The sequence below is a fragment of the Onychomys torridus genome, chromosome 5 (genome assembly GCF_903995425.1).
Source record: "Onychomys torridus chromosome 5, mOncTor1.1, whole genome shotgun sequence".
Lineage (NCBI taxonomy): Eukaryota > Metazoa > Chordata > Mammalia > Rodentia > Cricetidae > Onychomys > Onychomys torridus.
This window is the reverse complement of record NC_050447.1, coordinates 11876818-12014875: the sequence shown is the minus strand read 5'-3', so window position 1 is coordinate 12014875 and position 138058 is coordinate 11876818. Positions and strand designations below refer to the sequence as shown.

General features: G+C 50.1%; 8 protein-coding genes across 16 annotated transcripts; 5 read left to right on the top strand and 3 right to left on the bottom strand.

The window, feature by feature from the left end:
* The first annotated feature begins 4681 nt into the window (after positions 1 to 4681).
* On the top strand, positions 4682 to 10877 carry Gcdh (glutaryl-CoA dehydrogenase). Its single transcript, XM_036187245.1, has 12 exons — positions 4682 to 4765; positions 4823 to 4956; positions 5041 to 5067; positions 5325 to 5468; positions 5614 to 5676; positions 5869 to 6039; positions 6961 to 7090; positions 7170 to 7386; positions 7864 to 7967; positions 8168 to 8293; positions 8490 to 8650; positions 10361 to 10877. Exons 2-12 carry the CDS (start codon positions 4857 to 4859, stop codon positions 10432 to 10434), a joined length of 1317 nt encoding a protein of 438 aa, XP_036043138.1. The 5' UTR covers positions 4682 to 4765; positions 4823 to 4856; the 3' UTR covers positions 10435 to 10877.
* On the bottom strand, positions 9769 to 24610 carry Syce2 (synaptonemal complex central element protein 2). Of its 2 annotated transcripts, XM_036187246.1 has the most exons (5): positions 24565 to 24610; positions 24144 to 24235; positions 14251 to 14404; positions 11370 to 11558; positions 9769 to 10279 (listed from the first exon to the last, which is right to left on the bottom strand). In XM_036187246.1, the coding sequence occupies exons 1-5, from the start codon at positions 24577 to 24579 to the stop codon at positions 10235 to 10237; spliced, it is 495 nt and encodes a 164-aa protein (XP_036043139.1). In that variant the 5' UTR covers positions 24580 to 24610; the 3' UTR covers positions 9769 to 10234. The 2 variants fall into 2 exon arrangements, with proteins under 2 accessions (XP_036043139.1, XP_036043140.1); XM_036187247.1 differs by lacking the exon at positions 24565 to 24610 and having other exon boundaries at positions 24144 to 24418.
* A 3354-nt stretch (positions 24611 to 27964) lies between these two features.
* On the bottom strand, positions 27965 to 41718 carry Farsa (phenylalanyl-tRNA synthetase subunit alpha). 2 transcript variants are annotated; one of them, XM_036187243.1, is made up of 13 exons: positions 41529 to 41718; positions 35225 to 35362; positions 35041 to 35139; positions 34828 to 34946; positions 32511 to 32603; positions 32303 to 32431; positions 32114 to 32229; positions 29811 to 29895; positions 29601 to 29721; positions 29351 to 29519; positions 29183 to 29260; positions 28917 to 29031; positions 27965 to 28365 (listed from the first exon to the last, which is right to left on the bottom strand). In XM_036187243.1, the coding sequence occupies exons 1-13, from the start codon at positions 41673 to 41675 to the stop codon at positions 28227 to 28229; spliced, it is 1548 nt and encodes a 515-aa protein (XP_036043136.1). In that variant the 5' UTR covers positions 41676 to 41718; the 3' UTR covers positions 27965 to 28226. The 2 variants fall into 2 exon arrangements, with proteins under 2 accessions (XP_036043136.1, XP_036043137.1); XM_036187244.1 differs by having other exon boundaries at positions 29622 to 29721; positions 41529 to 41717.
* Positions 41719 to 51108: 9390 nt separating this feature from the next.
* Calr (calreticulin) lies at positions 51109 to 56138 on the top strand. Its single transcript, XM_036188967.1, has 9 exons — positions 51109 to 51323; positions 51676 to 51777; positions 51976 to 52179; positions 53159 to 53253; positions 53344 to 53553; positions 53636 to 53749; positions 53913 to 54056; positions 55209 to 55301; positions 55399 to 56138. The coding sequence occupies exons 1-9, from the start codon at positions 51233 to 51235 to the stop codon at positions 55594 to 55596; spliced, it is 1251 nt and encodes a 416-aa protein (XP_036044860.1). The 5' UTR covers positions 51109 to 51232; the 3' UTR covers positions 55597 to 56138.
* Positions 56139 to 57637: 1499 nt separating this feature from the next.
* On the top strand, positions 57638 to 63253 carry Rad23a (RAD23 homolog A, nucleotide excision repair protein). Of its 4 annotated transcripts, none has more exons than XM_036188278.1 (9): positions 57638 to 57825; positions 59292 to 59453; positions 59599 to 59780; positions 59904 to 59959; positions 60098 to 60225; positions 60446 to 60524; positions 60615 to 60748; positions 62253 to 62352; positions 62498 to 62615. In XM_036188278.1, the coding sequence occupies exons 1-9, from the start codon at positions 57709 to 57711 to the stop codon at positions 62551 to 62553; spliced, it is 1014 nt and encodes a 337-aa protein (XP_036044171.1). In that variant the 5' UTR covers positions 57638 to 57708; the 3' UTR covers positions 62554 to 62615. The 4 variants fall into 4 exon arrangements, with proteins under 4 accessions (XP_036044171.1, XP_036044170.1, XP_036044169.1 ...); XM_036188277.1 differs by lacking the exon at positions 62498 to 62615 and adding an exon at positions 62875 to 63253 and having other exon boundaries at positions 57639 to 57825; positions 60618 to 60748; positions 62253 to 62417; XM_036188276.1 differs by having other exon boundaries at positions 57640 to 57825; positions 60618 to 60748; positions 62253 to 62417; positions 62498 to 63253.
* A 429-nt stretch (positions 63254 to 63682) lies between these two features.
* On the bottom strand, positions 63683 to 66070 carry Gadd45gip1 (GADD45G interacting protein 1). The gene is made up of 2 exons (XM_036188280.1): positions 65672 to 66070; positions 63683 to 64053 (listed from the first exon to the last, which is right to left on the bottom strand). The coding sequence occupies exons 1-2, from the start codon at positions 66019 to 66021 to the stop codon at positions 63732 to 63734; spliced, it is 672 nt and encodes a 223-aa protein (XP_036044173.1). The 5' UTR covers positions 66022 to 66070; the 3' UTR covers positions 63683 to 63731.
* Positions 66071 to 77170: 11100 nt separating this feature from the next.
* Positions 77171 to 81830, top strand: Dand5 (DAN domain BMP antagonist family member 5). Its single transcript, XM_036186893.1, has 2 exons — positions 77171 to 77479; positions 81379 to 81830. Exons 1-2 carry the CDS (start codon positions 77171 to 77173, stop codon positions 81622 to 81624), a joined length of 555 nt encoding a protein of 184 aa, XP_036042786.1. The 3' UTR covers positions 81625 to 81830.
* Positions 81831 to 96899: 15069 nt separating this feature from the next.
* LOC118583554 (nuclear factor 1 X-type-like) lies at positions 96900 to 125838 on the top strand. Of its 4 annotated transcripts, XM_036186963.1 has the most exons (4): positions 116702 to 116753; positions 117382 to 117466; positions 123187 to 123232; positions 124259 to 125838. In XM_036186963.1, exons 3-4 carry the CDS (start codon positions 123230 to 123232, stop codon positions 125069 to 125071), a joined length of 816 nt encoding a protein of 271 aa, XP_036042856.1. In that variant the 5' UTR covers positions 116702 to 116753; positions 117382 to 117466; positions 123187 to 123229; the 3' UTR covers positions 125072 to 125838. The 4 variants fall into 4 exon arrangements, with proteins under 4 accessions (XP_036042857.1, XP_036042856.1, XP_036042855.1 ...); XM_036186962.1 differs by lacking the exons at positions 116702 to 116753; positions 117382 to 117466 and adding an exon at positions 122297 to 122930 and having other exon boundaries at positions 124259 to 125192; XM_036186964.1 differs by lacking the exons at positions 116702 to 116753; positions 117382 to 117466; positions 123187 to 123232 and adding an exon at positions 96900 to 97123 and having other exon boundaries at positions 124259 to 125204.
* The last annotated feature ends 12220 nt before the right edge of the window (positions 125839 to 138058 follow it).

Genomic DNA, 138058 nt, shown 5'->3' with positions numbered 1-138058 from the left:
CTAGAACCCAGGGCCCGTGAGTGTGTGACCAGCACCCTGGGTGGCCCTGCTCCAGTGCAAGGGTCTGAACTCGGTTCTTCCTTTACTGCTCTCAGATCCTGGAGTATTTTAAATGAGCATAAAGTATCTCCTGGTTTTAATGGGAAAAGTAAGCTTCCAGAAATGCTGCTTGCTGTTGAAACGCTGGTTGGTTATTGTAACTGACTCTAAAGACGTGGGCACTTATTTTAAGAAGTAAGGCCGGCTGGACTCACACACTGCTCTCAAGGAAATGGGTTTGTGTGATGCAGATTTCATGATCACAGGTTTTCTTGAAACTGTGCTTATTTAATGTGTTGTCTCATAAACTGTGTGTGTGTGTGTAAATGTTACACAAGAGATTAGCTAATAATAATAATCTGCTTTTATAAAAGTGGCGGTAATTTGTGTTGCCTTTTTCTTTGACTGAAGGAAACCTTCCGTTCATGCCATTTGTTTATTGCTTTGAGTTCCAGTACAAGAACACTTAGAAACATATTCAGGAAAAGTGTTACATATCTCTCTTGAGAATCTCACATACATGCATCTTCAGCAACATATTAAAAACACTAAAATGTCGGCTGATTAGCCCTAAGCTCCGCCGGGAACATCACTGTAGACTCTGGTTTTGGCTTTAACTAAGGGCTCTGTCACTGTCTTCCTAGTGCAGGATGTTGAAAGTTGCTTTTGTTTCTAGGCCGCCATGTACTGCCTCATGCTCTTTTATAAAGTGCTACAGGAAGATCTCAGCCCTATACAACCCGTTGGCAAATTTCTTTGTGTCAAACTTATAGCTTTTGTATTGTTCTGGTAAGTATTGCTTGCTCTTACATATTCTCATTTTATAAATGTCAATAAAACTTGGTTGGTTAAGGGACTCTTTTAAACAATGTGAATACGACGCCAGGCTCAGGGGTGCCTGTCTATGATCCCAGCACTTGGAAGACTGAGGCAGGACTACCATTCAAGGCCAACCTGAACTAGGAAGATGCCTTTGGGGCTGGAGAGAGGCTCAGCAGTTAAGAGAGTGTGCTGTAAATCCAGAGGACTGCAGTTTGGTCCCCAGCACCCATGTCTGGTGGCTCACAACCTCATGTAACACTAGCTTCAATGGGTCTGAAGATATACCCTATATCTAAATGAATGAATGAATAATAAAATAAAATCCTAGTAGTGAATACATATGTAAACACACTTAAGTATCAGCCTTTAATTACAAGCTGTTAGAACTTAGAATCTAATTGTTTGTACATGTTTTCAAAGCAAAAAAGATATCTGAACCAAATGATGAAGTTCTGAGAATATATAATGAAATTCATCTTATGAAGCTAGGAGAATAAATTTGTAAGGCAGAGTGAGTATATTTAATATAAGCGGATCTTGTTTGGGAATATGCCCTGAAGGTAGAACAGTGGGAAGTCCTGGAGTACATTGAGGCCTTAACTGTTTTTAGACAGCCTGTTATACAGAGCGAGATCCAAGATAGGCACCAAAACTATACAGAGAAACCCTGTCTCAAAAAAAACCAAAAAAAAAAAAAAAAAAAAGTTTTCCTGAAGACCCTGAGCATACTGAACACACAGGTCTGCTTTCCTCATCCTCACAAGATGCAATTTCTGTAGGTTCAAAGCCATCCTCCCCAATGGGCCAATATCAGGACTTTGGACACACGATTACTTCACAGAAAGCAGCTACTGCATCCAAGCTATGTGAAGACATTTTCCCTGATGTCCCAGAAGAGCAGAAACCTCCTGATACAGGCCAACATCAAGATCTAGAAGACACAGTTGCTTCATAGGATACACTTTCTGAGGCTAAGCCATGTGAAGATGTAATGATTGATATCCCAGAAGAGCAGAAGGAGCCCCCAAACCCATCAATGGAATCTTAAAGGTTCCACAATCCTCTTGTGTGTAGGCTCAAGATCTGGACAGTTCAAAATGTTGGAAAAATTCAAAGATAGGCAAAAATCAGATATAACTACTATACATAATACACACTCACGTATAATACTAATATGTACATGTTACTATATATGTATTTGTGTATGTTTTATATATCACAAATAACATTTACATTTCCTAGGCTTTGGCTTTCTGTTAAGGTATCATATATTCAAACAGTAGGTAACAACTTCAGCTGAACACTTGCATTTCTCAGGAGGATGGACATTTGAAAAAAAAATCAGTGCTTCTTATCACTGCATGAATGTAATGCGCTGGACTGAAAATGTTAAATATAAAATTAAGATTAATTTAATCATAATCATGTGCCATTTAAGTTTACATAATTATACTTCAATTACCTGTAATTCAATAAATGCAGTACCATTTTCTGAAACTTTTTTTTTTTTGAGACAGGGTTTCTCTGTGTAGCTTTGCACCTTTCCTGGATCTCTCTCGGTAGACCAGGCTGGCCTCGAACTCACAAAGATCTGCCTGCCTCTGCCTCCTGAGTGCTGTGATCAAAGGCGTGCACCACCACTGCCCGGCTCATTTTCTGAAACTCTTATGTAGCTTACTCTTTTCCTCTTTACTTTCTTTCTTTTCTTTTTTCTTTTTTCTTGAGACAGGGTTTCTCTGTGTCTCCCTGGCTGTCCTGGAACTCCCTCTGTAGACCAGGCTGCCCTTGACTCAGAGACCAGCTTGCCTGTGCCATTTGAGTGCTGGGAATAAAAGCATGCACCACCACCAACCTGGCTGTGCTTACTCTTTAAACATAAATTCTTTTTCTTTTTTTTTCTTTTTTTCTTCTTTTTTTTTGGTTTTTCAATAGAGGGTTTGTCTGTGTAATTTTGGTGCCTGTCCTCGATCTCACTCTGTAGACCAGGCTGGTCTTAAACTCACAGAGATCTGCCTGGCTCTACCTCCGAGTACTGGGATTAAAGGTGTGTGCCACCACCTCCCAGCCAAGCCTATTCTTAAATTGACTGTTCTACCAAGGTAGCTGGTCCTATGACTAACTGCCATTTCTGCTTTTGTAAACAAACTTGCTTACTCTGCTAACAAAGATGACTAGGGCAACTGTAAGATATATATGTTAAAATTAGAGCCTGACGTGCATGTAGACAGAATATATGTGATCTTGTGGTTTTTGCCTTTATAAGCCTTGGGCTGATGTGGCTAGGGGCTGCATCTTGGGAGTACTCTTGGGCACCAGTAACTAAATAAAAAGCTTCTGTTTATTAAAGTTTATTTAGGGTCATGGTGACCCTCTGAGCAACCTTAGAACCGTAACAGAGGCCCTGTGCCAAAGGGGCCTGCTTAAGATTGTTCAGCAATAAGGCGCTTGTCAGGAAACCTAAACACCAGAGGATCCCAGGGCAAACAGTAGGAGAAAAACAACTCTTGGAAGTTGCCCTTCACCTCCTCCACATGGGGAACTGTGGAATGCACTTGTGTAAGTGTTTGCTCTCTCTCTCTCTCTCTCTCTCTCTCTCTCTCTCTCTCTCTCACACACACACACACACACACACACACACTGGGCAATTGTGTGTTTTCTCTCTCTTTCACTGGGCAACTCTCTCTCACTGGGCTCTTCTGTGTTCTCCCCCATACACACACCATAAATAGATAAGTGTAATTAAAACTTGCATTCAAGTGAGGGCATACACACACACTGGGGGAAATAAACAACAACATGATACACTTGTAAAGATAACTACCACAGGAGCTCACCCACACACAGCTCTAAAAGGGGCCATAGCCAATTATGTCACAATTACGACCCCATAAAACATGTTACAGGAAAGACCACAGGACAAACTTGCAGCCCCCAGACACTAAAGACTGAGGAGGATCAGAAGAATTCATTACTTGTGGGCCCTGAGGAGAAAAACACCCTGAGTTTGAGCAATTGCACGTGGGTTTCTACAACATTTATAGTCGCATTATTGCTAAACCATCTTCATTGGTGGCTTGAACTACTAAGAGCCAATAAGGGACCGATGTAAGTTTTTAAAGGGAAATCCCTCTCTATGATTAGTCAAGCACTTTTCTGAAGCAAATACTGGATCAATAGTTAACCATTCTCCTTTCGAAGGACAATGGTAAGCGGCGGTTTGACAGGATAACCAGCTACCATTTCTCAGGAGAGGTTTACAGTTACATTTCCCCTTCTTTCTATTCTTGTCTTACTCTGTTCAAAACAGAGCATATTCCAATAGAAATAATAATATCCAAGACACCAGTTTCAACATATTCTAGATTATTCTACACAAACATCTAGCAAACAGGAGAACCGCACACATACAAGCAGCATTCACAGAAATGCAGTAACTCTGGCACACGAGATCACGCCCACTCAGAGTACACACAAACTAACAAGTTGGATAGACTGGCGGACGGCATTGGCTGAGATCACCCACTAGCCGCCCACCTTTCTCTCCTCGCGCAAACCATTAGCAGATTTCTCAAGGTCTGGCCCCCAGACTTCCTTATTGAACTTTGGGACCCCGCCTCAGGCCCTTGGCAACTGGCTAACCTGGGGTGGGCGGAGCAGAAATACAGTTGGCCAATTGGGCTTGTGCACTCGTTTTCCGCCCCTTCCTGATTTGGATTCTTAAAGGGCTTACATGCCTACCAGCGAAGAGCCCGCTTCCAAAGCCGGTCTGCTACCTTGGCCCTTTTAAAAGGCAGAGCCACGAACGGGGGTGGTGTTCTGGGCGGAACCAAGGAGGAACCAATGAGCAATCCCTATCAGGCCGAGGTCAAGTGTGCAGCTCCCTAGCACAGTCTGCGGGCACCAGGTAAGAAGGGGGCTAGGTGGGAGAAAGCTGGGCTCCGCTGACGCCTGGCCTTTCCAGGTGGCGTTCGCTGCGACGCTCGCCGGCTATATATATGGCTTTGAGAGGCGTCTCCGCGCGGCTACTGAGCCGCAGGCCCGGCCTGCACTTCCCATGTGTCCCGCGTACGTGGAGCTCGGCGGCGGCACACACCGGTCAGTGCGGGGGCGGGCGGGATGGGGTGGGCAGGGAGAACAAGGACACTTTTTAAGTGTGTCTTTTTCATCCTGTGTTTGCAGAGAAGACACAGAGTCGATCGGCCAAATGTAAGAACCACCTTCCCACCTAACCCCGGTCCAGCTGTTGCCTTGGTGGTCTTTGTCCGTGATTGCAAGGACTGTTGGGAAGGGAGGCTGGGTTGTGCCCAGGGTCAGAAGCGCAAAGGGATTTGTTTCTATTGGGCTAGAGAGGGGTTGTGTTTGTCGGACTGTTCTGAAGCCAGCATTCACCCGGAGCGCGATGGGGAGGAAGCGATGGAAGAGGAGGCAGGGTCTGGCTGATTCGAATCCCATGCCCCACCCAGCCTCCCGACCTGGGTTTGACTGGAGGGACCCCCTGGTGCTGGAGGAGCAGCTGACTGCCGACGAGAAACTCATCAGGGACACCTTCCGCAACTACTGCCAGGAGAGGCTTATGCCTCGAATTCTGCTGGCCAATAGAAATGAAGGTGCCCTGGTGTTGGGTGGGCACCCTGGGCTCCTCAACCACACAGGACTTGCACCTGCTGCAGTGCACACACCCCGGCTCTGTCCCTAGGGTCAGGGACTCCATCAAGCAGAGACAGGGCCTGACTCTGGCACCCATCTCTGCAGTTTTTCACCGGGACATCGTGTATGAGATGGGGGAGCTGGGCGTGCTGGGACCTACCATCAAAGGTAAGGACATTTCTGTGTATACTCTGCAGTCCTTACTCCCAACATCCTGAAAAGCCACCCTTTTCTCTCTATAAAATGGGCAGTGGAAAGTCCCAGCAAGGGAAGCCCCAGGCCCACTTCCCGAAGGGCCCCATTACAGCCCCTGCTCAGTCTCTGGTTGTCTTTGATGTACCTGATTCTCTTCTACTCCAGGGTATGGCTGTGCTGGCGTGTCATCAGTGGCCTATGGTCTCCTGACCCGAGAGCTGGAGAGGGTGGATAGCGGCTACAGGTCAATGATGAGTGTTCAGTCCTCCCTCGTCATGCACCCCATCTATACCTATGGGAGCGAGGAGCAGCGGCAGAAGTATCTGCCCCGGCTGGGTAAGCAGCCACTGCCTGGTAGAGGGAAGTCAAACTCTGGTCTAGAATGCAGACCCAGTGTCCCCATAGCCTGCCTTATTTCCTACAGACACTTGCCAGGCCCTAGGGCTCCGTTGCCAGCCTTGATCCCATGCCATCTGTCAGCCTTCTCTCCCCCACCCCCCTTGACTTAACCCCTGGCCACCATCGTCTCCTCTTGGATTTGTTTTTGGGCTCCTCATCCCAGTCCAAAGTTTAAAGTCTTAACTGCTAACCAGGTCCATGAGGCCCATAAGCAGGCCTCTGAGACCTTTCCTCTACTCTGGCCACTCACATTTTATTTGTAGATTGGGTCTCACTATACAGCCATTTGGCTTGCAGCTTTGTAGACCAGGCTGGCTTCAAACTCAAAGGTCTAACTTCTTTGGCCCCGAGGGAGAGAGGAGAGCTAGGATGACAGGCGTGCATGACCATGCTCGTCCCTCTGGCCACTCTTCCTGACTGCTCATCTACTAGGGATTCTCCAAGTAACCCTTGGTGACTGCTCTTCCTCCTACCCTCCTTCAGGCTGGGCATGGTGGCACAGGCCTCTGATTCCAGCACTCCAGAGGCAGGGGCAGGGAGATCTCTTATTAGTTCTGGGCCAGCCTGGTCTACATAGTGAGACCTTCTCAAAAACAAAAGAAACAAGAAAAACCCCCAAACTTCATGCCGTCCTTCAGCTAAACCTCTTAGTGCCCTCCAAGACACTTTTGCCAACCCCTTCCTTCCTGGCCTCCCTCACATTATGCCACTGTGATTGTGGCCTGGACCATTTCCTCAGCTCACAGAGCGCAATGATGGCAGGGTTATCTGCCTTGGTTACAGGCCTGGCTCAGTGGTGAAGATCATTTATCAGGTGAACGAAACTGGTAGCCTTATGATCCTGCCTTGTGCTTGCAGCCAAGGGTGAACTTCTGGGCTGCTTTGGGCTTACAGAGCCCAACCATGGGAGTGACCCAGGTGGCATGGAGACCAGAGCTCACCACAATCCATCAAACCAGAGCTACACTCTCAATGGGACCAAGACCTGGTGAGGGCCCAGGTGGTGGTGGGTGATAAGGTGTGTGAGGGGTAGCAGCCAGATCCCTCCATAACTTTCCGGCCCCCAGGATCACCAACTCGCCCGTGGCTGACCTGTTCGTAGTGTGGGCTCGGTGTGAGGATAACTGTATACGGGGCTTTCTGCTGGAGAAGGGAATGCGGGGCCTCTCAGCCCCTAGGATTGAGGGAAAGTTCTCCTTGCGTGCCTCATCTACTGGTATGATCATCATGGACAATGTGGAGGTGCCCGAGGAGAATGTGCTCCCTAATGTGTCCAGCCTGGCGGTATGTGGTAGACACCTTGGGAACTGGTGGGGGTCACTTGCTGGCTCATCTTTCTCACCTTTTCAAGGGGAGAACTAACATACATGGTCCTTGTGCTTGTGGAGCACTGTGGAGTCTGTGATGCTCCCTGTTCATGGATGTGCTAATTGTTCCTTTTGGGTTACCCCCTTGCTCATTGGCTCTGCCCAAGCATATGGCCCTGGACCACTTCCTACTCTGCTTGTATACGCAGCTTCCTGTCTCCTGCCAGCTTCTTGTGTCTGAGCACTGAGGTCAGGCCCATGCTGTGCAGGACTGCATACACAGAGTGGAGAGGCACTGAACAAGGCTTGCTGCACCTAGGTTTTGGTGTGCGCGCCCTATGTGATTTAAATGCAGATCCCCTTGTCTAGGGCATTTGGGAGATAAGATTTTCCTGCTTCACAGTTGGTTCTTCCCAGGCTTTCAGCTGACTGAGACCTCTTGTCAATCCTATAGGGTCCTTTTGGCTGCCTTAACACTGCCCGATATGGCATCACATGGGGTGTGTTGGGAGCTGCTGAGTTCTGTTTGCACACAGCCCGGCAGTACGCCCTGGACAGGTGTGTGGGGCTGCTGTAACACATGAGGGTGTGGAGGGTCTTGGAGTTAACCTTGTACTCCAACAGTGTCTTCCCCAGCACCCACCAAGTTTAAGTTCTATGAGATGGTTCGGGACATCCTGAGCAGTTAAATGTTGAGTGTCCCATGAAATGGGAAGCCTCTTGAACTATAGGCCCTCACTTGACCTTGCCTGTTCTAGGATCCAGTTTGGCGTCCCCTTGGCCAGGAACCAGCTGGTTCAGAAGAAGCTGGCGGACATGCTCACCGAGATCACACTGGGCCTCCACGCATGTTTGCAGCTTGGCCGTTTAAAGGATCAGGACAAGTAGGGATTATATATACACTGTGATTGAGTCCTGGGCCCTTTCTGAGGTCCTTCCCAGATGGTGGCCCCAGGGACACAAGCTTCTTTCCCTCTTTGTCTTGATGGGCGGATCAGGGACAGCCTTACCAGTTGGACATGTGCTCCATCTGCTGAGTGTGGTCAGTGCATGAGACCCGGTGTTTATAACCACTCCCAGGGCTACCCCAGAAATGGTCTCCCTGCTGAAGAGAAACAACTGTGGGAAAGCCCTGGACATTGCCCGCCAGGCCCGAGACATCCTAGGAGGAAATGGGATTTCTGATGAGTACCATGTGATCCGGCATGCTATGAATCTGGAGGCAGTGAACACTTACGAAGGTCAGTGCTGGACCGTGGGCTTGGGGAGGAGGGTGTCACAGTGGTCTGGGAAGGGAGAGATAGCAGTAAGGAGCCGGGATAGTACAGATAAATAAGTCTTCCAGCTGTGACCAGGTGACTGTCAAGCCCTACCCCTCCTTCACCTGGTGTTAGTCGTTCAGAGGTTGTGAACCGAACAGAGGTTATAAATAAATATATAAGGGAGTACACTGTCTGACTTCAGAGGTCCTGATGAGCTGACTATGTGAGATACTCCTGGCCCTTGTTCTTATTGTGGGATGGGACATGGAGGGAGACACAGTTCCAAGACCAAAGTGCCAAGAGAAAGGCATGGTTCTTGGTGGGTATGAAGAAGAGAACAGGGCACAGTAATTATATCACTACTTCATGTTCAGAGGGAAAAAAAGCTGTTAGTAGACTGTAAGAGTCACAGGGCATGTACCCATGGCTTACGACAAACTTGGAAAAAGACATGAAAAGAGCTGGAGAGATGGCTCAGCAGTTAAGAGCACTGGCTGCTCTTCCAGAGGTCCTGAGTTCAATTCCCAGCACCCACATGGTGGCTCCCAACCATCTGTAATGAGATCTGTGCCCTCTTCTGGCCTGCAGGCATACATGTAGGCAGAACACTGTATACATAATAAATAAATCTTTAAAAAAAAAAACATGAAAAATGATACTGAAAGGAAAAAAGGAGGGCTGTAGGAATGGTTCAGCAGGCACAACAGTTGCCATAACAGCATGAGAACCTGGGTTTAAGTCCAGAGCCTTTATAAAACCAGCACAGTAGCATGTGTCTGAAACCCATGTAAAACTGAGGCATGAATCCCTGGTGGAAGTTCTCAGACCAGCCAGCCTGGGTACACACTAGTGAACAACAAAAATCCCATCTCAAACAAGGCCCAAACCTGAGGCTGTCTGCTGGCCTCCAAATGTGTCATGGCATGTGCACCTACACTTGCATATTTTCTACCGATATTTAAAAGGAGGGAGTACAATCCAGTGTGATCCATGCATGAGGACACTAGCTTCACAGGCAGAGAGGCTTCTAGACAAAAAAGCAGAATGTATGGGATATCTTCCTTGCCTGTATCAATGACTCAGGATTTGAACCAAGGGAAAGTCACACAGTCTTCAATGTTTATCTCAAGGCTACAGGATGAAACATTCCAGAAACGGGGAGGGAGAGGTGGGTGAGACCCTACAATGTGAGCATGATTTGAGACGGGTCGGCTGTGGGCTTTTGGAAGTAAATGGAATAATAATTTAACTGTAAAAGGGGGTGGGACAAAGGACCATCCATGTTTTTGCATAGATGATCAGTCTTCCCAATTCTGGAAGAAAGCAGGCCAGCGTAGAAATCAAACATTTAATTAACTGTAGGTGTGGGTTGGGTGAATTTGCTAAAGCTGGGCCTATGGCAGGGGCTAACCTTGTCATACTTTGGTAGTTAGCACAAAGATCATCGGTGGCTTTTGTGTTGAGTTATAGGACTGTTTAAAAAAAAAAAAATCTCAGCATGGCTCAGTGGGCTCTATGCCTTCTCTTGGTGACTGTCATTAAGATGAGGCTTCTTAGCAGCAGTCAACATTCACCATCTTTGTAATTCTGTTCTTCTGAAGTGGGAACCTAGGGCAGCACAAGGCATGACTTTAAAGGTAAGTTATGAACTGAAGATTTCAAACCAGTTCTAACATTCATCTCACACAGGCACCCATGACATTCATGCTCTGATCCTCGGGAGAGCAATTACTGGGATTCAGGCATTCACAGTTGGCAAGTGAAGCCACTTCAGCAGAGGGCCCTTCAACCAAGAAATTGCTTGGCGAGATCCTGGCAGCACTGTGCATTGCTCTGAGTCTGCTCAAGAAGTGGTGGACGGACCCAGCTTTTATGGTGGAAAGTGAGACACTGATGTGAGACTATGGAAATTTCTTTCTGGAAGATGTTCAGATATGCTCTATAGAAAGAAGATGCAATTCTCTGTAGGCCCTCAGCCCTTTTAAAATGAGATTGGACTCCCATCTACCTTGTTTTAAGCTTCTTCTAACTGAGGAGAGAGAGATACAATGGGGAGAGACACAGAGCCAGTGAGTGAAGTGAGAAGGTGCTCTGGAGTTTATAGTGTGCCTCCTTCCTGCCTCCATCCATCCCAGGGGCAGCACCTTCTGTGTTCTACACTGAGCAAATAAGAAGAAAATAAAGAGCCTGTGCCTCACTCCTTGGAGTTGGTCTGGGTTTACTGGTAACTATGGAGAGGTAGTTTGGGGAGTTTCTCATAGGAGGGATGAACATGCCTGGAGTTGTGCCTTTCTAGAATAGTCAGACTTGGAGCTAGACAGTCTCTGACTGGCAGGGGGCACTCTGCCCCTTCCTTCATGATGCAGCTAACTACACAATGATAACCCGGACACCAGTTTGGTTTCTCAGTCCAAACCATGTGACTTGGGACCCCTAGCAAAGCAGCAGAGCATCACTCAAGAGCTCTTGCAAGGACTGTAACCCCGTGGGCTAGGACTGTCAGTGTAGGGCTTAGTAGCCGTCCTGATTCCTAAAGTTGGGGTGGCTTTCAGTGGCAGAGCACTTGTCTGGCATGTGGCCCTGGATTTCATTCCCAGCAATGCAGGGGGAAAGGAGAAGTCTAGTTCCTGTTCATATTTGCTCTCAGCTGAGTCATTCCAGGTCTCTTTCCTCACAGGATACACCCCCAAACTCTTACCTCAGACTGGACACATAGGTCCTTGTATACAGTTTCCACAGTATGGCAGACTTGTTTTAGCTCCATTTCCAGAAGGCTGATCTTTGCCATCTTCTGAGTGAATTCTTGGAGCCTTTCCTGAATGATCTTGCTGTGATGGCTGTACACCTGGTACATCCTCTCCTCCAATTTTTCTGTCAGATCCGTGACCTTTCAGAGAGTAACAAGGAATTGTACTGAGTGTAGATAAAATTTTGTTTATGTGGGGTTTTTTGTTTTGTTTTGTTTTGTTGAGACATGACCTGCCAAGTACCCAGGCTGGTCTTGAACTCATCAACCTTCCTGTCTTAGCCTGCTTAGTGTTGGGATTATATGCACACAGCCACACACCACTATTCTCAGTTCTTTTGTTTCAGATGGTCAGTCTCATGTAGTCAGGACTGGCCTTGAACTTGGAATTGAGGCTGGTTTTAAACTCCTGACCCTAGTGCTTCTACCTTCCAAGTGCTGGGAATTGTAAGTATGTGCCATGCTGCCAGGCTTCTTTTGTTTTCTTTAAACAAGATACAAATGTATGTTTAGTTGGTTCTTCATCTTAAATATAGGAATGATTAAAAATCAACATGAAAAGTAAAATCTGTAGGAAATCAGGTGTAGTGGTACACACCTGTTATCCCAGCCCTTGGGTGTAGAAGCAGGGCATCTAGAGTTACATAGCAAGATCCTGCCTCAAAACCCCCAAATAAATAAAATGAACAGAAAGACATGCATTGGTTCTATGCAAACACTACCTCATTTGAATGAGAGACCTGAATACCACCTGTGAAGACTAGCATCCATGGGGTTCTGGAACCAATCCTCTTCATGTGGTACTAAGGAAAGACTATACGTAACTAGAAATAGAAAAGGTCTAACTGAGGGCCCAGGACCAGTGCAGTTCATGGCTCTGCTGGCTGCGTATTCTCAAGCAGCACCAGGTGCAGCCGTTGATACTGCATTCTAGCAAGCATACCATCAAGGTTTGTGAGGCATGAGCTCCCCATGTGCTGTAGGACCAACTATCTCATCCCAGATCAGTTACTTTCTAAGGACACATGAGTAAGATAAGGCAAACTACAACCAGGCCTGTTGGAGCAGGCCTGAGTAGCTCAAGTTTTCCTGGTCCTGCCTGGCCCATGGTCAAGACAAATCTCTCTCACTAGCGTCCCCCAAGTAAACACACAGAGACTTATATTACTTTATAAACTGTATGGCCGGGCTGGAGAGATGGCTCAGAGATTAAGAGCACTGGCTGCTCTTCCAGAAGTCCTGAGTTCAATTCCCAGCAACCACATGGTGGCTCACAACCATCTGTAATGAGATCTGGCACCCTCTTCTGTATACATAAATTAAAAACAAAAAAACAAACAGGAAAACTGTATGGCCGTGGCAGGCTTCTTGCTATCTGTTCTTATATCTTAAATTAACTCATTTCTATTAATCTATACCTTGCCACGTAGCTCGTGGCTTACCAGTAGCTTACATACATCTTGTTACTCATTGCGGCAGCTGGCAGCATCTCCCTCACTCCACCTTCCTGTTCCCCCAATTCTCCTCTCTGCTAGTCCCACCTATACTTCCTGCCTGGCTACTGGCCAAACAGCGTTTTATTTATCAATCATAGCAAAACATTCACAGCATAGAGAATATCCCACAGCAGGCCTGTAATCCTAGCCACTTAGAAAGCCAAGACAGAAGCATTACATGTTCAAGGATTGGACTACAGAGTAAGTTTAAGACCAACAGGGCAAGTAAGACCCTGCTTCAAAATAAAAAGTAAGGCTCAGTATTAGAAGACTTAAGACTCTTGAGATGGATAGATTTAGGTTCCTGAGCCTGGCTCCCTTATATTATTAACCACTTTTTATTTATTATCTATCTATCTATCTATCTATCTATCTATTTATTTGTTTTTTTTGAGACAGGGTTTCTCTGTGTAGTTTTGGTGCCTTTCCTGGGACTCACTTGGTAGCCCAGGCTGGCTTCGAACTCACAGAGATCCACCTGGCTCTGCCTCCCGAGTGCTGGGATTACAGGCATGCGCCACCACCACCCAGCCTTACTTTTTTATGTTTAAAGATATGGGTGTTTTGCCTGCTTGTCTGTATGTGTAACATGCATGCCTAGTAACTGTGGAGGTCAGAAGAGGGCATCTGATCTCCTGGAGCTGGAGTTGTAGGCAATTGTTAAGTTACCTGACACAGATGCTAGGAGTCAAACTCAGTCCTCTAGAAGAGCAGTAAGTGTTCTTAACTGCAGAGCCATCTCAAGCCCCACTTTTTAAATTTTTTGAGACAGACTCACTATGTAGCATGGCTGTCTTGAAACTCACTATGTATGCCAGGCAGTAGATGGTGCATACCTTTAATTCCAGCACTTGGGAGGCAGAGGCAGGTGTATCTCTGTGAGTTCGAGGCCAGCCTGGTCTACAAAGTGAGTTCCAGGACAGCCAGGGCTACACAAAGAAATCCTGTATCAAAAAAACTTTAAAAAAAATTAACTACCTATACCAGGTTGGCCTTAAATGAAGAGATTTGCTTGCCTCTGCCTCCTAAGTGCTGGGATTAAAGGTGGAGCTACCATATCTGGTTTACCACTTAAAAAATTGTGTTCATATGTGTAAATGGGTATCAAACCAATAGCTGTTTTCAGGTTAGGCAAACGCTCTACCACTAAGCAACACGCTCATCCAAAATCATTCATTTCTGAACCTTAGTTTTCTCTAACCTATAGAGAATGGCCCGATCTACTAATTGTTCTAGAGTAAAATGAGAACCATGTGCAAAGCGCCTCACAGGGTCTCTGGAACTTTACAGATGTGTCAGATTATAGGTTCTTCCTTCCCTCTGAGGGATTCTGTCACCTTCATCTTGAGGCTGTCCCTGAAGTTGGTCATAAGTGCATGGTCCTTCTGCCTGCTCTCATTGATATTTTCAATCAACTCCTGGGCTTTCTTCTTCAGGATTTCAATGCTGGAGTCCAGAGAGGAGAAGGGTCCTGGCAGCTGGTAGTTGGCACTAAAGTGGAGATACAAGGGTTAAACTCTGACTTCTGAAAGTACTGAAATTAGCATATGTTCTCCAAAAAGTGGCTGACCTGAGCTGGAGCTCAGTGGTAGAATATGTGCTTACCACAATCAAGCATACACACACACTCACATGAGGCCAGGGAGAATGTGATCTAATTAAGCTGTATGGTATGAGTGAGAAAGGTGTGGACTGCTGCCTTTGTGGGTGACTCGCAACAATTTTTCCATTTCATTCATACCTTGAGATATGAGGCAGCCCCCCAGCCCTTGTATAACCTAGGTGAACCAGGGTATAAGCCTAACATGCTTGCAGTTCAGAACACAATCTGTGCAGCACAAAGCCACTATTCATATCTATGTGTACCCACTGGCTTATCTGAAGTGAGCACTATGGTAGTTTGAATAAGAACCAACCCCCTGGGGGTGCTTATATGTTGAATACTTGGTCCCCAGTTGGTGGAACTGTTTGGGAAGGTTTAGGAAGTATGGCCTTGGAGAAGTGTGCCATTGGGGTTTGAGGTTTCAAAAGACTGGCACCATTCCCAGTATACCCTCTCTGCTTTCTGTTTGTGGATCAAGATGTGAACTCACAGTTGCTGGTCCAGCAACATGCCTGCCTGCCACCATCTATAACCTCAATGGATCTACACTACTGTGTGCTTGTCATGTATGACCAGAAGCCTCAGAGAACTGTGGCTTGGTTGCCTCTGCACTCTAGCATGCAGTTGTCCACAGCCCATTTTGTTGTTGGTTTTGAGACACTATCTCATTCTTTAGCCCAGGCTGGTTTCAAAATCAAGGCAACATTCCTGTCTCAACCTTTCAAGTGCTGAGATTATAGACCTGAGTTTTATAGACATAATTTGTGTTGTAGAATATTATTTTAAGGTGTGTTACTTTTAAGGTGTTGCATTGTTTAACTCTGTGAAGCTGTGATACTTTGCCTACCTAAAACACCTGATGGGCATAAAAGAACTGAATGGCCAATGACAAGGAAGGAGAAGGATAGGCAGGGCTGGCAGGCAGAAAGAAGAAATAGAAGGAGAAATCTTGGAGGAGAAAAGAAGTAGCCAGAGAAGGAGGAAGACTTAAGGGGCCAGCCACCCAGCTACACAACAAGCCACTGGATAAGAGTAAGATTTACAGAAATAAGAGAACAGGAAAAGACCAGAGGCAAAAGATAGATGGGGCTAATTTAAAGTTAAGGAAAGCTGACAAAAAAAAAAAAAACAAAAAAACAAAAAAAACAAGCCAAGCTAAGGCTGGGCATTTTGAGTCATTTATTTGGGAGCTGGGTGGCGGGCCCCCCAAAAGAGTAAAAACATTCTGACATACCAACGTGGGGCTAGAGTAAAGAGAAACCAACAACAAATTTCCTAGAGTCTGCTCTCCAATTCCACCATGTGAGTCCTAGTGGTCAAACTCAGGTCATCAGGCTCAGAGGCAAGCACCTTTCCACCATGAGCCATATCACTCACCAACTCTGCTGTCTTCTAACTCCTGATGTTCCCATCTATACCTTCAGGCCTTTCCGCTGTCTTCCACAGTCAGGCTACCTTTCTTCAAGGGCATCTTTCTTACCTAAGTCCTGGATCCTCTAGAACAGTGGTTCTCAACCTGTGGGCTGTAAGCCCTTTGCAGGTTGAATGACCCTTTCACAGTGGTTGCTCAAGACCATCAGAAAACACAGATACTTATATTATGATTCACAACATAACACAATTACAATTATGAAGGAGCAACAAAAATAAATTTTTTTAAAGATATATTTATTTATTACACATACAGTGTTCTGTCTACAGGCCAGAAGAGGGCACCAGATCTCATTAGAGATGGTTGTGAGCCACCATGTGGGTGCTGGGAATTGAACTCAGAACCTCTGGAAGATCAGCCAGTGCTCTTAACCTCTGAGCCATCTCTCCAGCCCACAAAAATAATTTTATGGTTAGGGTTACCACAACATGAGGAACTGTATTAAAGGGTCACCGCATTAGGAACCACTGCTCCAGAAAGAACTCCTGGCTGGCCTTAGTACATACATCACTTACAGGGTTACTGTCTTAGTCTATGACTCAGCAAATTCTAGACTCCAGGAGGGCTGGGGCCTTGTAGAAGTCATCTTCTCTATCTCCATGCGCAGCCAATAAATGATTTTGTTTGTTTGTTTGTTTGCTTGCTTTTCGACACAGGGTTTCACTGTGTAGCCCTAGCTATCCTGAACTCACTTGGTAGACCAGGCTGTCCTCAACCTCAGAGATCCACCTGCCTATGCCTCCCGAGTGCTGAGATTACAGGTGTATGCCACCACTGCCCAGCCAAAATTAATGATTTTAAACTGGGTGTGGTGGAACATTTAATCCCAGTACTTGGGAGAAAAGGGCAGGTGGATCTTTCCAAATTCAAGGGCAGGCTGACCTATATAGAGAACCTGTCTCAAAACAAAAAAAATTTAATGATCCTTGAGGGCTTTTATTACCACCCATACTTTGGTGACCTCAAAATTTATTCCCAGCCCAGGACCCTCTTCTGTTCTCCCATGAAAGTGTCTTCTTCCAGACCTCCCAGCAGCATGGCTATCCCAAAGACATTCAAGCTCCATCTTTGCCCACCAATTAGCATCTCCCTTCTTTCCCCTACACAAGAAAATTCCGAGGGGGAGGGGCGCGGCGGTGGCACCGGCGGCGCATGCCTTTAATCCCAGCACTCGGGAGGCAGAGCCAGGTGGATCTCTGTGAGTTTGAGGCCAGCCTGGTCTACAGAGCGAGTTTCAGGAAAGGCGCAAAGCTACACAGAGTAACCCTGTCTCGAAAAACCAAAAAGAAAAAAAAAGAAGATCCCACCCTCCCTCCTATACATAAGGCCACCTTATCCCCACACTAGAAATTTAGCAGTCAGTTTAGAGTTGGGTTTCTCTGGCCCTCCATGTCCTATCTAGAAATCTTCTAATTTCTACCTTTCAACACCCCCCCCCCCATCTATTATCCTTTGCAGCTTTATGGTTTTCTCACTTAAGACCATTGTGACTTTCCAAACCAAAATCTGATCTCCTAATCCTGTATGAACAAGCATAAGAAAGACCTCTGGGGCTACACAGTCAAACAGAAATTCCTTGTGTAGCAGACAAGGCTTTCCAGGGCTCAGGCCCGCTGCTCTCTTTCAGCCATTCTGTTTTGTTTTCTATGTGGGGGTGGGCCCCAGAGCCCACCCCAGGCTCTGTACATGCCCTCTGCCCTAGTAATCTGACCCTTTAACAAAAAATTTCTCCAAACCCACCAGCCTTTACCCGAACCACTTTCCCTTCCTGCCTCTGCCAAAGCAAGACCTAAGCCTCCCTCCTGTTCTTGGTCATGACTCTGCTTTAGATTATACTTTTTGTGCTCATGTGCTCAGAGTGGGAACGACAGTTTTCTTCTGTGCTTTTCAGCACTGCAAAGGCTTCACTATGTGCTGACTTCTTGAGTGTTCTGCTGACAGAGCTACTCTAAGATCCCTGATCTCATGCCTTCTTACACCTGGCTTGCCTTGTCTCACCTTCTCCTGGACCAGCTCAAGTTTCAAGATTTCAAAATTAGATTCAATCTTGCCAGGTCTTTCTTTTTGTGTAATTCTCTGCAACCTGACTGAACTTCTAATGACTCTAAGATACTCTACTCCAATACTCAAGAGGTGGGGTGAGAAAAAAAAAAAATCACTTGAATTCAACTAATTCAAATTTTGTGGTGGGACAAAAGCCTGCACTGCATGTCTACTGAGAGCATCTTTTTACTTTTCCAAACCCAAACCCTTCTTTTATGGATTTCAGCTTTTCCATTTCATTTTCTTATACTCAGCAGCTGCATATTAATTAAGATACTAATGAATCATTGGTTTCCCTGGGTCTGCACTCACCAATTAGCTTTAATAAACAAAATGTGTGGTGTTCTCTCTGCAGGCTTCCTCAGTTCCTGGGCTGACTTCTGTGGCAGAACCCTGGACTGAGGCCAGGGATGGAAAAGAGCCCATTACAGTTGTGGGGTGTGCTTGGCCTGCATGGGGCTTGGGATGGGGGGCCTGTAAGCATATCGATGCACCCATCTATTATATCTGTCCTTCTAAGAGGCCCTAATCAGTTCCAAGAATTAGAAGAGTTCCCAAGCAGGGCCCAAGCTGGCAGGGGGCCCAGGAAATGGGTCTAAGCAAAGAGACCATCTGTTTGCTCCAGGTAAAGCTAGGATTGGCAGGCGTATGAGCCAAAGCTACCCACTGATGGGGTCTTCTTTCCACAGCCTCTCACAGATAGCACAAGTAAATAAGCTACCAGCCACTTATGACCATCTTAGGGGCAGTCCCAGGAGAGGGACCCACAGAATCTGGCACTCAAAAAAAAATGATGTTTGGCTGAAGTACTGCCAGAAAGAGAAGGTTTGATTGGAAGCTGATGAGCCAGTTCCCCACCTACCTCCCCTCCAGAAATGTGTTAATATTTCAATCATGTTGCTGAATATTGGCTGCTGAGTCCATTAACTGGTCCTTGTGATGGTTTTCATCCATCTGGTTTTGGCTGCTGTAGCAGTCCTTCAAGTCTGTAAAGGATTTCTTTGCCTGTGACTCTTCACCACAGAGATTCTGGTCTAGTGTGCTATTTGCAATCCGATATCAAATGAATGATTCATTCGTACCTGCCTGCTTTCTAGTTCCTGACTAATAGCACAGGTCTAGGAAGCATTGTACACTGTGGTCTGCTTTCCTATTGAGAAATGGAGAAAAAGGAAAGCTGGTTTTGTCTGGATCCTCTGGCTCCGGCCTCAAGTGAGCTCATTCTGTGCACAACTGTCATCACAACAGCCACTCCCACAGCATCCTAGCAGTCCCTTGTATCATACCACTGTGAGTTCTAGCTCAGAAATCCCAGCTGTGATTTCTCACTTTGGCGGTACATAATCATGAAAATGTCCTCAGCTCCCTCACACATCTTTAAAAAGGGGGGGGGGTGTAAAATGGAACTTAAGCTCTCGCCTCTGTTCTAGAAGTCAGCACCTGTGGGAAATCATGCCAAGCAGAAAGCAGGGATGTCCTGGTAAGCACTGAGCTACTACCGGCTCTCTGAGGAATGGGGCAAAACCCTGATTTGTAGTTTGCCAAATGCCACTGTGCAAATATCCTCACTATAGCAAATATAAAGCTTCCAACATAAACTTGCCAACTTGGGAAGGAATATATAGAAACAGTTCTTGCAAGCCAGTAGGAACCAGCTCCAGTCTATCATGGATGGGGACAATCTCTTTCCTCCTGCCTGTTCCCTACTTCTCCTGCTAAATGGCACCCCAGACAGAACCCTTCACCTGATCCACACCCACTCACACTTCCTTCAAACCATTCTCTATTTAGTAGCCAGGGCCTTTCTTGAGACAGTCTCACTTTGTAGCCTCAGCTTTCTTGGAACTCACCATGTAGACCAGGCAGGCATTGAACTCAGAGATCTGCCTGCCTCTGCCTCCCAAGTGCTGGGATTAAAGATATGCAGCACACCCAACCAGCATCTTTTTATAACAGGAACCTGAGTATGTCACTTCTCTGGCCCAGCAGTTCACACTAAATATGTTCACCTTTCTTCTAGTACCTATTAAGATACCTAAACCTGTGGATACACACCTTCTGTAAAATGGTGCAACATTTGCACAGAACCTACACATATCCTTCTGTTGCAAGCCAGGAGTGGTGGTGCACAGGAGGTAGGAGCTGCATCATCAGTTCAGGACAATTTCAACTATGTATCAAGCTCAAGGCTAACCTGGACTACATGAGGGACTTTCAAAAGAACAAACAAAGCCTAACACTGGGCCAGTGAGACAACCCCATGGGTAAAGGCCACTACTAATCAAGCCTGGAGACCTGAGTTCAATCCCAGGAAGCAAGACAAAGATGGAAGGAGAGAAATGTGCTAAGTCTGTTGGGTGGCCTGGCAATTTGGAACCTGAATATACAGGAGACTATATATACTACATTCCTACAAAAACATGTATTCGGATGTTCATAGTACTATTACAAATAATAGTCAAACTACTTGTCTTTTGATAACAGACAAAATATGACAGACTCATAATATGTAATATTATTCAGTCATAAGGAGTACTGAAGTTCTGATAAAGGCTATGGTATAAACAACATGCCAAGTGAATGCTAGACACAAAGGAGCACATGGCATATGATTCCATGCACATGAAATGTCCAGAATACACAAATGTATGGAGACAGAAAGCAGACTAGTAGTTATAGGGATGGGAAAGAGGCAGGGAGGTCTGAGGTTTCTTTTCAGAATGAAAAAAAAGTTTTGAAGTTGACTAGTGGTGGTTGTATGGCTCTATGAATATATTAAAAACTATTAAATCACACACTTCCACAGGTGAGCTGCACGGCATGTCACAGAATGAGCATCCTTAATTCTAAATTCTAAAATCAGGCCAGGCATGGTAGTGAATACCTTTAATCTCAGCAATGAGGAGGAAGAGGCAGGCTGATCTGAGGTTCAAGACCAGCCTGGTCTGCACAGTGAGTTCTAGGTTGCCAGGTTACATATTGTGACTTTGCCTTAACAAAATAAATAACCCCCAAATCTAAAGGTTCATGATGCTCAGAAAGTTTCAAATAAACAGGATGGCACATGCCTATAATCCTAGCACTTGGGAGGTTGACTCAGAAGAACCTTGAGTTCTAGGACAGTTCTAGGACAGAGCTGAGCTGTACACTAAGACCCTGCATGAAAAAACAAGGGCTGGGTGTAGAAAGTGCATAAAGTCCTAAATGAATGTACATTGTTGACCTGAACACAGAGTATCCATAACTTCAAGTCCTCAGAATCCTAGAAATGGCATAATCTTCCCCTGGTCTATGTTCAGATGTTGACAGTGTCTGTAGAAAGTATGGAGTACAGTTGTTGGTTTTTTCCCCTCCTGAATGTTTACAGCTTGAGACTTCCTCTACAGAGACCCACTACTGAAATTAGCTAAACTTGTTTCCTCATTTAACTGCATACAATAAATATGCCTCAATTGGTTAAAATATATACATATAAATGCACTGTGTTTCAGGGCTGCTGCTGGTATACCTCCATCAGTGCACATAGCCCACCCAACCCTAGCTTTTCTGTACATGTGCCTGTCCTTACTTCATTTCTTTGTCACACCAGTCAGGTTCAGAGTGCTGCAGTTTCAGCAACTGGAAATGTACACTCAGTAACAAGGTGCTCATTTACCATGCATAAGACACTGGGTTCCTTCCCCAGTATAGCAAAAGGAAAGAAAAGTAAACAAATTTAAGATCCGCAAACTAGAATGAAAGAGAAAATCTAAGCGACTCTGGTTTTGGGGTTTTTTGATAGTTTTACTATATTTAGGCTATGCTGGCCTTGAACTCAGGGAGATTCACCAGCCTCTGCCTTTAGCTGGGATTAAGACAAGTGCCACCACACCTGGCTGCTGGTGTATTATTTTTTGGTTTTGTTTGTTTGTTTTGAGACAGGGTTTCTCTATATATCCCTGGCTGTCCTGGAACTCACTTTGTAGACCAAGCTGGCCTCAAACTCAGAGATCAGCCTGTCTCTGCCTCCTGAGTGTTGGAATCAAAAGCATGTACCATTATGCCCAGCTTTTTTTTGGGAAGGCTGTTAATGTCTTAAATAAAACACACACACAAACCATCAAAGAAAGAACTGAGAAATTGGACCTCATTGAAATTAAAAACTTAAAACCAGGTATAATTTATAGCTGTTTTATTCATAACTGCTAAAACTTAGAAGCAATCAAGACATCCTTAAAAAATGAAATGGACATATACTAGAGCATATCCACACAAAGGACATTATGAAGCACTAAAAACAAATGAGTTGTAATGCCACCAAAAGACAATGAGCTATCACAACTTAATATTGCTAAGTCCCTAGCAACCAGAAGTGCTGGCTTAGTCACTGTTGCATGTCCATCATCTAGCCTCAATAAATATTTGATGAATAAAAGCGCAAGGGAAAAACATTTTTAAGTCATCCTTGACACCTGCTTTCTTTCACTTCAGAATTTAATCCATTATCAATTTTTCAGATCTATCTTCTTAACTATTTCCAGCACCTGACACATCTCACCACTTCCCTAACACCACAGACCAAGCTATACTCATCTTGCACTTGGATTATTCCCATTGCCGCCTCATTCCTGTCCTCCTTCATGTCACAGCAGCTAGGGGGAGCCTTTGACTACTTTCTTTCAAAGAGAACAAACTTCTGTAAAGGGCTAGACAGCATAAAAAAAAATAACAATAATAATTCTTTTGAGACAGTCTCATGATGTAGCCTCGACTAGCTTGGAACTCAAAGAGACCCTCAGCCTTTGCCTCCCCCAAATGTTCTTAATATAAAGTAGTCAAATGGTGTCAGTCCTCGTATTCAAACTTCCGAGAGGCATCTAAAGTCTGACTGCAAAGCCAGGGATGGCGCTCTGTTGGTAGAGTGCTTGCTTAGCATGCACAAAGCCCAGAGTTCAACCCCAAGCACCGTATAAACCAGGTGTGGCAGTACAAGCTCTAATCCTAGTAGTTGGGAGATGGAGGGCAGGAGGATCAGAAATCCAATTCAAGGTCATCCTAGCTACATGGCCAGTTTGAGGCCAGTCTGGGATATGTAAGACCCCACTGAAGGAAAGCCAAAAGGGAGAGGAGAGGAGAGGTCTAATTGTGTCTCTTACTATCTCCCTCTTAACCTTTACTGTTCAATAATCTCTGCAGCCTGTATACCAGCAGTTCCCCTGCCTGGGGCAGGGTCTTCCTTCTAACGACTTATTCTTCATCTCCAGGAACTCTGCTATGACCTTGAGGGTAAATCAGTCACCATTACTGTATCCTCATATTTTTTCCTTATACCATGTGGCATCTGGACTGCTACCTAGTGGGCTCTCCATACCCATAGGCTCTCATCCATGGATTCAAATCACAAGTCAAATTTAGAACAGGTGCTGGGGATGTGGCACTTGCTTGCATTTTGAAAAAATATTTATTTCAATTGTTATTGAGAATAGTGTGCATAACCAGTGTGTGGTGGCGCACGCCTTTAATCCCAGCATTTGGGAGGCAGAGGCAGGCGGCTCTCTTTGAATCCGAGGACAACCTGATCTATATATTGAGTTCCAGGCCAGTCCAGCCTACATAATGAGACTCTGCTTTGAGAGAGGGAGCTGGAGAGATGGCTCAGTAGTTAAGAGCATTTGCTGCTCTCGCAGAGACCTTCATTCACAGCACCCACATGGTGGTTTACAACCATCCATAACTTCAGTTCCAGATGATCTGATAGCCTCTTCCGACCTGCATAAGCACTAGGCTTGCACACAGTGTACACACACACATTCAGGTAAAACACTCACACACGTAAAATAAATCATAAAAAAATTAAAATCTACACAAGCAGGCCCACCCATGACACGGTTCAGGAAACAGGCACTCTGCTAAACCTGAAGACCAGAGTGCTATCCCAGAACCACATGGTCACCCATTTCACACACCCGTACAAACTAAACGTCTGGAAAACAAACCAACGAACACGGTACGGGAGGAGTCTGAACACGAGGATGTTATGCAGGGTCAGAGAAGGCTGAGCACTGCAGAAGTGGCTTCGGGAGAGGGATCCCGGACCTACACCCCGTGGCCATCGAAAGGAGGGCGACGTCGCCAGCCCCCGCCCGTGGGAGCCGCCGGCCCGCGCTGCTCACCCGGCCGCCGCTGCGCTGGCCTCTCCCTCGCGGCTCTCCTCCGCAGGCGCCTGGGGCCCCTGGTCCTTTAGCTCCACGGGAGGCGCGTCCACCTGCGGGCACAGCCAGCGCTGCAGGGGCGGCGTGGGCAGGGCCGCGCGGCCCGCACCGGAGGACGCCTTCGGGCGCAGCGCACCCCCGCCTAGGCCGTCAGGCCCCGCCGCTCCCCCAGTCAGCTCGTGGGGCTCCGCCCGGCAGGAGGCGGCCCCAGAGGTGAGCAACAGCCCCGGGGCAGGTCTGTGGGTAGGTCCGGGATCCCGCCCGCCCCCTGCCCCGCCCCGCCCGCCGCCCGCCGCCCGCCGCCCGCCGCCCGCCGCCCGCCGCCCTCCGCCCGCCGCCCGCCGCCCGCCGCCCGCAGGAGGGCAAACAGCGCCTCACGTACGCCCTGGCGCTCCATTTCGTCTTTTCCCGCCTCGGCGCTCCCGCCCTCTGCGCGCCCGCCCCGCCCCCTCCGCGCGCGCCCCGCCCCCTCCGCGCGCGCCCCGCCCCCGCACGTGCTGAAGCGCGCCTCGGCCCCGCCCCCAAAGCTTAGCGCAGGACCCGCGGGCGGTTGGGCGCAGCAACCGCTCCGGGGGCCGTCTAAGGTCGTAGCGCGCATGTGCGGGACTCAGTCACCAGGGGCACTCAGATTACAGGAGTTTGACCAGTTCTTAGGGAGTTTCGCCCCGCTGCTCTACAACTTTTTTTTCCAAATTCTTTTGAAACAGGCTCCCACTATGTCCTGGCCTAGGACTCTAAACCAGGCTGGCCCTGAACTCACAGATATCAGCGTGCCTCCGCCTCCAGAGTGCTAGAACTAAAGGTGGACACCCTCACGACTAGTGATAGCCTGAAATACTTATTTATTCATTTACTAACTTCGTGTTTTCCAGACAGGGCTTCTCTGTGTAACAACCCTATCTGTCCTGGATCTCACTCTGTAGACCAGGCTGGCCTCAAACCCGAGATTAAAGGCGTAGGCCATCACTGCCTGGCTCTCTACATTTCAAATAAGCTCACGTTTGTCTGGAACGCAATATGCATCTAGGCATGCCTGTAACCCCAGTGTTTGGGGGCTGAGGTAGGAGGATCTCCAGTTTCAGGCCAACTTGAACAAAATAGACAGACCCAGACTCAAGAAAAAATCCAATCTAACATACTGAGGCTAGGAACAGTTAACATGCCTGTGGTCCATACTATTTGGATAGCTGAAGCAAAATTGCTCAGGCCTAGGAGTTGGGGCCAGTCTGGGCAACACAAAAGCCCTGTCTCAAAAAAGGGCTAAACCTGAAGATATAGTTCAGTGAGAGCACCTGTCTAGCATACACACCCTGGGGTTTGATCACAACCCACACAAATGGGTAATACATTGGAATGGATGTGTGCAAAGGCTCTGAGACCAGCTCAGGATCAGCATCCCTAGAGAGGCTCTCTGGCGGGAGAGCAGGGACCTAAGAGAGGCCATGGACAGGATACCACAAGAGCAAAGGCCCTAGGGATATCTGTCACACTGTGCACATAAGGGAGGCATGCAGGAAGGTCCCAATCACATAGTGTAACTCCTGAGCCAAGCTGTCATCATTACACAATAAACTAGGACATATCTTGACGCCTACATTCTGTGAAAAATGACTATGAATCTGGATTTTCACCAGCCAGACAATGGAAGAACTGGCACTCTTATTTATTTTTGAGAGACTCTGTGTAGCCCTGTCCTGGAACTGGCCTCAGAGATCCACCTGCCTGTGTCTCCCAAGTGCTACTACACTATTTGAAAAACTGGTAGTCTCAAAACACATTCCCATTTATGACTGCTGTGATAGAAACCTAAAACAACATTGTTGTAAAAGTTGCAAGGATAAACATCTGGCAGATTGTAAAATTTATTGATAAGAGGCAATGAGCTTCAGTGTTGCCAGGCAGTGGTGGCCCACACCTTCAATCTAGAGCTTGGGAGGCAGAGGCAGGCAGTAGTGGGTAGCCATCCCAGCCTTGGCCGGGAAGCTCCAACCCCCATTGAGGCTTCGGTAATGGTCACGCCCACAAGACGGGGCAGAGGAGGAAGCGGAAGACACAGGATCGAGAGGAGAGGTCTCTCTTGGTTCTGGGACCCTGGACACTGGAGGTAGACCGAGCAGAGTTCTCCAGAGAACACCGCCGGACTGCGCCATACCTTTGCCAGACCCTACAACCTATCCCTTCATTTGTAAGTTACCCCACAAAATAAACCTCCCTTTTAACTATGTGGAGTGGCCTTAATAATTTCACCAATAGCAGGCAGATCTCTGTGAGTTCAAAGACAGCCTGGTTTACTGGGCTAGTTTCAGGACAGCCAAGGCTACACAAAGAGACCATATCTTGAAAAAAGAAATAAATAAAATTCTAAGCATGGTGACATTCATCTATAATCTCAGTACTTGGGAGGCTGAGGCTGAAGAATCTTAAATTTGAGGCTAGCCTGGGCTACAGTAATAACCAATGTAGACCAGGCTGGCTTCAAACTCACAGAGATCAGCGTGCTTCTGCCTCCTGAGTGCTAGGATTAAAGTCATGTGCCACCACTGATAGAAAATTACATGTCCACACGGTTGGGCTTTCCCGGCGGACCGCCTAGTTATTTCCGGTTCAAAATAGCCATTTCCAGGTCAGAATATCTCACGTGACTAGGACTCTGTGGCTTTACATGGTTGCATAAAGCGTGCGTGGCCATATAATCTATGCGCATGCGTGGAGTAGCCACATGCGGTCCTGTACGCATGCGTGGCTCACTCTTTTAAAAAGCTGGCGTGTTGCACAGGTCTCTTTTCTCTCTTCTCTCCCCTCTTCTCTCTCTCCTCTCCTCACTCACGTGTGTGCTTCACACAGGCCTGTCACCTCTATCCTCTATTAATAAACAGCTCTTCTGTGGATTTGTCGTGTTCGGACGTGTTCCTCACAGGGTAAGAACGCCAATAAATAACTAACAACCACCCGCCTAGCCTAAAAAATTATTTAGCAAATAAAGACACATATGCAGAAAAAACAACCATAAACATAAAAAATTCAGCCCTAGAAAAGCAAATGCAAATGCAGGTGCCCAAAGCGTTATGCGGCCTTTTCGTCAAAGTTCAGGAGTCTTCCCTTTTTTTGACACAGACGAAGTATGTGGCCCAGGCTGGCCTCGAATTCATGATGGCCCACTTCAAGTGCTCCAGTGCTGGGAGATTTCATCATAGGGGAATTAAGAGCAGCTTCTCACCCCACTCCCTTGCTCCTACAGCATGGGAATGCTGGCTTTTAGGCCATCACCTACAAATGTTCCTTTCCCCAAGAGGCGTCTCAGTTCTGCTCTTAGCAGAGGACTGGGCACCAGTCAGTGATTAGTGGATGCTGGGGCAAGGGGCTAACTCGGTTAAGTGTTCGTTGTGCGAGTGACTTCAATCAACAGGATCCACACTCACAATAAGGAAGTAGAGTAGGAGAGGATGGAGGCAGAAGGGTCCCTGGAGCTTACTCGTCAGGCAGCCTGGCCAAACTGGTGAGTTCCTGTCTCAAAGGACATGAACAGTGTTCCTAAGGATGACACCCAGGATTGTCTTCCACTTGTACTTGAACAGACAGACACACATCCATTAAAACTCAATGTTGAGTGGAGCCATGGACCTGCATGGGCTGCCTGGGACCTCCTGGGATCCCAGACCATGGAGGATCTGAAGCCATGACCACCCCCAAACCAGCACACTCAGGAACCACCACCCAGTTCCCTCCCCACAAGCACTGCATGAAGCTGGGAGTGAGGGAAGCCCACAAATCACCTAATGAAATGAGTAACAAGGAAGGGCACCACATGAGGGAAGTGCCCGCTTTATTAGACAAGAGCTGACCGCAGGGCCCAAACCCACCCTTAGAGGTGCACTACATGCACCAAAAGACCAGCACAAGAAACCTGCTTCCTGTATTCAGGACCCTGCCCCTGGCTGGGTGAGGCAGAGGGAATGAGCTGGCCTCACAGAGGCCTCATAAATATTAGAGGTCACCACTGAGGGATGCACAGGGACAGGACAGGGCTCTCTGGGGCAATCTGTATCATGCAGCCTCCTGTGTCTGTAGTGACCTGGGCTCAATGTCCAGGCGGCATACAGGGCTGTCATATACCATCTGCAGGTTCACCCTGTGGCCCACCAGCTCTCGGATGTTATTGATGCCATATTTGATCATTGTTGGCCTGAGAGAAGAAACAGAATTTAACACTAAGTCAGACTAGGCTATCTTTTGCTTCTCAGAGGCACCCATCTTTCTCAGAATGAATGCTAAAGTCTTGCCCATGGTGAACAAGATGTTGTACCATCGGCCCAGTCACTTCCAAGCCTGTCTTACCTCCCATTCTCACCTCTGTTTGCACACCCCATGCTTAGTCTAGCCTCAGAGCCTTTGCACTGGCGGGGCCTTGTGTCTGGTACACCCCGCTAGAAACCTTCACCGCTTCCTAGGCTTCCAGGAAGCCTTCCTGGTCACCTAGTCTCCTAAGTCCTCCTCTATCTGCTCTGCAGCACTTCCGGCCCACCAACACTCTGCCTTGGGAATTTCCTGAGTGGCCGTGTTAGCTGTCCTTCCTTCTCTGCTAGGATCAGGTTGCATGGTATTGGGGAAATATGCTATCCTGTTCACAGCTCAGGGCCAGGCACAAGACTGGGCCTTCCTACTAAAGAATTGTCATTAGGCATGAACAAATGAATGAATGACGGAGTTATCCCAAGTTCTGGCCTGGGCACTCACCGCTCCAGGGAGAGACCCCAAGCAATAACAGACACATTCTCAGGGAGCCCCATAGGCAGGAGCATCTCAGGGCGGAAGACCCCAGAGTTGCCGACTTCTACCCACTTCTTTAGACCTGTGGGGACAAGGGGGGGCTAGAGTGAGCATGTGGATGATACTGCCCACAGAGAATTGGAAGATGGGCTAGGAGCTTAGCACAGAGGGTTACCCAGGCCAAATGTGAGGCCCCTCAGACAGCCCTCTGTATCCAGTTTCCCATCCCTGACCTTGGTGGTAGCTGAACACTTCCATGCTGGGCTCTGTGTAGGGGTTGTAGGCTGGTTTGAAGCGCAACTGGGTGATTCCTGTAGGGGTTAGGCAAGGCAAGCTGATGACCTGAGGTACCCTCTCAGGGACCCCAAATACTGCCTGCCTGGAGTGGCTTGCCTGCTCACCCAGCTTAGAGAAGAACTCCCTCAGCACACCCATGAGGTGGCCCAGGGTCAGCCCATGGTCAGCTATCACACCCTCAATCTGGTGGAACTCAGCCAGGTGTGTGGCATCCAGTGTCTCATTCCGGAACACACGATCGATGGAGAAGTACTTAGCTGGTGTGAAGGGCTTCTGGGGAGGAGAGGAGATAAGCAGGTCAGGCCCAGCCCTGGCACAGGTCAGAAGATCTATAGGACAGTACCAACCACCCACCCTGCCCAGGCCAAGTTGGACCTTCTGGGCTAAGCTGTAGAGGATGCGGGCGCTGGCTGATGTGGTATGTGTACGAAGCAGGTTTTTCCGGGCCTCTTCTAGCTTCCAGGTATACTTGTAACTTCAAAAGAAAAAGCAAGAAGTCTGCACTGTGGTCCTTGAACCCCAGCCTCCTGCCCCTCCCCAGCCTGAACCCCGCTTCTGCCTCACCCCTGTGAGCCATAGCCGCCCTGGGAGTGGGTCCGTTTCACCCGCTGGACGTAATCCATTGGTAGCTGTATGGCCTCAGCAGGATCTAAGCAGGACAGAGTTGTGTGGTCAATCAGCCCCTGTGTCTACTAGCACTTGGAGGTGCCTGGCACTCCTCAGCTGATGGCATCCCCTCTTCACCCAGAGCCCACTTACCCACGCTTTCCTCTTCACTGTGCGAAAAGCCCAAGTTCCCCTCTAGCCCTGACCTGTGACCTCCTGCTCTGGTCTCCTCTCATTCCTACTTGACCATGCCCTGCGGGCACAGGGTCACCAACTGACATTTCTGCCTCAGAACCTTTGCACTGGCCACATCTCTAGCTCCAGATGTCACAGATTTCTCTCCCTTACTTCCTTGTCTTTGCCTAAGACTTTTTTTTAGGGGGTGGTGGTTCTGAAACAGAGTTTCTCTGTGTAACAGCCCTGGCTGTACTGGAACTTGCTCTGTAGTCTAGGCTGGCCTCGAACTCAGAGATCCGACAGCCTCCGCCTCCCCGAGTGCTGGGATTAAAGGTGTGTGCCACCACACCCAGCCTTGTTGAAACTGAAATGACACACACATCCTCCCTAGCCCTGCAGGCACACACTTGCATCTCCAGTAGTTTTTAACCCACTACACAGATTCCTCAGGAACTACCTAGTCCAGAGTGGATCTCCCTGGGGGCAGGGACTTTCGTCCTACTCAGGACTGACTCAGTTGGTTAGCAGCAATCTTGCCGTGGGGGGGTGGGGGTCTTCAGATAAGCCTTGCTCAAGAAATATGTGACTTGTTCCCAATGCTTCCTGGAACCCAGGGCCCCCCTTAGGTTTGACAAGTGCTCTAACACTAAGATGTACCCCCAGAAGCAAATAAGCAAAACAAAATTTTCTCCTTTTTGGGGGGATGAATGTAGAATCCCCCTAAACCCCAGCGTCCTGAGGACTGGTGACAGGTAAGAGCTACCATACCCAGCTCAAGCACGTGAATTCTTTGGGAATGTTAACAGCATCGTTTTGGTACTTGAGTAAGTCTTTAGCAGGTACCAGCTGTGTTGCCCTAAGCAAGTGATATTCTTTCTGTGCCTCAGTTTCCTCCACTGTAAAAGGGGCTAACAGTGCCACTTCCTATAGTTGGAAGGTTTACAACAACGGAGTAGAAGTTTTGGGTACCATGACAACAGCAACATCAGTGCTACTAAACTGGGCACCTAGGGAGCTCACCTGTTCACCTCATACGGGAGAAGACCACCACTGTGAGAAGTCACTCACTTCTGAGGGATTAAGGACAGTGAAACACAACACTGAAGGGGCTGGCCTGTGACAGTGACCCTGGGTGCCATCCCTAGCAGCAGCACCAGCACACACATAGAGGAGACAAGTGACGAGTCTTGGTGGCTCACACTTGTGTTCCCATCATGCTGGAGGCCAAGATCAGTCATGGCTGCAATGGAGCCCTGTCTCAAACAAACAATCCAAAATAGTAAGGCAAGATGGTCTTAGCACTTCAGAAGCTGAGGCAGGAGGACAGACATGAATTCAAAGCGAACCTTGGTTACAACGGAAGACTATTTCTAAGAAAAACAATAACTGGGAGAGAGAGAGGGAGAGGGAGAGAGAGAGAGAGACATTTCTAGGACTAAGGACAACATGCCTCTATTTAAAAATTTATTTTTATTTTTCAATTATGCATACGCCTATGTGTCTGTGTGTAAGGTGTATGCTCATGAGTTTGGGTGCCCAAGGAGCCCAGAAGGCATCAGATTCCTTGGAGCTGGAGTTGGAGGCTGTTGTGAACCTCCAACATGGATGCTGGGAACTAAGTGAGTCTGAGGCCAGCCTGATTTACACAGTGAGTTCCACACAGTCAGTGAAGTTCTGAATACAGTAAAAGATCTCCATGCATTGCAGCATATGCCTTTCAACCCAGCCTTAGCAAGGCAGAGGGAGGGGAACCCCTGTGAGTTCCAGGCCAGCCTCACTTACGTGAGCTCCAGGCCATCGAAGGCTACATAGTGAAACTGTCTCTCTTAAAAAAATTCTGAAATTAAACAACTCTGGGTGGTTAGCACAGGCACAACACAGACAAAGGTGCCACAGAAGGCCTCAGCCTGGCACGCTCAAAAAGCATAGACTAGGTACAATGGAGAGAAATCACTGGGGGATGGGACAGGCTGCCAGGCCTTGCTGACTACAATGAGGCCAGACCTCATTTTATGAAATCAGATACCCCTTCCCTAGAGCTTCCCCCAGACCTGGGACCTTGGCCAGGCTCCCAGGCTCCCCACCTTTCAGGAAGAATGTGTCATGTTGGTCACGTGCTGGGTGCTGCTGAGGTTGGAAAAGTGCATCAAAATTCCAGAAGGAGCTCTCAATGAAGTTGTCCGTGGGCATCTCAGTAAACCTGCAGGAGACATGGACTGGCTGCCTTGCCTGTACCGGTAGCTGCCACACCCCATCCCAGGCCCTCTGCTCACCCCATCTCCAGGAAGATCTGCCGGAACTGGGAGCGGACCTTGAGCAATGGGTGCAGGTGGCCACTGTCTGGGAGCACACCTCGGGCAGAGAAGTTATAGGGCTTGAAGGGCCTGTCCTTCCAGGAGCCGCTGTGGGAATTCAGGGTACAAAGACATGAGGAGGGCTGCCCAACCCTCCCTCACAGCCTCTACCCTCTCCTTACCCTACCTGGAGATCATCTCTGGGCTCAGCTCTGCCTCCTGCTTGGACACACTTGTGCTGAAGGCCTTGCCCTTGCTCACCCAGTAGGTTTTCAGGATCCTGTGAATAGAGGAAGAGAAGGGACATTGCCCTCCCTTGATCGTCCATTGGGTGCTAGCCCAGAACCAACCATCAAGTCCCTCCGGTTTTAGGTGGTTTGTTGTTGTTTTAAGGGACTTCCCGTATCCCAGACTGACCTGGAATTCGCTACACAGTCCTGCTTCCACCTCCTATCTGCTGGAATTACAGGGTCATGTAACTTAGGACTTAGTGCATACTAATCCTAATCAACCAAGCTACACCCCCAGAACCTACCTGTTTTTTCTAGAGAGGGTCATGGGACAGAATAAAGCCTGAGAGGAAAGGCTTTAGACACTGTATTCCAGAGTGTGTCCTTATTTGCTTTGCTTTTTTTTTTCTCTTTTCTTAAACACAGTGTCATTACAGGACTCTGGCTGGCTTGGGACTCCTATGTAGACCAGGCTGGCCTTAAACTCACAGAGATCCACTTGTCTCTGCTCCCTGTGCTGGGATTGAAAGCATGTATCACCATGTCCAGCTGCTTTCTTTGTGGTGGTAGACATCAACCCCGGTGCCTTGGGCATGTCAGGCAAATATCCTACAACTGAGCTACATTCCCAGTTTTGTTTTTATTTATGTGTATTGTATATGTCTATATGTTTGTGTGAACGTATATCATGTGTGGGTGCCTGTGGAGGCCAGAAGGTATCATATCCCTGGAGCTGTCCCTAACATGGGTCCTGGAGCTGGAGTGACAGGTGGTTGTGAGCTGCCCAACATGGGAACTAGAAACCTAACACAGGTCCTCCAGAAGGACAGAGTGCTCTTACCCACCGAGCCATCTCTCCAGCCCCTCCAGCTTTTTAAAAATCATTATACTGGGCTGGAGAGATGGCTCAGAGGTTAAGAGCACTGGCTGCTCTTCCAGAGGACCCAGGTTCAATTCCCAGCACCCACATGGCAGCTCACACCTGTCTGTAGCTCCAGTTCCAGGGCATCTGACACCCTCACACCAATGCACACAAAATAAAGTTAAATTATTTAAAAGAAATCATTATATTCACTTATCTCTATGTGTGCTTGTGTGTGTGCACATGCTGCAGCTTATGTGTGGAGGTCAGAAACAACTTCGAGAAATCAGTTCTGTCCTCCTACCATGTGGGTCCTAGGGACGGAACTCAGGTTAGCAGGTGTGGTAGTGAGAATATCACTGGCCCCCATAATCTCATAGGCAGTGGCACTGCTAGGAGGTGTGCCTTTGTTGGGAAAGTGTGTCACTGTAGGGGTGGGCTTTGACGTTTCCTATGCTCAGGATCCCACAGTGTCTCACTGACTTCCTGTTGCCTGCAAGATGTCCAGCTCTCAGCTACTCCTCCAGCACCATGTCTGCCTGCACACCACCATGCTCTCCATCATGATGATAATGGACTGAATCTCTGAAACTGTAAGTGAGCCAACCCAATTCATGTTTTCTTCACAAGAGTTACTGAGGTCATGATGTCTCTTCACAGCCATAGCAACCCTAAGACACCAGGCTTGGTGACAGCATCTTTGGCCACTGGGCTATTCTGACGACCCTCTCTCTCTCGTCTCCTTTTTTTGATTAGGTGTTTTATGTTGCCCAGGCTGGCCTTAGATGCCTAATCTTCCTTCGTTCATTCTGCTTTGTCTATTGTCTTGACACCATCATTTGAAATTTTCTTATAGGGCCACTACCCATCTACCTGTTCATGCATTTATTTACCGTTTAACACTAGGAATCTAATTCGTTCCAGGGTCCATTCAAGTAGTGATGCATACAGATGGGCATGATATTAGGAAAGCATTGAGAGTTTATTTTGGGTCAGGATCTGTTACTTCACAACCCTCTGAGAAGGTATTTTATGAGTAAGGAGGCTGAGGCAAGCCAAGAGTTGGCCAGGTTGTCACCTTTAGCTAACCAAGCGCTGAGCCTAACTTCCATGGGGTAGTCCTACAAGCCCAGGCTGGCCTGGAACTCTCCTGTCTCAGCTGCACAAGTATGCAACACCAAAATGTTGCCTGTCGTGAGTGACACATGAGCAGGAATTTAACTGGCTGGCTGCCTGGAAGGGATACAGAAAGCCATTTCTCAGCAGCAGGTGGAGCAGGAGCAAAGGCCTGAGGGCTGCCTGAGCCCACCCAGCACAGGCAATGAAACAGCAGCAACCGGATGCAGGCAGGGCAGCTACCTCCCCGTCCTCACAGGTAAGGGGCGTGCCCACTGCAGTCTGCAGTCACTCACGCTTCAGTCAACAGCTTCCTCTTCCGGAGCTCATTCCTTTCCTTCTCGGCCAGCTTCTCAGCCTGGCCTGCCTGGACCAGCTGCAGCCGCCTCTGTACTTCGTCCTCTATACTGTCCACCTGGCAGAGGACAAAGGGAATGAGGGCTGGTGTCTGTCCCACCCGCCCTTCCATCTCCCTCCAGCCTGCCTGGCCATTTGCCTACAGGACTCACCACTTGGAACACCCGGGGCCCATCGGCTGCACTCTTGTCCACTCGGATCCACTTGTTGGACATGGCCTTGCTGAAGCCCACCTTGCCACTGGGCAGCCGCTAGGGAAGTGGGATTGTGATGAGTGCTCTATACGGGAGCTACCTGCATCCCATCCCCTGCCTGGACCCAAGCCCTGGACCCTACCATGAGCTCACTCTGCACCAGGCCCTCGAGAGGGATGCTTCTAAACACACGGGCCTCATGGCTGCCCTCCCGGGCAATCTCCTCACCCTCAGCAGTCAGCTCCCAGCACTTAGTGGAACGAAGCTCAGCCTCAATGACCTGCAATGAAATGAGCAGCATGTGCGTATGTGGTGTTCAAAGCCATCACCACCCTACAGCATTGGGCCGGAGAGTCCAGGACAGCCTCAGAGCTGGGGAGATGCCTCAGCAGTCAAGAGCACATTGACTGCTCTTATACCACACAGGGTGGCTCACAGCCACCTCTAACTCTAGTGCCAAGGGACCTGACTTCTCTAGCTTCCCGGAGCATTGGCACATATGCATGTGTACACACACACACACACACACACACACACACACACACACAAATAAAATAAATCAAGGCCATTCGTGATGGAGTACACCTTTAATCGAAGCACTGGGGAGACAGAGGTAGGTGGATCTCTACGAGTTCAAAACCAGCCTGGTCCACATATCACATTCTAGGCCAGTCAGAGACCTAGATAGAGACTAGTCAAAGACAAAATGAGACTCTACTTAAAAAATAAATAAATTGGGTTGGGGATTTAGCTCAGTGGTAGAGCGCTTGCCTAGCAAGAGCAAGGCTCTGGGTTCAATCCTCAGCTCAAATAAATAAATAGATAGATAGATAGATAGATAGATTAATTAATTAATTAATTAATTGCACTCGGTGGTAACACATGCCTTTAATCCCAGCACTCGGGAGGCAGAGGCAGGTGATCTCTGAGTTTGAGGCCAGCCTAGTCTACAGAGTGAGTTTCAGGACAGCCAGGGTTACACAGAGAAACCCTGGCTTGAAAAAACAAAATAATAGTAGTAGTAATAATAATAATAATAAATTAATTTAAATTCAAAGGTCAGCTTCAAAGCTATGTTACATGTCAACTCAACTTTACTATTTTCCATAGGGTGGGGAAAGAGAGGGGAGAGATTTAGAGGACTGAGGGACAGAAGGAGAGAGGGAAAGAGGGGGAGGGAGAGGGAGAGAGAGAGACAGAGACAGAGAATATGCTAGCTCGATTTTCATTCAGGATCTTGCTTTGCCATATATCCCAGGAAGGATTCAAGCCCCTGAACCCATGCAGTCTACCTGACTCATTTCCCCAGTGTTAGGACTACAGGTACATACTAATGTCCCTAGCTGAAACAATTCTTTTCTTTTTCAGATTTATTCACTTTTTATTTTTTATTCATTTGTTTTTTCGAGACAGGGTTTCTCTACATAGATCTGGCTGTCCTGGAACTCAGAGATCTGCCTGCCTCTGCCTCCCAAGTGCTGGGATTAAAGTGCGCTGCCGCCACCACCACCACTCAGCCATTCATTTTCCTTTTTATTTTATGTGCATTGGTGTGAAGGTGTCAGATCTTCTGGAACAGGAGTTACAGACAGTTGTGAACTGTCCTGTGGGTACTGGGAATTGAACCCAGGTCTCTAGAAGAGTATCCAGTGCTCCTAACCCCTGAGTCATCTCTTCAGCCTCCAGCCATTCATTTTTTACATTTATGTGTATGTGTGTATTCCTACATGAGTTTATGTACTGCTGTGGGATAACCCCTCTGTATGCTGTGAATATGTTTTATTGCCATTCGTTAATAAAGAAGCTGGCCGGGTGGTGGTGCCGCACACCTTTAATCTTAGCACGTGGGAGGCAGAGATAGGCGGATCTCTGTGAGTTCGAGGCCAACCTGGTCTACAGAGGGAGATCCAGGACAGACTCCAAAGCTACACAGTGAAACCCTGTCTCAAATAAATGAATAAAATAAGATAAAGACACTACTTTGGCCTATAGCAAGGCAGGATAGAGCCAGGCAGGAAATCCAAGCAGAGCTACAGGGAGAAGAAGGGTGGAGATGGGGGCAGCCAGCAGCCAGCCAGCCACCAGAGGAGCAAGATGTATTAGAGCCCAGGTAAAGCCACAAGACATATGGCAAAACATCGATTAATAGACATGGGTTAATTTAAGTTGTAAGAGCTAGTTAGTAATAAGCCTGAGTAACCGGCTAAACAGTTTGTAATTAATATTAAGCCTCTGAGTGATTATTTCAAAATCAGCTGTGGGACCGGGCAGGACAGAAAGCCTCCGTTTACAATGTACACCACCTGTAAACAGGGGCCTGCAGAGGCCAGAGGGCTTCAGATCCCTTGGAGCTGGAATTAAAGGTGGTTTTTAGTTACTTGTGGGTGCTAGGACCCAAACCTAGATGCTATGGAAGAGCACCCAGTGCTCTTAACCACTGAATATCTTTCCAGCCCTGCAGACCTGTAGACAAATTCCCTTTTTGTTTCCCCCCCTTTTTTTGTTTTGGAAACCAAGTTTGTCTGTGTAGCCCTGGCTGTCCTGGAACTCACTATGTAGACCAGGCTAGCCTCGAACTCAGAGATCCACCTTCCTCTGCCTTCCTAGTGCTGGGATTGAAGGAATGGTCCCCACCCACCCACCACTACCCCAGCCCAGACAAATTCTCCTTAAGTGCTAGGAATCAAACACCTGGGCATGCTAGACTAGCACTCTGTCATTGAGACACATCTCAAGCCTTTGTTTTTCGTGTGGTGTGTATGTGTGTGTGTGTGTGTGTGTGTGTGTGTGTGTGTGTGTGTATGGTGTATAAAAATATGTGTCCACACAGGTACACAAGTGCTTGATGGCCAGGGAAGCCATTCAGGTGTCCTGCTCTGTCACTCTCTGCCTTACTCTCTTGAGGGGGTCTCTCAAAGAAACTGGAGCTCACCATTTTTCATCTATGCTGGTAGAAGCACACCAACAATCCTCCTGTCTCCCTGTGACTCAACAGCTGGGGTGGCAGGGCTCATACTCAGCTTTCACATGAATGCTGTGGACCTGAATTCAGGTCTAGTGCCAAGTGCTCTTCCTCAGAGCCATTTCCCCCACCCTTTGGTATGCTAAGAGCACTTCTCTATATGTTACAGAAGGGTACCCAACTCTAATTCCTGAACAGATACATTAACTTGTTTAGAATTTAAAAGTTTAATGGCAAGGATCAGGGGAGGAAAGGACTATGTAAGTTTATTTTACATAATCAGCTGAAAAGTAAAACCGAGAAAGTCAACAGAAGTCAGTGCGGTTACACTGCCCTGAGGAGGTGGTGCTGGGTTTGGAGGTCACGGAACCACCGCTGTTCTTTAGCCAGACATGATGCTACCCTCCTCTCAATGAGATAGCCAGGGCTTTAGAGATACAAAAAACAGTTGCAAAATTGAAGCATGCCCTTTTTTCCAGTTTCTGAGTAGTCAGTTCTTTCAAGGTTGTATCCACGAAAGTGGAGAACTGTAGCTTGTGAGGCCACGTTCTCCTAGGGAGAACTCATCCATTCAATGGTGGTGTCTGCTACCACACCACCTCTGCTGCCACTGGAGAAGCAGCAGACTCGCCTTCTCCAGGTTAATGAGCTTCTCAGCCTCCATTATTTCCTTCTGTAACTTGAACAATTCACTGCCATCTTCCTCCTTCAGCCCCTTAAGACACTCACCCTGACCTTCGACCCCTACATCAAGCATGAACAGATGTTTTTCTTTTTTTCCCTTTTCCCTTCTACTTCTTATGGTTTTCATCTATTTATTTTTGAGGCAGGTTTCACTATGCCTCCTGGACAGCCTAGCCTAGAACTCACTATGTATACCTGGTCTTGAACTCAGAGATCTACCTACCTGTGCTTAAGAATGCTGCGGTTAGCCGGGCGGTGGTGGCACATGCCTTTAATCCCAGCACTCGGGAGGCAGAGCCAGGCGGATCTCTGTGAGTTCGAGGCCAGCCTGGTCTACAGAGCGAGATCCAGGACAGGCTCCAAAGCTACAGAGAGAAACCCTGTCTCAAAAAACAAAAAAAGAGAGAGAGAAGAACGCTGCCGTTAAAGGCATGAGCCACACCACCCACTCAACATCCTAACTCTTTTAAAAGGTGTGTGTGTGTGTGTATAGTCAGGGGACAGCTTTGAATTCTTGCCTTCCACCTTGTTGAGGGAGGGTCTGGGGGGGGTGTTGTTTTTCGAGACAGGGTTCTCTGTTTACCCCTGGCTGTTTTGGAACTCACTCTGTAGCCCAAGCTAGCCTCAAATTCAGAGATCCGCTGCCACTGCCTCTGCCTCCCGAGTGCTGGGATTAGAGGTGCGCCACCGCCTGGTGAAGGAGGGTTCTTATTCCTTGCTGTGCTGCTAGGCCAAGAGCTCCCTGGCAATTCTCCTGTCTCTGCCTTGCTTCTTAACAAGGTGATGGGATTACAGGTGTGCAAGGACTGAACTCAGACTGTCAGGCTAATATGGCAAGACCCTTTACCCAATAGGCCATATTCCTGGCCCCTATACTGTGATCTCGATCTGGACTCAATACTAAGAACACTGGAACTATAGTATGTACAACTAGTGACACTGATAAGTCACTTACCTACACTAAACATCATTTGTCCTATGTCAAGACCTAAAAATGATGTCATTATCCTAGGATTACAAGGATTACAAAACAAAGCTGAGACCAAAGTACAGAACTTGTGATCAACAAATAAACAGCCCACAACCTGGCCTCAGGGATCTTGCTTCCTGAGTGGGCCACAAGCTTCTCATTTCATCACAGTCCACTTGCCAATGCTGGAAGGAGAGCTTCCTCTGTTCCCGCCTTGCCCTGACTCTCCAGCCGCCTGCCTCCCACACCAGACACCATGCCCTCCAGCCTGGCGATATGCCAGCCTCAGTTCTCAGCACCCGACCCCGGCTCTCAGTTTTCCCTGGCAATCCTTCACAAAGATAATACATAGAATACAATCTGGCTGGCTACAGCTCCTAGTCTGGTCCTCCACTATTCTTGTGAGGTGAAGACATGCAAAGCAAGCTGTGCACAGTGGTAAAAGCTATGATCTCAGCTGTCTGAGAACCTAAGGAAAGAAAATGGAAAGCTCAGGGCCAGAATGTTCTATATACATGGTGAGTTCAAGGCCAGCCTGGATGAGTGAGAGCCTGTTTCAAAATAAAAATAAAAAGTATCCAAGCACTGAGAGGCAGAGGCAGGTAGATCTTTGTGAGTTTAAGGCTAGCCTGATCTACATAGTGGGTTACAGGATAGCCAGGGCTATGTAAAGAGACCCTGTCTGAAAAACAAACAAACAAACAAAAAAAGGCCGGAGAGGTGCTTTAGGGGTTAAGAGCAATAGCTCTTGCAGAGGAACCAGGTTCAATTCCCAGCACCTACCTACATGAAGGCTCACAACCATTTGTAGCTGTGCCACGGGAATCCAAAACCCTCTTCTGGTCTCTTCCTCCTCAAGAAGGCACACATATAAACACAAATAATTTTTTACAAAAAGCGGGGGAGAGCTAAGTATTAAAGGCATAAGCCTTTAATCTCAGCCCTCTGGAAGCAAGCAGATTTCTGTAAGTTGGAGGCCAGCCTGGTCCACAGAGCAATTTCCATCACAGACTGCAGCTATATTTCGGTGGTACGGCTCTTGCCTAGTGCGCAAGGAGGCTCTAATATGGAGATGAATGGTAATGAGGGGACCTAAAGTCCATGCAATTATGCCCTGACGGTCACTCCGGCCTGTAATCCCCATACCAATGCCCTGCCATTGATGTCTTGTGTGCCATCATTTTCCTCTACCAGACCTGACCCAATTATCATCTCCACCAGATCCCGGTTCTCTATCCCCCTAGCACGAGGTCAACTGTCACAGTTGGAACTGAAGTTAGAACTGTGAACCACCATGTGGATTCTGGGAATTGAACCGTGGTCCTCTGCAAGAGGACTTAACAGCTGAGCTATCTTGCCAATCCCAAACTCTGCTGATGTTAACTATCCCTTTAAAATGCCAAAGGAGGGGCTGGAGAGATGGCTCAGGGGTTAAGAGCACCAACTGCTCTTCCAGAGGTCCTGAGTTCAGTTCCCAGCAACCACATGGTGGCTCACAACCATCTGTAATGAGATATGGCGCCCTCTTCTGTATACATAATAAATAAATAAATCTAAAAAATAAAATAAAATGCCAAAGGAAACACAACTCTCACATCATTCAGGTCATTTGCGCCTCCCAATTAGATTGCAACCCCTTTCGGGGCAGCGATCTCCTCTCGTCACACCCCTACGCGTGCCACGCTTTCGCCTTAATAGGCATTGGTCGCCTGAGGAACAAAAATGGTTCAGACTTCCCACCTGCTCACCCACCGTGCACTCACATGCAACTTCCCCTAAGCAGCCGTAATGGGCCACAGGGGTAAGAGCCACGCGGGCCAGCGAGCTCACCTCACCCAGAGCCTGCAGGCTCTTCACTGCGCCCACCACCACCTGGTGCTCCACGCCCAGCTGAGCAGCCAACTCCGCGCTGTCCAGGCCGCCATCAGCCGCCTCCAGCCGCCGCAGCAACTGCTCCAACACAGGATTGTCGGCCATGGCGGCTCCCGGGAGGGTAGGAACGTTCAGGCCGCCGGACGGGCTGGGGAACCGGAACCGGAACCTCGAGAGCGCGTAAGTCGCCATGTTTAATGTGGCACAGTGCAATGGCGGTGTGTGTGTGTCGCCATCTTAAGTGTGGCAGTTAAGCCGCAAATGAGCCTAAGGGATTCAGGATGCTTTATGTAGTTTCTCCCCAGCGGCCTTTAATTAACTAGTGAGGTAAATTTGATGACTTGAAGGTCAAAGTAGTTTTCTTTTGGTTTTTATGTTTGTTTGTTTTTTGTCTTGAGACAGGTATTATCTAGTGGAGGCTAACCTTGAACTCATCCCTTGCTACATTTCCCAAATGCTAGGATTACAGAGAAACACTATACAGCCTGAATGAAAGTGAGTCTATGGATTCCCTCACCCCTGCAATTCTCAAGTAGCCACCACCAGCAGGCTCAGATCACTGCCAGCTTTCTAGGATTCTCTCTTGCCTAGAGATGAAGCATTGGGTGGCGGGCTGGTCATGGCTATTCTGTTGATGTTTTGCGTTGTTTTTAGATTCGTTCACTTTATGTGTTTCACCTGTATATATGTCTGTGCATCACATATGTTCATGGTGCCCTCAGAGGTCAGAAGAGGTCATCAGATCCCCTGGAACTGAAGTTATGGATGGTTGTGAACCACCGTGTGGATTCTGGGAATTGAACCGTGGTCCTCTGCAAGAGGACTCAACCGCTGAGCTATCTTTCCAATCCCCAACTCTGCTGATGTTAACTATTCCTTTAAAATGTCAAAGGAAATGTGGGTAGAGACCATACCCATTTAGGGAAGAGAGATTCACCTAGGAACAGTTATAGAGTGTGCTGGCCTGCATGAAATACTCCAGGTTTTTTAAAAAATCTTCCCAAAGTTCATAATGTAGTTACTATATAAATCTACTTCACAGGAGAAAAAATGAGGCTCAGAGGCAAAAATGAAAACCAACAAGGAGTTGATGGATACAGCCAGAAAAGTTATAAGCCCTCCAGCTGCGACACTTCCCTGTGCTCTCAGGAGTTCAAGGCAATAATATCTAATTGATGCTTTTTTAAAATTATGGGTTTCATTCATATGGGGTCCTGTGACTCAATGTGGGGGTTACCAAAAAGCTGGCAACAGTAACAATAGGTTTCTGAATATTCAGTGACCAAAATTAATTCAAAATCAAGGGCAGTGACCCAAGGTGTCTCAGGCCACACCTGGCTATGTTGAGCTAAGCTACCACTGTAGCATTGGTTCTTTGCTTGCTTTTGATTTTTGGCAGGGTCTCAATTTGTGTGTATGCATGTGTGAATGCAGGCACTTGCATACCATGCCACACATGTGGAGGACAGTGGACAACTTTTAGGATTCAATTAACTCCTTCTACCCTGAGGTATAATTTAGTTCCTCAGGCTTTTGCAACAAGACTTCTGCCCACCATGCCATCTTAGCAGCCCTAGCCTTGGTTCTGAACACAAAACATGGACACTGCTAAATAAATACTGCCTAAGCTGGGCGGTGGTGGTACGTGCCTTTAGTCCCAGAACTTGGAAAGCAGAGACAGGCGGATCTCTGTGAGTATGAGGCCAGCCTGGTCTCACAGTGAGTTCCAAGAAAGACAGGGCTACACTAAGAGACCTTGTCTTGAAAAACCAAAACCAAAATAAATAAATAATTAATTTTTAAAAAACTACTGCTTGAAATACCAAAACTTGCCAGGTGGCGGTGGTGGCACACACTTTTGATCCCAGCATTCTGGGAGGCAGAGGCAGGTGGATCTCTGTGAGTTACAGGCCAGCCTGGGCTATAGAGCGAGATCCAGGACAGGCTCTGAAGCTACACAGAGAAACCCTGTCTCAAAAAAGAAAGAAAGAAAGAAAGAAAGAAAGAAAGAAAGAAAGAAAGAAAGAAAGAAAGAAAGAGAAAGAAAGAAAGGAAGGAAGGAAGGAAGGAAGGAAGGAAGGAAGGAAGGAAGAAAGAAAGAAGACAAAACTTTCTCAAGTTAGAGACCATAATTTATGTTGTGTTTTCATTATGTGTTCAGAGTTTTCTGCTTTGGTAGAAACATCAGTGTCTTGGCATGTTAAACAGAGGCCTTTAAAAGTTTTAAAATTTTTAATTTTTATTATTTCAAATTAATTGTAGGTATGTGTATCTGCATGTGCACAAGAATGCAGGTGCCCAAGGAGGCCAGAGGCCTGGGATTCCTGGAGCTCCAGTTATAGTTATGGGTCCCTTTTCTACATTATGAATATGTATTACACTCATTGGTTAATAATACAGCTGATTGGCCTATAGCAAGGCAGGATAAAGTTAGGCAGGACAATCAAATTGAGGACTCAGATAAAGAAAGGCAGAGTCAGAGAGACGTGAGCCAGCTGCCCAAGAAATAAGATGCTAGAGGACAGGTAAAGCCATGAGCTATGTGGCAATAAATATCTAGATTAACAGAAATGGGTTAATTTAAATGTAAGAGCTAGTTAATAATAAGCCTGAGCTATTGGCGGAGACAATTGACAACAACTTTGAACCTTTTTCTGTCATTCTCCAGTGCATAGCAAATTAGTGTACCTTTGGTTATAATTGTGTTAGAAGTCTTGATTTTAAAAATTGCTCTTTGCCCTGACATTTATCCATGTACATATGAACACCTGATTTTTGACAAAAAAGCCAAAACTAAACAATGGAAAAAAGAAAGTATCTTCAACAACTGGTGTTGGCATAACTGGATGTCAATATGTAAAAGATTACAAAAAGATCCATATCTGTCACCATGCACAAAACTGAAGTCCAAGTGGATCAAAGACCTCAACATAAATCCTGTTACACTAAACTTAATAGAAGAGAAAATAGGAAGTACTCTTGAACGCACTGGCACCGGAAATCACTTCCTAAATATAACACCAACAGCACAGACACTGAGCACAACAATTAATAAATGGGACCTCTTGAAACTGAGAAGCTTTTGTAGGGCAAAAGACATGGTCAATAAGACAAAAAGACAGCCTACAGAATGGGAAAAGACCTTCATCAACCCCACATCTGACAGAGGATTGATCTCCACAGTATATAAAGAACTCAAGAAACTAGACATCAAAATACTGAACAATCCAATTAAAAAAATGGGCTAAAGAGCTAAACAGAGAATTCTCAAAAGAAGAATCACAAATGGCTGAAAGACATTTAAAGAAATGCTCAACATCCTTAGTCATCAGGGAAATGCAAATCAAAATGACTCTGAGATACCACCTTACACCTGTCAGAATGGCTATGATCAAAAACACTAATGACAGTCAGTGTTGGAGAGGATGTGGAGCAAAGGGAACACTCCTCCACTGTTGGTGGGATTACAAACTTGTACAACCACTGTGGAAGTCAGTATGGCAGTTTCTCAGAAAATTGGGAATCGAACTACCTCAAGACCCAGCCATACCACTCTTGGGCATATACCCAAGGAATGCTCAACCATACCACAAAGCTACATGCTCAACTATGTTCATAGCAGCATTATTTGTAATAGCCAAAACCTGGAAACAACCTAGATGCCCATCAACTGAAGAATGGATTAAGAAAATGTGGTACATATACACAATGGAATACTGCTCAGCAGAGAAAAACATTGACAGCATGAAATTTGCAGGCAAATGGATGGAACTAGAAAAAATCATCCTGAGTGAGGTAACCCAAACTCAGAAGGGCAAACATGCTATGTACTCACTCATAAGTGGATTCTAGATATAAAGCAAAGAACAATCAGACTGCAACCCACAGAACCATGGAGGCTATACATATGGCATGGGGGACCTTAGGATGACTGTGGCTTATAATAAGATTTGGTTTTACTCAATTACTGAGCAACACTCAGTGAAACATTTCACTATTAGGATAAGAATTTATACTGTATCAAGCTGATAATAGAAAAATAAATTAATTAATTTTTAAAAATTGCTCTTTGGGGGATGGATACATGGGTGAGAGAGTAAGATCATTGAATGCTCTTCCAGAGGGCCCAGGTTCAGTTCCCAGCACCCACATGGTGGCTCATAACCATCTGTATCTCCAGTTCTTGGGGATCTGGTGCCCTCAGAGGTAGGAAGAAATCCAGGGATATATAATTAGACCCTGTGCTCAGAGATGGAGTACATACTGACTGCTTTACAAGAGCTCTGAGAAACCTTCATTCACAATTACTTAGCATACAGTATCCACAAAGCTGTCAAAACCTCTTCATTTATGATTACCACAAGCTGTCAAAATCTCTTCATTCACAATTACCTAACATATAGTATCCACAAAACTGTCAAAGCCTTAGACAATCACCATGCCCATTTTTGTATACTTACATCCAACCATGATGGAGGCCCTTTGTGCTGAGCACAAAATGAAACTAAATTAAGGTTGATGACAAGAAAGTAGGTAAATGGGTAAGCCTCTGTGTAGCAGGCTTTCTTGGACCACCAGCCCCAAAATCATGATGCAGAGACTTATTAATTATGAAAGCTTGGCCTTAGCTAAGCCTTGTTTTTAATTATCTCATAACTTAAATTAACCCATTTCTCTTACATGCTGCCATGTGGGTCATGGCTTTTACCTCTCCTCCTGTATGTCCTGCTTCCTCTCCTCTGGTGTCTCCCCTGGGCTTAGATTCATCTCTTCTTTTCTCTCTGCCTGAAGTCCTGCCTAGCCTCTTCCTGCCTAGCTAGTGGCTATTCAGTTCTTTATTAAACCAATGAGAAGGCACCTTTGCAAAGACATCTTCACAGTGAACCAAAGTTTATTACACTACACCTCTGGAGCAGGCTTTCTTGAAACACCAGTCCCCAAATCATGAAATGGAGACTTATTCATTATGAATGCTCAGCCTTATTTTATGCTTGCCTCACTAGCTCTTTTAACTTAATTTAACCTGTTTCTCTTCATCTACGTTTTGCCTCAGGACTCTACCTTTCTTTCCTTCTGTATGTCCTACTTTTCTGCTTCCTCTGTGTCTGTCTATCAGTCTGGTGGCTGCCTGGCGAGCTGGCCCCAGGCAACTTCCTCTTTTTCTCCCTTGTCCCTCAAACCTAGATTCCTCTTCCTATATATTCTCTCTGCCCACCAGCCCTGACTGTCCCTACTCTGCCTAGCTACTGGCTATTACTAGGTAAAATAATACTAGCTATTCAGCTTTTATTAGACCAATCAGGTACCTTAGGCAGGCAAGGTAAAACAGCAACATATCTTTACCTAGCTAAACAAATACAGCATAAACAAAAGTAACACATCTAGGCCGGGCGGTGGTGGCACACGCCTGTAATCCCAGCACTCAGGAAGCAGAGGCAGGTGGATCTCTGTGAGTTAGGGCCAGCCTGGTCTCCAAAGCGAGTTCCAGGAAAGGCGCAAAGCTACACAGCAAAACCCTGTCTCTATCCGGTCCATTTGCATTTGGCAAGTTCAGAGAAAATGCTCCCTTATCTAGCTTATCTGGGTGAGTCCAAAGTTTTGTACCTAATTTACTTTCTATCATTACTAAGGAAAATTATAGCTATAACTATCTACTCTTCACCTCCATCAAAGACCTCAGAAGGGTGTAATATTATCTTAGTAAACAGGAAGTGCAGTACAGGCCACTTTCAAAACTGTAGAAATGACAGAGATATCTGGCTGCTTGGACAGTCACCCAAGATTCCTCTGCAATGTCGGGGTATCCATTTTCAGCCTACAGGCCTAGAATATCTGGTAGACTTTTCTGTGAAGCAGGAATTTTGAAGGGCTGTTCCAATCTGTCTTGACAAAGTTTGGCAGTCACTTTCCTTCGTGTCCTGAATGTCCAGTTTAGACAGTAACTGTCAATAGTTGAGGCAAGGACAGTTTCTTTTCTTTTTCTTTCTTTTGAGACAGGGTTTCTCAGTGTAGTTTTTGGTGCTTGCCCTGGATCTTGCTCTATAGACCAGGCTGGCCTCGAACTCACAGAGATCTGCCTGGCTCTGCCTCCCGAGTGTGCCACCACCACCGGGCCTGTATTTCTTAATGATACATTTTTTAAATGAGATGCATAAGTATAATACCCCAAACAAGAGTAGGAACACATACAGTATAACAAAAATAACTTTAAATTTGTATCAATGTAGGCAGATTATATACCACAATTCATATCAATGCAAAATATTGGAGGTTAAAAGTTGTCTTTTTAGGGGCTGGAATGATGGCTAAGAATCCTAACTGCTCTTCCAGAGGACATGTGTTCAAACCTAGAACCCACATGGCAGGTTACAACTATATGTTACTCCGAAATCTGATACCGTCACACAGACATACATGTAGGCAAAACACCCATGCATACAAAACAAATAATTTTTTAAAAGTTATCTTTTTATCCTATATTCCTATAACTCCTCTAAATGATGACAAACATCTATAACCCACTGAATGACCAAAAAACCTACCCCACTTCTTGGGAATGTGGGCGTTGTATTCTCTAGACTGCTTCCTGTTGTTTGTTAGTGATAATCTCTCCAGAAGACCCTGAGAAAATTGAGACAATGGCCAAGTTATAGGTAAACTAATTGTAACATTTATTGTCCAGTCTCAGAACTGTTCCCATGCAGAGGGATCATATGTACATCACCATCTTGTAGTTTTTCCTTGGTTTATTTCTTTATGTCTATAGTCAAGATATTCAGGGGTTCTCCCCTGATCAAACCTGATCTCTATTAACCTTGAAGGAATCTATGGCCTTTTGTTTCCTATGAAAACAAAAGCATAACCTCTCCCAAGTGCTAGGAATAAAGGCATATGTTACCACCACCCAGCTGGTAACAATAATTTAGGTGTGGATCATGCCTTGGACTTTTTTCCTAGTGTAGGAAAAGAACCCAGAACCTCATGCTTTTTAGGCAAGGACTCTGTCACTGTAGGACATCCCCAGTTCTAAGGTACTCTCATAAGCAATGTTCATCACCATTGTCTGAGCCTGGTTTTTTTTGTTGTTGTTTTTGTTTTGTTTGTTTGGTTTTGTTGTTGTTTTGTGGGGTTTTTTTTTTGTTTGTTTGTTTGGTTTTTTTGGTGTTTTTGAGACAGGGTTTCTCTGTGATTTTGGAGCCTGTCCTGGATCTCGATCTGTAGACCACGCTGGCCTCGAACTCAGAGATCCACCTGGCTCTGCCTCCTGAGTGCTGGGATTAAAGGCGTGCGCCACCACCGCCTGGCCTGTGTCTGAGCCTGTTACACGTCATTTTTAGTCCTCCCCCAATTCCAACCCTATAGTCAAGTCCCGTACTGAGGACTCATCACTTTCGGCCCCCTCTCTCCTCAGTTCAGAATAACTTCTTTGTCCCTAAGGCTTATGTTAGTTTTTTTCTTCTGTGACAGGGTCTCACCATGTAACCCTGGCTGACCTAGATCACTCTGTGTGGACCATCAGACTGGATTGGAATCCACAGAGATCCACCAGAGCCCCTGCCATCCCAGGGCTGGGATTAAAGGTCTGCTACAATACCTGGTTTTTCTTTAAAAAATATTAGTATAGTTTCTGTGTACTACAGCACATGTGTGGAGGTCAGAGGACAACTTTAAGGACTTGGTTCTTGCCTTCCACCTTACCTGAGGCAGGTTCTTATTCTTTTTTGCTGCTGGGTTGCATGCTAGCTGGTCTAGAACTTCTGAGTAATCCTTCTGTCTCTGCCTTCCATCCTGCTGTAGTAGTACTGGGTTTAGATGTACATTACCACATTCAACTTTTAACGACTTTTCATTTTATTTGTATAGGTGTTTTCCTGTATGTGTGTCTCTATACCATTTGCATGCTTCATGACCACAGAAGAGGGCTTCAGACCCTCTGGAACTGGAGTTACAGATGGTTGTGAGGCTTCCTGTGGGTGCTGGGAATGTGGGTGGGGTCATTTGGAAGAGTTTAACCACTAAGCCATCTCTTGAGCCCCCAGATCCAGTTTCTTATGTGGTTTCTAGGATTGATGTGCATTTGAGAGTAGTATGGGCTACACAGTGAGACTCTGTCAAAACTTCCAAGTAAGGATGTATCTCAGCCCCTAGAGGGCATGCACAAATCCCTGGGTTCCATTCCAAGCAACAGGTGTGTTAACCATAAAGCAGGAGGCTTCAAGCGTATGAGTCAGTGGCACAGGACAGGAGGGAGAGTCAATCACAGGTCTGTGAAGATCACTCTGAACTTCGGTATCCTCGAGAGGGACCTACACCAGCAATACTTAGTTTTGTACATTGCTTGGAGGATGGGGTGGAGCCTCAACTTCTTGACCTCAAGTGTCATTCACTGCTGAATTTTTCTCACTGAGAAGGAAGCACTCCATTTTGTAAGGATTCCCTGGGCCCAGTCCATAAACCGTCCCAGCGTTCCCATTTCCTCAGTTTAGAAACACCTCCCATCCCCCACTCCCCACAGGTGCGGCCCTTCCTCCTCCTAACAGCAGGCAGGGATCTGGCCACAGCCACATGACTTGAGCTAGAGGACTCAAGACCCAAGGGTCCTGCTTATCGGCCTAGGACTCTATCACCAGAGCCATCTGTGTCCTTTTTTTCTCCTAAACGGCACCCCTTGCCCTTTGCCCGTAGCCGTTTAATTGCAAAAGCCAAGTCGTTTGTGGGAGACCACAAAGGAGTGACCCCTCTCATTTCCCAGCTCAGAGTAAAAAAAAGATAACCGTACCTCTCACCCGAGGAAACACGCTTAGGGCCACACCTCTGAGACCTCTGTGTTTCCTGCCCTGAAACCGTGGATAGCCCTAAAGGTTTAAACGCACTTTTGCCAGATAGCTCAGGGTCACCCCTCTTGGCCTCTGTTATTTCAGAGAGGCAAAGCGACTTGCACCATGTCACACAGTCGTGGTCTGACAGGCTGCTACGGGACCGAAGGAGGGGAAAGCTGGCCCTTTCTAGCGGCCTGAACAGCCGTGACACTAGGATGCCGGGAAGCCCCAGGATACTGGCACTTGCCCTTATCCTGAACAGGAAAAGCGCTCCACCGGGTGGGCGTTCCCTAAGTGCGGGACAGACGGAAAGCGGCGAGGGGGCCTTCCTCCGTCCCTCTGTCCAGAGAGGGTGGCAAATGGGCGACGCTGAGCCGGGTCGTGGTCCCTCACGGTTAACACCTGGGCTGGCTGGCGCCGACTCTTTAAACCAGACCAAGGGAAGACAGGGACTCGCACCAGCAAGGGCGGGGCTGCCCGGAGGCCCGGTCACGTGACCCGCCGAGGGCCGGCGGCCCCCACCCCTCCAGGGGGCGTCCCCCACAACGCGTGGTCGACCCCCATTGGTCCACGGTGCGACCAATAGAAATCGGCCATCTGGGATCCCAGCGTTCCGAGCCACAGCCTAACCTGCTGAGCCGCCTCGGATGCAATGAGAAGGGGCCGCCGCGGGCCTAAACCAGTCAAAAGGACCGAGGGGCGGGCTCAGCGGTCGTGGCAGGTTGGTGTGAGAGGTGAGTGCATATAAGTCGGAGCCGCGGCGGCCGCGGCCGTCAGTACCGCAGAGCCGCTGCCTGACGCTCGTGTGGAAGGGCCCGTGCGCCGCCGCCCCCTCGGCCCGCCATGCTCCTCTCGGTGCCGCTCCTGCTCGGCCTCCTCGGCCTGGCCGCCGCAGAGCCTGCCGTCTATTTCAAAGAGCAGTTCTTGGACGGAGGTAAGGTCCTGGCCCGCTTCGAGGCCGCGTCAGCGACGGCTGGGCCCCGAGCCGTGGCTGCCTCGTCGCGTGTAAATGCAATTACGGCTCAGAGGGCCAACACGGTGGCCCCGGGGGGACCGGAGCCGCGGGCGGTTCCTGTCGTGCGTCCTTGGGGGACGTGGAAGGCACAGCGGTGCCCCGCGCCCGGAGTTAGGGTCCGTCCAAGGACCTGAAGCCGCTCGAGGTGTCAAGTTCGAGGTTGGGCTGGGAACCCCCTCCCCGCCCCCACCTGCTTGAGAGCCCTGGCAGACGTTGGGTATGGGGGCGGGGGTCGGCCGGCCAGCTGATCTGACTGCGCCCCCCCCACCAGATGACTGGACCAACCGCTGGGTCGAATCCAAACACAAGTCCGATTTTGGCAAATTTATCCTCAGTTCTGGCAAATTCTACGGGGACCAGGAGAAGGATAAAGGTAAGAGGCAGGCAGGGAGTGGGTGTTGAGATTCAGGGCGATTTCCTGGAGGAAGCTGTAGCCAGCACCCCGAGCTTGGGCTTTTCCCAGGAACCCGGGAGCCAAGGAAAGGTGGGGGGAGGAAGGGGAGGTCATCTGTGCCCTTCGAGGGCTAGGGCACTCGGGTCCCCCTGACGGCACACCCCCATCCCATCACAGGGCTGCAGACAAGTCAAGATGCCCGGTTTTACGCGCTGTCCGCTAGATTCGAACCCTTCAGCAACAAGGGCCAGACACTGGTGGTACAGTTCACGGTGAAGCATGAGCAGAATATCGACTGTGGGGGCGGTTATGTGAAGCTGTTTCCGGGTAGTTTGGACCAGAAGGACATGCACGGAGACTCGGAATACAACATCATGTTTGGTGAGGGGGGGCCCCAGCCAGTGCTGACCTCTGCCCATTGGATAGTGGGCACAGACTGAACTGTTCGTACTCAGAAAGCTGATCTTCACAACCAGGAAAGCACTTGGATGATGAAGATTTTGTCCTGAAGGGACAAAACCTTAAGGGTTTTACTATGTTAGTTGTCCCGGTTTATATTGTTCATTTGTATGATCATTTCTAGATGTTTCCTAATTTTAGAAATGAAGCCAGTTACCGAATCTAAGTCACTGGAAAACCTTTTGAGTGCGTGTGTGTATGTGTGTGTGAGCTTGCTAGTGTGAAGGTCAGAGGACAACTTCAGAAATCTCTTTTGTCATCTGGATTCTGGGATTGAATTCAGGTTGTCAGGCTTGGTGGGAAGCACCTGATTTACCTCTGAGCCACTTGCTGGCCCCAGAATGGTAATCTTCAGATTTGTCCTGAGTTTAAAATCGGGCCTTTGAGCCTGACATGGTAGCACATGCCTTTAATCCTAGTACTGGGTGCAGCCAAGGCAGGTGCATCTGTGTGGGTTCCGGGACAGTCAGATATGTAAAGAAAACCTGTCTCCAAAAAAAAAAAAAAAATCAGATCTTTATTCCTGGCTAGGTATAGTGGTGCACACATGTAATTCCAGCATTTAGACCACTGAAGACTGATGTAAATTAATTAATAGTTTAAGGCCAGCCTCGGTTATATATAACAGTATTCTTCCTCTGCCAGAAACAAAGTAGGGGCTGGAGAGATGATTCAGTGGATCCAGGGGACACAGGTTCAGCCCCCAGCACGCAGTTGGTAGCATCAGGACCTTTTCTCTTGTTGGGTGGCAGAGGATCCAGTGCCCACTTCTGACCTGCATGCTCCTGCACAGGCATGGTACAGATACAGAGGAAAGTTTAAAAAAACAAATGAAGTTAGGTCTTCGTGAGGAGGGATAGAGCCTGCCTTAGTAGGCAGCCTGCCTGTGCTTCTTACATAGGTCCGGACATCTGCGGTCCTGGCACCAAGAAGGTTCATGTCATCTTCAACTACAAGGGCAAGAATGTGCTGATCAACAAGGATATCCGGTGTAAGGTGTGCCTGGGGTAGTCATTTAAATGGCTGTCATGGGAGGCCCAGGTAGTAGCCTGTTGGGAGGGGCTGCTCACCACCTTCCCTCTTCAGGATGATGAATTCACACACCTGTACACGCTGATTGTGCGGCCAGACAACACCTATGAGGTGAAAATTGACAACAGCCAGGTGGAGTCAGGCTCCTTGGAGGATGATTGGGACTTTCTGCCACCCAAGAAGATAAAGGATCCTAATGCTGCCAAGCCAGAAGACTGGGACGAACGAGCCAAGATTGATGACCCCACAGATTCTAAACCTGAGGTTGGTGCTTAGACAGTGGCTCCACCCCCATCATAGAGTGGGGGACACCTGGGTTCACTCTGGTCTCCATGTGTACTCCTAGGACTGGGACAAGCCTGAGCACATCCCTGACCCTGATGCTAAGAAGCCTGAGGACTGGGATGAAGAGATGGATGGGGAGTGGGAACCACCAGTAATTCAGAATCCTGAGTACAAGGTAAGCTTGAGTGGTGGGTGTGGCTCACTGGTCGGAAGCTTGCCTGTGGCTGTAATTAAAATTGCACTGCAGAAACGAAAACAAGGTGGGCTTTGGGGGTCCCGGCAGGGTGATTTGTACTGAGGAGCATGTCCACCTCTACTCATTTGGTTCTCTTCTGCAGGGCGAGTGGAAGCCACGTCAGATTGACAACCCAGATTACAAGGGTACCTGGATACACCCAGAAATTGACAATCCTGAATACTCCCCGGATGCCAACATCTATGCCTATGATAATTTTGCTGTACTAGGCCTAGATCTCTGGCAGGTGAGGCACAGGAAAGACAAGGATTCCTGGGAAACCTCAAGATGAGGATGATACTGGTAGATCTGGAGGGAAGAACGGCACAGGCACCACCTCAAGGTTTCCAGACTCCCAAAACAGTACATTTTGGGAGGCATTTCCTGTTTTATCTCCTTTTTCTTCACAGCAGAAGAGAAAGTTAGGGGTTTTTTGGAAGTAGGGGTTGGGTTTCAAGACAGGGTTTCTCTGTGTAGCCCTAGCTGTCCTGGAACTCACTCTGGAGACCAGGGCTGACTTCAAACTCTGAGAGATCTGCCTCCCAAATGTTGGGATTGAAGGCATGTGCCACCAGCACCTGGTGAGAAAGTTGGTTTTATTCTTAATACATTTTTACTTACTTTGAATTTATGTGACTGCACATACGAAGGTCATGAAAACTCCTCATGTGTCTCCTGGGAATTAACTATGGCAGCAAGTGCCTTTATTTGGCCCCACTGAGCTACTTTGTACATGTGCAAAATCAGCTCAAATCGCCCTCATTAGAACTCTGACCACATAATGAAATAAAACTAAAAGAAAAACAAGAACAAAAAACATTGGTACTGAATTTTTACCATTGGTATGTTTTCTGTGCCCAGGACTATTCTTGGCATGTGTTAGGTTGGTACCTGAAAAAGTGAGTCCCCAGTGTAACTGTTTTTACAGAGGAAGGAGTTGTGTGAAAAGTGAAGTCCGTAGCACAGATCACTAGGGCAGAGGTCTCAGTCCTGAAAGCACAGCTTTTGAACTGAAGTATTCCCTGTGTCACACACACACACACACTTTTTTTTTTTTTTTTTTTTTAAGATTTTTGAGGCAGGCTGGTCTTCATATATCTCCTCAGCTGTCTTGGAATTTACCTTGTAGCCCAATCTGGCCTGGAATTCTTTCCTCCTTGCCTTCCCACTTCACCAACAACCCCTTCCCCCTTTTTTTGGGTGAGGGGGAACGACAGAGTTTCACTATGTAAATTGGCAGGCTTGGTACTCCATAAGTAGTCTGGCCTCTGCCTCCTTAGTGCTAGGATTAAAGGCATGTCCAACCACACTTACTGCCCCACAGGGTGGAAATAGAGCCCTGTTCAGAGCCAGGGCTGTCAGAAGTCACTGCTGACGAGCTCTTTCCATCCTTCCCCAGGTCAAGTCCGGCACAATCTTTGACAATTTTCTCATCACCAATGATGAGGCCTATGCAGAGGAGTTTGGCAATGAGACATGGGGTGTCACCAAGGTGAGCCAGGGTTCTTGTCTTACTGGGGGTCAGCTGGAGGGCCTGACAGGCAGGTGAGAGCCAGGTACTACTAACCCGGTGTTGTCTGTCCCCACAGGCTTCTGAGAAGCAGATGAAGGACAAGCAGGATGAGGAGCAGAGGCTGAAGGAGGAAGAAGAGGACAAGAAGCGTAAAGAGGAGGAAGAGGCTGAGGACAGAGAGGAGGAAGATGACAGAGATGAAGATGACGAAGATGAGGATGAGAAGGAGGAAGAGGAGGAGGATGCCACTGGCCAGGCCAAGGATGAGCTGTAGGAGGCCATGCCACCTGCCTCCAGGGCTGGACTGAGGCCTGAACACCCCGCTGCAGAGCTGGCTGCTCCCAATAATGTCTCTATGAGACTCAGGAACTTTGCATTTTTTCCAGGCAGGTTCAGATCTGGGGTGGATTCTGATTCTGTTCCCCCCTCCCCGCCCCCCATTTTTTTTACTGGTGTTTGTCTTAATTTTCCTTCAGCCCTCACCTCCTGGCTTCTCATTTGAATCAACATCTTTTCCTTGTGTCCCTTTATCTCTCAACCCGTGGTCACTACCCTCCAACTCCAGGAACAGGGATGTGGAGGAAAAGTCCTAGGCTTGATACTTCAATCTGCTCTCCTTCCTGGATCTCAGAGGAGGGCAGGAGAAAGGGGGGTGTTCCTCCCACCCCCAGCACTGAGGAAGAATGGGGGTCTTCTCATCCCCTTTCTCCCTTGCCCCCAGGACTGGGCCACTTGTGGGCAGCCAGTTCTGCACAGCTCACACTGAGAGTGTAAGAACTAAAACAAAATTTCTATTAAATTAAGTTTTGTGTCTTCCCTGCGGTGTCTCCTTCTCTGGGAGGATGTACGTCAGGGAATCAAAAGTGGTCTTTCGGGTGCTGGTGGCTCATGTTTGAGCCCCACAGAATGACATGCTGTATACATCTGTATCCTGTGATTTCAAGCGGGAGAGCGGCTGTCAGGTTGATGCCTGGACTCCCTATAGTAAGTCCCTTGTCCTGGCAACAAACGTGATGGACAGACTGACTGCTGGCTAGAGCTTAGTGACTATTGGAGCAGATACATGAACCTTAATCCTAACAGTCCATTGGTCTGCTTTCTGAAACTATTACATAGGATAGTTGTGCAATTTCAAATCTCACATCAGTGGGGTGAATGCTGGTAGCTCATTTTATAGTCAAGGAACTAAATTCAGAGTGACTGGCTTAATCCAAGGGCCCATGTTTCTAGGACTGAGCTGATAGAGAAGGGATTGGTCCAAGGACTGGGTTATGTTCAGTTGGAGATGGCTTACCTAGCATGCCCTGGCTTCCAGCCATACCACAAGAAAGTAATGGAATTCAGGGGACTGGATGGACTTCACTGTTGGGTCACAAGGTTGTCATTTAGACTCCAGTTGGAAAGCAGGGAGAAGGCCTGTGTTCTTAGAGGGAAATTGATGGAGCCCTTTGCCAGAACCTTGCCAATTCTGAAGGAGTCTAGGTTGATCAGGTGACCGACCAGAGGGAGGCAGGTCTTTGGTAACTGACCAGTCACTGGTGTGGCTAGAAACATTCAGCAAAGCAAGCTGTAAAGTAGTGAGTCATTAAGTGGTCAGTTTGGCATAAGAGGATGTTGATGCATGTGTCCTGTTTACTGAGAGCTTAAGCATAGCTTTCACTTTAGCCCCTAAATCACCCGGATGAGAGCTGCCCCAGCCTTCCAGGTTTGACGTTTTCATTACCTTTTAGTATGTGATGGTGGCCTAAAGCTTCTTAAAATACTCCAGGAAAAATGTGGGTGCAAGCAAGGCAAATTATGGAGGGAAGGATTAATGTATTGTGAAGGAGCCTTGAAAATGTTAAATATTTTTGAGGTGTTTAATGGACGGTCAGTCATTGGAGATTACGAAGAGGTAGGGGACCCATGAACTAGAAGTGTGAGTTAATAAGATAGTCCTTGAAAATGGAGTCACATAAGTTACCATGTTTCTACCTTTGAGATTTATGGTAACTTGCCTTGTTTCTAGGCTTGAGGGAGTAATTAAGCAGTGTTCTGCAGGGTTCCTTTGGTTTGGCCAGATGCGAATTGGGTCACTATGTCTATAACCAATACCATAAAAAACGGAGTGTGGGCGGGGCTTAGGAGCCATTCTGTGGGCATATGACATCACTATCGGTAGGCATGACGTCATCCAGACGGCGTGCTGTCTGTCCACAGCAAAGCTCAAAGCTGAATTGTTTGCGCATGTCTAAGGTAAGGAAGTGCTACCGCGCATGCTCTAGAGGTCAGGGAGTGGTTACAGGCGGGTCACACAAGCTGACGATATACGCGCGCTTCCCACTTGCCCCGGAAGTGCTTGGAGCAAGGCGCAGCCGGGCGCTAAGATGGCCGCGGCGTGAGTTGCATGTTGTACGAGGATCCCGGGCTGCCGCATTGCTCCGGCCCCGTCATGGCCGTCACCATTACACTTAAAACGCTGCAGCAGCAGACCTTCAAGATACGCATGGAGCCTGAGGAGACGGTGCGGGCCAGAGCCCAGGGGCGGGAGCAACGGGGTGCCAGGCTGGGTGGGGGCAGGGAGGCCCGGATCCAACGGGAGGGGCGGGGAGGACGTGCGGCAGGACCCTGCTCCCCTTCCCCAGCTGCCTGACCGTCTCGGATCCCCCGATCGACCCTACCCTGCCCGGGCGACTCGGGTGCCATTCCCGAGCTGGTCCCAGGGCGAGTCCCCAGGCCCGCTCTGGTGTCAGCCTCCGGCTCCGCATTCCCAGCCTGCAAGCTGCTCGGATGGCCCAGTTTGTTTGGCATCAGTGGCTAAGAGGTGCCAACTGGTGACGACAATGTTGATGATAATAAATGGTCTTAATCTTAATAGTTTTGGTAGTCCGTGTTTGTTAGCCGTGTATTCTTTACCAGTGTCAACTTGCTGAATCTGCAAAATAGTGTTGTCCTTTGGGGACTCCTGGCTTTCCACTTTTGACAGCCTCAGAGTTAAGGAACTTTACCATGGTCACAGCAAGTATTGGCAGAGATAGTGTTAAAATTATTCCTGTTTCATGTAACAGACAAAGCCTAAACATGCTGCTTGAACTTCTGTTTGCTATTGCTTTTTGAGCCATGGGGTCTTGTTATCCGATGTGGCTTTGAACTTCTGGGCTCAAGTGATCTGTATTGCCTTAGCCTCCCAAGGAGGTGGTAGTACTGACTTGGGCCATCTCCCCTGAATCTTATATACTGTGAAACCACTGGTATACCCCAGTGAAGTCTAGGCATAATGGTCATGTCTATAATCCCTGAACACTGAGGCTAAAACAGGATTGTTTTTAGTTCCAGTCCAGCCTGAGCTACAGAATAAGACTCTATTACAAAAAACGGAGGGAAAAAGGATGTCCTCAATAATTACCGAACAGTTAACTGTTGGAGGCCAGCAGTGGGTAGACCCTTTCATTTCTTTACTGCGCTTTCCCTTCTCAACCACATGGCATCTGAAATTCAAGTTTCTTTTCTTCTCCAGGAGAACAGTGACTGACTTGAGCTCTGTTATGCTCCACATTGTAAAACAGGGTTTGGGGATGGAGCTCTTGTAGAACACTTAGTACATACAGGCCCTGGGTCCATCCCTACACCACCGCCACAGGCACCACGCACATGCACACACTATGAACAGCTTCAGTGTCTGGCCTGTGATAGATTGCTGTCAGCTGGTCAGATCGAATAGGAGTATCATGATTGAGAGCAAAGCTTCTTCCCTAAAGCAAAAGGTCGGGAAAGGAGTCTATTTTATTTGCAACAGTCTCACTGTATATCCCTGGCTGGCCTGGAACTCAAAGTGATCACTTGTCTCTCCCAAGTGCTGGGATTAAGTGTGTGCACAACCATGCCTAGACTTCACTGAGGGTGTCTTAGAGTGTTAGTGCTATTTGTGAGCACACACACACCACTACACTGTTAAAGTCTTGTTGTTATTGCTTGTATTCCTTATTCCAGGTGAAGGTTCTGAAAGAGAAGATAGAAACTGAGAAGGGCAGAGATGCTTTCCCTGTGGCTGGACAGAAACTCATCTATGCTGGCAAGATCTTGAGTGATGATGTCCCCATCAAGGAATACCATATAGATGAGAAGAACTTTGTGGTTGTCATGGTGACCAAGGTGGGTAGATTAGCTAGGATGCTGGCAGAGACCTTGTGTGCCCAGGAGAGATTAGCCATAGGCAGGGTGGGGCTGTAGTGGGGCAGAATGTTGAGGCTCGATAGGCATATTCTGCTGCCTGACCCCTCTTTCTTGCTGTTCCCAGGCCAAGGCTGGCCAAGGTACTCCAGCACCCCCAGAGGTCTCTCCCACTGCTGCCCCGGAGTCCTCTACACCTTTCCCTCCAGCTCCGGCATCAGGCATGTCCCATCCTCCACCTACCAGCAGAGAGGACAAGAGCCCAACAGAGGATTCAGCCACCCCAACGTCTCCAGAATCCATTTCCGGGTAAGGAAGACCAGTAGCCTTACCTGTGCCCTTCTTCTGAACCTTCCAGTGTGGTCCCATGCACTTGTGGGGAGGGCAAGCCACCAGAAGCCAGGGTCCGATTTCTCTCTCTTGAATTTGCAGCTCTGTTCCCTCTTCAGGTAGCAGCGGGCGAGAGGAAGACGCAGCTTCCACATTAGGTGGGTGGGTGGTCCTCAGGGCAGAGGTGACCGGGAGCCCCAGCTATCAGCCTTTGACAAGCCTTGTCTGGGTCTGGGAGGGTCTGGGAGCTGCCCCGCTGTGCTCCTGGTGACCCAGGCCCTGCGCTCCCTCCACAGTGACTGGCTCTGAGTATGAGACGATGCTGACTGAGATCATGTCCATGGGCTACGAGCGCGAGCGGGTTGTGGCCGCATTGAGGGCCAGCTACAACAACCCCCACAGAGCTGTGGAGTACTTACTCACGGTGAGGGAGTCTCCAGGTTTTGGTGCCTCAACAGGCAGTGGAGGTAGATCCTACCCCATAGGATCTTGGGTATCGTGTGTTGCCACTGAAGGCTTCTGAAAGAGGCCAGACAGAGAGCACGGAGGGCAGGGATGAGGCCTTCCTGTCTCCTGTCAAGCTGATCACTTGGGAGGGGGAAGTGGGTCTGTTGGAGAGAACTAAAAAGCAGGGTCCTTGACAGGGAATTCCCGGAAGCCCGGAACCAGAACATGGTTCTGTCCAGGAGAGCCAGGTACCCGAACAGCCGGCCGCAGAGGCAGGTGAGCAGGATGGATGATGTACATGTGGGCATCTACAGTCTAGCTCAGGAGCCCCTGCAGGAGGCTCACCACACCTCTTCCTGCCACTAGCAGGGGAGAACCCCCTGGAGTTCCTGCGGGACCAGCCCCAGTTCCAGAACATGCGGCAAGTGATTCAGCAGAACCCAGCGCTGCTTCCTGCACTGCTCCAGCAGCTGGGCCAGGAGAACCCTCAGCTCTTGCAGGTGCGGCCCAGGGTGAGGGGACTGAGACAGGCGCCTTTTTTAGCTCCTTAGGGGGTCACCCAGGGACTTAGCTTTGCTCCCTGGGTTATGTGATCCAATTCCCATAAGGTGTGGGTGCTGTTGACAGCCCCTTGCTGAAGAGGTCAGGCCCAGAGCAGGCTGCCATATGTCTGGGTCCTGGACTCTGACTACAGCGCTCTCCTGAGTTCTTGCTGTACCGGTAGATCCTCTTCCTGCTTCTCATTCCTGGCCTTCTTCCTGATCTGACCATCACCTTGACCCTCTGTGTGGTGACCTGAACCTGTGCCATCACACCAGAAGCCTTGGAACACTCTCATCTGAGGTATGAGAGGACTTCCTGGACCTCTTGAGTTTTCAGGCCCACTTGTTTCTGCCCTGAGCCTCTGGCAGCCTCCTGGGAACTGTCTCTGCTTCTCCCCCGTCAGCAGACGTCTCCCACCCAGTGTCTTGGCACCCTCTCATGTCTCCTGATTCTACACAGTGTCCATGGTGAACTGTCCAAGAGGCCCGATTGCTGAAAAGGTCATTTTTCATGTGAAAATAGATGTCTGCAGAAGCAAAGGGTTGCATCAGAACCTCTAGATTTCTAAGTAGAGTGTGTTTAATAGGTTTTAGGGCTGTGGTAGTGCAAACATGTAAGCCCAGCACTAGGAGGCTGAGGTAGGAGGGTCACTGACCTTGAAGCCAGCTCCTTCTATTAGATCAGCTCAAAAAAGGAAGAAGATGCAGGTTGCACAGGCTAAGAGTGTGCCTCAGTAGTGAGGTGCTTGTGCTTAGGTTGAGGCCTGGACGCACTTGCTACACCACAAAGAGAGGCAGGCGCTGCCTGTCTGCCACTGTGGCTTCCCTCTGCCCCAGGAGAAGGTCTTCCCAGGCTCTCTGTGCTGTTGGTGCTACAGAGCTCTCTGAGCCTTGCCCAGATCCACCCAGGGGACTTCCACTCCGTGCTGGTTTTAGCCAGAGGCAAGCTCCCTCTTCCTGCAAGACAGCTGGTCCCTCCCACCCACAACGCCTGGGTGACTTAACCAGCATGTCTGCAGTTACTTGATTTGAACTTTTTCTTTAGTCTGTCTAGGTTAGACCGGCTTCAAACTCATGGTGATCCTCCTGCTTCAGCTTCCCAAGTGCTGAGATTACCGGTATGAACCACCATGCCTAGCTTTAGTACATTTATTTACTTTTTTTTTTTGTCTTTTTGAGACATGTAATTGAGACAAAGCACAGCCCTGGTTAGCTTAAAACTCCTCTGTAGCCCAGGCTGGCCTCGAACTTTGATCCACTGCCTCTGCTTCCCCAGTGCTGGGATTAAAGGCGTGTGCCGTCATGTCCATCTCCCCAGCTTGGCACCTTAGCCATGGCTACATGGCTGTTTGGCCGGAGCAGGTACCTTCAGTGTTTGACAGTGTTTGAGCCACGGCTGTAATGGGATCTAGGCATACATGTCAATGACCGTGGGCTGTCATCCTTCTCCTTTTTCTCACAGCAAATTAGCCGTCACCAGGAGCAGTTCATCCAGATGTTGAATGAGCCCCCTGGAGAGCTGGCGGACGTCTCTGACGTAGAGGGGGAGGTTGGTGCCATAGGTGAGGAGGCCCCACAGATGAACTATATCCAGGTGACACCGCAGGAGAAGGAAGCTATAGAAAGGGTAAGAGGCCTGGCTGAAGAGCCATCATGGTGGGCAGCCCCATGCCTCCCTCCTCCTTAACCCTGCCCATCTTCCCACAGCTGAAGGCACTGGGCTTTCCAGAGAGCCTGGTGATCCAGGCCTACTTCGCGTGTGAAAAAAATGAGAACTTGGCTGCCAACTTCCTCCTGAGTCAGAACTTTGATGATGAGTGATGCTGGGGGCTAGAATGCCCCTCCCCCTCCACCAAAGTCTTATAAAAGAAAGAAGTGTGTGTGTGTGTATATATGTAATATATACACACACACACACATATATGTTCATGTTTATTTAAAAGGAAGAAAAAATCAAAAACAATTAAAAAAAAAAATAGAAGACAAAACACCTAGCCCAGATTCCCACCTTCCTGAAGTGGCCCCTATTCCCATCTGAGTCCGACAAAACCTGGGCCAGACAGCTGTCCCCATCCTCTTAACAGAGCCCAGCCTGCTCAAAGTTGCTGGCAAGACCAGGAGGTGACAGATGGGCCTCTTTTGGCCTCTGTCCCAGCTCCCTGCAGCCAGATGGAGAGGCGCCTGCTTGCTTCCCCATCCCCTGAAGCATCCCCAAGGACAACCCACCTCCCTCCTCCATGATGAGGGGAAGCTGGAGCCCTAAACTTTATCCTCCATTGGAGTGGCCCAAATCTTTCCATCTGGAGTGAGTTCATTGGAAGCCCAAGGCCTTCTCCCAACCTGGCCTTGGCCTCCAGCCTGGAAAGGAGGTAACATCAGTTCTGAAGGCCAAGGCCACCCCTACCCCAGGACAGAACCACATCTCTGATAAAGGTTTTGAAGTGAATAAAGTTTTAAAAATGAGCCCTAATAATGGTGCATGCCTACTGGGGCTTCTCACACCAGCTTCACATCTGTGAGCTAGCTGGGGTCCAGGTGACATGGAGCCTCAGATGGAGGCCCCAGCATCTCCTCCCTCTGGAAACTTGGGCCCTGCCCCAGCTCAGCCCGAGAAGGGTTGCTGCTCTCTCTACCATGCAGGCTGTTTGGCTGTACTCCCCTTGGTAATTGGCTAATTACTGGAGATTAATGTTGGTAAACAGAAGCCTTCTTCTCCACTGCCATCTGCTCCTTCATTATTTGCCCATCCAGTCCCTCTTCTCTGTCCCTGAAGCTGCAGTTCATGGCATGGTCTAGTGTCCAGGTGTGAACACAGCCCAGTAGAGGATTCTCCCACCCCAGGTGTTGGGGATCAAGCCAGGGGACCCAGGGAAGTCACAACCTGAGGGAGAATGTGTAGAATAGGGGCTGTCAGCAGCAGGCTTTATTGGGAAAGGGGATTTCAGGAGCTGGGTTCCCCAGACACTGCTGGGTCCTGGGCTTCAGCAGAAGCCACAGCAGCAGCCTGGGCCGCCTCCTTCTTCCTCCGCTGCCTCTCCTCCTTGAGGCGCTTGCGCTGCTGCTTGTCCAGGTCCTGAACTAGTTCCTGGAAGCGGGCACTCCTCGGGTCCACGTGGTAACCCAGGCGCTCCTGGGCCTCAGCCTGTAACCGGGCCCTGCGCTCCTTGTCAGCCTGAGCTTTCTCCCAGCGTTCCCGCTTCTGCTGCCGCCAGGTCTCGATCATCTGCGGCATCTTGGCCATGCACTCTGCAATGTGCTGCTCCCTGCAGAGGAAAGCAGACAGTGAGGGCAGACCAAGTCAGCCCTGTTCACCCAGCTGGCGTCCACTAAACCACCCTCACGCCTGTGTCATGGCCACCCTCCTTGATTGCACGTGCTGTGTCTGCCAGGCCCACATTCAGGCACAGAAACAACTGGGTGTTCTCTTCCAGTCCACTCATCTCTCACTTGGTCTTGAGACAGTGAAAGTGAAGGAATCAAGCCTTATGGCAGAACAGGGCCATCCAGCTAGGGTGGGACAGATGGGGGGCCAGCTCTATCCTTCACTGCCAGCAGGACTCTGGACAGCCAACGTGGCTTCTCCAGGCCTCAGTTTAATCTGTGAGAAGGGCATACCAGGAGCACATCTCACCTGCCCTGCACCATCAGGGCACCGTCCAAACATCTGTGGCTTGCCTTCACTTTCTTCCCCTGCGATCTGATCCTTCACAGGTTCCTCCTTCACAGATGTCTGCCCTGGACTTCAGAACTTAACACCACTGTCATCTCCCATTACCCAGCCACACTGGCCTAGTGCTTCAGAGCACACCCCTAGATAAGTTTTTAAAATTAACTTTCTTTTTGTGCACGTGTGGTTTTTTTTTAAGACAGGCTTTCTCTGTGTAGTCCTGGCTGCCCTGGAACTTCCTCTGTAGTGTAAAGGCTGGCCTTGATCTCACTCAGAGAACGGCCACCAGGATGCTGGGTGCACCATCACCAACTGCCTGACATTTTTTTAAAGACAGAGTCTTACTCAGCAATCCACCTGCCTCTGGCTCCAGATGGCTAGGATTAAAGGTGTGCTCCCATCATGCCTAGTTTACTTACGATAAAAGGTCTAACTAGATAATAGCTGTGAGGGCTGGCCTCAAACTCAGAATTCCCCTTTGCCTCTGAGCCATGTCTTCTCCAAAGTTACAGGCATATACCACTAGGCTTGGCTCAACCTCAGTAACTGCACCACCTATTCCCTCTACTGGGCACTCTCTCCTCGAGATTTTTCCAGTAAATATAACTGGTTATATGAGGCTTTGCTTCAACATCAGAAGGAGGGGCAAACTGATGTGTCCTCCTGCATGCCTCTCCCCCTTTTTGTTTGAGACAGGGTCTCTCCATACCCAGGAACTGGCTCTGCAGACCAGGATGGCCTCGAACTCACTGAAATCTGCCTTCCTCTACCTCCTGAGTGCTAGAATTAAAGGTGTGTGCCATCATCGCCTAGCCCCAGCATGCACTCTTAACCGTGTTTTGTCTTCCCAAGGGTACCTTGTCATCATCATGAAATTCCTGTACAGAATATTCAGTAAAGATGAAACAGTTGAGACTGGGCCTGGTACAGGCCTGTAATCTCAGTTATTTGGAAGGTAAAGACAGGTGGATTCTAGATTCAAGGCAATGTGAGTTAAGGTTAATAGTGAGACCTTGTTAATACAGGTCAGTGGTAAGGGAAGAGGAAAAGTAAAAAACACTAAAAATGAAGTTGAGTGACTACAAGAATTTACCTAGAAGTTTGTTTTTCAGCCAAGTGAACCTGTTTGTTAACCCTACGCCACAGGGCTCGGCACGCCTCTTACGGAGGATTCGTGGTTCGGGGCCGTGCGTTACCTGCCCCTGTACACGCACCTGGCACGACGCCTTGCCTCCTCGGCCTGCTGCTTCGCGCGCAGCGACTCTTGCATGGTCGCTAAGCTCGGGTACCATTCCCGCTCCTCCGCCTCCAGCTCGCGCAGCTGCTCCGGGGACGGCCACAGGCAGGCGGGGGCCACCCCCGAGGCGGCGCCGTGCCGCGCGAACTGCTTGGCCGCATAGCGCGGCCCTAGCTGCCATCGCGGGCTCAGCAGGTTCTCCGGGTCTGGCCACTGGGGTCCGGGGCGGCGGCGCGGGGGCGGTGGCGCATGGTAGTTGGAGGACCTGGGACCCAGGGCCACCGAGAGCCGCAGGAGGCCGCGCGTCGGCGTCGCAGCCGCCGCCATCTTGGCTGGGGTCCTCGCGGCGGCGGCGGGCTGGCTAGGGCGCTGCCTGCGCGGCGGCAACCTCGGGCTGGGGGCTGGGGAGCTCAGGCCAGGGAGCCCAGGAACTCGGCTGCAGTCGATGCAGTGTGGGTGAACATTTAACGCAGGGGTAGTTTGTTAAACTAATGTATGGCCAGGCGTGGTGGCGCCGTCTTTAACCTCAACACCCGGGAGGCAGAGGCAGGCGGATGGGGAAGTCGGTCCTTTACTTCCACCATGCAGGTTATGGAGATGGAACTGCCCTCGTCCCACCTGGTGCCACATGCACCGAGTCTTCTCCCGGTCCTCATTTGGGGATTTTTGGAATAAGATACCACTCTGTAGTCAAACCGGAACTCCTTGCAGGACTCAGGATGGCACCGAGGTTGTGGAGGCCTCCTAGGGCAGGCAGCCTGGCCAGTGCTGGAATGACCGGGAAGGAGTCCGTTTAAAATAAAATTTAAAACCGGCATGCTAAACCGGGCGGTGGTGGTGCACGCCTGTAATCCCAGCACTCGGGAGGCAGAGGCAGGTGGATCTCTGTGAGATCGAGGCCAGCCTGGGCTACAGAGTGAGATCCAGGAAAGGTGCAAAGCTCCACAGAGAAACCCTGTCTCGAAAAACAAAACAAACAAAACAACAACAACAAAAAAAAACTGGTGTGCTAGTTCATATGTAATTCATATATTGACCATTTTAATTTTTAGTTTTGAAGTCTTGTTTTTGTTTTTTGGTTTTTTGGTTTGGTTTGGTTTGGTTTTTCGAGACAGGGTTTCTCTGTGTAGCTTTGCTCCTTTCCTGGAACTCACTTGGTAGCCCAGGCTGGCCTCGAACTCACAGAGATCCACCTGCCTCTGCCTCCCGAGTGCTGGGATTACAGGCGTGCACCACCACGGCCTGGCAGAAATCTTGATGTTTTAAATATTTCCATTTTTATTTTATATTTTATTTTCCCCACATTAATGCCTTTTTACCTCTCTAATATATTAAATATTTCCATTTTAGTATCTAGGCTCATGTTGCGTTGCCTTTTAAATTTTTTTGTTTTGTTTTTTGTTTTTTTGAGACAAAGTTTTTCTGTGTAGCTCTGGCTGTGCTGAAACTTGTAGACCAGGCTGGCTTCGAACTCGGAGATTCACCTGCCTCTGCCTCCTGAGTGCTGGGACTAAAGGCCACTACTGCCCAGGCGCCTTTACATCTTTTTCTAAGACTTCGTTTTTCATTTGTGTGTTGTGCGCACGCACCAAATTAATTTTCTGGAGCTGGGCTTACCGGCTATTGTCAAGGGGCTTGGGGACAGGAACCGAACTCAGGTCCTCTGGACGAGCAGGACGTGCTTTTGACCTTTGAGCCATCTCTCCAGCCCCTTGCATTCCATCTAATTTGTTTTTTGAGTCTTACTATGTAGTGCTGTCTGGCCTGGAACTCACTGTGGACTAGGCTGGCCTCCAACCCACCGAATTCTCTGTCTCTGCCTCTGCAGTTCTGAAATTAAAGAACTGAGACCTCCCATGTCCATTTTGCCTTGTATCTTAAACATGTAAGATCTACTTTATATGGGATTTGGTTATGTGACTCAGTCGATAGTATGCTTGCTTGAGTTTATCTTTGCGCTGTTAATCCTGACACTGGAGAGATGGAGTCAAGAGGATCAATTTTTTTTTTTATTTATTTTATTTTTTTTTAAATTATGTATACAGTGTTCTGCCTGCATGTGTGTCTACAGGTCAGAAGGGGGCGCCAGATCTCATTACAGATGGTTGTGAGCCACCATGTGGTTGCTGGGAATTGAACTCGGGACCCCCTGGAAGAGCAGCCCCCGAGGATCAGAAATTTAACCTGGGGCTAGAGAGATGGCTCAGAGATTAAGCTCTGGCTGCTCTTCCAGAGGTCCTGAGTTCAATTCCCAGCAACCATATGGTGGCTCACAACCATCTACAGTGAACTCTGGTGCCCTCTTCTGGAATGCAGGCATACATGCAGGCAGAACTGTATACATAATAAATAAATCTTAAAAAAAAAAAAAAAAAAAAAAAAAATTAGCTGGGCGGTGGTGGCTAATCCCAGCACTCAGGAGGCAGAGGCAGGTGGATCTTTGTGAGTTCAAGGCCAGCCTGGTTTACAAAGTGAGTTCCAGAAAAGGCACAAAGCTATACAGAAAAACCCTGTCTCGAAAAACCAAAACCAAAACCAAAAAAAAAAAAAAAAAAAAATTTAACTGGGTGGTGGCGCACACCTTTAATGCCAGCACTTGGGAGGCTATGAGTTTGAGGCCAGCCTGGTCTCTGTGAGTTTGAGGCCAGCCTGGTCTACAGAGCGAGATCCAGAAAAACAACAACAACAACACAACTATATGTGTGTATATATATATATATGTATATTTATATATTTGTATTTATTTAAAGTCATCCTGAGCTACATAGGTTTGTATTTTCCATTCTACCCCTTCCATTTTACTAAGCTAGCTCAGCCTAGGCTTGAATTCCTAGCTTCCTGCCTCTATCTTTCAAGTGCTAGGATTACAGACATGCTTCACTACATCTAGCAAGATCTACATTAGGACTAGGGTGCTTTGCTCTGTTGCTTTTTGGAATTTTGAGACAGTCTCATGTATCCCAAGTTGGCTTTGGGTTTGCTGTCTATCTGAGGCTGGTCTGACACTCTGGTCCCCTTGCTTCTCCCTTTCAAGTTCTGAGGGTAGAAGCATGTAACACCGTGCCCACTTTAATCTTATTTTAAACACTTTGAATGGGTCTACTTTTTGTTTTTTTGAGACAGGGTTTCTTTGTGTAGCTTTGCGCCTTTCCTGGAACTGGCTTTGGAGACCAGGCTGGTCTCGAACTCACAGAGATCTCCTTGCCTCTGCCTCCTGAGTGCTGGGATCAAAGGCATGCGCCACCATCACCTGGCTTGAAAAATTTTTAATATTTATATTTTAAAAATAAATATATAAATATATTATAAACATATATTATAAATATTAAATATATTATAAATATATTTATTTATGATATATCTATAATATATTAAATGTATAAATATATTAAATATATGTGTGTTTGTGTGAATGTATGCCATGTGTGTTCAGATGTGTGATGAGGTCAGAAGAGAGTGTTCAATCCCCTGGAACTGGAGTTACAGGCAGCTGTGAGCTGCTTGCTGTTGCTGGGAACTGAACTCAGGTCTTTTGGAAGAAGAGTAAGCACTCTTAACCTGTCTTAAGCTTTGTTGTACACATGAAATTGAGTTAATTATCCCAAGGAAACTTTTTTTCCAAATTGTGCTGTGCTTAAATACGCCTAAAATAATCTGTTCCATGTCAGACTCTTGAAGTGTGAACCAACACATGCTGCTAAGTCCTGTTGGACCAGAATTACTTCTTGCTTCGCTGGGGTTGTGACTCTGTTGGTCCTAGGGTGTATGAATGAGCCTGGCTGTTTGAATGTGTATGGCTTCCGTCAGAGACCAGAAGAGGGCATCCGATCCCTGGAGCTGGAGTGTCAGGATCACCAGCACCACAGAAACTGGACATGACTGGGACCTGTAATCCTAGCATTCAGGAGATGGATGGGGGATAAGAAGGAAAGGTCATCCTGAGCTACATAGGGTTTAAAGCCAGCCTAGGATACGTGAGATTCTATCTAAAAAACAAAAACAGGTTTCAAGGTGGGTATATTGGTGCACACCTTTAATCCCAGCATCAGGGAGGCAGAGACAGGCAGATCTCTTAAATTCAAAGCTAGCCAAGGCTATTAGTGAAAACCTGTCTTGTCAAAACCAACAAAAATAGGGCTTCAAGTAGCCCATGCTGCCTAAGTAGCCAGAATTGACCTTGAATGTCTGGTCTTTTTCCCTCTACCTCCCAACTGCTTGGATTTGTGCCACTAAACCCAGCTCTTCTTTTTCTTTATTTCTGTGTTGGGACAGAATGGGGGACACGTGCTAGGCAAATCTTCTACCATTGATCTAGATTGTCAGACCTACAATGTGTATGTCTGTGTGTATATGTGCTGTGTATGTGTGTATATGTGCTGTGGATTTGTCTGTATGCATATATGTTCACATGTGGAGATAGAGATGAACTTTGTAAGTCATACCTCAGGCACCATCCATCTCAGTTTTGGAGATGAGGGTCTCTAATTGACCTGGGACTCACTAAGTAGGTTAGTTGGCTGGCTAGTGGGCCCCAGGGATCTGTCTGTCTCAGCCTCCCCAGTGATAGGATTACAAGTGTGGACTATCATACCCACCTTTTTTTGTTTTTGTTTTTTAAGTAATTTTAAAGATTAAAAAAAAATGTGTGTATATGTGTTTGCTTGCATGAGTATTTGTATTCCAAGTTTATTTAGGAGCCCACAGAAGCCAGAAAAGGACATCAGCTCCCCTGGAACTGGAGTTCCAGGTGTTTGTGAACAGCCAGCCATATGGAGAACTGAACTTAGGTTCTCTGCAGTAGCTATAACTGTTCTTACCCTCTGGGCAATCTCCCATATATATCCATTCGATAGGTAGATAGATAGATAGATAGTCTTAACCTTTGGGCAATCTCCCATCTATCTATCTATCTACCTATCTATCTATCTATCTATCTATCAATCTCTATATCTCTATATATCTATAACTAGATAGATAGATAGATAGATAGATAGATAGATAGATAGAGATAGTCTTAATCTCTGGGCAACTCCCATATATATCTATAGATAGATAGATAGATAGATAGATAGATAGATAGATGGATGATACTTTTCTGTCAGCTTAGTGGCTGCACATGAATTTACTGATACTTTAATTTTTGTCTGCAGCCCCATAGCCCTGTAGTCAATACCCCACCGGTCACTCAGGCCTTGGCCTGGAGGGCCTTCAAGTCCTGCAGCTCCGACATGTAGTTTAAACTAAGTCTCTATTGTTCTATTTACCAACAAAGATTTGGAAGTCAGATGTGGGAGTGAAAACCTGCTAGATCAGAGAAGCCAAGAAGCAACCAGCTGACCTTACATTTTGGCCAGAGACCTAGCAAGAGACATGTCTCTTCACTCATCCTAAAACCAAAAAGAAGTGCCTAACTCAAGTCCCGGCCCTTTCCTTCCTGCGTGTCTTCTCTATTCGAATCGCTGGCTGCCTTCTCTATGGCTGCCTTCTCTATGGCTGCCTTCTCTATGGCCACTAGTTCTGCTCTCTGATTCAAGGTAAACTTTAAAAGTCTGGGGAGTGTCACAGTGTGATCAAAATTCCCACAACAGATAGAGGGTAGCCCTGACTGGCCTCAAACTCACAATGAAACTGAGGCTGGCCTTGAATTCCTGACCATCTTACTTCCACCCATTGGGATGACAGGTATTTGCTACCCACTTGGCAAAATTATAAATTCTATCCCTCCCTCCATCTGTCTGTAGACAGCACTCACTCTGTAACCCTGGCTGGCATGGAGCTTGCTGTCAGATTGGCTTCAAACACACAGATCCTCCTGCCTCTGCCTCCCAAGTGCTGCATTAAAGGCGTGTACCCCCATGCCTGGCTTACAAATTTTTTATTTAGAGGACTGGAGAGATGACTCAGCTGTTAAGAGATTGTACTGTGCTTCGAGAACATTTGAATTAAATTTCCACCACCCATGTTGGACCGCTAAGCTGTCCATAACTACAGCTCCAGGGCATCAGTCTGATGTTTCTGGATCTCATGGGCACCCACACATAGCACACATGCACATAGACACACAGATACACAAACAGACATGAATAAAATGAAATTAAAAAAAAAAAACAAAAAACTAAAACTAAAAAAGCCAAGTGGTGGAGGCAGTGGTGGCACACACCTTTAATACCTGCGCTTGGGAGGCAGAGGCAGGTGATCTCTGAGTTCGAGGCCAGCCTGGTCTACAGAGTTCCAGGACAGCCAGGGCTACAGAGAGAAACCCTGTCTCAAACAAATTCTGGGCCTGGGGAGATGGCTCATCAATTGAGAGCACTGGCTCTTCCGGAGGACCCTGATTGGTTCCCAGCACCCATAGGACAGCTCACAACTTTTACTCCAGTCTCTTCTGGTCTCTCTCTGTTGGCACTGTACACACATGGTGCACAGACAATACATGTAGACAAACTATTTATATACATAAAGAATGAATAAATCTTAAAATACTTTGGGGAAGATAAGTCACTTCCTGCTAAGCCCTACCACCTGAGTTCAGTCACTATACATAATAAATCTTTAAAATATTCTTTTTTATACATAATAAATAAATCCTTTAAAAATTTTATTTATTTTATGTGCAGTGTTCTGTCTGCATACATGCCTTCATGCCAGAAGAGGGCACCAGATCTCTTTACAGATGGTTGTGTATGAGTATTTTGTCAGCATGTATGTGTGCGTAGCATGTATGTATAACATTGTACCCCAGAAAGTGGAGTTATAGACAATTGTGACCCCCATGTGGATATGGGAATTGAACACAGGTCATCTAGAAGAGTAGTGAGTGCCCTTAACCACTGAGTCATCTCTCCAGCCTTGTGTGTGTGTGTGTGTGCAGTTTTTTATGGGGTTGTGTGTGTTCATGTATGTGCAGGTGAATGTAAAGGCCACGTTTTTTGTTTGCTTTTTTCCAAGACAGAGTTTCTCTGTGTGTATCCTGGCTGTCTTGGAATTTACTCTGTAGACCATGCTGGCCTTGAACTCACCTGCCTCTGCCTCTGAGTGCTGGAATTAAAAGTGTGCACCACCACTCGGCTTATATTATTATTATTATTATTTTGTTTTGTTTTGTTTTTTATTCGGAGCTGAGGACTGAACCCAGGGCCTTGCAATTGCTAGACAAGCACTCTACCACTGATCTAAATCCCCAACCCCTACATTATTATTTTTTAGATTTACTTATTTTGTGTATGAGTGCTTTGCCTGCATGTATGTTATGTATGTATGTATGTATGTATGTATGTATGTATGTATGTATGTGCATAGTGTGTGTGCCTGGTACCTGAAAAGGCCAGAAGAAGGCATAGGATTTTCTTGCACTGGAGTTAGGGATGGTTTGGAGCTACCATGTGGATGCCGAGAACTGAACCCTGCAAGACCAACAAATGTGAGCCAGGCGGTGGTGGCGCACGCCTTTGATCCCAGCACTCGGAAAGCAAAGACAGGCGGATATCTGTGAGTTTGAGGCCAGCCTGGGCTACCACATGAGTTCCAGGAAAGGCACAAAGCTACACAGAGAAACCCTGTCTTGAAAAACAAAAAATAAAAGACCAACAAATGTTCTTAACTTTTGAGTCATCTCTCTAGCCCCCTCTGTATTATTTTTTTTTAATTATTATTTTATTATTTTGAAACAGGACCTCTCTCTGTAGCTCTGACTGTCCTGGAACTTGATATGTAGACCAGGCAGCCTGCCTCTGCCTCCTGAGTGCATCACCACACCCGGCTTCCTCTGACTTATAATTGAGGTTGGGTCTCTCACTGAACCTAGAGCTCCCAAATTGTCTACATTGACTGACATGTAACTCCAGACTTGTGACTGAAACACTTTACTGACTGAGCCATACCCCCAGCGTGTGTGTGTGTGTGTGTGTGTGTGTGTGTGTGTGTGTGTGTGTGTGTGTGTGTGTGTGTGTATTAAGACACTAAGACACAGTCTGGAGAAATGGAGCCCATGCTAGACTCATACTTGAAATCTTCCTGCCTCAGCCACTAGAGTGTTTCGATTACAGTATCTGCAAAATACTTAAGATTTTCCTTCTCGCTCTCTTTTTCTCTCTCCCCTCCCTCCCTCCCTCCCTTCCTCCTTCTCTCTCTCTCTCTCTCTCTCTCTCTCTCTCTCTCACTCTCTCTCTCTCTCTTTCTTTTTTTGAAAGATTCTCACTATGTAGCTCTAGCTGGCCTGGAATTTGATATATAGACCAGGCTGGCCCCAAACTCAAAGAGATCCACCTGGCTCTGCCTCCTGAGTGCCAGCACTAAAGGTGTCTGCAGTCATGCCCAGCAAATACGTGAGCTTTGTTTTGTTTTGTTTCAAGACAGGGTTTCTCCATGTAATTTTGGAGCCTGTCCTGGATCTCGCTCTGTAGATCAGGCTGACCTTGAGCTCACAGAGATCCTCCTGACTCTGCCTCCCAAGTGCTGGATTAAAGGCGTGCGCCACCACCGCCTGGCTCTAATACATGATTTTTAAATGGAAAAAGCTCCTGTGAACCCTCCTTTCCATAGTAGTATAGCAGGAAATAAACTTAGAATAGATGAAATTCAGCTCGCTGATTTCTTGAGTAGTAATCCTTCCAGTGATTCACAGTGAGGGAGACACACAAGACAAAAATAACAAAGATGGGCTACAGAGAGAGCTGTTGGTTAAGAATGTGGTGTATTTCCAGAGTTCAGTCTCCAGCAAACATGTAGAAAGTCTCATGACACATAACTCCGGCTCCAGGGGTCCAGTGACCTTTTCTGGCCTTCTAGCCTTTGAGGGTGCCTGCATAGATGTGGCAGGCATATGCCAATAAATAAAAATAAATCTGCAAAGGTTGTTTTAACCTCGATCTTCTGTTGTTGTTGGAGGCCTGTGCAGTGGGCGGATTTAGGGCTACAAATGTTTGTGTTGAATGAATGTCTCATACCGCAGAACACTGAAAACTTCGGATTCATGTCTAGAAACATGCTTTTTTGTAAAAGTCAAATATAGGAGCCATGTTGATGATTCAAAAGTGATAGCATGTTGGTTAATTACAGTATTTTGGTTTAACATGCTGTAAAACATGTGAGTGTACACTTCCTAAGCAGAACTGTGACCATTTTGAAATAGAATAGCAATGCTTTAAGAGCATGATCTTTGACCCCAGCCAATTCGGAAAAGACACAGTTACCACCTGAGCAAGAATAAAAACTAAGTGCACTTCCTATCTCTCTGTATTTGCTCTTCTGAATACACCCTTTTGGAAAAGAGTAAATTTTGCCTTGTCCAGACACTTCCAGAAAAGAAAAAAAAAAAAAAAGAGTTTGATCTTGGGCCAACTGTGGCGGTACACACCTTAAACCTCAGCATTAAGGTAGTCAGGTCTTGAGGCAAACCTTGGCTACATATCAAGTTGCATGCCCGCCAGGGATTCAAAGTGAGACCATCTCAAAATGAATAATCTGGTAAAATTAAAATGGGAAAAATATGTACAATATGAAAGCCCCCCCCCCCTTAGACAGGATTTCTCTGTGTAGCCCTGTCTTTCCTGGAACTCACTTGGTAGACTAAGCTCACCTCAAACTCACAGAGACCCACCTGCCTCTGCCTCCCGAGTGCTAGAATTAAAGGGTACACCACCACCATCTTAAAAAACTATTACATTTATTTCTTGTGTGTCCACAACCCGCAGTGCACATGTGGCAATCAGAAGAGAATTGGGGGACTCCGTTACCTCTTCTCACCATGTGTGTATTGGGTATCGTCAGGCTTAGTGGCAAGTGTCTTGACCCTCTGAGCGTCAGGGGCGTTCCCTAGGGTGACAGTGTGTCTGGGATGGCTCTGCACATTGTCTTCCCTTAGTGGAATGCTCATAACAATTCAGTAAAAATCAAGGGTTGACAGAGCCTGACAGCTGGAGTTTGATCCCCAGAATCCACATGGTGGAGGGAGAGAACAGACTCCCACAAGTTGTCCTCGGATGCTCTGTAGCTCTGGTTCCAGGGGAGATCGTGATTCTGCCCCTTAGGGCACCAGGCATGTACCCAGTGCACAAAACTAAACAAAGGCAGAACATTCACACACATTAAAGTAACCTTTTTAAAAACTGAGAAGCGGGACCGAGATGGCAGAGAGGGGGTCAAGGCCGCCCCGACATTTGGCGCTTCAGTCTCTGGCAGGATGGAGCTGGCCTTGGCTGGAGGACAGCAGAAAGGATGGGTTGGGGTAAGAGACCTTGTGGAGGCTGGTGTCGGGGCACGGCGACCACGCAGTCCCGGGAGCTGCCGCCAGATGGCGAGCGGGCCGCGGGAAAGACCCAGGCCGCAGCTTCTCACGCTCTCACGCTCCTGCGGCCTGGCCTTCCTCCTCCTCACCTGGGTGTGAGATGCATGCCCCTGAGGTGCTAGGGCTGGACGCCCCAGGCGCCTCGAGGCCCCAAAGCCTGGGCGCAATCTCACATCCATTGTGTACTTCCCACCACTCTGTTCCCATGCTTGCATCAGCCTCTCAGCTCTCTGCAAAAGTGTCACCTCCAGGGTCTTCCCTGAGTGCCCTGAGATCAGAAACCCATACCATGGCCCCTGTAAAGCTCGTCCCATTCATTTTTTTTTTTCCTTTGAAACAAAATCACTCTTTAGCCCAGGCTGCCCTTAAACTTCCGATCTCTCTGCCTCAGCTCTTACGTGCTGGGATGACAGATTCAGATGTGAGAGTTGTGGCCCACACCTCTAATCTCTGCACTCAAGAGAATGAGGTGGAAGAAGCCCGAGGTCATAGGCGGTCTGGGCTGGGGAGTCCCGTCTCAACCCTCCCACCCAATGAGACAATAATAACAGTCGTGTTAACTCATTATTGTTTGGGCGCAGGGGTTTTGCAGAGAGCTCCTAGCTTATCATTCCTAAGGATTTCCTCCTCAGAACAGGAAGAAAAAAACATAATGGGCTTATGCGACCAGTGTGTATCAACACCTGTTTCCAGGTCTTTCTGAGTCCTCTATCCAATCTCTGAGGGAGAGATGTTACCAGCATCATACTCCAGAAGAAGGAGCTGAAGCCCAGAGTGGTTAATGGCGTTGCATGAGGGTGCACAGCCAAGAAACTGCAGGGCAGAGCATGGAACCTCAAAGTCACTGAAGGGTGTGATGTCACTAAGTGGATAAATGGGGGTCTCAGAATTCAAAAGACTTCTAAGCCTCTGTCCCCTAGACCTGCCTTCCTTGATTCTCATGGTCCCCATGGAGCAGGCTCAGCCCCCACTGGGACTCGCAGCAGGCTGGGAGGAGCTGTGGGATTGGACAGGTCAGCTTGCCTTCCTTCCCTGCTGGGAGCTCCCAGAACCACCTGTGGGCTGCCGGGAGGGGAGAGTGGTGAAAAGCAGACCTCTGAGGACCCGGACTATATCACTCTAGACAGCAGGGTCCATTGCCCAGGACCCTGAGCCCACTCCAAGACTGACTGACGACCGCACAGCTAAGTGATGCTCCGTGGCCAGTTAACCACGCTGCTGGGTCTGTTCAGTGGGGTGTGGCTACCCACAGGCTCAGGGAGGCCTAGGGTCCCATCTACCCCTACTCAGGCCTGGGCTGCTGCCAATCACAGCTGGACTCTGGATCCTCTGGTACCAGCCTCTGCCCTGGGTAGCTGGAAGGCCTTCTTGAGTCTACAAGACAAACAGCAAGGAGCAGGTGGGCTGCAGGGAGGGCAGAGAGAGGCTGCTGGTGTGTCTTTACCCTTGGTCCCCCAGGAAGTACTCCAGGAGACTTGTAAAGCTGTGGCCTTTATTCAGGTGAGGTGGTGGTGGTGGTAGTGGTGGTGGTGGTGATGGAGGTGGTGGAGGACATCCTCTGCATTGTACAGAGCACAGATTATGTGGCCTCAGGCAGATTTGCAATCAAGTCTCAAGTCCTGAATCTTCCATTTAAATGCCTATAAGCTTCAGGTTACTCCGTCTTCATCAAATCTATTTCCTCTTCCCTCTCCATTTTTTTTTTTTTTTTTAAAGACATTGGCTCCTGTAGCCCAGGCTGACCTCTGTGTAGCTAAAATGAGCTTGAGGCTGGGTTTGTGTAGCCCAGGCTGACTTCGTGTAACCAAATGATCTTAAGATACCACTTCTGGCTTCACCTCATGTGTGCTGGTTTGCAGGCATGTGCAACCACATCTAGTTTAAGGAACCCAGGGCCTCATGCATGTGAGGCCAGCTGTACCACCAGAGCCACGGCTCCAGCTGCTGAATCCATTTTCCTACTTAGCAGCCAAGAAGAGGCTATTGACAAACACATGTCCCTTGCTCCCTTCCAAACCCTCATGGTTCTCACCTTTCTCTGAACAAAAGCCTGGATTCTCAGAGCACACAGGTTCTACATTCTTTTGACCTCCCTGACTTTGGCTACCCCTTCTCATTCCGCTCCTGACACATGACACACACTCGTGTGTGTGTGTGTGTGTGTGTGTGTGTGTGTGTGTGTGTGTAAGTAGGGTTTTGCTAAGTATTGCAGACTGCCCTGTAGCTCAGTGATCCTTCTCCTGGGATCATAGGTGTGAGTGACCACATCCATCTCAGAGCAGAGGCTTTGCTGCTTTAGCCCAAGTCTTATGTAGCTTGGGGCTGGCTGTAAATATCTATCCTCCTGCCTCTGCCTCTTGAATGCTGGGATTACAGGTGTGCACCACAGCCCAGTTTGTGTGGTGCTGGAGGTGGAACCCAGGACATCAAAAATGCTAAGTAGGTACTCTACCTATTTTTTGTTTGTTTTTTTTTTTGAGACAGGGTTTCTCTGTGTAGCTTTGCATCTTTCCTGGAACTCTCTCTGTAGACCAGGCTGGCCTTGAACTCACAGAGATCCACCTACCTCTGTCTCCTGAGTGCTGGGATTAAAGGCGTGCACCATCACTGCCCGGCAGTACTCTACTTATTGAGCTACATGCCCCATCCCAGGGCAGAGGTTATTTGATTTTGTTCTTTTCAATATACCTGTCTCCATGCCCTACGACAGGGCCAGGCACACAATGGACACTTGGTGTTTGTTGAATGAATGAATGAATGAATGACTAATAGCACATGCCTTTCTGGGCTGTGGAGCAGCTGAACAAGAAACGATTTCATATCTGCATTCAGTTGGTGTTCCAGAAGGCTTTTGGGATTTCTCATTCTATGCCGAGTTCAAGTCCTGCTTCACTGTTGGTGTCTGTAGCTTGCCTGCTCTCTTTCCTCACTTCTATTTAACAGAGGCAATCATCTCAGGTATAGAGTGCCTCTGGCTATGCTCAGTAGGGAGCCACTTCCCAAAATCCTCTTGGCTTGGTATTTGCCTATCAAACCTTGGAACTCAGAAGACCCCGATTAATCTGTTTTGCCCCAAATCTAATTTTTCCTTTCAAGATAGGTCTCACTAAATAGTCCAGGCTGGCCTAGAACTTGTGATCCCATGTTTCAGAGTCCTGGGGTTACACACATCACCATGCCCACTCCACATTTTGGGTCTGCTGCCTACCAGCTAATGGCTGCACCTAGCAAAACCAAACCCAGCTGTGAGTCTAGCTCACTGCTGAGCCCAGAGCTGCACCTGCCCCCCATGGCACAGGCCGCCTTCCCCGCGGCTGTAAGGTCTTGGACAGCTCCAAGCCTCAGTTTCCTCATTTGGAAATAGGGACTTATCATCATTGGTCTCAGCATCAAATCTGGGTTTAGTGGGGGCCAGCATGGAGGTGGGCCAGGGTTTGTTTCTTCTTTTTCTTCCAATACTGGGAGTGCGACCCAGGGTCTTGGGCATGTGGAACACTTGGGAGGCTGAGGCAAAAGGCTAAGGAGTTCAAGGCCAACCTCTGCTAAATAGTGAGCTTGAGGCCAGTGAGTGAGTTTGTTCAAAAACAAACAATAAAGTTTTTTAAAAGGTTTCAAGTAGTTTCTTCTTTTCCTTTTTAAAAATTTCTGAGCATGGTGTTGCACACCTTTAATCCCAGCCCTTGGGAAGCAGAAGCAGTAAGGTTCTCTGGCCAGCCTGGTCTACACAGCAAGTTTCTAGCTAACTAGGGTAATTTGAAGCTTATTTTGTGGGTACACATATATGTGTGTGTACATGGGTGTTCCATGACCCAACTGTGGAGGGCAGAGGACAGCTTATGGGAACTGGTTCGCTTCATTGTGTGGGTCATAGGAATTGAATTCAGGTTATCAGATTCGCTGTGGCCTTCGCCCACTGAGCCATCTTGCTGACCGCTATGGTGTGGTGGTGGTGGTGGTGGTGGTGGTGTGTGTGTATAGTATTTCAGAGGGTAGAGTAATGGTCCAGCAGGTAAGGGCACTGTCAGCAAGCCTGACTATCTGAATTTGATTCCTGGGACCCATACAGTGGAAGGAAGGAACTGATTCCCACAATCTGTCCTTGACTTCCACATGGGCACCATGGCCCGTGAACCCTACCACCCCTCACCCCTGACAAAATAAATTTAATTTTAAGCAGTAAAAAGGACAGGGTTTCACACTATAGCCCAGGCTGGCATAGAACTCACTGAGCAGCCAAGGTTGTCTCAAACTCAGGGCAACCTTCCTTCAGCCTCCCAAGTTCTGGATTACAGGTGTGAGTCACCAGACCCAGCTTGATTAAAAAATATTTAATGTGTATGTTTTACCTCCTATTAGTATGTACACCAGGCGTGGGCCTAAAGCCTGTAGAAGCCTGACAGTGGTGTCAGGCCCCCCAGAACTGGAGCTGTGGGTGGCTGGGAGCCACAGTGGGGGACAGAGCACCCGTGCTCTAACTGATGAGTCATCTCTAGCGGCCTCCACCTTGACTTTTCTTTTTCTGTGGTACTGGGAATGGAACCAAGCCTTGTGCATGTTAACTCGGTGCTCTACTCCTGAGCTACGCCCCAGCTCTGTTTTCCTATTTATTTTGACACAGGGTCTCAGTAAGTTTCCCAAATGGGACTTGATCTTGAGATCCCCAGTCTTGGCCCCCAGAAAGTCTGTGATGTGCATGTCTGCACCACCAGGCCCAGCTTTCCAGTTGAATTGGATGGTTTTCATATGGGAGTGTGTGTGAGGGCACACATGCGTGTGAAGGACAGGGGTTGATGTCAGGGTCCTTAACTGCTTTGTCCCTTAAAAAAAAATTTTTTTTTTTTAATTTTATGAGTGTTTTGCCTGCATATATATCTGTGAGCTATCAGCATGCTTGGTGCCCAGAAGAGGGCGTTGGACCCCTGGAGAAGTTGTGAGTTGCCATATGGGTGCTAGGAATTGAACTAGGTCTTGTAGAAGAGGCGGCTCTTAACCACTGAGCCGCCTCTTCAGCCTCCTCATGCCTTATCTGACAAGCCCTCTGACCCAGGAGCTCACCAATGTGGCTAGGCTGGGCTGGCCAGCAAGCCCAGGGCTGTCTTCCCTTCCCAGTGCTGAGTCCTAGTTTATGTGAGTGCTGGGGATCTGAACTCGGGTCCTCATGCTTGCACCACATCATTTTACTGACTCTCCCCAGCCCTTGATTCGAAAGATTTTATCCCAGAAAGAGGATCGGAAAGGTTGAATAACTTCCTGCAGCCAGAGGAAGATTGAGAATTTAAACTCAGGCCACCTGCCTTCAGCACCCACGCCTTTCTGTTGGGGTAGAAGTGGATGGTAATTATTTTCATCGATCTGGCCTCAGACTGCAGTGATGACTGTCTCCCTGTCTCTGCTTGCAGGTGCTCTCCAGGCCTGGTTGCACAGCGGCCAGGGTCCTTAATCATCTGTGTTTTGGACATTGTTCCTCCTTCTACATTCCCAGCTCAGATCCCACCCCGGTCGTCCTCTGCAACAGCTGTGTGCCAGCTCAAAAGCGCTGGACATCGGTGGTGCTGTGGTGTGGGGCTGGCCATAAAGCCTCCCCTCGGCGGCTGAGGGTGACTGTTACCCTAGTGCAGAAGTGCCAGTGTGGCCCGAAGCTGTGAGCTGAGTGTCGTGGAGGATTGCACAGGATCTGAACCTCGGAAAGAAACAGGAGATGCCATAGAAAGACGTGACCTGAATTATGTACATTAGGTCAAGAGATCAGGGTTAGGAGGACAGATGGACAGGTCCACAAGGTCCTCGTCTGCTCCTGGAACACGAGACATGGTCCCCCAGTCATGGGTTTAGACCACTAATAGTCATAGCATGTGGGGCTGGGGTGTAACTCAGCGGGAAAGGGCTTGCCTACCATGCATGAAGCCCTGGGTTCCATTCTTAGCACGGGGTATGTGAGGGAGGGACTATTCCTTCCACAAGCACTAACTCACGTCGTCCTCAAGAATCAATCCTCAGCAGTCCTGCAGGGTAGGATTTCACCACAGGTCATTTTGCAGATGAGGAAACTGAAGCCGCTGAGGCACTGTCACTCTTTTGGGGGGGGGGGGCGAGACACAGGCCTTGCACACGCGCAGCACAGCTCCCCGCTGAGCCCCTCCCTCAGCCTGGGGTTCCGCTGCTGACCACGAGGTGGCACTGCGTCTCTCTGTCCGAGCCAGACACTGCAACTCTGAGGATGACAGCATCACCCAAACATGGACTCTCAGCAAAGATGACCCCGTTCTAGGGACACCAGAAAAACAGCAGCAGCAGCAGCAAAAACCCATGTCAGGCAAGCGGGAAGCAGCTGCTTGGAAAACCTGGCCCCAGCCAGAGGCGACCCCGAGTGTGCGCAGCTGCCTCTCTCCTTGACAGTGCCTGGGTTTCCCTTATTGCCCCACCCGAGTCCCCGCAGCAGCCTACCCCAGCTTGGCATTCCACGGGAATCATAAAGGTTGGCCAAGTCCAGCTGTGCGTGCGTCTCTCTGCCTGGGTTTCCTGGGTAGGGGGCTCCCTCCTCAGCTAGGGGGCAGGGTGTGCGGCAGCCAGGCGGCCTAGCTTTGGGCGGCTGGAACCAGGGCTCTGGCAGATGGGGCCGTTTGGCAGAGACTCAGAGACATGTGGCAGCGTCCCCTCCCAATGCCCCCACCCCCAGTGCAGGGTGGAGGGAGCTGGTCAAGCGCCCCCTCCCGCCCTTCTTCCTGCCTCAGGAAGGAAGGCTCCAGGTGAGGGGAACAGGAGGCCCCCGACAAGGAAACAGATGGGACAGCACGGCGTGGGAGCTGCGACCCTTGACCTCACAGGCCTGAACAGAGGGGTGGGAACCTGCCTGACTGCCAGCTCCCAAGAGCGTCCTAGAGGGAGGGTCATGGAGCCCTGGGGGTGGGGGGCGCCCTCCTGCCTGTCCCTAGAGCTTGGTGGTCAACCTCATGCAGTGTCTGAGCTGGCAGCTCAGCCCTGGCACCCCTTTTCTGGCGGGCATAAGATGCCTGCATCCCTCCACCTCAGCTGTGCCCACCTCCTGCCAGCCTGGAGAGCCAGCTGGGAACCTTGGTGCCAGGGGGGCCCAGAGTCACTGCGCCCTCCCAGGCAGTGCCAGTCGGCCCCCGCTGCTGCCCCCCAGGCCCAGTAATGGGTGGGTAATGAGTGCTAGGGGAGTGGGGGGAGGGGCGGGGAGGCAGGTGCCACAGGCTCTGGCACCGAGGGCCGCTAATCAGGTTTGCCAACGCCATCTGTCATCGTGCGAGCATCTGGGGCTCAAGGTGACCCTGTCACCCTCAGTTACAATTATGAGTTTGGCATCTGTATTAAAGCCCGCCAGCCAGCCAGGCAGGGGAGGGCTGGGATGGGTAAGGGGGTGCACGGTGAGCCCCATCCCTGGGGTCTGGTTCCCAGGGGTTGTATAGCTGCCAAAGCATGAAGCTTCTCTGCACTCTGTGCATGTGCTCACACAATATGAGTCTACACACACCCATCCTAGCCTCCTCAGCTGGTCTCCCCTAGTGTGTCTGGGCACAGGACTGGGAATCCCAGGGTTTGTTTTGAGTGGCGGCTATGTGTCTGAGGGTTTGGTAGGGTGGGAGGAGGGGAATGGCCATGACACTGTGAGGTGCCTAGGGAAGCAGGAATGTAGGTGTGCTAAGGAGGAGTGGTGGAGACTTAATCTGCCTTTGGATGAGGGTGTGTGTTAGGGTGTGAGTGCTTGGAGTGTGTGATTGTGGGTGTGCATCAGAGGACGTGTAGTGTTGTAGCTCTCACAGTTACAGACTGTGTGGTGGGGTATGAATTTGTGTGTGAGATTCTTTCAGAGTGGTGTGTGTGTGTGTGTGTGTGTGTGTGTGTGTGTGTGTATGTGTGTGTATGTGTGTGTATGTATGTGTGTATGTGTGTGTGTGTGTGTGTGTGTGTGTGTGTGTGTGTGTGTGTATGTGTGTGTATGTGTGTGTGTATGTGTGTGTGTATGTGTGTGTATGTGTGTGTGTGTGTGGCAGCAGCAGCTGGCAGAGGCTGTGGACATTCACCCCAGATTCTCTCCTGCCCCTTCAGTCTGTTCCTGCCTTCAACATTCGGGCTCTGATCCAGAGAGTTCTGACAAAGACCCAGGGCTCTGGATAGTGCAGACCTGTTTTTGGTTTCTCTGTTCTTGGAGCTGTGTTCTCAGTTCAAGATTCCAGTTCTAAACAATGGGGATCTAGACTTTCCCCCCTCAACACAGGGTTTCACTGTGTGTAGCCGTGGCTGTCCTGGAACTCACTCTGTAGACCAGGCTGGCCTCGAACTCACAGAGATCCACCTGCCTCTGCCTCCCGAGTGCTGAGATTAAAGGTGTGCACCACCACTGCCTGACAGATCTAGAGTTTTGCATTCTGGATTCTAGAACGTGAATCTGGTTCTAGATCGTTGGTCCTGCATTTTGGATCTGTTTTTCTACATCTCAGAATTATTGGGGTCTAGAGTCTCTTCTTTTGGATTCTGGAGATACCTGCACATACCTGTACCCAGAATCTCATTGGAGGATTCTAAGCAGGTGCTTTACTGCTCAGCTACACCCCTGACCCCCTTAACCTAGACCGTGATTATGAATTCTAGGACATGGATTACCTAGGCTGAGTTCTGGGTCTGGACTCTTATCTCTGTGTGTTCATCCTGGGTAGTCTCTCTGCCTGGGGTTCTATAATTAAGCCTTCAATCACAGCCCCTAAAGATCAGTGTAGAGACAACATTTGACCACCAGGGGCCGCCCTTGGTCTAGATTTGGGCTAGAGTGACCTAGCTGTGGGGCCACAAGGACCAGCATGACCCAACTTTTTTTGTTTGTTTTTGTTTTTTGAGACAGGGTTTCTCTGTGTGACTTTGCACCTTTCCTGGAACTCGCTCTGGAGACCAGGCTGGCCTCGAACTCACAGAGATCCGCCTGGCTCTGCCTCCCGAGTGCTGAGATTAAAGGCATGCCACCCTCACCCCCACTCCCCCATCCCCCACCCCGGCATGACCCAACTTTTTGAGGGAGACTGGGAGTGACTTCCTTATTCTCCCCTTCCACCTCAAGTCTCATGTGAGGACTTAAGGCTTTCAGCTTCCACCACTCAGATCTGAATAGTGAGCCCAGTGCCCCCCAGTCCTACAAAAGTGTCTCTTGGACAGGCTGTAGGATGTCGAAGACCATCTCCAGGAGATGGTGACCCACCCCTTGTGACAGCAGTACTGTTAACCTGTAAAGGGGTGTGATTTTTTTCTCTTGAGACAGAGTCTCCTCTATGCTCTATGTAGCCCTGGCTATCCTGGAACTCACTCTGTAGACCAGGCTGGCCTTGAACTCACGGAGATCCACCTACTTCTGCCTCCCGAGTGCTGGGATTAAAGATGTGTGTCACCATGCCTTTGGCCACAAGATGTGTGATGTTAGCTGATCACAGGATGATTGCAATGAAGTCCAGTGTGTTCTGTGTTTCTGAGGTGTGGTAGGAGGCCCTGTCACATGTCACATGCGCCTGTGATTATGTCAAGTGGTTGCTATGGGTGTGCCTGTAAGCACTGTAAGGACTACAGTGTGTCCCTGGGGGAAGGTATTCCGGAGTGTCAGGAGCAGTATCCGGAAGGCTGTGTCTCTGTGTGAAGGATGCCGTGTTAGCAGGACAAGGTGGACATTCTGGGAGTGTCCAGTTGCGACAGTGGAGTGAGGACATGGCATCAGAGATGACATTCGCTGTGTCTGGATACATATGGTCCTTCCTCTGTCAGTCCATGAGCATGCCCACCAGTCTCTCTGAACCCAGACTCCTCTCACTTGGGGTCCCATCCCTGCCTGGTCCTACTGCCAGGCACACCAAGAGGTGCAGTGAGGCCCCTGAATCTCATGCCTCCTGCTCAACTCAGTTCTCTTCCACTTTCCTCGCTGGCTGGGCTTTTGCTTGTCCTCCATGTTCTCCCCCCACCCCAGAAGTCACTCTCATCTCCCCAGCCCTTCCTCTTGGATTCTAAACGTTACTTTCTCCTTGTCGCCCTCCCATCTAGATGCCCCTTTCTCTAGCATACACATGCCAAGGGAGGCCGGAGGATGACCTTAATTGTCTTCCTCAAGTTTCCTCACTCTTTTCCTCCTCAGACTGGGTGTCACTGTGTTGCCTTGTCTGGCCTGAAACTCACCATATTGACCGGGCTGGCTTGGAATTCACAGAACTCGGCCTGCCTGTGCTGGGACTAAAGGTAATCGACACCACACCCAGCTTTCCAACCTCATTTTTTTCGACACAGGGGCTTTTGCTGAATCTGGAAGGCTAGATGGCCAGCGTCCTGGAATCCACCTGCCTCTGCCTTCCCAAGCTTACAGGCCTGTGCTCCCAAGCCTGCCTGTTTTTTTACAGGAGTGATAGGGAGCCAAACTCTCACCGCCCACCCCCTCCCAGCACAAGAGACATTGGCCTGGAACTCAGAGCCTAGGCTGCCCCTGTAGGATTTACACTTGTGTGTCACTGTGTTGGTCTGTCCCCTTCTCTTCCTTGTAAGACCTCTTTCTCTCTTTCCGTGTCTCCCAGCCCTGAATCTTGTTATGTCCACCTCTTCCTTCCCATCTTCTTCCCCGCATTTCTCCCTGTCACTGTCTCTCCATATTCGCTGCACTCCATCTCTGCCAGCCCGGGTGGGTCCGGGTGGGTCCGGGACAGCCCAACCGGGGCGCCGCGGTGAACAATGCGGCATTCAGGAGGCCGGCCGGCGCCATGGCAACGCGCCTGCCCCGCCCTCCCCGCGCGCGGGCCGCGCGTGCCAAGAGGGTGCCATGGTTACACCGGGCGCGTGCCCACCCTGCGCGCCGCCGCGGCCCCGCACGCTCTTGCAGGGCTGGGCCAGAAGGGGGCGCCCGGTCTTAGCCTCGGCCTGGGGTCCGGAGGAGCTTCCATCTTCAAAGTGCCTTCAGCCCCCAGTGGCCTGGTTTTCCCATCTATAAAGTTCAAGTTCGGGGGGGGGGAGGGGAGGTAGAAGTGGGAGGAGGAAGGCGAGCGGGGGAGAGGGAGGAAGGAGAGAGGGAAAGAGTGTAGGGCACTGGAGGATAGTTCTCTATTTGTGCTTTTGTATTTGGTGGTCGGTGGAACTGTATGCATACTTGAGCAAACTTGTGCCCCACTGTTTGGACGCCTGTGTTGTGTGTTTTACAAGAAGTCGTTGCCGAGGACACTTGGTGGGAGGAGAACCCACTTCCACGAGTGGTCCTCTGCTCTCCACAGGCTTGTGACCACAAGCAAATGCCCACACACATGCATACACAGAAATAACAAATAAGTGCAACAAAATGTGAAAAGAAGTTGAATAGGGGTGGTCAACGTACAGCGCTCGCTTAGTGTGCTTGAGGTCTCGGGTGCCATCCCAGCACCACACTGTTGGTAGTTACTTTCAGGTCACTGTTTTATAAGTTTGGAAATGTGGATGTGTGCTGCATTTCTGCCTGTGGTGGTGAGTGTTGGCGATGTTGTAATGGTGTGTTTATGGTCATGTGACTGGGTGCCCATGTGGCATGGCTGTATATGTGGTAGGTGTCTGTAGTTGGGGTGCTGTTGTGAATTCACACTGCCTATTGCTGGGCTTGGTGTGCACTGATGGATAGCTGTGTTAAGTCGGGTGTGATTTGGAGTTTGTGTGTCTGGGGTCTGTGTTCTCAAACCCTTATCTCATATATACTTAGGTGTGGAAATGGGTGTGGGTTCCAAGGACTACAGAGTTCTGGCAGAGCCCCCTCACCTGAGGGCCTCCTGGCACAGAAGGGGGTGCCCAGCTGCCTGGGACCTTGGACTCCCTACAGGTTCAGGAGAGCCCCAGCTGATGAATATTCATGAGGGGGGCTGGCACCTCCTGACAACAGCTGCGCTTCTATTAGTCGCTCCCTACTCTGCTGCTCCCAGTAGAAGGAAGAGGATTTCAGCCTGTCTGTCCCTGTCTCCAAGACAGGGTCTCGGGTCTGGGGAGTCCTGAGGACAATCACGGCCGGCCATGTCAGCATGTTAACAAACATCTCAACAGCTTGTTGGGATGGCTAAGAGGCTGTCTAAATGTTGTGACAGGCATGGGAAGGGTGATTGTTGAATGCCAGGATGTCCTTGTAGCTGTGGTGTGACATTACCCTGTTTCATTGTAGCCGTGTCCAGACTGTGGGCATGGTGTGGCACTGTGAGGGAAATGGGCAGCTGTCGCTTGCAATAGGACTGAGCAGTGTGGCCTGGACCTCACTGGCTGCCAGCTCCAGGACGCTGGGACTGCAAGGCTGTATTGTGTCACCAGGGCCACCCTGATCTGAGGACAGCTGTGGGTCTCACCCTGGGACTGCAGGGACTGGACCTGCTTCTCTTGACAAGGACTGATAGGGCAGTGACTCTGTGTGGCCACATGGTTAGGACAGCTGCAGGAACATGCAGACTGAGCGTGTGAGAGTGACGTTGATACAGTGTGGGGTCAGATTGTCGGGGCGTTGCATGAGTCGGGTTGTGGGGCTGATCACACATCCCTGGAGTTGCTGGGGGCAGTGGCATTTCTGTGTGCGATCGTGTAGCTGAGGGTATGGCAGGCGGTGTAGCTGTGTAGGTGACACTGTGGTAGTGCCTATAGTTATGTGGAGTTGAAAGTATGGCAGTGATTGTACTTGAAAACATGAACCGGAAGGCTACAACCGCCCAGATCCTACCTTCAGCCTGCACAAGGAACTGAGGAGATTCCTGTCATGGGGTAAGCTAGGGCTTCACCCTGACGTTTCCTGAGATGTGGACATAGGCTGGGGCACAGGATTCCTTTGTCTCCTCTCCCCTGGCTGGTTTGGAGAGAAGCTTCTAGAAGCAACAGAGATGAAGTAGGATTCCAGCTGTAGTTAGTTGGCCCCAGAGGCCTCAGATCCAACATATGTGGCTCAGTCAGTGCGGCCCTACCTCCTCTGACTTCTCATCTCACACTCTGGCCCAATCGAGAGCTGCTGCTGGCTGCCCGAGACAGCACAGAGACTCTATTCAGGACCAGGGACCAGGTTACCAGGGTGGGCGGGTCTCCGACCAGCTGCAAATGAAACATTTCCCTAACCCTACATGGCTCCAGGAGACGCTGGCTAGGCTGCTCCATAGACAAGTATGGGTGTGTCTGTTGCATCCTGGGAAGGTGTGGGTCTCCTGTGATTCAGGCATGTCTGTGTCTGTGTATGCGACCAGAAGTGATGTTCTTGTTTGTATGTGTGGGTATGTACCCATGTGGTGTACTGTGTGCCCTCCTTATGGAGGTCAGAGGTCAACTTTGTTCCTCAGGTCTTGTTCACTTGGTTTTTGTTTTTTACAGTTATGTATTGTGTGTGTGTATATATATGCAGCTGGGCACATGTGCCATAGCATGTGTGTGGGAGTCAGAAGACAACTTGGAAGGAGGTGGCTTTCTCTTTCTGTAATGTGGTTCCAAGGATTGGATTCAGGCTAAGTACCTTTACCCACTGAACCATCTTGCTGGCCCTCTCTTTTAAATAATCATTCCTACTTATTTTGTGTGGGGAGGACACATGCATGACATAGCACACACGTGGAGGGGTGCCTAGTGCCTTTAACTAATGAGCCATCCTCCTGCCCTCCCTCCCTCCCACCTCCTTCCCTCCCTCCCTCCCTCCCTCCCTCCCTCCTTCCCTCCCTCCCTCCCTTCCTTCCTTTAAGGATTTACTTATTTTATGTGTATGAGTATTTTGCTTGCATGTATCTATGAACACCATGTATGTGCCTGGTGCCTTCAGAGGTCGGAAGAGGCACCAGATCCCCTGGAACTGGAGTTATGGATGGCTGTGAGGTGCCATGTGGGTGCTGGGAAACAGGCCCAGGTGCTCTGCAGAGCAGCCAGTGCTCCGGACATTGAGCCATCGCCCTAGTCCAGTCCCCCTTTGTCTTCTGAGACCTGGAGTTGGCCAAAGACCAGGCTGGCCTGGCCAGTGAGCCTCAGGGACCTGTCTGTCTTGTCCCCCAGGTGCTGGGATGACAAGTGTGCACCACCATGTCCAGCTTTTATTTTATTTTTTTTAAATGTGGATTCTGGGGATTCAACTCAGTTCCTTATGCTTGAAGAGAGAGGGTTTTGTCACATGACTTTTCTGCAGAGATCCCTACTTCCACTGTTTGTTTGTTTTTTGAGACAGGGTCTCTCTGTGTAGCCCTGGCTGTCCTGAATCTCACTCTGTAGACCATGCTGGCCTGGAACTCACAGAGATCCGCCTGCCTCTGCCTCCTGAGTGCTGGGGCTAAAGGCGTGCACTACCACCACCAGCACCACCCAGCACCGACTTTTTTAAAGATGTGTTCTCCCTAGGTTATCCAGTCTGGCCTCAGATTCCTCCCTTCTGCTTCACTTCTGTGTATTGTGATTACAGACATGTTCCTCTAGGACTGATGACCATCACCGTGTGAGTGTGTAATTTTTTTAAACATTTAATTTTTTTTTTTAGATTTATTTATTATGTATACAGTGTTCTGCCTACATGTGTCCTTGTAGGCCAGAAGACGGCACCAGATTTCATTATGGGTGGTTGTGAGCCACCATGTGGTTGCTGGGACTTGAACTCAGGACCTCTGGAAGAGCAGTCGGTGCTCTTAACCTCTGAGCCATCTCTCCAGCTCTGAGTGTGTAATTTTTTTTAATTTTTTTTTTGAGACAGTGTCTTGCTATGCTGCCTAGTCTAAGTTTACCTTAAAGATCCTCAGGCCAGGTATGGTAATGCACACCTTTAATTCCAGCACTTGGGAGGCAGAGGCATCTTGGTGAGATCAAGACCAGGGTGATGTACATAGCAAATCCCAGGACAGCTAAAGCTACATAGTGAGACCTTGTCTCAAAGAGACAACACAGACTGGAACTCACCATCCTCCCGGTGAGTGCTAGGATTACAGATGTGTGCCACTGTGCCTGATTCTTGTGTGGTTCTAGTCTATCCTGCTTCATGAGACAGTTTCCTGCAGCCAAGCTTGGCTTCACATTTGCAATAAAGCCAAGAATGGTCTTGGACTTCTGCTTCTCCTGCATTAGACAAGGGCCTCCACATCCAATTTATGAAGTGCTTGGGAGTGAACCCAGGGCTTCCACCTGTCTTACATGCCCCGTCTTGTCCCCTGCCCCCCCCCCCCTGCTTCGAACATTTAAAATGTTTATATTTTTATGTGTATGTGTATCTGTATTATGTAGTCTTGTGTGTGCAGTACTCACAGAGGCCAGAAGAGGGCATGGGATCCCTCAGAACTGGTGGTGGTAAGGGTAGTTGTAAACTGCATGATGTGGGGGCTAGGAACTCAGGTCCTTCAGAAGAGCAGCAGCCCTCTTAACCCCTGAGCCATCTCCAGGCCCTGTTTTGTTTTTGTTTTCAATTTTATTTATTCATGTGTATATATGTGTGCTTGCATGTGTGGAGGTAAGATGAGAACTTGCTGGAGTCAGTTGTCTCTTCCCAACACATGAGTATCAGGGATGTAAGTCAGGTCATCGGGTTTGATGGCAAGCAATTTTACCCACTGGACCATCCTGCTGGCCTCTGATACAGGGTCTCAAGTAGCCCAAGGAGGGCTCAAGTTCATTATGTAGTGGAGGATGGCCTTGAATTCCTGATCCTCCAACCTCCACTTCCATGGTGCTGAGGTGATAAGATAAACTCCATGCCTGTTTCATGTGGTGCTGAGAACGGAACCCAGGGCTTCACGTTTGCTAGCTAAGCCCTTTATCAACTGAGCTGTGTCCCATGCCCATCTGTATTTTTACGCCTGGCTATGCCTGTGTGTTTCCATGGTCCTGTGTGAGTGTCATGGTGAGATTCCAGACAGGTCAACAACATGGCCTGGTGACAGGTCCTCAGCTATGTCTCAGAAGTGGGGAATCCATGATTCTTCACACTCAGCACAACTTAGGGACCGGAGGTGGCCCTGCCTGCCAGGCTGGGCATAGGATTAGATTGGGAAGAGGGGACCCTCATCTTTTAGGAGGAACTGGAGCACCCCTTTCTCTTTGCCTGGCAGCACCCACAGTTGAGGTCCTTGCTTATCTTCTGTACTGAGTGTGTGCCTACTTTCCCAAGAGGCCCACCCAGCTGCCAGGCAGCTCTGGAGCCCAGTATTGCCCAGCCCCACCTTCCATGGCCCAGGATGTGGCTGATGAAGCCCAGATGTTTAAGCCTGCCCTCCCCCACTGCTGCTGGCATCCTGGCAGGCAATGCCATGAGCTTGCTTCTCGCTCTCCAACACCTGCACGGGAAGAACACACCTGCTGCCAGCTGTAGCCAGGTAGGCAGCTGGGAAGGAGGAATGTGGGGGATTCCAGCTGTGACACCCCAGCTGTGCCCAGCCCCCTGGTAGTGTTCCCTCCTTCTCAATATCTTCAGGACCAGGTGTGCCCTCAGATCTGGGCTCTGGGAGACAGGAGGGCTGGGTTACTCTGCTGCCCTGTGAGAAACACCTCCTCCAGCTGCCAGCTGTGAAGGCTCAGAACATGGTCACTGTGCATCTGTGTGTGTGTAGGTGTGCACTCGGTATCAAAGATGGGGTCTGAGTATGGGGTAGGATGAGTGCAAATATGTGTGAATGTAAGGGCAAGAACTTGGGTTCTGTGGGTGTAGATGGACATAGTGAATGTGTGAATCTAAGGAAAAGTATGTGTATGTGAACATAGGGAGTTGTTACAGTGTGAGTTTCAGTGTGTGGATGGAGATAGGGATGTTGTGTATGACTAGATGTAAGGATGGACTATGTGTGCGTGAGGATGGAAGAGAGTGTGTGTGTGTGTGTGTGTACAATGAATGTCATGTGTCTAGACGAAAAGGTGGATGTTTCGGGTGTGTGTGTGTATGTGTGATGGGATGGCCTGTGTATACATATGACAGAGGGAGAGTAGATAGGTGGATGTTGTGGGTGTGTATGAGACTGTAGAACGGCTGTGTGTGAATACAGCATTGGTGTGTGAGTGGAAGGTGGGAGCTAGGGAGAGTACAAAATGGGTGTTGTGTGCAAATGGGGACTAGAGTGTGTATGTGTGCAAATGAAAGGATGTATGAATGAAGGGACAATGTGTGGTATCTATGTATGGGCTGTTGTGTGTGGGGTGTATGTGTCAAAGGCTACTGGGGAGTGTGTGAGAAGGAGTTCATGTTATATACAGTGTGTGTGTATGTGTATAGGGTTGATATTACCTAGTGAATATGCAGGATTGATGGTGTGTCATATGTGTCTGAATGGTCGATGTGCGTGTGTTTGTGTGACAGGTTCGTGTTGTCTAGTGTATGTTTTCAGAGTTGATATTGTTTAGTATGTGTATGTAAAGAGTTGATGTCTGCTTGTGTGTGTATGTGTGAGGGGCTGATGTTATCATGTGTATTTGTGTACAGAGTTGATATTGTGCAGCATATATTGTAAAGAGTTGATATTGTCTTGTGTGTTGTGTGTGTGTGTGAAGGGTTGATATTGTCTTGTGTGTGTGTGTGAAGGGTTGGTGTTGTGAATGTATATAGCGTGTATTTTCAGGGTTGATGTCTGGTGTGTGTGTGGTGTGTGTAAGGAGTTGATTATTGTCTTGTGTGTGTGTGTTGTGTGTGTGTGTGGTGTGTGTGTAAGGAGTTGATGTTGTTTAGTAAGTTAGGAAAGTGTTGATGTTGTGTGGTGTGTATGTAGGGTTCATGTTATTTATTGTGTGCCTGTGAAAGGTTGATATTGTGTAGTGTGTGTGAACAGTTGACACTGTGTTGTATTGTGTGCAGGATTGCCGTCCTGCTGTGTGTGAAGGAGGAGTTGACCCCCACACACACCAAAGAAGCCTTACATCTCTGTCTCCTCCCAGTCATCCGGGTCCTGGATCTCCTCATCCTGGCCCAGCCTGGGTCTATCTGTCTGTCTGTCAACACAGCCTCTCTGGGTTCCCCTTTCCGGAGCTATCCTTCTCTCCCAATCTCTTTAGTCTCCACACCCCCTCTTCCTCCAGCAGTCCCTCCCAGCCCCCAGTTCTCACTGCACCCCCTAGCCCCACAGAGCCCCCTCACTTTCAGCCCCTCCCCCTCCTCTGTGGCAGCCCTGAAACTTGAACCGGGTGTTAAAAGTTTCTGTTTACGAGAAGCCCTTGAATTTTTAAGGACATATCAATTCCCTCCCTCTGCCAGGGCCTTGCATCCTTGCCTCACAGGCAGCCACTGGAGTACAGGGGCAGGCCTGGATCAACAGATAGGATCCCAGGGGCCATGGCCCCAAGCAGGAATGACAGGCGCACCACATCCCCAGACAGCTTCAGGCACAGAGACCCTGCTTCCTGACACACAGGCACACATATCCACCTAGTAACACAGATGACTACGGCTGATGTCATTAGGCAAACATGCACCACACACAGCTAACCCTTCCCTTGTGAGTGTACGTATATATATATGCACAGGGTCTTATATAGCCCAGGCTTGCCTCCAACTGGCTGTGTAGACAAGAATGACCTTGAACTTCCGATCCTGCTCCCTTTGTCTCCAGAGGATTGGGATAAGCGTGCGCCATCATGACTGGTTTATGTAGACCTGGGGATTGAAGCCAGGGCTTCAGGCTGGGAAAACACTTTATCAACTACATCCCAATCCTACACATCTTTCGCATGCATGCACACATGTATGTCCTCCTTGGTACACACCCACCCACCACAGCACTACACATTGATACACATGGAAACATACTGGGCACACAGTGACCATACACATTGCTATGGGCTGTGTAGGCAGGATGACCCTGAGCTCGAACACATGGATATATTCATACTGACATGGGCTAACACATACACACATGCCTGACAAAGAAAGACATCCGATGCCTGGTGCACACATAGATACACTCAGATCTAGTCGGGCATGTTAGCATGGTCCGAAACACATACTGACATGGCCTTAAATACACTTACTGGCATGGGCTGACCCACTCTGGTACATCAACTCCTTTCCACTGGCTGGGACCCACAGGAGGGAAGCATGCACAGGACGTCTGCTCACAAGCAGTCCCCCTGGGACTCTTGGACACTCACACTCTGGGACATATATGGAAACAATGTGACTGATATTCAAGGTGGCCACACTGACATGTTTGATCAGTGCTGACACACTCACTGAAGTGTCCTGTGGCCTCCCCTCCTGTTACACTAAGATTTCCATCAGTGACCGGTGCTCCCTGTCCCGCTATGTCCCAGTGCTTGGCATAGGAGTGGAAGGCACCTTTGCTGACTCACAGACACCTCCGTGAGTACAGCCACACCCATGTCACTACTCAGAATACACTGAGCACAAAAAACTGGCCTTGCTCAAACCCACACCAGACATCCTAGGCACATCTGTTCTGTGTTATCTCAGAGGTTTTGGGACAAGGGGCATAGCGTTCAGGGACATTTATATGTACACCTCCTCATGCCTGCTAGCCCCTACACACCCACCCACGCACACCTGGGCACCTATGCCACCCCCAGCAGACAATGCGTTGCTGAGAATTGCCACAGCTTCTTGGCCCAGCAGGCTGGCAAAGTTCTGGTTGCACCTGGCGGTAGGAAGGAGTTCTGCCTTGACAGGAGCTGCCGGAGGACTGCAGGCAGAGCCTCCCCACCCAGCCTGGGGTCACCCAAGGGTTCTTTGTGCCCTACTCCAGGGTTTCCAGTACCTACCTACCCTTCTTAACCCCTTCTCCCTTTCCTCTCTCCCTGTGAAGGTTTCTTTCTCCCTCTGTGGTTGCTTGTTTGGTTTTTGAAACAGGGTCTCACTAGACGGGCCAAGCCAGCCTCGAACTAAGTAGCCCGGGGGCTGGTCTACAGTTCACTCATGGTCTTTCTGTTGTGGCTTCTGAGGGCAGGGATTACAGACTTATGCCAACCCACCCACCTCATTCCCATCTGCAGTGGAAGGGGGAGTCCTGGGCCTGCCAATAGGGGCAGCTTCCCCACAATACAGCTAATGCCCCTCAGCCCCAGGACATGTGCAAAGGTATGGGAGACGTGTGTGTGTGTGTGTGTGTGTGTGTGTGTGTGTGTGTGAGAGAGAGAGAGAGAGAGAGAGAGAGAGAGAGACAGACTTGGAAGAGTCTCTAAGGTTTGGCTATCAGGGTTGTAGATCAGCGTGCCCTAGGCCTGGGGTATATCTGGGCAACACAATGTGTGATGTATGTGTCCCTGCACAGTGACACTTTGTGTCCTTTGTATGGGGTTCCAATGTGTCAGGGCATCCTTTCCATCAGCTTCACCCTGTGTCTGGGTGGATCTCCACAGCTGCCTGCCAAGATATTTGGGCTTGGCTGTGTGTTGGTGTGTCATTGTGTGTTGAGTGTGACAAGGCATGGTTGTGTGATCGTACATGTATCAGTCTGCAGGAACATGTGTAGCACGTGTATGTACGTTAGTGTGGCTCCCAGCGTTGCTCTGCATTGGGACGACATATGACAGTTGGTGGTGTGTGGATCTTGGTTGTGTCTGTGCCCGGTGTGCACCGCGGGCTGGTGTGACTCCATGAGGAATAGGCCCTACGTTCCTCCGTGACATTCGTGCCTGTCCAAGCCCTGCTGCGTGTCAGCGTGTGTCGGCGCCCGAACGCCGGCCAGCACGTGTCGGGGCGGCCGCGTCGGTGTGCGTCCCCGCGTGTGTGAGTGTGGTGTGTGCGCGCGTGTGTGCATGTGTGTGCGCGCCGGCCGCGCTCACCCGCCCCGCCCGCCCCTCCCCGCGCCCCTCCTCCCGCCCGCGCCGCCCGCCCGCTCCCTCTCCCCGGAGTGCGCCGCTTCCAAACTTTGTCTAAACTTTCACTTTCACAGCGCGGCGGCGGCGGCGGCGGCGGCGGTGGCGGGCGAGGGCGACCGGCCGAGCGGCGGCGGCATGGAGTAGACGCGCGGCGGCGGCGGCGGCGGACGCGAGAGGCAGCGGCGAGCGCGGCGGCGGCCCGGAGCCCGCGGGGCCGAGCCTGTGAGCGCGGAGCGGCGGTGGGCCGAGCGGGGCCGCGGGCCGGGCGGGCGCCGCGCGGCGGAGGCCGGAGCAGCGGAGCCGGAGCCCGAGTGCCAGCCAGCGCGACGCCGCCTGCCGGGCCTGCCCTCGCCGCGGCCGGCCTCCGCGCTCGCGCCCGGGCGCCCAGCGATGTACTCCCCGTACTGCCTCACCCAGGTACCGGCCGCCGCCCCCGCGCCCCGGCAGGGCCGGGCCGGGGTCCCGCAGGCGCGCGGGCTGCGGGCGGGGCGCGGGGCGCTGCCCTGGGGCGCGCGGCGGGAGTGCGTGGAGAGTGGGCGAGGGGGGCGAGTGCGCGCGGCGGGGCGCGGCGGACAGCGGACCCCTGCTGCCGCGCGGCGGGGCGGCGTGGTGGCAGGCGCGGGCGGGCAGGGTGACACGGCGGCAGGAGGCAGAGTGGCCCCGGGGCGCCGGGGAGCGCGGGCGGGCGGGCGGGCGGGCAGCGTTCCCTGAGCGCGGCGCGGCGGCTCCAGGGGTGGCAGTGGCGGGCGTGCGGGCGGCCGCTCTGCGCGCGGCTGGGGTGCCCCGAGCGGCCCGGGCGTCTCCCCAAAGTCTTTGTTCAGGCCTCGCATGGGAGCGGGGCTGAGAAAATGGCGGGGCTCCCAAATTTCGGAGGGGCAGGGGAGGGGAGGGAGGGACGGGCGTGCTGCCAGCCCGGGCCGCGCCTCTCTGCGGATCCTGGACGTTTGCAGACGCGGCTCCCTGGCCCCAAACTTTCCTCCGTGCAAACTTTCCGGTCTCAGAGACCTGGACCGCCGCGGTGTGGACCTGGAAGTGCCCCAGGGAATCCCGGCCCGCCACCCGCAGGCGAGAAGGGCGGGAGCAGCGGTGGACACCGCAGGCCGACCCCGTTGGGATCAGCCGTCGGGTCAGCCTCTGGCACAGCAGCGCCGACCTTGGCGTGCTGCGGGAGCGCGAGCGCGAGAACGCGTCCCGCCTCCAGCGAAGTTCCCTGCGCAGAGTGTAGCGGAGGCCGAGGCCTGCAGCATGCCTAGTCTGCTACCCCACTCTTTTCCAGCCCTGACTCCAAGCCCTGACAGGGCGCATGCTAGCCCAGCCCAGACCTAGAGGGATCCTCAGTGCTACCTGCAGGACCAGGCGGGGGCAGGTGACGGATTCGGCAAGCAGAGGGGATTTGTGGAGGTTGCTTATACTTGCCTGCCGGCAAGGCCTGTCTTTGGAAGCTCTCTAGGCAGGCCCTGAATCTCTAACGGCCCACTCTGCTAAGCCAGAGCCCTATCAGACAAGTGCTAAATGTGCCCTACCTTAGAGTGGGAGCACATATCCATGGTGCATATATGTGGCCAGATATGTGGGTGGGGAGCACGCCAGGATGTTTGGAAGGGGCAAAAAAGTAAATGCAGGTCCGGTGCAGTTCCGCCGACACAGCACTCTTGTGTTCCCAGGGACATGTGTGTGTGTGTGTGTGTGTGTGTGTGTGTGTGGTGTGTGTGTGTGTGTGTGTGTGTGTGTGTGTGTAGAATCTATATGTGTGGCCCCTGTGGGTCGATGGTGGTCAGGCTGCGTGGCACAAACACCGATGACCAGGAGAGATGGCCTGTCTTCCAGTACAAGTCACATGCAAGTGTGTGTCAGCGGAGGAGCCAATGCATGCCTGCCCCACACATGCAGGTGTCAACAGGCAGTCTGACTGGACACTGTGTGGGTCTGTACCTCCAACTTGTCAACTACCTTATGTTTGGGTCCCCCCCAGGAGAACCTTGTCAGGTATCTAGATCTGAGCCATGGCTACCTTCAGATGTGCTGGTCTTTGTGGCTGGTGTTTGAGGCCTAGTGGGACAAAGACCCTGTACGCCAGCCGCCACCTTCTCTACCAGGCTGCTAGCCGGCCTCCAAGACAGGCTTGCCAGACATCTGGGCTTGCCCCTCCCCACCCCGTGGGTCAGTCGAAGAACCCACTCCTGGAGAGGAAGTGGTGAGATGGTGGCAAGGCTATGAAGGGACTGGGATGGCCCCCAGAATTGGGGTGATGGCCTCGGCTTGGCTCTGTGGCACTCCAGAAGGGAATATGGGCTCCAATCTGTGCGAGTTACATCTTGCACGCGCCAGGCTGCCTGGGAGGGGAGTGGGCACAGTCTCATCAGTCTGCCAGCCCTGCGTGGTGGGCAGGGAAACCCCTTTGCTTAGGGTCCTTGGCAGCCTTCGGTCAGCAGGGTCTGGCTGTCCCTGCCTTCCAGCCACATCTCCTTTCACAGACCTTTCTATTGCCCCCCGTCTTCGCTTTTCCAGCAGCTTCTTTTGCTGGCTGCCCTTTTTTTTGTTGTTGTTGGTATGTTTCTCTATCTCTGCTCTTTGTCTGTTCCTTGCCATCTCTGTCCTTCTGATCATGTAGCTGTGTCCCTATCTCTGGCTCTGGCCTCCCTCTGCCTCACCCACTTCACTCTCAGCCTCTCTCTCCCTCCCACCCCTCACCACCCTCCCCCCTTTTTTTTCAAATCAGGATTGGCTTCAATTTTAAAGTCAATAAATGATTGAGTAGTTGGAGCAGCAGGGCCCTTGGGAGGCAAGGGGAAGAGGGGGGCTCCTAGAAAAGAGAAACGCTGATCCATCAGTTGGTGAGGCAGTTGCTGGAGCTGCTGAAGGCCTTTATAGCTGCTGGCCTGAGTCTCAGGTGGATATGGGGAATGGAGTGGACTCAGTGGGCCCCTCAACAAACAGAGACATATTCAAGTACTATCATCACCAAGGGGAGATCATAAATATTGTATTCACAGTGACATCCAGACACACAACTCTTAACACACACCTCAACACACAAGTGCCCCTAGAGATGGGATATGTGTATTCATGTACATTCAGACATGGAAACTTGCCTGTCACATAGCCATCAAGGCCAAACCATGTGCTTGTATTCATAACCACCAACACCCATCACCCCCAAGACAGGCTATGTGTGGACATGTCACAGAAATGGTGGTAGCTCCCAGAGTCATGGATCCCTCAGCACAAACTTGGCCACAGCAGATAGAAATGTGCACACAAAGCCAAGGACAGGTGAGCCATGGACATCCATCTTTACACAGAGGCATACTGTCCTTGGTTTTCAAGTTGTGAGCAGAGGCTCTCTAATATCTTTACAGATACACACCCATGTCTTCCCGCTCCTGGCCATAAGAACACATATGCTAACATGCAGATAATTGTAAAGACACACATGGATGTACACAGATAGGACCACCCTCAGACAGGCACAATCCACTGTGGTCACAGAACCTTTTTCGATCTTGCACAGACATATACACACTTGAAGGTGAGCCACAGCTGCCTCCGTCTTCCACCTCTGTGGCTCTTCCTGGCTCCCTACGGCCATAAGCTGTGGACTGCTCTTTGTTCCTGAATGAACTGGTACTCACGTTATGATTTTTCATTTGTTTCTTGAGATGGCCGTGAACTTGCAGCGGTCCTCTTGCTTCCGCCGAGTGCTGGGACTACAGGGTGGAACCACCACGTCCTATCTCGGTGGTCTCACTTTTGTTTGTTTGTTTGGTTGAGACAGGATGTCATGTAGCCCAGGCTGGCCTTGAAGTAGCTTTGTAGCAGAGGATAACCTTAAACTCCTGATCCTCCTGTCTCCACCTCCCAAGAGCCGGGACCACAGTCGTGAACCGCCATGCGGGGCAATGCTGGCTTTCCTCTCCTGCTCTGGCTCCACACACCTTCTGCCCCTAAGAGAGGAGTGAAGCAAGCACAGGTCAGGTGATTTGGAGGCCACACTGGGGTCCTGGGATGCTCCAGTGGTGGCCCTGGCTGAGCTCAGAGCCATGGCTCCGCTGGGTGGACGCATCCCCAGAAGGAGCCTGGGTTCTCGGCCTAGACATGAAGGTCTCCTGTAGTTTCCGTGGCTCCCAGATGGAGGCTGTGAGGAGAGGTCAGCAGTGGGTTTGAGCTCCGTCTGCATCTCTCAGTCCTGGAACTCAGTCCTGGGCTTTCCTGGTCTATGAGGTGCCTGTCTACCTTTTGGCTCTGTGATGTAACTCACTGCCATGCTGGGCAGGTAACACGTGCTTGAGAAATGCCCCGTTATTATATTGGTTGTCGCCATCCGGGCCTTCCCAACATAGAGAAGGATGATTGTGAAGGCAGGAAGACAGGGTAGAGACCCTTGCCACCATGGCGATCTCAGTTTACTGCCTGGAGGAGGAAGTAAGAATTTGGAAGGACAAGGCTCAGCTCTTTTCCTATTATTGGGGTCCTGTAGGCTGATCAGAGACTTCACTGTAGGGTGAGGAGACTGTGTGAGATGAGGAAATGACCTTCCCTGTGCACTGGGAGCCAGTGTCTCTTAGAGTATGTGGGCACACGTGGGTCTGTATGGGAGTAGGGCAAATCCTAGAGATGTGGTTCATCCTGGTAGTGACTTAGAGATGTCTCCACTGCTCCAGAGCCACGTCTCAGTCTGCATATGGGCATTGATTGAGATGGGGACTCACTGTAGAGCAGGATCCTATGTGAGCACTTGACTGAAACAAGCAGGCTTTGTGGGTGCATGTAAGGCTGGGGGAAAATGCCCAGGTGAGCCTGGTTAGACTGCAGACCTCCGCTGTTTTGAACTGCTTGGATTCTCTGTCCCCCAGGAATGGGGCTGGGATTTGGGGTGTTGTGGAAGTCTCCAGTTTCATCAAGGCAGGCAGAGGAGACCCCCCATCTGCTTTCTCTTACTTGGTACTGGTGATGCAGCTTCTGTACCTGGAAGCTGGTCCCACAGGAGGGGTGTCTCCATTGTCCTGTTTCCAGAGCCCTGGGTGTGGAATCCGGAGGTTGAAGGGATGTCTATGATAGGGAGCCGGGTTCTCAAGATTCCAATATCTTGATCAGCATGCTGGGTGGTTTTACAGCCACCATGTCCTCCTGGACATGGATGACCATGTGTGTGTTTCTCTCCACTTGTTTCTGAGGGCCTATTGATCATTCATTCCCTCTTGGGTATTTAGTGACAGTGTCGCTGGGGTGTGCATTACCGCGCATGCTCATGCCTCGGTGGAACGGCCTTGTCCGGCTCTTGGATAGCACTGTTCCTGTTCCTGTCACTGCTCTTTGGGCTGTGCTTCAGAGTGGAGTGACTGTGTCACCGTGACACGTAGATCTCACCTGTGACAATGGATTGGCCTGTATTTTTCTGGAAGGATAGAGGTCACAGCTAAGTGTGTATTCATAGCTCACACACGTGTTAGCATGTATGTGTCAACCTGCACTCACATATATGCCAGTATGTGTCTCTGTGTGCCAGCCCCCAACCCCATGTCATTGTGCATCTCGGGCTTGTCCCTGTGACTGTGTGTCTCACCACATGGTCCTTCTATCAGGCATTCCTTGGCTTCTAGGCATCATGCATGAGGTCCATGATGTCTCCCGGCTGAGCAGCTGGAAGCAGGCTGGCCTCTTGTCCCTTTCCATGAGGTTGTGTGGCCATGGTGGCCCTGCTGAGCCTCTGCCTGTTGTGGACAGGAGCTCATTGTGCGGGCAAGGTGCGGTGGGTGTGCTGGAGCAGCCCATAGACCTCCCTCTGTCTGCTCAGTGCACATTGATTTTGGCTTCTGCCTGTGGCTGCCCTGGCCTAGCCAGCTGGGTGTATGTATGACTGTGTCTGTGGGCCCGAGCCCACAGTCCTCATAGTCCTCAGCACCCGCATTGCCAGGCTTGCCCTGAGGTCCATCCCCAAAGCCAATCGATATCCCTGGGAGGCCTCTGAGGGTTCAGATTTGGAAACTGAGGCCCCCTTTCCTCCCCCCTTTCTCTAGCTCTTTCCTCTCTCCCTCCCTCCTCCTCCCCCTCCCGCTCCCTCTCTCCCTCTCTCCTGCCAAACGCGTCTTGGCTCTCTCTGAATATCTCTCCTCCTCGATTTTTGGCTCCAGCTCTGGGCTCACTCACTAAAGGAAGAAGGGCTAGCTCCCCACCCCCACCCCTTCCTCAACACCTCCCCCTCCTCAGGAGCCCCTCTGAGGGCGGGAGCAGCCTCTAGCAGGGGCCTGGGCCCCAGAGTAGGCTTGGCCAAGGGGGGCCCAGGCCCAGAGGGTGAAGGGATGAGGGGGATTGGGCCTGGCAGCCTTAGGGGACAGTGGGCAGGGTGACTATGCTGCCAGGCTGAGCAGGCGGGCAGGGAGGGGTCGGGGGCACAGAGCTGGGGTGTCTGGCTTCTGGTGGGGCTGGCAGGCCTCTGTGAGGCGCAGCTGTGCCCAGAACTCAGAGTTGCGTTTGCCACCACTACCGATGTGGCTGCGCCAGCCAGAGAGGGGAGGTGGGTACCGGGCACTGCGGCTCTACACAGCCAATCAGAAGCTGGGTTGCACTGGGGAGCTTTCTACCCACTAAACCCCACCCTGAGGGAAGCTGGAGGTAGTGGCTAGCAGTGGGCAGGGGTCAGTGCCCACCTCCATTGCCGGAACCCAGCTCTGTCTGCTGAAGTGGATGCCAGCATTCCTAGCACAGGCCGGACCAGAGGGGGGGGGGGCGGTCTACCAGTCCCCACCTGCATCTGTAAACCAAGCCCGAGGAAGGGACAGTTCTGAGGTGTATTCAGCATCATGCCTTGAGAGATGACTTTCAGTCTGAAGAGCAGGCAAGAGGGGTACAAATCATCCAGGTGGGTCAAGGGAACTATCAGCCTCGATATAGTCATCTGGTCTGGTGGGGGAGTTTATTCTGGGTCCATCTCACACAGCCATACACTTGCTGGCACAGGCAGGCACAGAGAATCACATTGGCAATCCAAACCTCCCTCCATCAGGCATAAACATGTGTGCACAAGCACACACAAGACGTGTACATACAAAGAGACTCCCCCCCACAGACACCTACAGATACCCAGCCGCACCCCAGCATATCAATGCGCATGACAGGCAGGGAGCCACGTGTGGGTGGAGATGCACAGGGACGTACAGTCACACAACCACATGCCATGAAGCACAGTCCAGACCACCGCACCCAACACACAGGAACACATGGAACCCTCAAACACATGCACACAGCGACACTGAACACATGAGAACACCCCCTGCCCCCCGCACCAAACACAGGAACAGGCCTGAGCACACACGTGCAATAGCATATAGCCTTGGACACATGGGCACGGATATATCTCTCTGCCCAGTACATCCAGAGTGATTTTTACCCACCAAGAAATGTCTGGAAACATACTTGATTGGCACACACGAAGGGGTGTCACAGGCAATGAGTGGGTGGAAACCAGGGATACTGCACAGGTCAACCCACTACGAAGAACAATCCAGCCCCAAATATCAGCAATGCTAATGTCTGAAACACCACCTTGCAAGTACAGTCAGTAACAAACACATGGGCATGGCTAACGCCTGACATCCATCGTCCACCTGTACATACGCATGTAAGACAAAAGGCGGGCTAACACGGTCACACACAGATCTGGACATTGTCCCATGTGCTGCCACACACACGTGAACCCAGGCAGAGTGGCATCGTATATTAGTTTGTATTCAGCCACAGCTGGGCCAGGTTAGAAATAAGAACACCGTACTGGAGCCACTTCCACTGGCTGACTGAGCCGCTTGGGTAACCCTGGCCTGGCCTGGCAGAATTTGGAGCCCTAGTTCTCCGGCCTGGCTTGTGGAATATGTCCATCTGTGCCCAGGACTTTGTTAGTTTCTGGACCCAGCAGCTGAGGTCCCTCCCCTCACTGCCCAGCAGCTGTAGAGATCAGGAAAGGAGACAAAGCTAAATTCGGAGATTTTGTCTTTGTGGGGCTCTAACCTTTGGCCTTTATTCCTTTGCAGTGCGGGACTAGAACCCGGGCCTCACCAATGCTCCTGCTGAGCTGTGCTGGCACATTCTCCAGCATTTTAGCTTTGGGTTCTTCACCTTTGACCCTGGACAAAAAGAAGAGAGTCCTAGGTGGCTGAAGAGCAGTGAGGGAGGGCCTTTTGTAGAGCGGCATAGAAATGAGTATCTGTCCTAAACTCATAGTTCATGTGAAGAGGCTCACTATACTGGGTCCTAAGCTAGGCGCCCCCGGGCGCATCTCCTGTGTTCTCCTGTGTGAGGCAGGGCTTGTGACTAGCAGAGAGCTGTAGAGCCTGCTCTCTAGGTTTGAATCCCGGCTCTGCTAGGCTCGGCTCTCACTAGCTAAGTGACCTCAGACAGATCACTCAGACTTTCTGGGCTTTATTCAGAAAACAGGGTTGTGGTCAGCATGGGTGAACCTTGCCTTGTAAAAATATGTATTTTATTTTATGTATATGAGTGTTTTGCCTGCATAGGCGCTTGTGGACCACATGTGTACCTGATGCCTGAAGAGGTCGTAGGTTAGAAGGTGTTGGTTCCCCTGGCACTGGAATTGGGCATGGATGCAAGCCACCATGTGGGTGCTGGGAGGTGAACCTGGATTTTCTGCCAGAGCAGTCATTAAGCCAACTCTCCAGCCCATGGAGGTGAACCCCTTTAATCCTAGTACTTGGGAGGCTGAGGCAGAAGGGTCAAGAGTTCCAGACCAGCTTGATTTAAATAGCCCAGCCCTGTTTCAAGAATAATTTTTTTTTTAACTGAGCATGGTGGCTTGCCTTTAATCCCAGCACTTCAGAGGCAGAGGCAGGAAGGTCTCAGCCCGATCATCTCAGGATGGTGTGTACTTGGGGATTTCCAGGCTAGTCAAGGTTACATAATGAGCTCTTGTTTCAAAAACCTGTGGTAATAATAATAAAACAGAAAAATAAAAAATATTGAAAAAGAAAAGAAAAAGTGGAGCTGTTGCTTGCAGAAAATGCTCTAAAATTGTATGGGAATGTGGACATGGGCACTTGATTTTATATACAACAAAACAAGATCCAGAGAAGCCTTATGTAGTGCCAGGGTCAAGGGCAGGAGGCCATGTGGTCTCTGCTGGGTTCCTGAGCACTTCTCCCGAGTCCTGGGGATGAGGCAGCATGGTAACCATTTCCTTGGCCGTTCCCAATTCCTGCAGTCACAGCATGATTTAAAGTGTGCCTCGCCACAGTTCAAGTTGTAGCCTCTTTATTCTGATGTTTAAGATCTTCTGTTTAGTGCTCATAATAAGGGTGGTCTTCCAAGCTTGCACCCCACTCGTCAGGCCCCTCAGCATAGCAGGCCCACTGCCCTCTCCCACACCTTGCTGGGCACCCAGCCGGAGCCTGCATGTTAGGGGTGCAGCCGGGGGGGGGGGCCTTTGCATTCCTTGACAAATATTTACCAGGCACCTTCTGGGTGCCAGGCCCTGTTCTAAGCCCTGGGGGCTCGGCATGGTGCAAAGCCAGCAAAGGTGCCAGCCCCAGTGGGAAGGCAGACAGTGAGCCCGATAAACAAGGGTGTGTCCTGTCCTTGGGCCTGTGCTAGGTGCTGTGGGAAAGAGCTCAGCAGGGCCCTCAGAGTGTAGGCAACTGCAGGATTAGCAGAGGGGGCCTGGGCACCCATTCCCACTACCTGTGGTCACCCCTTCTTTCTCAAATTGGAAGCCTGGAGGTAAAGGGTGTGGGGCTCAACATCTGTCCAGAACCCAAGCCCAATTGTCTCTCCATCTGTAATCATTCTCTCTGCATCTGTGTGGTACAGCATATGGTGTCCACCTAAGACCTGGGAATATAATGACTGGTTCCTCTCTGTACAGAATCTGAGCCTGGACAGGCATTGAAATTCTTGACTGTGGCACTCTGAGCCAGGGGGCAGGGTGGGGGCAACTGGTAGCCCAGAGACGCACTTCCACCTGGAGCCCTAGATTTAGCTCCTGGGGGTGGGCCTGGTTTATTTTTACCTCAGCCTGTCACCCTGGCAGCACCAGGCTACACCATCTTTGCAGAGTCTTGGGGTCCTGCCATACTTTTTTGGGGGACCTGGATTTGCATGTTTGGCCTCCAACTGTCACTGGGCCACCAGACCCCCTGTATCCATAAAGTTCCTGAATCAAGGACTCTAGGCTGGGGACCTAGGACAGGATCAGTGCTACAGGCTGGCAGCTACCGGCCTGGTGGCATTTGGTTTGGCCCCCTGCCTGCCCCCCCCCCCCCCCTGTGCCTGGGCAGAGCCCAGCGGCCGCTAGTGCCAGTCTGTCTCCATTTCGGAGTTTGCAGTGGGGAGGGCACCTCCAGTCCCTTGCCTGTCCCGTGCAGCCTGAGCCCCCCCCCCCATGCCTACTCCTTGGAAGGGTGTGGGGCTGCTTTGCCGCTGCCCCCTTTGCAGCCTGGAGCTTGGCGAGTGTGTCTGCCTGGCTTCCATCTTTCCCTTGTGCTCCTTCTCTGCCCGCCATGGCTCACCATTCCTGGCATCACCTCCCTCCCCCCTCCCGTAGGCGCCAACCTCACTTCCAACCCTGCCATTGTTGGCTCTCCTACCCTTCTCTGCCGCCTAGGGCTGGGACCAAAAATGGGGGTTTGGGAGGTGTGGGCCTGTGGGCATCAGGGGCTTGCTGGTTGCTTATCTGCATGTCTGGAATGGGCATGTTCTCTAAGCCAGTTGGCTGACCTGCCTCTTCATTTAGCCTCAAGGTGGGCAGATCTAGGCTTCAGCAGAAGCAGGGATTCTTCCATTTCTGAAAGCCCCCTAGGCTTGGTGCTGGCCTCTGGACATCCAGGAGACCAGAGTGGCTGTTATCTGCATGCCAGGTGTCGGCAGGCAAAAGCGAGTCTTCCGGGATGGGGTGTCCACACACTTCCCCTCAAATTCCTCCCGGAAGTACTACTGGGTTCCTGCTGCCCTTCTTCAGAGCTGGGAGGGGGCTGACCAAACCTGGTATTGGGTGCTCGTGCCCCCAGAGGGACAGGGGACTTTGGAGGAACCGGTTTATTACCCCCTCCCCCAAGCCCGCTGCCCGAGCCTCTCCGCACTAAACAAAGTTTGCTAAGTAACTTCAAATGTTATTTGAGGACGGCCTGGCCTCAGCCCAAGGCGGCCCTGTGGAAACTTGTTTTTCGCTGCCGAGGCTGCAAGTATCAAAGACACACTTTCGGATAAGGGGGGTGTGCTTCCATGCCCCTCCCCCTCTGCAGCAGGGTCTGGCCCGAGCGAGCGGACACTCAGAGCAGACACACTCAGGACACACATATCTTCCTGGGTCATGCACACCAGAGATAGCAACAAGCCAGCCATAACATGCAACACACACACTGATGGAGGCCTGAAACATGTGTGTCTTGTATGTGACACAGGGTAGCACCACTAGCCCATGTCCCCAGAATTCTTCCAGCGGGTGGGGTTTTGTCCCTTTGTGCTTGTCACACAGTTGAGATGCTCAGAGTAATTTTTTGTTTGGGGTTTCTGGGCATACTTGGATAAGCCTCCAGCCTCAGTCTTCCTACCCACAGAGGGAAGCTGGGTAGTGGGAGAAGCTGAGTCCCACACTGATTCGAATCCCTGGGTTGTAGCTAGAGCTCCTTGGCCTGGCTGCTTTCCGGCTGCATTTGGGTGCCTAGTCTCTCCTGAAGGGTTGAGTCCTGAGCTCAGCTCTGAGCATGGGTCCTGTTCTATGAGTGCCCTTATAGAAAGTGCTGGCATTAACACCGTCCTGAAGGTGTGGCTGACTGACTGTGTGCCATGGTGCATACCTGGAAGCCCCAAGGCCACTTAGACCCACGTCTCCCATGTCCCTCTGGGGTAACTGCCGACCCTGCTGACTTGATCCCTCTAGCCTTTCCTTCTCTTTGGCTTTTGTTTCTTTCTCTTTCTTCCCATTTCCCCCCAGTGCTGGAGGATTTAACCCAGGGCCTTGAGCAGGTTGAAGTATTCACCCCTGAGCTGCGGCAGCTCTTCTTCCTTCTGTCCCTTTCTGTCCCTTTCTGTCCCAGCCTGTCTCCATGCCTTCTGCTAGGAGGTCAGAGAGAAATGGTAACAGGGCACTTATCCCTCACTGAAGCCAGCCAGACCTCAGGTCCTCCACTCCCTGAGGTCTCTAGTCACTGTCCCGTGGCTGCGGAGGCCCACCTAGATCCCAACAAGGAGCTCTTGAGCTGACACAGTGGGGAGGCTTTGTCACAGGATCTCTGTTGTGTCTCTGAGGGTTGCAAACTGGTGGACGATTTGAGGGGACAATGGGATGCAACCCCCCACCATGAGCGCTTCCCACCCCCACTGTTAAGTATATCCTCACTGAGGTGGGTTTGTAGGGTATCCCAGTCCTAGCCCCACACACTGCTCATCTCCACTCACAGTCAATGCCCGCAACACCCGCCACCCGCAGTCTGTCGCGCGGTGACAGCCTGTCACAGGCACTGCCGCACACCGGCACAATCTGTCGTCCACGCACAGTCTCACACACAACCTGTCACACACACACACACACACACACACACACACACACACACAGCGGCACAGTCACACAGCCAGCCTCATGCGATCACACCAAGCGTCACAGCTTGTCACAGACATAGATTCCTCACAATCAAAATAACAGCTACAGACCCATCTCCAGAGCAGTTGCAGGGTGGGTGGGCAGAGGTACCTGTGACCTGCCACCTTCCTAACACAGGGCAGCTATGAGTAACCTGTTTACAGAAGAGAAAATAGAGGCCAGCAAGCCAGGGACCCATGGGGTTAACTGGGTCACTTCACCTCTCTGGCCCTGCACCTATCCCCCAGATTCGACTCCTAGGAATTTCAGGTGGGAAAAAAATGAGCTTCCCAAAGCCCAGCTACGAAGCCTGGCGGTGGTTCTTGCATAAGGCTCAACAAACCATCCATAGCTGGGCAGATGGAAGTGTGCCTTCCACCCCAGATGCTCTCTGGTTCCAAATGGTGCTCTGGAGGGGACTGGAACCCTCTTGGGTTCAGCACAGGGTGGTGTGTGCCTGTGATCCCAACATGCAGGAGACAGAGGCTGAGGCAGAAGGATTGCCACAAATTTGAGGCCAGCCTGGTATTCATAGTTCCAGACCAGACTGAACTAGAGTGAGACCCTGTCTCAAGAAACCAAAACCAAACCAAGAAACCCAACCAATCACCTCCCAACTGAGAAAAAAACAAAACCAAACCTTAGCAACACAAAAAGCCACTGGGCAATGTGAGGCTATCGAAGACTACTGTGTACACCATGGGCACTGAGTCGAGGGTCTGATGTGTGTACGTATAATGGTAAGGCTAGGGTGGCCGTGTGGTCTGCAGTGGTGGCAGTCTGTGGTCCTGTGGGGATCTGCTGGTAGACTCAGGTCTGGCAGCAAGAAGTCTGTGCCTGCCCTGTACACGTGGCTGGAGTGCACTGTAGCTTCTGGGTCTTACCACCATGCCAGGCCAGGCCCCAGCATCTCCAGGCATCTGCACCTCCACCCCTGGGGGCCCTGTGCGTTCCCGGCCTTCAGAGCCTTTCAGCCGCCTCTAACCTTCTTTGTTCCACCCCCGCCGGCTCTCGGGGCTTCCCCGTTGTAGTTGCTTCGGCCAAAACCAACACTGCTCCAACGACAACCCTCCAAAGCCTGTAGGGTGAGGGCCCTGCCCCTTGGCCCACTCGGAGCCCAGATCCCAGCTCCTCTGGGTCGCAACAGCAACCAGGGTACACGTGGCCGCAGCTGAGGAGCAGGCCGTACAGGGGGAACCGCCTGCAAAGTAGGCTCGGAATACGCTTTGGGGAAGTGCACACGCCTAAACAAGCTCCAGCTGTGAGGCTCCCAGCGGAGTCCCCAGTCACCTTGGATCCTCAGGATCTCAACCTTCAGCGCCCGTCTAGGCCTACCACCCCAGAAAGGCTGCCCGGGCACACATACTCCTAAGGAAAGGCCTTTGGGCCTGGAGCCCCTACACTCTCCATCCCTCCCCTGCGCGTGCAGAGATGCGGGGATCCTAGCACGTGTACTACAATGCGCCCTTCGTGGAGGTTCTTGACTCAGGTGGTCTGTGCGCTTGCAAGATCCTCTAGTGCCCACGCTTGTGCTCCAAGCGCACTGGCACGCATGTCCTCAGCCTGCACTCGCGTGTGTTTCACGTGAACCACACACCTGCCAGACCGCCCAGGGCACCTGGCTCCAAATCCTTATTCAGGCTGTTGGGGGTAGGGGCCAGTAGGGGAGGCCTAATTCCAGCCTCTCCCTTGCTTTCAGAACATCCGCTCCGTCAAACGCCCCTGGGGCACAGGTGAGGCGCCTCAGGACCAGTGCTGCCCTGTGGCGCTTCTGCCTATGCAGTGTTTATGTTCAGTTTTATATTAAATATATTTCTATAGCTCGTAAGAGCTGCTCCCCTTGCCCCTCTGGCCCCCTTTGTACCAGGACTTTCCCTCCCGCTAGGCTCCGAACCAAACCTGCAAAACCTTTCTTTTCCTGCCTGGCAAGGACGTGAGGTTAAAGCGGGATGGGCTCCCCTCTCTATTTGGGACGCCCCACGTTTTTAAAGGCCGAGGACCTTTTGAAAAAACCGAGGTCGGATTGGGCTACACAGCTGGATCCTTTAGCCCTCTCCAAACATAATCCCTGTAGTGGGTGCTGGAGGCCAGAGGACGGGTTCGTTCCCTCTTCTCTCCCCCCCCCCCCACCTCTCTCTCTGCCTCAATTCACAAAGAGGCCATTTAATGTCCCCAACAGCCACCCCAGGCTAAGTTGCCCCTGGCCAGCGGAGTCCGGTGTGGCCGCTGGGGCCCCTGCTTCGGAAAGCTGCGGTCGCTTCAGGCGGGCCGGGAGTGCTCAGCCAGCGGCCGGACTGCTGAGACCCTGCGGGAGTGGAGCGCAGTGAGGACTCCCCAGAGAGCCCCGACGCCGCGTCCCTGCTGCCCTTTGTGATCTCAAGTCGGCTCCCCATCCGATGGGCACCACCACGTGGCTGCACGCAGCCCCAGCTCTGTGCTCCCCATGGGTGCCGGCCACCCGCCCATGTAGTAGCCCCCCGGGTGCTCTCTTGGCACGGCAGCGTGTGGCATTCCCTCGGACCCGCTGCTGCTACTGGCTCAAGACCCAGCAGAGGACAAGTGTGGGTGGGGATGGTGATGAGGTCTCCCGAGGGCCCAGGCAGGAGGTGGAACAGCAGCGCTAACTGACTGTCGCCCCTTGCGCCCTAATTGCACCGCGGATCTGCTAGAGGGACGGCGGGGTCGCGCGGGCCGCGTTGCGCACTGAGGCAAAAAGGCGGGAGTGGGCGTCGAGGCCCCGTAGAGCTGTGCGCCGGTGGCACCGAGGCCGCGGGGGACTGGAGTGGGTCTTGGCGACACCCATCTCGCGGGCGGCGAAGGGGACTAGTGTCAAAGGGGCCACGGGCACCCAGACCGGACCCTTTACACCCGCTGAGCCCTCGCTGGGGCTGGCGCAGCGAGCCTTCCGTGGAGCCTCGGGCGCGCAGGCGGGTCCCGGCTCCCGACTCAGGAACTACCCACGCGACCCCATGTCGGGTGCCTCGAGGGTCCCTTCCAGGCTGCCGGTGCTGTCCGGGGCTGCTTTGCCTCAGTTTCTCCGCTCGCGTTTAGCCTAGGGAACCGGGTTGCGGCTGAGGCGCCCTGGACGCGCGCGGCGCCTGCAACTGGGGTGTTTTTCCGAAGAAGTTCAGCAGCCCGAGTCCTCGGGGGCCACCGAGACAGCTGTCCCGCCCACAGCCCTGCGGGCCCTCGAGCCGGGCGACCCTACGAAGCCGCTGCTTTGTAGGGAGCCTTGGCGGGGAACTATCGGGGAGATTTTTGTTCCGAGGCTTGGCTGGGGTTCGGGGCGTTTGGCCTTCGAGGAGCGAGGGGAAGAAATGTGACCAAGTGCCAGAAAATGCGCTTCCACCTCTCCTTTGCTTTCAGGCTGCAGGGATCGAGTTCCCTTGTCCGTCCTGGCTTCTGTTGTTCTTTGTTTAAAGAAAAAAAAAACATCCTAAGTTTAAATTTTTATTTTGTCCCCACTATCAACATGGTTTTGTCTCTTGGGGCTGACTTCTTAAATTTGGGGCGCTAAAGCCTAGCCTACCTATTGCGACCAGTTCTGTCGGGGGTGGGGGGGGACCTTCCACGTCAGGACCGGAAGAGGGAAACGTGGGGAAAGGTGGAAAAAGAACCTGTACGCGCATACGCTGAACCTTTGGAGAAGGGAGCTGGTGTAGGCTGACACCCACGAGCCAGAGAGACGCCCCAGGTGTTCCAAGAAAGTTGCCCGCGGAACTCCTGGCGGCCTCTGGAGCAGCCCTCTGAAATGCTTAAATGCGCTTTAATGGTGGGTCCATTTCCGTCCTCAGTTGCTCACTGTGGGGAGGTGACCCTGGGTAGTGGCTGACACCTAGACTTGCGCCATAGACTCTGGACCCCAAGACCGCTCCTGAGCTGCAAACTGTCCTCCCACTCCGCTTGAAACACCCCAACCACACTTAGCGCCTTAGCGCCTTCTTATTGCGCAGGGTCCCTCCCTCCCACCGCACTTAACGTTTTTTCCACTTAAAGTTTTATTACTACTTTTTTAAGTGTGCAAGACTGAGTCTGGATGGTAAAAACAGATAGAAAGGAAGAAAGGAAGCAAAGGAAAATACATGAAAAATGCGGGTGACTCTGGACGTTGGGGCTGGAGACTATCAACCACCCTACAGGGACACTTTCAGTGGCTGATTTCCCTGGTAGAACCGAGCATGAGGCACCTGGGATGCCCTCCGCTGAAAAGGCACTATAGAAATGTGAGGCATTATTTTGATTTTAATAAAAAAAACTGTGTCTCATTCAGGAGTGCACTTTTGTGCTGCCCTGTAGACAGAGCCCGAGTTTGCCACGGCAGAGTCTGTAATCAGAGAAAAATACCAGCTTTGTTGGGGGTTAGAGTATATCATTGGCTAATGTAGTGGTTTAAAAAAAAATAATGCTAAGCATTGGAATAATTAAAGAGCGAGGAATAACTCATGTCTTCTCTCTCCTCTCCATTTGGCATTGTCTTATTTAAAGACCTAAAGAGCGCTTTTCGGCCGACCTGGTTAGTTTTAATTCCTGCTCCCCCTCCCCCTACTCCCAGACGGTAAGTTGCTGCCGGGAGGCAGTTCTCCCAGAGTTGGAGATGACTTTCCCGCCCCTGGGCCCTGACCTGCTGCCTGGTTTGCTGTAAGAAGAGCAATTTTAAAAAGGAAGAAAGGAGCGGGCTCTGGTACCCCATGCCAGTGAGGGCATCTTTCCCAGGCTGCTGGCCGCCTTAGGGAGAGCCAACCCGGGTATAGGGAAGTAGCTTCGCTGTGTTTTGTTTTGTTTTGATTGAGACAGGGTCTCACTATGTGGCTCTGGCTGGCCTGGAACCCACTATATAGACCAAGCTGGCCTTGAACACTCAGCGATCTGCCCACCTCTGCCTACACTGTTTATCCAGCAGCCCTCACCCCACAAAAGGATGTTCTAAATTACCCTAGGGGAAGGCTTGTTTCAGCGTAAGCTATGTACTTCTTCTTCACCAGCCCATGTGCAACAAGGAAAGTGGTTATGGAGGACTACCTCGGCAGTCCTGTGCCCTTGGAGGTCCGGTGACCCGGGTAGGGGAGGTATCTGTCTGCTTGGGCTGGACCTGGCATCTTGTCTTTGGGCAGCACAAATGCTGTTACCCGCAGGCCTGGATTCCAGAGGAAGAACGCGCAGATGCTAGGCACTGCCTGAGAATTGGGAACTGGGGATGGGGTACTAAATGGGGCTGTGGAGGTCTGCCTTGGGCCTTAGGCCTTCCCCCAGGGGTGTGGTGGGCCACTGAGAAGGAAAGGACCCTCAGTGTCCTGGGGAGGACTTGGTTCCCTGTGAGAAAGGCAGGAAAGTGGGCAGGAAGAGATGATGGGGGCTTATCCCACAGAGTGCCTGCTAGCGCAGTGGAGTTATTTATTATTTACTTATTTGCTTCAGGTGTCGTTAATTAAATGTGTTTCATTTTCCTGGTTATTTGCTGCTCAGACTTTTCAGCGATCCCTTGCATCCATCTTTTTACATAAGCAGAAACTTTTTTTTCCTCCTTGGAGAGATATCGTGGGAGGTATTTTGCCTTCAGTTTTTTTTTCCTCTTTCCTGTTTTTTTAAATTTAATTTTAAAATTATAAAGTAAATTTAGTGTTAGTGAAAGTAAAGGGGGGAAGCCAGCTGAGTCTAGTGAAGGGGTAGGCATCCATCCAGAGTTCAGCCTTCCTCATCAGGGGCAGCCTAGTCCAGAACCCCAAGTTAGCCTGCAGCTCCTCCTGCGGCGGTGGCCTCTTCTCTTGCCCTGGCCTCTTCATCTCCTGGCAGGGATCCGGTGGGCAGCGATGGGCACTGATTGCCCGGAGAGTGTTCATTCACACTTAGGAGCTTCCTGACCTCCATACAGAAGCTCCCCAGTCCCTGCCTGTGCTGGCCGGCAGGGTAAGAGGAGGGGCCTTGCTCCCCTGTCTCTAAGGCTGTTGGCTTTTGGCTCCGTGGTCTTGTCCTGTCCCCGTCCCCCCACACCCCTGGCCTGCTAGTTTGCTGAACTGCTCTACAGTTGGATGCCCTGTTGATGGGACCAGTGTTGGACAGACACAGAGAAAGACTCTCTCTCCCCTGCATTACTGAGGAGGAGAGAGAGGGGCTTCTATTGACCATACATTTCTGTCATCACAAGAGTACACACACTTGTCTCTGGTCTCCAAGGTGTGTGCACACACAAATGATAACAATTGAGGCCTTTGGTTTGTGCAGAACTATTCTTAAGGATTCCTAAATTATGGAAACTCTATAGCTTAAATTTTCAGGGCTTGTTTAGTAAAACTGAAAATGTTTCTTTCTTAATCTGGGTGGAGTTGCTTGGGTGTGTTCTCTTTGTGGAAATGTATGGAGTACTGTACTCACAATGTGAGCATTCTTTATATACAAGTGCTTCTACAAAAAAGTTTGTTTTTTAAAAAAAGAAAGAAAAAGAACAAACAAACAAAAAAAAAAAAAAAAAGGGAAAGAAATCCTGGGCCCCAAAGGTAAAGGAAAGGCTGCTCATTACAAATTTAAATTTAAATAAAAATGTATCCCAGCTTGATTTACTCAGTTTTTCCTGCTAGGAATGGTGGGAAGGCTTGTAAAAATTAGTGGGCTGATAAAACAGAAAACAAAAAAACACCCGAAAACAAAACTCAAAGGTGTGGGTCAGAACAGCTTCCTGACCCATCCACACGGAGGAGGGCCTGCTGGTTGCCTGAAGACTTAGGTTTAGAAGTGGGATTTAGTCTCGGAACCAGAGGGTGAAAAGTAGTACAGAGTACCTTCCTTGCCAATTACATTTTGCTGTCAACATCTGGAAAGCAAAATTACAGCTGTTCTCCCTGCCCCCTCCATTACCACCTCTTTTTCCCCCTGCACTTAAATTTTTGCATGCCTGCCATCTATACTTCAATTTTCTGTAGTGCAAAAACATTTTTACGGCTGTGTTCAGATTGAATTTTTAGATTTGGACTTTTTAAAAGCGTGCATCTTCTAGTCTGACAGTATAATTTTTGGAGCAGTGTGTTTGAGCAGGCCAACGACAGTCGCCGCCATCCTTTGCCTCCTCTCCCTGCTGTCAGCTCTGGCCAGAAGCGCCTGGGAGGACTCAAGCAGCCCTGGACAAGCTCCCTCTTTTCGCCTCTACGCTTCTTGGGCAGGTAGCGACTGCATCCCTCCACCCCCCACAGCCCTTCTGCGGTGTTTTTGTTTTCTCTTTGCCCCCCAAAAATATTTGAACCAAAAAGCCTCTCTTTTTTTTCCTCCACCCACAGCAAACTGAAAGGACTGGTGAACCGTGATTCAACAGAGCCAGAGCGCCTCTTTTCTTCCTTAGCATTAATTAACTCAAGTTCGTTAGGACGTTGGGTCTGTCGCCCACAGTTTTCTCTTGTGTGTGCTGAATCGGGTCATAGAGGGAGACTTCCCGTGCAAACAGTTTGTGTTGGAGCTGGAGGACGCAGAGGGGGAGAGAGGGTGAGAAAGAAAGGGAGCCCGGGAGGGAATGAGCTGTGGCAGAGGGTGGGCACCGTCCGAAGTCCTCCAGGCCCTGGTGCCAGCCTTTCTCTGCAGGGGCTAGGCACCAGGGAAATGAGGGATCTAGGGTTTCCTTGGCAGTGATCCTGGTCATAAAATAATTGGGGAGCAGTATATTTTGAGGGATTGGAAAATATCTGAAACTGAACATTTGGGGTAAGCTGTTTGCCCAGGCAGGGCCGGCCCAGCTTTCCCAGAACCCTTGAGCAGTGAAAATCCCAGGGCTCGGGGCCCTGCCTGTTGCTGCAGCAACAGGAGGAAGGCTCCCTTAGGCCCAGGGTGCCACGCTGCAGGCTGGCTGGGCACAGGGATCTGGAGAAGCCAGGCCTCTCTGCAGAGAAGAGACACAGGGTGGGGGTGGATCCTGACAGAGCTCTGGGGGCCAGTGTGTCAGATTGTGTCCTTGAACTTAGGAGGGGCTGGCAGCACCTCTGGGCAGTTCCAGCAGCTGCCCTTGCCCGCCCCCCCTTACCCTGCAGACATTGTTTTCTTGTTCTGGAAGCAGGGACCTCACCTAGGGCAGCCCTTTTTCCTTCACTAGATGTTTGCCAGTCTTTCTATTCTTTAGGGAAAGTTGTGAAGCTGGTCTGTGTGGTTCCTCCCTCTTCCTGGGCCCTGGGCCACTGTGGAGTGACGCTTTCAAAGCCAACCAGGTGGGTAAGGCACCCACTGCCTTGCCCCTGAAGCCTTTGGCCACCACCTGCCCTTCTGTTCTTTGAAGGCCCTCTCCCCACTCAGCCCATTGACTAGAGGAGAGCACTTTGGCCTTCCCAGCATTGACTTGTATTTGGTGACATGGAAGTTTCAAGCTAAATAATGAATTAAAGACTAGGGTTTTGTCTCCTGTTTCCCACAGAAGACAAGATGAAAGTAAACAATTTCCAGAGGCGCTGCGGAGAATAGATCATCTCCTCTAACACCCCCATCCCTACCCTAGCTTGCTCTGTGCCAAGAGGGTGAGGGGAGATGTGCCTGGAGCAGGGGAGCGTTCCAGCTAGGAGCGAGGCTGCTTGTTGGCCCGGTCCCAGGCCACAGCTCCCGATTTGTAGAAAGGAGCAGAAAAGGCAGTGCGTGGGGGTGCCCAGGGGCATTTACAGGAGTATTATGTGGCCTGGTTCTGAGACAAACCCCAAGAGAAACCCAGCTCTGGTGTGGGCAAATCCATCTTCTAGCCCAAGGACGTTTTTCACACAAGCCTGGCGGCTGCTGTTCCTGAACAGAGGCCCAAATCAGCCAAAACCCGCTTTGTCCAAATTACCGGGAGCCTCCTCGGAAAGTGCATTTTCCGGCTTCAGTTCCTAGCATTTCCAGACTCTGGGATAGTTTCACTGAGCCATAGAGCCTCTTCGTGCCTCCTCCAGAGAGAGAGGCCCCACCCACCCCTAGGACAAGCACCAGGTCTCTTCCTTTGCTGCGGCCAGAGTCCTGTTCACAGTATCTGCCCATGGCCTCTCCTAGCCTTCTGAGGGAGGAGTACAGATCTGACAAGATGGGAGGTGTGTGTGTGTGTGTGTGTGTGGTGGTGGTGGTGGTGGTGGTGGTGGTGGTGGTGGTTATTATATGTAAAGCTGTCTTCTTTCAGTCCAGACCCAGGCAGAATTATAATGCCAGGAATTAGCCAAACTCACTGGGGCTCTATTTGTGGCCTAATTTCCTATGTCTTTCCTTATGTACTCTACAGATCCTGGAATATTTGGTGCTTTCTACTTAGAGCTTAAACTTAAACTGTGGGTGCTTAACCAAATCAGTATGGGCCGTGGTGCCCAGGATCTGAAAGAATATATCTAGGCCCAGAAGCCAGCGGCTTGGGGACAAATAAGATTTTGTTTTTAAAGATAAAGAGACCTACCCTTGGCTGGTGTTTAAAACAAGGCTTTCTGTGCTTCTTAGCTGTCTTACTATCGGGAGGCAAAGGCCAGTTACAAAATCTATATCAGTTTTGGGAAATTATTTTGTTTCCTGAAAGAATTTTTAATATTGTACATGTAAGTGAAGGACTGGGTGTGTTCTCTATTTTTCCTCAAATAATCCACAAGGCCTCAGTTCACAGGACTGCTTTGAAAACCTCGTGGCTTTTACCATTGGAAGCCGCCGCCATTTTCTTTCTTTTCCTTTTCTCCTTCTTGTCTTGGAGTTCTCTTTTCTTGTTATTTATCCTCGCCTGCTTTCTCTCTCTTCATCTCTGTCTTTTTTGCAGCTTGGTGATCCGGGCTTGCCCTCTGCCTCTCTTTCTTCCCCCTTCTGAATTTCTGCTTCTGTGGGGGTTGGGACACATCCCTCTGTGATGGCTGAGCCGGATCAGAGTCTGTGCAAGCTGCATTTCAGTAGAAACACTTGCTGTTTTCACTAAATTCTGTCTTCTCAAAAAATAAGAGAAGCCTTTCCTTCATGAAGTTAGCAATCCCTTTTCCAAAAACTAAAAATCCATGTCAATTTCCAAAGTATTATTTCTGGCTTCTTGACTTTTCTTGCAAATGGAGCAAGTACTTTTCAAACTTCTCTCTGCCCTTCCCATGTTGATTCATGTTGATTTTCTGTTTCCCTTGTTGCCCTAAGCATACCCATACCCGGCTTCCTTTCCCTTTGGTTGATTTTTTCCCTTTCCTTTCCTTTCTCTCTTCCTTGGCAATCTGTAGGTTCCTACATTTGCTATTGACACCACCACCCCAACCATCATTTCTGTTTGAACTCAGACCTGGAAGCATCTTGAGTCATCAACAATTTTCCAGTCTTGGTTTGGGTCTGGGTGCATGAGGGGGTGTGACCTCCAGAAGCGAGGGGACAGGAAAGGAAGGAGCTGGGACAGGGGCAGGTAAGCTTCCAAAGGGTGCCCAGTTGTCATCCACAAAAAAGGGACAGTTCTCAGTTCTCTTGTTTGGGGGTCTAGACACACAGACGCACACACAGACACACAGACACACGCACAGACACACACACAGACACACAGACACACAGGCGCATGCACAGACACACAGACACACACACAGACACACACAGATACACACACACACACACACACACACACACACACACACACACTCACAGTCTCTCTCAGAGCTGTTTTCTCTACTGGGGAGGCCTGCTTATATGAAGTCAGCAGGTTCTGCTGGCTAAGGCAGGAGACACTGCTCAAGGACCTTATGCTTACCTTCAAGGTCATGGTCCCTAGCTTAGAGGACAGTTGACAATTGTTCCCCCTTCCAGATTCATGAGGAAGGGCCTGTTGCTGTCCTGCCAGTCTCTGAGGCTTCCTGCACACACTCCAGGCTCCTCCACTTCTCTGATCAGCTGACTGCCCCGGGGACCTTTAACTCTTACCTTCCTCTGTTCCTGGGGACTGCCTCTCATGCTGTCCCTAACTTCTGTGGATTTCCTCCTAGTCTTGGAACTGTCGCTCCCAAAGCCAGACCTTCAACTGGGTTGTTCCAACACGTGTATTCATGAAAAGGAACAAGCCAGGATTTGCCATGGAGCAACATTGGCTATTTTCTCTTTAATGTTTAAAGCATGATCAGAATAGCAACAGCGCCCACCACCCTCTGGACCACCAAACAAACCCACTGCAGCTTTTATGACCTCATCTTGACTAAAGAAAATGAGATTGCTTCCTCAAGGTGGAGAAGGCCATGTTCATTCGGTACCTTATGTCACTAGGCACTAAGCTAGCATCCTTGGTTGGTTGGACCAAAGCCTGCTATTCACAGGATGTGAATTATTGAATACCACCCTAAGAGGCTTGTCTGTGATGGCACCTGCCTCCCCCACAGTTCTCTCTAACCATGTCCTGTCTCTTGGTCAGCTGGGAGCTCACTCCACTGGAGTTGGCCATTTAGGGTATGGGGTCCCAGGTGCTGGGTGGCAGGCACCTCCCATTGTCAGGGGGTGGGTCAGGGGGTGGATCTTTTGCCACTCCAGGGACCTCTTTGCCTGTTGAACAGAAAGGCCACAGAGCACAGGGTTTCAGCTGGTGAGGACAGGCAGGAGTGAGCAGTGACCTTTTTCCCTTTGCCAGCTTAGGGTTGAGACTGCAGAGAGGGTGGCTGTGGGGACTGGGAGGGGAGCACTGGTCACTCAGCACAGTCTGTTGATGTCCTGCCCTCCGCTCTTCCTTTCATTTCCTGTCTTCCTGCTGCCTTCCTGGAGGCCTCAGGCGGGCGGCTCTGAGCCCTTTCTGGAGAGACCTCCTGGAGGTGAGGCTCCCCTGAGGAAGTGCCTAGCTAGGGACCTGGAGACGGGACTTCTGTGGCCGCACCTCTCACGTCTCCGGTTCCTGAAGACCCTTTGCTTTCTTTTTAATCATACCTTTTCTCAAGTCTCCTCTCCATCCAGGCTTCTCACTTTATGCTTTTGCATTTTGCATTGTAGTCTGTTTTGAGGGACAGGTAAGAAAGCTAACCCAGGGTGAGTAGCCAGGGCAGATCTGGAGGAGAGGAGGAATTGCGGAGTGGGAGGTGGTGTTGGTGAGGGGAGCAGTGTCGGGGCTCGCAGCCCCTGTCTCTTCTCCCAGGGGCTGGCTGTTGTGTTTGTAGCTGCCTGTAGTGCTTGCCAGAGGAGCCTGTGACAGGAGGCTATTTTAATAAACTTGCAGTTTCACGAGCTGAGCTGCATTGCGTTGGCATCTCTCGTCACCACTAATGGAGTGTGCGTGGCTGGGTGTGGGCCTAGGAAGGCTGTGAGCTTTCTGGGGGCTGAGGAGAAGGCAAAGAGGTGCAGGGTTCGGTGGTCCCCTTGTTTGGGAGTGCTCCGGAGTCCTGCAGGCAGCAGGGTCTGAGGGGCCAAGAGGTGGCTGCCCACATAGTCAGCGTTCTGGGCCCTGACAGTGCTGTGCTGCTGGCATGGACACTTTTTCCTATTCATAGTTCCGTAGGCTGGTGCACAGAGTGGAGAAAATGTCCACTCGCCCCACTGTGCTCCATAAAAAAAAAAAAAAAATCTAGAACCAGAGTATGTGCAGGCCTGAGAGAAAGACCGAAAAGCAGAACACAGAGAGAAGGCGCAGCTGCTTCCCCAAGGCCTTCTGGGGCTCCCGCCCAGCCGCCAGCCCGCCAGGAGTCAGGCCTTTATTTATTTATTTTCTGGCTTTAAAAAAAAAAAAAGTCCACGTCTTCCTCAGTGCTAGTGTTCCCACCCCCAAGTTTGCCTGATGACTGCTGCCAACAGACCCAAGTGGGCGCCTGGGATGAAAAATTCATAACTGCTGGACTTTGCTTTTGCTCGTTCATTAGACGTGAACTTGTCGATTGGGCAAATTGTTTTGGTCTCCAACTGCCGGGGGGCTCTCCCCACCCTCTCAGCTAGCCCAGCTCCCTCCTCCCCTTGGACTCAGCCATTGGCTGTGCGAGGATGCCTCTCTGCCAAATAGGTGGATCCCCCCACTCTCTTGGTCTCGGTCTCTCTCTCTCTCTCTCTTTCTCTCTCCCTCTCTCTCCTCTCTCGCTCATGCCCCCCTCTTTCTCTGTTGCTCATGCCCCCCCTCTCCCTCTTTCTCTCTCCTTTCCTCTGGCTCTCTCCCCCCCTCTTTTACTGACTTGGCACGCACAAATGGATGGGGATCGAGCATGAACGGGGAGGGGAGTTGGAGAGAAAAAGAAGCCACAACCCGCCCCCCAACCCTAGCGGTGCTGGTGCACACACACCCTCTCCCGCGCGCACATTCACATGCGCACCATCGCACACCCCATCCCATCCCTGCCTTCCTGAGATCCTGGCTCTCCCTCCCCCTCTTCCTTCCCTCCCTCCCTGGCTCCCTCTCTCCCTTTTGCTGCGTCTGCCAGCAACGGTCTGCAGCCGGTCAGAACTCGTCCTCTTCCCGAGAATCTGCGAGCTCCCCTCTTCCTCTGGTCGGGCGGAGGGAGCTGCTCGAAGTTTACACCCTTGTGCCGCTGCCAAAGCCGAAAGCCTTTTCTTCAGCTGCTGCTTTCCCCTCCTGGTTTTTGTTTTTGTTTTTCGGGGGTGGGGGGTGGGGTAGGGCACGTTGTTGTGGGTGAACAGGGGCGGTGGTAGGAGGCTGGTTTTGATCTTTAATCTTGCATATTTTTTTTGCTCTTTCATTTTAAACGGGCAAGAGGATGCACAGGGGAAGAAACTGAAACAATTTGTTTGGCTTTTGTTTACCTGGTGTGTGTAAGAAGCCACCTCCTCCCTCTCTGCTCGCCATCTCTGACCTTTCTTTTTACTCCTTAAAAAAATTAATTTCCCCCTCTGTGCAATGGAGCGTGGGGGGTGGAGGGGGAAGGGTTTGAGAATCCACCCAAGCCCGGCCCCTATTCCCCAGAACACCAATAATAACCCCCTTTAAAACATTTACCTTCTTCCCTGCTCCTCCTCCTCCCCTCGTCCCACCGCCCCTAACTCATAACTCTGTTGAGTCCAGAATCTCAGAATCAGGCGTTGGCTTTGCCCGGTGCTTCACATCAATGGTAATTATTTGATTTTTTCCAGCTTTATTTTTGTAAAAAGAAATCAATTATTATTTAAACTTCAAAACATCAAACAAGCAAAAAACCAAAAACCAAAACAAAACAAAAGGAAAGGACCTGAGAGAGCCCATCCCTCTGTCCCCTGATTGAGGGTGAAGGGCTGTGGGAGGTGGGGAAGGGGCCGCAAGTCGACCCAGGTAGCTTTAACCCTAATGTGGCTGAGAAAACCACCTTATTTGGGCTAACAAGAAGTGTTTTGTTCATTATTACTGTGATTAACATTAGTATCGATGCCGATAACCAAGCTGAAACCACATATTTAGGATTTAGATCTGATTTTTTAAAAAAATGCTGGGGTGGATGTGTTCCAACTGGATCTGGAGAAAAGAAAATGAAAACAGCCTGGTGAGAAGGGCCCAGAGCCGCTTCCTCCATCTCAGATGGCATTCTCTGCCTTCTCAGGAGGGGCAGCCAAACGTTGGCCAGTCCGGACAGGACAGAAGGCGGCAAGGCAGCTCTTGCTTGCCCTTCCGTCTGCACCCTCAGGCGGCGGGACTCTGCTGGGACCAGCTGACCCTAGTTCACAGCTGCCGTAGAACATGGAGATGTCATGGGTGCGACAGAACCTGGGGGGGGGGGGTACCAGCAAGCCCATAGTGTGTGCAGCAACATTGTCTGTGTGCGTGCACGTGTGTGTGTGTGTGTGTGTGTGAGTGAGAGAGAGAGAGAGAGAGAGAGAGAGAGGGAGGAGAGGGAGAATAGGTGTGTGGACAGGCTCCGTGCCTCTGTTTGGTTGCTGAGGCTGAGATGGGAGCAAGTGGCTGTCGAAGCTGTTGGTGGCTTCAAACCACACTTCAGTAGAACAATCTCAAGAGAAAATTGTTGGGGGGAGGGAGAAGGAGGAGAAGGCGGTTTTCCTAGGGCCCCCTTCTAACGCTGCGTTTCTCCTTCTCTCTTTCCCCTCATCCCGTCTTCCCCTCCTCCCGTCCTCCCTCGCCCCGCATGCTCCCGGCTTGCCGCCTGCAGGATGAGTTCCACCCGTTCATCGAGGCGCTGCTGCCTCACGTCCGAGCCTTCTCCTACACCTGGTTCAACCTGCAGGCGCGGAAGCGCAAGTACTTCAAGAAGCACGAGAAGCGGATGTCTAAGGACGAGGAGCGCGCGGTGAAGGACGAGCTGCTGGGCGAGAAGCCTGAGATCAAGCAGAAGTGGGCATCCCGGCTGCTGGCCAAGCTGCGCAAGGACATCCGGCCCGAGTTCCGCGAAGACTTTGTGCTGACCATCACGGGCAAGAAGCCCCCCTGCTGCGTGCTCTCCAACCCCGACCAGAAGGGCAAGATCCGGCGGATTGACTGCCTGCGCCAGGCCGACAAGGTGTGGCGGCTGGACCTGGTCATGGTGATTTTGTTTAAGGGGATCCCCTTGGAAAGTACTGATGGGGAGCGGCTCTACAAGTCGCCGCAGTGCTCGAACCCCGGCCTGTGCGTCCAGCCACATCACATTGGAGTCACAATCAAAGAACTGGACCTTTATCTGGCTTACTTTGTCCACACTCCGGGTAGGTTTTTTTTCAACACTCCCTCCCAGTTCGATCTCACTTGCTGGTGTTTGTTCTCTTTATTGTTTCTGAACAGTACTGCTTACAGCCTCACTGTAGCTTGTCCTGCTGGCCTTCCTCTGCTTCACGTGTGGAGCCCTCTCACTTGTCCATCTTCTTCCTGTCTGCCCCACCCCTTTGCTCTCTCCCCTCTCCTCTCTTGCTATGACAGTTTGGGCATCTCCGTCTTTCATGTAGTGAAGATGCTGTCAGTTTTAGGACAGGGCCAAGATGTCTCATAATTGCCCACGATGTAAGAGTTTTGAGACAGACAACATCAACACTAACCACTGCTGATAGAAGAGGAGACAAGGTGCTGGGGACTAGGGAGAAGGTGCAGGCTTCATCCATCCCAGGGAAAGCCGGGTTTGGTAGAGGGTGGGGTTGTCAGTAAGTCCAGGAGAGAGGGGCATGTGCCCCTGGCGGACTTAATGACCTGGGAAGAGGCAGCCGTGGTGGGATGGTTCTTGGGTCGGAGCTGCTGTGGCTGGGATTTGTTTTTTAGAGAGAGTACACAGTGAGATTCCTTGAGCTCCCTGCTCCAGGATGTATACACACTGTGGTGCCAGTGGCCCTGGGTCCTTCTGGAGCAGAGGGGCTTTGTGGGGAGCAGGCCTTCCAGGAAACAGCTTGCTGTAGAGGAAGTCTTAAAGAAAACCTGTGAAAACCTTCCCCCTTTGTGCCCTAAGTGTTTCCCAGTCTCCTGTGCTCTTCTAGCACTGCCCTGTGTCGGCCTGGGCTAGTTTAGCTCTGTAGCCTTGTCCCCCCCCCCACACACACACACTCATTTCTCTTTTTCTTTTCATAATTTCTTTCCACTTTTGTTTTCTTACAAATTGAAACAGAGATGGCTGGTTAATTTTTAGCCTCCACTCAGCTACGCCCAATTTACCGCCGCCTTTGAAACCTAAACGGGCCGGTACTCTGTGATTAAGCAAGGCAGAAGTGTGTTTACATTGTACCCAACCAACTTGTAATGAGAGGCTACCAAACCTTTGTGTGTGTGTGTGTGTGTGTGTGTGTGTGTGTGTGTGTGTGCCTCTCCACTGTTTCAGCGGTTTCTCATCTCCCTTCTTCCTCTTCTTTGTGAGAATGTGAGAGAATGTGGCTTTACTTAAGCTCTGGAAAATTGAAAACCTGCCCTTCCTGAGACAGTGCCTCTGTGTCTTCCTTTGTATTCATTCATAAAAAAGAAAGGCAGCTCATGCCACTGTGGTCACCCCCTTGCCTGTTGGGAAAGTTGGGAGGAAGTGGCGTGAGTGGATCCAGGCACACAGCTGGGAGATGCTTCCAGGAGGCCGTCTTTCTTACAGAGAACAAGTGTTGAGTATATGCTGGAGTGAGCCGAAGTGAATTCAAGGTCCCTCTTCTTGCCCATTCCCTCTCCATCTGGTTGGAGGCAGTGGGCACTGCTGTGGACCCTCCTACTCCATAGACCTTTCCAGGCCTGCCCGTGGCCTTAAGTGACCCCTCATTTAGAAAGGTCAGTTCCCTGTCCTTCTCTCTCTCCCTGCAGCTTGGATTTTCTCTTTTTTTAAATTTTTATTTTTTATTTTGAGGAAAGAAGCTAAAAGAGGAAAAATTATCCCTCATTCCCTGTTTATACAGGAAACCTGGCTATGGAGGGTGAGAGCCTGTCAGTGTTGGGGATGCTGGGGACTGCTTGGAGTGGCTCCTGCACTCAGGCAGTCTGAGCCTTCCACTCCTAGAGCTTGGAACACAAGATTATCTATAAGGAAGATTAACATCCGTCTTCCTCCTAGACTCCCCCCTCCTCTTTCCATCTTCTGCTGCGTAGACCCTAGTAGTTGCATTGTTTCCCTGGCCTTTTATTATTTTATATTTGATAAGGTCTTACTATGTAACTCTGACTGGCCTCGAACTTGGTATGTAGACCAGGCTGGCCTTGAACTCATTAGAGATCCACCTGCCTTTCATCTGAGTGCTGGAATTAAAGACAGGACCAACCAGCCCTAGGCCACACTCTTGACTGCTTACTACCAGTGTGGGGTTGAGATGGGACGGTGTGTATAAAGGAAGGAAGCCATTTCCCAGCCAGCCTCCTGGTTTCTGCCCCCATCTGGCAGTTGGAAGGGGTAAGGGAAGGAACAGGGCTTCCTATCTCCAACTAATGAGATCATTCGCCCAGGAATATGAGTGAATTCATAGTACATTGCATGTTGCCAAGGCCATTTCTGGCCAGGCTGAGGCTGAGTCTCCTTAGTGGATACCTGATACACAACTGAGAACATATTCTTTGCAATTCAGGCACAGACTTTAGACAGTAACTATGAATGTTCAGGATTTCTTGCTGGAATGGTTAGAATTTCAGGGTACCTTTCTGGAGGAAATTTGGGTATTGGTAAGGCCGGGGCCACTAATAGGGCCTTGGTGCTTGTTCCTTCCTGGGCCATTCTGGTGTGATTGAAAATGTCCTGTGACGGGTGTTGATTCTGTGACATTACCTTCTCCATTTTCTTCCCTCCCAACATACCCAATGAGCCACAGTGTAAGAAACCAGGCCTGGGGTTGGGGGCTGGAGAGATAGTCCCGTGGTTAAGAACACTTGTTATTCCAGAGGACCTGGGTTCTGTTTCCAGCACCCACAACACATCACAACTATCTGTAACTCTACTTCCAGAGAATCTGACCACCTCTTCTGACCGCTGCAGGCACAGACATGTAGGCAAGACACTCATACACATAAAAATAAATAAATCTCTAAGAATAAAAGCTGAGATGGAGAGCTGGGGAGGGCTGAGCTGGTGGTCCCAGTTTTTGTGACCACACTCGAGCTAGCAAGCAGGAGGTTTTGCATCTGGGTGCCACTGTCACCCAGGCCCACACAGGCCCTTGTGCCCCAGAAGATTCAAGAGCTGATACAGTGATAAGGAACAGAGGGTACGTATGGGTGGCTCTAGAATTTGAGTCTGAAAGGCTGCCACAGAGCCACCTAACTGCTGTGAAGGAATGTCACCACGCGTCTGTCAGCATTCATGAGGCCGAAAGCCCTATCATGGAGAGGAGGATGTCCAGAAAGCGTGTCCCAGAGCAGGTCATGTGGTGGGGACAGCAGGATGGGGGTAGGAGAGTTCTGAGGTGTGGAGTGCTGCTGCTGAGTAGGCCTAGCAGCCTTGCTGACTATCTGCGAAACCCAGGAGTGCTCTGGAAGTGAGAGGCTACCATGCATGGATAAACCCTCAAACCTTGGTTTCAGTCCTAGCAAAGAAAACAGAATTCACAACTGTAAATAATTCTTTACCTGTTGATAGGCACCCACCTCCTGTACCCATCACAGGACCCACAGTCCTTGACTTGGGCTAGGCTTGAATCATATATTGTCCCCATTGCCCACCAGTATTGAATATCACAGCCTGTCCTTGCGAACATTCTGTGTCCATCTCTTGAAAAGCTGAGCCAACTGCTATTGTTATTACCCCTGAGATTTCAAAAAGTCAGCAATTTTTTTTTTTTTTTTTTTTTGAGACAGGGCCTCACTATGTATCTCTGACTATCCTGGAACTCACTCTGTAGTCCAAGATAGCCTTGAACTCACAGAGATCCACCTGCCTCTGCCTCCCAAGTGCTGGGATTAAATGTGTACTCTATTGCATTCGGCTCAGCTGCCCTTTGTACCATGGGATACCTAGCTGATATCCCCATTTCCCTAATTATCGACTTGCCTTTGTTTATCATTCACCTAAATCAGAACCCAAATAAGACTGTTCATACACAACCACGGCTGATCCATATCTGTTTAGTAGTGGTGGGTCCTGCCATGGCATCCCTGTCCTCCTCCTGGTCTTCACGACTTTTCTGTCAGTTTTTATTGAGGGAAGTGGGCCGTCCCTCCTCTGTGGTTTCCCATGAGACCACTACAGGCCTCACCCTGTGGTTCAGTGTGCCACCAGGCCCTGGGGTAGGCAGGCTCAGCCTTATTTGTCACAGGAGATTAGTTAGTAACCCAGGCTTCACCTAAAGAACCTTTTCAAGCATGCGATGTTCGTCTGGCTGACTCTGCTCTTCACAGGAGTTGGCCTTAGCAATTCAAGCTGGCTTTGAGGCCTGAGCAAGGACTTACTGTGTTCTTCACTGGTGTGACTATTGCCTGTTCCTGTCTGCCTAGTGCCAGAGAAGACCCCTAAACCTTTTCTGGGCTCCCAACCCTTCTGGCAAGTCTGGTATACGTGGGAAAGCCTGCCAGAGCACAGCTCCCTTTTGAGATCCACCCTGAACATGGGCTGTGTGTCACCCACTTGTCCGTGTCTTTGAGGCAGCACCATCTGGTGTCAGGGTTGGCAGAGACCACAGGGTCTAGGAACACAATTAGCAAGATCTATGCAATGTCTTATAAGCAGGGCCACCATTGCCTCGGTGATCATGTCTCATTTCCCCCGGCTCACAGGCGAGAACCAACTTATGCACAGGTGTCCACCTCCATGATGGCTGCTGCCACAGTGGCCGCTGTTGGGGTCTGCCGAGCCCAGCGTGGCTCCCTGGCTCCTTCACTTGTTGTCTTGGGATTGTCCAGGTGGAAGCAGGTTGTTCTGTTCTATGGCAGTTCCCACCTGAGTAAAGCCTCCAAACTTCCCTTCCTTCCGCTTTCCAAAGTGGCCTTGGAAAGTCTCCAGCCCTGCCAGAGCCCCAACGCGCTTGCGGTCTTCAGGGCCGTCCAGCTACGGAATAGGAAGGTCCCGGAGCGGCTCCTGTCCACAGTTATTAGGAACTGTAACATTGTAACAGCAGCAGAGGCCTTGAACCAGGAGCCAGGGGAGCCGGGCTTGCAGCACCATGCACTTGTGAAGCCAGCCCATGTGCTCCAGATCTTCCATTGTTGAGCCTTGGGGGCCCTGGCTGTGGACAGACTGCTCTGCCCCCTCCTCAGGCACGGGATTGTTTATGGAGCCCCTTGACCACCTGCCCCTGTCCTTTTTGTCTACAGGGCTGCCTGCCCAGCCAGGCAGGAACCCACACCTCGTGGTTCACGGGGTCTTGGTAGTGTTCACTATGCTGGCCAAACGTGCTATAACACGAAGGAGAAAACAAAACATCCTTGTCTGAGCTGATGCTACAGAGGTCGGACCTTGGGGAGTCAAGTTGGCTGGATGGTCCAGTCCGTAGTTATGGGCAAGGTGACCAGCTGTACTCCATCACTGGGCCAGAGGGAAGCGTCCTTCTGCAGCAGGATTGCTGGGGGCTAGCCTCCAGAAGGCCTTCCCTAGGAATTGTTTCACTTTCTGGCACTGTCGGCAAGGATGGAAGAATGTCCTTCATGAAGTGCACACTTAGCCTATGGCAAGCAAGGCCCTGGTTTTGGGACTCCCAAGTCTCTGAGAAGGAAATCCTTTATGTGTCTAGCAGGCGAAGGCCTGGTGAAGGCTTCTAGAAAGCTCCATCCAGAATGCCCAGTAGGCATGAACCTGAAGTAATTCTTGCTGGAGAGAGGCAAGGCCCTCAGAGCTTCCTTGGGGCTCGTTCGTGGTGGCCTCGAAGAGGAGTCAAGGTCCTTCTTGCAGAGATGGGGTACAGACAGGCAGTGAGACCCATGTTCTACATTTTTCCTGGAGAAGGTGGCCGCCTCCCCATCCCTTTCTGCTCCCCTCCCCAAGGAGCTGCCACGCTTAGGTTATTTTATCCTTCACTGTCCGATCAGACGTCTTTTCAAAGGCCGGGGCGGGCCGTGTCAGCGCAGGGCGCAGGGCTAGCTCGTACAAAAGGCCTCTTTGATTTCTTGTTTGTTTTCATTTGCCCATGGAGGGGGAGGGGGCAGGAGAGAAAGAGCTGCTGGGTTTTGAAATTTTTATTTGGGTTGTTTCGTTCTTGGAGCTGGCTCTCTGGAACTCTTGTCTGAGTTAGGGGCTTGGTGGCTGGGCAGAAGGTGCCAAAAGCCGTGAGAGAAGGAAGGTGTAGGGCCCAGGCTGATTGGCTGTTCTTGGGGGTGAGGCCCAAGGGTGGGAAGGCTCATGGTGAAGCCTGTGTCTTGAGCAGTGAAAGGCCCCAAGTGCCTGACAGCAAATGACTTGCCCATTCGTTGTGCCCCCCAGGACTTGTGTGGCTGTTAAATCTTGGCTTTACCATTTTCCCTTTTTGCCTCCCAGACTCCACCTCTTGCTTCTTGGTTCCTTGGACCAAGAGTGAGAGCCTAGTCTAAGATAGGAGCTTCTCGCTTAGGGATTTTGATGTCTCCAGATTCAGCCAGAGTCTTTCTGCCCCACGCCAGAGAATGGAGTGAGGGACATCCTAGGAATAGTATCTAGAGGCCAGGCATGCCACTTGTATAAGGCTGGGGGCAGAACGGCACTGCTAAGACCCATATTAGTGGAGCTGAGGCCGAAAGGAAACGGAAGGGTCATCTTGGTCCACAGATGCCGACAAGGGACCCTCAGGCCAGCCCCTGCCAAGTGCATATCAGCACCTCCTGTGAGAGTACCCCCATCACAGCGGGAAGAACAGTGTTAGGTACTGTGAGGGCCCTGAAAGGGAGTGGTGGAGACTTAGGCTTGGGCAGGTGGTCACAGTCATCAGCAACAGGGACGTGTGCCCACTGGGTGAGGGGGGGCGCTGCGCAGGGCCTGCTTGGCAGACGGGAGGAGGAGGCTGGGGGGCTGAGAGATAGATAAATATAGCTGATGGCATTTCTGATGATAGGTTTTTCTTGGCACTGAGGGCACCGTGGAAAACAGCACGGCAAACGCCCGGCCCAGGCCGCCGTCGCCATTTTAAGCGTGTTCAAGCCGAAGGACTGTTGGCATTAGAGCAGGGTCCCGGAAGGTGGAGGGTCTGGAGTGCAGTGATTAGGCGGGACCAGGCTTTCCTCTCCCCTCTGCAAGGGTGCCTGAGTCCCGTACTTTATAGATACTAACACCTGGCTCCTCTGGTGATTTGAAAAAGACGTATGTTTGGAGGTTGCCCTTTGCATACCCGTTTCCCAGGTGATTGCCAACCCTCACCAGGTGCCATTGCCAGGCAGTAGGAGATATCCAGCCCTTTTCCCATTTTTGATATCTTATTGATGACACAGCATGCCACTGCCACCTAGGCCTCTATTTGTTGGTATTTGGGGATACCCAGTAACTTAAGGGTACTTATTCACCCAGTCTCTTGGAAACTTTTTGTCCTCTATTGATAGAGGAAGGGGATTGTCCCCTCTTTTAATTCTAGTTTTCCACTGAAGATCCAGAGTGGCATCAACACAGGGCTGAGCACTCCACATGATTTCTCCCAGATTCTCCCAGCAACCTGCTTTAAATCTGTGCTCCTGGCTGGGTGTGTGTTTGCTGCTCTGGTAACTGAGAGAAGAATCTTAAGGAGAGAGGCCAGACCTAGACTTGGGGATCAGGGAGGGATGACCTCCCGGCTCCACACACTTGAAAGACAGGGAGGAGTTAGTTCATTCTGTCAGCTGACTGAGTGAGCCTTCTCAACCTGCTTTTGGAGGCTGACTTCCTCCTTTCAAAGGTAGACAGACAGAGGCAGGCGGTTGTCACTCCTTTCACTCTGTAGAGGAGGAAACTGGAAGAGATGTCAGAGGACTCAGGTCACACTGTGACTTTCTGGCAGAAGAGGTTCCGGGCCACCTTGGCCTGAGGGCCTCTAAGCTCCTCGAACTTCACCAAGATTATTGGCCTTGGTGGAGTCTCAGAGGAGAAAGTCTCATGAGTCCCCGTGGGAGTCAGTCCCATATAGTCCCTGCTGCAGCCCAGCTCAAGGGCTCCCCCAGCTGCTAAGCCTGTGGGGAAGAAACAGCTGACCCCTCATCCTGTTCTTTGCCTTGCCCACCTCTCTCTCTCTCCATCCTTTCTGGAATAGCTCCCTGCTCCTGATGTACACAGACAGGAGCTAGCCTGGGCTATCTGGACTCTCCCTTCTGCAGCAGCCAGGGACAGCTCTTATCATAACTCCTTGGGATTCAGGAGAGTTTGCTGGCTGGACCTAGGCGGGGGAGTGTGCAGGAGATCCAGGTACAGGGCCAGGCAGTCAGGATCTGGGATTCACAGTCCTTGCCATACCTCACCCTTCCCCTGGGAGTCGGCTTGGGGTCATAGTTTGAAAAAAAAATGTAATTATCTTAATTAACCAGATGATTACTGGAAGTTTTATAATAGTCAACAATTCCTTACCTTTATGATCCTTTCCAGTGTTCTCAACCTGTGGGTCATGACCCATTTGGGGCCAAGTATCAGATATTTACATTACGATTCATAACAATAGCACAATTAGTTATGAAGTAGCTATGAAAATAATTTTATGGTTGGGGTCACACACCATGAGGAACAGTATTAAAGGGTCATAGTGTTAGGAAGGTTGGGAGCCGCTGCTTTACATGAATGCACCTTTTTTCTTACTCTGTGCGTGTGGTGCTGGGGCTGAAACCTAGGGCTCTGCCCATGTTAGGCATGTGCTTTACTGCTGGCCCATTCCTTACCCCTTACCGCTTTCTTTGAAAAGTCTGGGGCTGTGTATATAAATTCTCCTAATATGCCAAGGGCTAGGCTATGAGAGGCTGGCTGGCATGTGGCTCAAAATTCCCCTCTGCTGTTGAGGCTAAGACAGGGCCTGACCCTCACCACTTGTATCCTCTCCCCTACTGCCGGGCTTCCCAGACACACCAGTTAACATTCTAGCTAGCCCATTCTATGCCACGGGAACTAAGCTGGTCACCATGAGGTACCTAGCAGCATCTCTGGCCTCGGACTCCACCCCCACCAGTTGCTTGTTAGGACAGACTCCCTCATCCAGGTGTGACAACCAACATGTCTTCAGATATTTTCTAGTGTTTTCTGAGGACAGGCTCACCCCTAGCCAAGAACCTCTGTCCTGGAAGAAACGGTGGTCAGCCAGAACACCATCTGTACTTACTTCTTGCCTCTCGAGTTTGGGGCTCCTTTACCTTTGCTCCATGGAAACTGAACCTCTGAACCCGGACTCCTCCCCTTGCTCTTCCCAGATGGCTGAAGAGGGTGTTCCATTCCCATGGACATCACAAGCCTACCTCTGGTTCTTGCCTTAGGATACCATCTTGATTTCTTGTGTTTAGTCTCTCTGTGTGCTGTGGTTGCTGATCTGGTGATTCCCAGGCCTGTGCTGAGAGCCAGTGACCCTTCCACGGCCATCCGTGATCCTGCAGTGTAGAGTTCAGACCAGAATGATCATGGCATGGTCTCATTAAATTGAGTATTTGATTTTCTTTATTACAGAGTAAAATACTCTTCTGAAAATTTAGATAATGGAGAAACTTAGAAGATGCTTTCTCAGTCCACCATCTCATGCCTGCAAGAGGCTCACTTCACAGATCCATGGTTGTGTGTGTGTGTGTGTGTGTGTGTGTGTGTGTGTGTGTGTGTTTTAAATCAATTCATATATCAAATAACCTTTAAATGTAGCGATAACTGTTTTAAGAACAGATGGTATATTTGAGTAATTGAATTGGCTTTATCAGTACCACTGTGACCTTAACTTTCCCCACTCTTCACCTCTCTGTTCCTGTGCCCCCTTAACAGCCAGTGTTCCTGACCCTCCCCCTCCCCCTTCCCCAGTGACAGTTTCAACTTGTCTTTCCTGGGAGAAAGATGACCAACAGAGCAGGTATTGGTGTCTAAGTGGCCCACATCCTCTGAGTGTTTGTGGGGAGGGTGTTCCTAAGCCAGTGTAGCTCCAGTCACCATACAAGGCAGGAAGGCAACCTCATATTTGGGCTCTTCTACCTACCTGAAGGGATTGAGGAAGCAGAAGAGACCTGACTGGACCCAGACATCCACATCTGGCTTCACAAGCCTTTCTTAGAGGGTGAGGATACCAACTGGCCTGGCTTCTCTGAGGCTTCCTAACTGGTTGAAAGCCACGGAGCTATCAGTCTGTCGCCTCTAGAGTTTATTCCATTATATTGTTTTTTTCAAGCCTAGAGGAAGGGAAAGAGACACACTCTCAAGGCCAGGAGTGGGGATGGGAGCATCAGACACCAGAACACTTCGGAAGGAATCCAGAGAGGGTTTTGTAGCAGGCTCTGCCAGTCTAGGGAAGAAGGCCCCTGTTGAGAGACTGAGAGACAGGCAGTATGGTGACACCTGATGCCTCTCCCGGACTGGGTGGAGCCTCAGGAAGAGATCAGGAGATTCCCCAGAGGCAACTTGCAGGAGGCGGGCTGGCCCAGTGCTGCCCTTGGGGAGTGTGTCCTTATTATGCCTGCAGATTATATCCCCATTAGTGCATAATTATTATATAATGGGCATTATTGCATAATGGCGGTTATATAACAGGTGGCCCAGAATACAGACATGGGGTATAATAAGTGTGTATCCTTTGGCTATAAATAGCCACCAGCCCCACACTGAATATGTGGTCACACCAGAGCCATATTATAAATACCCGCTCTGGGCTATAAATTTCTGAGCAGTGACGTCAGCGGCCATGGTACCTAGTTAGGGGGTGGTAGGAGGGACCTGATCCCCACTAGCCACATGACATCATTGTTTCCTTAGTAACAAGACCGCTCCCCGGGGGACCAAGTGAGGAGAGGCAGCAGATGGGTAGAATGCTTAGGTGGGGGTGAGGGCTGAGTCTGTGACTGACCAGGGTAGGATTCCCTGGGTGGGTGTTCCACCCATCTGCTGACAGGGCAGCAGGCAGGTCGGCCTTAGGGGCTCCTCCTGTGCGGGCAGCATGCAGGTCAGCTTTAGCCTCATTTCAGAGAGAAAAGAGGAACTGCGGGGTTGTTTGTATCCCTGTGTCTTTCCATGGTTTGGGGGACACTTACTGAAGGGGAGTTGATTATGGACAGACTGGGGCTCTGTGCCGTTTCCCTAGATGAGGGCTTTAGGTTAGTAGCAGCCTGGGTAACAGAAGAAACATGTGAGCCACTTGACATAGGCCCGAGAGAGCATTGTTGCAGTGGTGGGAAGAGGCAGGACAATGTCCTGATCCCAGGAGAAGCTGGGAGACGGAGTATAGGAGACACAGTTCCTTATAGAATGACACTGGGCCAGCGGGTGTGTACATGGAAACTTGTGCCCTTTGCCAGGAGTCCCCGGTTTCAGTACTGCCCTGGGAAACTCCTCAGTCCCCGGGAACCAGGTGGCTTGAGGATTCTGCCTCTGCCTCCCAAGTGCTGGGATTAAAGATGTACACCACCACTCCCAGCTGGTAGATACTTTAAAAATATTATTATTTTTGTGTGAATGTGATGTGCAGTTTGTGCATGTATGCCACAGCGAGTGTGGAGGTCAGTATGCCACGGCGAGTGTGGAGGTTTGGTTCTGGGGATCAACACAGACTGTCAAGACTTCTGCAACAACCGCTCAGTCATCTCGCCAGCCATGTGCATATTTTTGTTTGGCCCATATTGGGTAAGGTCTAGTGCACAAGATAGTCCTCAAGAACAAAGAATCAGCGGCCACATGCATCGCCAGTTCAGAGACTGAACCACGCTGCCTTAGCAATGGAGGAGGGGCTTATGCAGGCTTTGCCACTCATCTTTAGGATGTCCCTTGTCTCTGCTGGTGACAGAGCTACTCAAGTTGCCTGTGGATTTCTTAAAGTTGTTCCCAGTGCTTTGATTGCTTGTAGCCACCCCCAGCCCCACCCCCAGCTTACAAATCCCAGGGTAAGGAGGATTCATTTCTATGAAAGCCACTTTCCCAGACCCCTTGACTAAGACTGGACAGTGCCTCCAAAGAGGCTTCAACTGATGTGACAGGTGAACTGACCGCATGGGGAGCCTGGTCCTACTGTGGCATGTGAGTTTACAGAAACCTGGCTCTCAGCTGTGTGGCGTCATTTGTATGTGATGCGCGTCCACAAGTGCCCTGCAAATACTTTCTTCTTTACCTGTGTCTAGTGTCTGTCACTCACTACCTGTCTGCAGTCGACTTGGCGCCCTCTGCCTCTGACCACATGCGTAGTCAATTGGATCGTGGTTTCCACAGGCCTTAGCTGGAACCCTCAGATAATGGCCAGGGGATGGTGGTGGGACATTGGTCTAGTCCTCAGAGCGGGAAACCTGCTGGGTGACAAGCTGAACCCTGTGTGTGTGAAACCTGACTTTTGAGTTTGGATCTGGGGTGGAGACAGCTGATGAGCATTCATGGGGAGGCAGGGTGCAGGGTCTATGTGATGGGCCCTGCCTGCAGGCCCAAAGGGAACTCTGGGGAGCTGTGCTGGCTTCAAACACAAAAGCTCATACTCCTCAGGGCAGTAATCCTCAGCATATTGCCAGCCAGAGAGATGGGGCCAAGGGAGCTGCCCCTGCCCTGAGGATGGGCTGGATTCCTTTCACTTATTTATGGTATCGTGGCTTATAAAGTAGGCCTTGCACACAGATCTCTGGGCATAGTTTCAAATACACAAATTTCTTTTAAATTAAACGGCACACACACATTTGCTGCTCTCTCTGTTTGCATGTGTTCACGCACACTCGGTCTGTTCAAGCCATGCGCTGCCCAGAAGTGTTTGTGGCCATGTGGGACAGTAACTGAGAGCAGTGGTTCCAAAGCCACCAGCTAATATTAGATTTCGTAACTCAGAGATTCATTAATATAATCACTCACATGCCAGCCTGCCTTGGCAAGGATTCCTGAATTGTGTTCCTCTCCGGCAAAGTGCTCTGGCTGCAAGGATGCCCTGGTGAGTCTGAGCCTGCTTGTGTGTGGGCAGAAGACATGCCTTAGCACACTTGTCCTTGGAGAGGCCAGGTACTTCCATGGTGGCCAGGCCTGACTTTTTGTCTCCCACCAGGAGACAGGCCCCTGTGGAGCATCTGTGGCAGAAGCGTGAGGTCCACTGGGAAAGACCCAGCTCTGTAAGTCGGACTGGGGCTTGAGTGGGTGATTTTCCTCTCCAGTGACCCTTTGCGCATAGGCTTCTCTTCCTAGGTTTCCACCTTGGAGCTGGGACTATGTTTTTTTATATTTTCTGCCTTTGTGCTCTGGATACATTCGTGTATAGTTTTTAATAGCTGACAAGCCCATTTTGGATTATGTATTTATTTATTTTTATTTTATGTGCATTGGTGTTTTGCCTGCCTGTATGTGTCCGCATGAGGGTGTTGGAACCAACCCCTGGAACTGGAGTTACAGATAGTCTTGAGCCACCATGTGAGTGCTGGGACTTGAACCTGGGTCCACTAGAAGAATAACCAGTGCTCTTAACCTCTGAGCTGTCTCTCCAGCCCCCACAAGCCCATTTTGAATACTGACTCATCTTCCGATAGGACAGCTGACAACCTGACCTTGAGA

Coding starts and splice junctions, on each gene's coding strand:
- LOC118583554 (XM_036186964.1), top strand. CDS start 97,097: ATGTACTCCCCGTACTGCCTCACCCAG. Junction 97,124..124,258: donor CCCCGTACTGCCTCACCCAG/GTACCGGCCGCC, acceptor TGCCGCCTGCAG/GATGAGTTCCACCCGTTCAT.
- Dand5 (XM_036186893.1), top strand. CDS start 77,171: ATGCTCCGTGGCCAGTTAACCACGCTGCTGGGTCTGTTCAGTGGGGTG. Junction 77,480..81,378: donor AAGCTGTGGCCTTTATTCAG/GTGAGGTGGTGG, acceptor CTCTGCTTGCAG/GTGCTCTCCAGGCCTGGTTG.
- Rad23a (XM_036188277.1), top strand. CDS start 57,709: ATGTTGTACGAGGATCCCGGGCTGCCGCATTGCTCCGGCCCCGTCATG. Junction 60,226..60,445: donor CTGTGGAGTACTTACTCACG/GTGAGGGAGTCT, acceptor GGTCCTTGACAG/GGAATTCCCGGAAGCCCGGA. Junction 60,525..60,617: donor ACAGCCGGCCGCAGAGGCAG/GTGAGCAGGATG, acceptor TGCCACTAGCAG/GGGAGAACCCCCTGGAGTTC.
- Gadd45gip1 (XM_036188280.1), bottom strand. CDS start 66,021: ATGGCGGCGGCTGCGACGCCGACGCGCGGCCTCCTGCGGCTCTCGGTG. Junction 64,054..65,671: donor GAGGCAAGGCGTCGTGCCAG/GTGCGTGTACAG, acceptor TTTCCTCTGCAG/GGAGCAGCACATTGCAGAGT.
- Syce2 (XM_036187246.1), bottom strand. Junction 14,405..24,143: donor GCCAGCGCAGCGGCGGCCGG/GTGAGCAGCGCG, acceptor TCTCCACTTTAG/TGCCAACTACCAGCTGCCAG. Junction 11,559..14,250: donor GGGACAGCCTCAAGATGAAG/GTGACAGAATCC, acceptor ACTCTCTGAAAG/GTCACGGATCTGACAGAAAA.
- Calr (XM_036188967.1), top strand. CDS start 51,233: ATGCTCCTCTCGGTGCCGCTCCTGCTCGGCCTCCTCGGCCTGGCCGCC. Junction 51,324..51,675: donor AGAGCAGTTCTTGGACGGAG/GTAAGGTCCTGG, acceptor CCCCCCCACCAG/ATGACTGGACCAACCGCTGG. Junction 53,750..53,912: donor TTCAGAATCCTGAGTACAAG/GTAAGCTTGAGT, acceptor TCTCTTCTGCAG/GGCGAGTGGAAGCCACGTCA.
- Farsa (XM_036187243.1), bottom strand. CDS start 41,675: ATGGCCGACAATCCTGTGTTGGAGCAGTTGCTGCGGCGGCTGGAGGCG. Junction 32,604..34,827: donor AGGAAGCTGTTGACTGAAGC/GTGAGTGACTGC, acceptor CTCTATTCACAG/GATCCTGAAAACCTACTGGG. Junction 29,722..29,810: donor GGCGGCTATGGCTCACAGGG/GTGAGGCAGAAG, acceptor TTTCTTTTGAAG/TTACAAGTATACCTGGAAGC.
- Gcdh (XM_036187245.1), top strand. CDS start 4,857: ATGGCTTTGAGAGGCGTCTCCGCGCGGCTACTGAGCCGCAGGCCCGGC. Junction 5,068..5,324: donor ACAGAGTCGATCGGCCAAAT/GTAAGAACCACC, acceptor TGCCCCACCCAG/CCTCCCGACCTGGGTTTGAC. Junction 7,091..7,169: donor CTCAATGGGACCAAGACCTG/GTGAGGGCCCAG, acceptor TCCGGCCCCCAG/GATCACCAACTCGCCCGTGG.